Source organism: Phragmites australis, chromosome 4, assembly GCF_958298935.1.
Source record: "Phragmites australis chromosome 4, lpPhrAust1.1, whole genome shotgun sequence".
NCBI classification, from domain to species: Eukaryota; Viridiplantae; Streptophyta; class Magnoliopsida; order Poales; family Poaceae; genus Phragmites; species Phragmites australis.
Genome location: NC_084924.1, coordinates 41478467 through 41608812, shown reverse-complemented (window position 1 = coordinate 41608812; position 130346 = coordinate 41478467). Strand labels below are relative to the sequence as shown.

Sequence of the window (130346 nt, the reverse complement as noted above, 5' to 3'; positions counted from 1 at the left end):
GTGTAAAAATAATTCGAATTACCACACTCTCGGTCATGAGCATGCTTCTGTTCGTCCACATCAGTCATAGAGTTACGAGTGTGGGACGATGGTATGGATGGTCTGTTGGGAAATGTTGATGTTAGCTATTGATGTATTGATATGCTTCCCCCATCTTTTTGTAGTCTATAGCTTTTGTTTCCATTGCGTAGTTCTCTTTTGGCTAGGAGTTGATCAGTTGTAGTTTCCTCCTAGATCTCTTTTGCTGGAAATTGTTAAACTTGTTAATGCTTAAGAACTTGTATACAATTTAATTACTCGCTCTTTATTAAGTTTGGTTGTGATTTTTTATGTTGGAAAGGTATGTGTACCGATCTTGGGCACAAAACACGTCCCGGGACTACCGGGATGATATTCTGGTTAATCGTTGAAGTCGTGATTATGTAAATGATCGACTTGGTGATTAACTAAAATATTATTTGGACAGTTCCTCACAGTAACAGATTTTTCACAAGTAAAAATATTAAATATGTTAGGCTCAACTAGTGCACAATCACCCTAAATAAGTGTGAAAGTTACTATCCTAGGACGACAAAGATTAATTAAATCTAGCAAAAGATATGCATGAAAACATTAATTAAAAAACCCTGAAAACACTGTTCACCCATATACTCCAGGTTGAATCTGGAATCTCTGGGTTCAAAGCTGATTATACAGTATCCGGAGTTTTGGGGTTAAATCCGGAACTTCTGGGTTCAACAGAGAATGAACTTGAAACTGAAATTAAAGTATGCCTAAAGAGTTCTAGCTCAAACCAAATGAAGTCGTGTGTTCTAAGTGATGATTCTAAGTAGATCTACAAAAAAACTACAATCAATTTCACATGAGCAAGTAGATCGAGCAATATGCACAAATATTAAGCAAGAACTCAAGAATAAGGAAACAAGAGAGGAGACACGCGATTTGTTTTCCGAAGTTTGGACATCTCCACTAGAGGTTTCTACGTCTCCATTGAGGGGCTCGGTCACCTTGAGCTGGGTCTATCTCAATATTTTTCCTCTCCAAGCTCAATCACTCTTAAGATTGGCTTCCACTCTTGATTTCTTCCCTCGCAGAGGTGAAATTGAAGCCTTTATAAATTTTTCATGGCACACCACAACCTTGGATGCTCGCCAGTGACGCCTAGGAGCTCAAAGCTTCAAGAGTAAAAAAACGCGACGATGAACTTCTTGCCAATGAACCGAGTGCTCAAGATGGGAGATACGCTCACTTGCACTCAAACTTGCAATCTCTTAATCCAACTCAATTTTCTTCTCAAATCACACACTAGATTGGAGTGGGAGGGAGTTCTTTTAGCTCTAGAAGGTTTTTCTTTCATACCCAAGAAACAACAAACAAGGGTGGAGGTGAGGGGGTATTTATACCCTTTCCCCAAAAACTAACCGTTACAGGCTTTTCTGGCCTAACCCTGATACTCCAGGTTCAACCCGGAACCTTCAGGTAAAACATTTAGACCTTAACAAACCACCCGGCTCGGAGCAAAATCCGGAGACTTCGGTAACCTAGAGTATCCGGATCAACCCGGAACATCCGGATAGAACACTTAGATCCTAACAAACCACCCAGCTCGGAGCTAAACCCGGAGACTCCGGCCAACCCGGAGCATCTGGGTCAGTCTGGAACATCCGAGTTCAGCACAGGTAGCCCTCTAAAAATGGCGATAACTTTTGATTCTAAAATATGATTTCGACAATTTTGGACTCTATGGTAAGCTTATTATGAGGGCTACACATCCCAACTGAATTTATGATCCCAAACATATTTCATCAAACTAGAAACACTCTGAAACCTAATTCGAACGCTTTCACATTTTTCGCACCGGATTCCTAAAGCGAACTCTCACTTTGGGTTGATTAAAAACTCTTGAGCACTGAGACATGACAAATAGCTCTACGTTGCATATCTCTTAATAGTGTGGCATACCTATACTTAAATTCAAAAGTAAAACTCGTTTGAACCAATTTAAGTATTGAATACCTTCAAGTACTACCTTTTTCTTTCAAAACTTGAGGATTGACAACTTCTACATCATATTCACTCCATCTCTTCTTGATTCTTCATGTGATTGATGCAAATCACCCATAGCTTCCCATGGTCCCGCACGGTATTGGCGTAAACCCTTCACTCGCTCTTCACCACCGCCGTAGTGCTTTGGTGCCAAGCCATTTGCTTGCCCTTCACCACCGGATGGTCCATCACAACTGAGTCTTACTTTCCCTTCACCATCTTGCCATAGAAAACCATTTTGTATCTATCATCTTTAATAAATTCACTTTATTATATATGTAGTTCAATCTTGTTCTTCACTTTTGTCATATTGGATTTCAATTCAACTTATATCTTCTTATGTATTCTAACCCCAATTTACTCTTAAGCACAAAGCACATGGGTTATTCCATAAAACTATATTGAAAATAGCATACCTTTAGTTACTTGATCTTCACAAGTAACTTAGCATTCACGCTTATCGTCAATCTTATATGAGCTTTTTTTTCTTCTTATGAGCATTATTAAGAGCTCATTCATCTTTATGCATATGTCTCTTCATCACATATGGAACAACTTACTAACAAACTCAACAACATTGTTAGTTCATAGGTATTATCATTAATTACAAAAATCATACATAAGAGGTAGATGCACTTTTAGGGCCTCCTGTGACCGGCGAGTGACGACGGAACAGGCAGCGACGCACGCGCGGAGGCCGAGCAGTCGAGCGTGGCGACGAGGCTTCTTCGGGGTGGCGAAGGGAATTGTGGTCTGATAGGCTTCGGTCCAAATTGGCGGGTGCATGAGCATCGCTTCGACACGAGGAGTCAGTTTCTAAAGCTAGTCGGCGGCAGAGTGGCTAGGATGGAGCTGCCCATGGTGGTCAGAGGGGAGAGAGAAGGTGCTACGCGGCGGCAACACTACAATACATTCCTAGCCAAACTGAAGGGCACTCGAGCGTCACCTCGATGCGGGGAGTGAATCCCCTCATCGACATGAGCCAGAGCTTGCCCTGGTTGAGCCATCCACGATGGTTGGCACCGAGGACGAAGGGCACTAGAGGCGACAGTAGCATGGTGAAGAATCGGTTCGATTGGTAGTGGCCACAAATACTAGAGGTAGAGGGAAGGCTTCCGATGAGAGGATTTACCGAGATATGGTTGGGTGGTGGAGAATAGTGGTGCGGTGCGCTGGTGAGTTGAAGCAGAGCAGAGCGAAACCTCGTCGTTGTCCAGCAAGTCATCACCGCATGGACATCCGCATCGTCAACTTTGTCGGCGTCATCTTGCAAGGTGAGCCCTGGCCATAACTTCCTCCTCCTCCTCTTCTTTGGTGCGGGTCCTCATATCTGCTCGCTCCGACCACTAGCTCGTCCTCTTGCTGCCCTTTGACGGGTAGTTAAGACGGGGCTTGCCTCCCTTCTGCTCTCTATGTGCCCAGCCCTCGTGTCGCTTTGCCTGTGTCTCCGATCGACCTCGTTGCTGCATTTGCCGTCACCACCCTAGCCTGAAACTGGCCAACCGTTAGCCGCCCCAGCTGAATCATCAAGGCTGATGGCGCGTCAGTGAAACGCTCCCAACATAGCAGGTTGAGTTGTCGTCACGTAGGACGAAATCACCGTCAAAACCAGTTGAGGAGGTAAATTGCACGGTTTAAATAGTAGAGGAGGTGAGATATCTAGTTTTATGATTTCGGGGGAGAGGAAGGATAAACAGACTCGAGTAATAGTTCAACAAGATAATATGGACTTTTTTCTCTCAAAATTAAAGTTTGAGTAGTAACCTGAGTTTGAGACAAAACGAAAATTTCTCAAAGCAATCCAGGATCTGCTCTCCCTTTCTCCCCATCGTTGGACTAAACAATTAGTACACTGCTAGCACACTTTCAAGAGGAAAAGGCCTAATTTTGTGCAAAACACAACTTGTAAATAGAGGGTTCCACATTCACTCAGAACAATCTCTGCCTTCGGTACTTGTATCTCTCTGTCTTAGATGTGCCTGTTTAAATTTCATGACAAGACAAAAAATTTAACCTCTTAGTTTTGCCTTAAAGCATAATACACCAAGCACCGTAGCAGATCCTGCACGACAATCCAGTACCCAACTACCACGTGGGGGTACACAAAAGTTTCCGAGGCGCATTTGGATCAAGGCTGGCTGCTGGGCAGCTTGCTCAGAATTGAGTGCTCCGGCTTGTGGTCGCACTCGAAATCGAGGTGAACGAATGCTCGCTCGACTTCAGGGAGCTCCTCGATCTTTATTTGAAGTGATTCTCCAATGGCGTGTGCCTCCTTAAGTGGCAAGTCCTCAGGGAGCTCGATGTCAACCTGTGAATCCATTGATCATATGAGATGATTGTTGCAACCATAATGAACATGTTGCAACGAGGGTTTTTAATTTCGTTTTATAATTTTTTCGTTTACCGGTGAGGAGATCGAAATTCCTGAAATTTTATCGAAATTCATTTTTCGCTATCTGCTTGGTGGGTTTCATATGTCAGTGAAAGAAAATACGGAATTAGATATTTTGTTCCCCTTCAAAATTTTCAAAATTTGTGAAATTTCACAGAAATATCGGCGATATTTTAATCCCTGGTTGCAATCAAACATTGAAGTCTAATCCTTAACGAAGTGCTGAATTTCGATACTACTCGTTGTTTCTGAAGGAACTATCCCACACATCTGTAAAGCTATGTTAAACTACCACTTGCTATATATTATTGTAGTGGCAAGATAACATTGGCATCATACTCCTATTTTACCTTTCTAGAATAAGCACTACAGTGTCATTGCACGGATCAGAAGGAAGCTAAGCTACTTTAACGTTTTGGTGAAAGTTGTATCAGGAGACAACCGAAACCTGCTAGTTACAACATCAGCATTATCCTTTCGATAGGACAATTACGCTGTTAACAAAGAACATGGTAGCTTTTCCAGTCCCAACACCTCGGGATTTGACAGATATAAGATAATATTAATAAGTTCGCTGATAAGATAAGAGATTCCCTTGAGCAAAGGACAAATTATGGAACAAGAAAATGAGAAGAGATACTAACCTCAACAAAGTAAAGCACCCCAAAGGTGTATGCCCGAACCGTATCGACACGCTTAATCTGAGGATGATGTCTAATGGCCAGATATGTCAACTTCTGAAGCATTTCTGGAGGAGCCGATTCACCGACTAGTGATACTGGACCGAGGATAACAGGTAATAGTATTAGACTATCTGTCCTGTCAGTGTTATAGCTAATCTGCAACATGAAAGTAATATTGGTGTTGTATGCAGGCAACTGCTCTAGATGACAGCAGCAATTTATTTTAGTTCAATAATTTGACTCAAGTAACTTCTGATTTGGAACGGTAACAGGTTTCCAAAATCCTGCATGGTTCAAAGTCATCTATTTCCAGTAGGCTAGTAAAAATAGTTTAGTCCTTAAAGTACTCATGTGGAACTTCTTGTTGCAACGGATCATGAAAATGAGTGCGGGACAGGGTTCACAAATTTGTTGAAAACCGGCTAATTCGGTCCGCACCGAATTCTAAATTTGTCTGATTTTCAAATTTGAATTAAAAAAAATCACAAAAAAAATCTAAAAATAGTAGAGACAATTCTAACACCTTCTGTGATTTTTTTTAAAAATAATACCATTTTCATCATATTTTATGGAGAGGAAGTTTTGAAAAAAAAAAGAAAAGGCATGCTTTAAAAATGTGCATCTCATTTATTAACTCACGTTAAGAAAAATATTAACATGCAAACACATAATTTTTGTATGTAGGGTGTACCTTAAGAGGATCTGTAAAATTAGTTCCACTTCATTTTAAAGTTCTATTAATTTCTCCATAATTTTTACAAAGTTCACAAACATAAAAGTGAACATGTTAAGAAAAGGCATTGTACTTAACTTTGTCATGTCTAACATTATTTTTCCTACACAAAGAATTGTTTAAGTAAACTAATAAAAGTGGTTTCACTAATTTTAGGGGTGTGATGGATTAGTTATGAATTAATATAGTTGCAACACATTTACTCAATCCTACACGTTACAATAACTATTTCATAATTTCATGTATTTTTAGAACATAGAGGAGAGGATCATGTAAGAAGACTAAAAAAATTGGTTTCATGATTTTTGGATTAGCAAATAATTAACTATGCATTTAACTAGATTTAGCAAATAAATTTTCTCACAGAAAATATATAACTTTTTCATGACTATAAATATTTTCATCATGTAGATCATATTACAAGGAAACCAAAAAAAAAAAAAATTGTTTCACTTGTTTTGAAGCTCAGATGAATTAGTTATCAATTTTACAAGGTTGAGCTCTTTTTTGGTTTTTCTTGAACTTTACTGAAATTTGATAAAATATGGAAAATGCGGTCAGTTTTTAGTAGAATTTGGTCGGTTTTCAGTTGAATTCAGTTGGTTACCAAATGGTCGATTCGACCTGATTTTCCCTCGGTCAAACCAGTTTGACTGGTTGAATTCGGCCGAATTCTCGCCGAATTTCCATTGCATTTTCCGATATTTGTGGAAACCGTGAATTCACCACCTACCAAATTCCGACCCTCCACTGAAATTGCGAACCCTGGTGAGCGGTGCTATTGCCTAAGCCAGTGTTCATATTGAACAATGAACAAGTAACACAAACCTGCATTTTCCCACACTGTTCCGGACCAGTTTGAAATCGTGTAGACTGCAAGGGCAATTGCACCGATTGGATCTATCCACCAGTAGAATTTATCGCCGAGGACAGCAGCAGCCAAACCCACGACATTCGTGACAACATCAAAATAGTGATCCTGTGGAAATCAATCCATCACAAACCGTTAGTTAACTATGTTCAATTGTTCACTTAAAAGTATTCAGACCGAGTTGAGAAATGGAACAAGATATAAACCTTAGCATAAGCACGGACGATCTTGTTACCAGATGTTCGGCAATAGAGCCATAGAGCTAGTTTCACCACTGTTGCAAAAATCATGATTGAATATAGCCACAAGAGTTGTACTGGGTTCAGTTTATCTGGAGTCTCGTTCACTATCAGCTTTTCAACAGCTTGAATAAATATTTGGAATCCTGGAGATGAAACACAAATTGAAGATACGTGTAGCAACATGAGTATACGCTTTGGACAGGACGATCGCATTCACTTGTGTAATTTTTTAAGATGGCAGTACGCATATCCAGAACAGAACAGGTAATCAAGAAAGGACAGGACTTGATTGTATAAGCACCTCTGTTTTGAGAAAACGCAAGCATACCTAAAGTTGCCATAACAGCAGCGAAGATGATAATGCCTACTGGCTGTACCCTCAGTTTGCCAATGGGGTACTTGTAGACATTGATGTTCTTCATTGAGATATGTGTGAACCAAAGGATACCACCAGCCAAGAGATCAAGCAGTGAATCCAGTGTCGAGGCAGCTATGGCAATTGACCCACTTTTAATTGTAGCGTATACCTGAAGAAAATGAAGAAGTATAATCAGCCTAGAGGAGTTGAAGCATTTGGGGTTAAATAAGAGGGGGGGGGGGGTACCAACCTTCAATGCTAAGAGAATAATGTTTGCATAATTTGATATCCTCATGGCAAATTCACTCTGGTTTTGCTCCGCAAGTTCCTCATCCTCATCGATTCCGTTGGACTCTTCTAGTGAGTCAACTTCCTCGAAGGATCTCAATGTAGCAAATTGTTTCTCATAGTACTCTCGCTCTCCTATATAAGCCCAAATCACGTCATTTTGTCAGGTTAAAGAAAACATATGTGTATGTGTCCATTTAAAATATTATTATTAGGTCTTTATCTTACCCTACATATAGATCATAGAGAAATATCGGGTGGTCATGAAAAATTAGGAACAGTTCATGTGTTGATTGCCATTGCATTAAATATGGAACGTTCAATCCTTCCTTTTTAGGGAAATAGCAGAAGCTCTGATGTTAATACATTTGAAAGAATATATCTCAACAAGTAATAGGAACATCAAAAGCTAATTTGAATAATACATGGCTAAAAAAATATGATGGAAATATCACGTACACCGATGATATTTACGTATTTCGAAGAAACAGCAAGAACAGTCTTGAGACAGTTCGTTTGGTAAATTCAAGCTAGGTTATAAAATAAAGTTCCTTAGTTATTTGAAGAAACAGAGTGAACAAAACGGCCATCCAAGAATCAAAATGTAGGATCAACGGAATCGCATAAGCAGATTGTTTTGTGTAACAAACTGGAACCTATTCTTTCGAAGAGCCGGGAATTCAATACTTCAATCAAGACAAGTAAAAAAATTCCACGGCCCTACAAAGGGGTGCATAGAAAGATCCAGAACATCGTGACATAGATATTGGTATTTAAAATCAACGCTGGCTGGTATCGTACAATATAGATGCTCCCTCCCTTTGACATATTCATTTTTTTCTTGATGTATCCTAGTATTCAAACTACAATCAAAGACAATACAAAGATCAAAGTTGTACAGGTGAGTGCAGACCCCCCAAAAAAGAGAGAGAGAGAGAAAGGAAATGACTAATGAGCAATATGCAGGCACAGTTAAAAATCACAGCTCAGATTTCAAGTTTTTTGTGGGGGTTTATGTGTTATACTTTGTTACTCTTCTTTTTTAATGAAATAACACTTAGATCTCTTACGCGCATTCGAGAAATAATCACAGCTCAGTTTCAGGCAAAGAAAGGTAGCACGCCATTACGCCATGCTACAGAACACAGGAACGGAATAACATTATCCTGAAGGAGATTTTGACCCCCCCCCCCCCAAAAAAAACACTATAGTTTCACAGTAATTTCTAAAGAGGATCCAACGAAACCACCTATGGCCTGTTAGGGCCATAACAGGACAAAAAACACAAATAAAATTTTTACTCAACCCAATATACAGAACATTAGCTATGTTACAAAGAAACAGCCACAAGAAGCACCGAAAGAGAGTAAACTCAGCAAGTGTTCCATCATAAAAGTAAGAAAGAAAATCTCATCAGCTCAGAAAAGCGAGCATGAGCATCAAGAATAAGTGACCGAGCCATCCCCAAAAGAATCGAATTATCCATGACAATCCGGAATCTAGGGTCAAAACCACAGCAATCATGTCGCCACCACGAGATTTTGTAACCGAAAAGGAGGCCCATAAAGATTCAACCTTTCTATGCAGCATTACGGCAATAAGAAAACCAAACGCCCGTAAAGAGTTCCAAGGGCAGACCAAACCAACTACGAAGAAATTGTTCCAGCACGCGTAATGCGAAGAGGCTTCCACGACAGACCTTCGGGGAGGCCCTTGGAGCGGGAGAAGTCGACGTGCGACGGCCGCTCGGGGTCGACGGCGTCGAGCACCTTCTTGGGCAGCCGCGACACGAACTCCCCGCGCATCGACGCCACCGAGTTGCGCCGCCGCCCGGCGAGGAGTGGCGCCCGCGCGTCGTCGTTCCCCCCGCGCCCGTTCGCGTCCATCACTCCCCTCCCTCACACAGCGCCCCCTCTGCTTCCCCCTCGCCCGTGCGGATCACCTCCCCCTCTCGGCCTCTCGATTGGGTTCTGGTCGTCTCCCCCGCAGGGTGGAAAATGGAGAGGCCACTGCTATGGAACGGGATGTTTAAAAACCGAGGCGTAACGCTAACCGGGCGCGGACGTGATCGGCGCGCAGCTCCTCGGCCGTGCGATCGCGTGGTCGACGGTTAGGATCGCGGTGTCAAAAAAATGTGCGTCAATAAATCTCTCATGCATTCTCTTGATACTAGAACAGTGTTTTTCTCTACTTCTTCGTCTCTACTATATATAAAATGCGAGTTGTTTCCCACATTATATCTTTCTCTACTCTTCTCTTATCTAATAAATTTTTTTAAAATTCAAATAATTTACTCATTTTTATTATCTACTCTCATTATCTAGCCCCTCACCTCGTTACTGGCTACGGATATACGATCTATTTTACTAATAAAAATAAATGAGAGTGAGAGAAAAATTAGTGGATAGTCTTCTTCTTCATTTTCGGATCATATTTAAAATCAAACTATGATATCACTCTCGACGTATTCGTTCGATAGCACTTTCATATCGCATTCATATCTACATATCTTAAATTTGTATTTGATATTACCACATCTAATATTTATATTTCCGTTATAATGCACGGACAATTCGTTGGTTTTTTTAAAACAACCCCATCCTTAGAGGGATTTGCACTATAGACAAATTGTGCGACAAATTTAATATTGTACATGTCTTTTGTTGGAGGCATGGTCTTGTATTCTTGTTGTATACTAGAGTGTGATCTGAGGATGGATCAGGGTGTACCACACAGCGGATGCATTTTGCCAGATACGGATATAGCTCCATGTCCTTATATATATATAATTAACAAATGATTCTTTGCTAAGGACTGAAATAGATATTGCATTGCTGCATTCTGAATAGACTCAAATGACATGGTCAGATCCTCTGATTCCTGGTGGGGGGGGGGGGTGCTGAAAGGAGCAAGAAGCATGCGCTACAGACATCAAACATGTGCACTGTTCTCATCTAGGGTTTTCAAGATGCACACTCCATAGTAGGTCTGGATATCGTGCTTAGTCGGTCTGTGGTGTGGATTGGATCATTGTATGGTATGATTGATGGGCCGGCCAAACTGTGCATAGCTCATGAGCCAGCTCGCGAGTTGGCTGGTTAAAAAAAACGATCTAAAATATTAACTCAACTTGTTAAAAAATCTAACAAACCAAATTATTTCAAATCAAACTAGCTCACCAGCTTCGAGGTTTTTATCCACCCCGCTCATACGCTCATACGGGGGCAGCCGGATCCAAGAATTTCTACTAGTAACATCAGACTATCACGTCGAGGGTCATATCTGTAACTACAGTGCAAAAACATCGTGATGCATTTCTCAGAAAAATACAAACTATGCTTCCAAAAACAGGCTCAAACAATTATTTTATCAGGGCGCATGATACTTGTTTTTAGCTCAGTCCATTTCCAAATCTAAGCATCTGGTCAGCACATGAGTTGTCTGCTTATGACCAGACGGTGTTACATAGGGAAGGAAGATCCGGCAACTGCAATCATGGTTTGAAAATTCATCAAAAACCGGTTGATATTCGCGACCGCAACTGGAATATTCATGAAAATCAGTCATTTTGATCCGCACCAAATTCTAAATTCGACCAGTTTTCAAATTTGAATTAAAAATCATAAAAATTCTAAAAATACTAGAGACGATTCTAAGAGCATCTGTGAATTTTTTTTTCAAAAATAGTTTCCTTTGTATCATATTTTATGGAGAGAAAGTTTGGAAGAAAAAAAAGTGTGCTTTAAAAAGCATGAAGCTCATTTAGTAGGGTTCACGTTAAGAAAAATATTAATATGCAAACACATATTTTTTATGTGTACGGTGTACCTTAAGAGGATCTATAAAATTAATTTCATTTCATTTAGAGTTTTATTAATTTTTTCATGATTTTTACGATGTTCACAATCATAAAGTGAACATGTTAAGAAACAACATTGCAATTAATATTTTCATGTCTACCATTATTTTTTTCTACATAAAGCATAGTATAAGTAAACTAATAAAAATAGTTTCATTGATTTTAGAGGTGTGATTGGTTAGTTATAAATTAATCTATTTGCAATACATTTACACAATCCTGTATGTTACAATAACTATTTCATGAGTTAATGTAATTTTTAAAGACATGGGATCATGTAAGAAGACTAACAAAATTAGTTTCATGATTTTTGGATTAGCAAAGAATTAACTATGTATTTAACTAGGTTTAGTACATACATTTTCTCATATAAAATATTCAACTTTTTTATGATTATAAATTAAGGATGGCAACTGGTATGCCCCTGTCGGGTTTTGACCGCCCACACCTGACCCAAAACCCAATTTTTCAAATCCGACCTAGCTCCAAAATCAATATCAGGCACAAAAATACCCTCGCCCCTGGCCGTAACGGGGACCCAAAACCGGACGGGACGACCCAAAACCCGACCGCACGGGAGGTGCGCTGGGGAAGGCGGCACGGGCGCTGGGGAAGAGGAGACCGGGATGGAAGCCCCCGCTGTTGCCGCTCCCGTCGCCACCCGCGCCCGTGCCGACGTCATCCTGTGCCCATACACGCCTGTGCTGACGCCGTCCCATGCTGCCCGCGATTGCGCCCTCCCGTGCCCACACGCGCCACTCACGACTCCCGACTGTGCCACCGTGTATGCCCACCGCCCGCGGACACGTTCGAGGTGGTGCGACCTTAGGAAGAAGCCGACGAGGGAACCCGAGCAGGACACTTGCCAGGCAGCGAACGCGAAGGAGAGCGCAGCGGCGTCAGGGAGGACATCATCGTCCGTGACGGCGATGGAGGCGATGTGGATGTAGGGGTCAGGGAGGAAGCGGGAGTTGAGGGACGTGGAGGCGGCGCGGCAGAGCGTGACGTGGGGCGAGAACCCCCGGGAGGAGGAGGCGGTTAAGGGTGGAGGGGTTGCACCAGAGCACAACCACGGCGAGGTGCGCGGTGTACGCGCCCGTGATGGCGCGGGGGAGCGGAAGTCGACACTCCGAGTACCCGCTCAGGAGCACCGTCAGGCGGTCCAGCCAGCGCCATGAGGACGAGGATGAGGATGAGATGGTGGCAGTGATGCGAGTGCGATAGCATGAATGGAGACGTGGTGGCTAGATCTGCTCGATGCTTCAACTAGACAAGTTGGGTGTGGAGAATAAGGCATCACGTGAGTGGATAAGGTAGGAGGACCAGGTGAGTGGATAAGACAGGTCGGGATTTTTGGGTTTTGGGTGCCCCGCGGGTGGAAAATCAGACCCGGACTAGAACCCAGTTAAGGTTGGATCCTCGAACCCAACGGCCCCACGAGACCATTTTTTCATCTGAATTTGGCCCCGCTGGGTCTAAAACCCGCGGGACAAGACCCGACGCGCCCAATTGCCATCCCTATTGTAAACGCTTTTATCATGTAGATCATATTACAAGAAAACTAATAAAATTTGTTTTACTTGATTTGAAGCTCAGGTGAATTAGTTATCAATTTTACAAGGTTGAGCTATTTTTATGGGTTTTCTTAAACTTTACTGAAATTTGATAAAACCGAACGGTTTTCGATAAAATTCAAGCAATTTTCAAAGAAATTCGAGTGGTTTTTTAACCACAAACAAAATACATAAAGTGCGATCGAATACTAACAAAATCGAACGATTAATCGGTGAAATTGTCTGGTTACTAGAATATCCAATTCAGTCGGTTTTCCCTATAGTCAAACTAATTTGATCAAGTGAATTTGACCGAATTCTCACTGAATTTCGATCGAATATCACGAATATCAGGAATTCGGTGACCTCAGCATTTCGGTTCAAACGAATTTTTAAACCTTAACTGCAATGCACGTTCTTGCATTGCCGTCTGCTACACGCCTTGTCCGATTGAGAGTTTCTTGCGCATTTCCCTTGTCTGACATTTTCCTGATAGGTTTCAGCAAAGTTAAGTTGAACACTAAATGTTACCAACTAATACAAGGAAATATAGCTCGACGACAAACATACCGCTATTGGTTGTTTTTTTCATTTCTTTCTCTGAACTAGTGCAGGGACTTATCTGCATTTACACCTTGTTCTTCAGAATATCCATTTATTTATGCATTTGTTCAGGTCAATCTAGGACAATCTTCATTGGCGGACAGCATCACCAAATGGCAATGTCTGGACCGGCAGGTGGCAATCATTTCACGGCGAAGCTAGTGTCAAGTGTCAACCAAACCTCCTCCTGATCGAAGTACTAAATTAGCAGTGCGTTTCATTTTTTTTTTTGACACTACACTACTGAATACAGCTGTAGTATCTGAACAAGAACGTACGTACTCACTCCCCACACACGCACCTACTTCACACACACCTAACATACGTACATACTAGTTCTACAACTACACACAGCTTGAAGAAAGCGTTCATCCGAAGATCACTAGGACCCAACGAGAATCCCGTAGACGACGAGCACGTCGCAATCCCTTCTGTAACACCACGCCAAAGAAACTGAAAAAATCCGAAATAAATCGAAACTCCCACGCGTCATCAAACTTGAAGCCCGGGTGGGCTCGGCTCATCACTCGAGCCTTACCACGTCCGCTCGTTTCATATTGTCTCAAGAAAACAAATCAGTAGGTTTCCCGTCGATCTTCTGTGGCTAGTTTTTTTTCTCCAAAATGAAATCTTTATTGACTCTCGTAGTTACATCCGTTCCCTGTATAACATAACAAGATGTGCACATCCAAAACTCTTTTGTAGCTAGTTGGCTGCCAATTGCCGCAACCCCTGTTATTTCAGTTGACCTAATTGGGGGGACATCTGAATAAACAATCCAATCGGCAGCTGATGTTGACAGGAACCAACTCTGGCGCAATGGCCTTTACTAGAACTGAGAGTCATTTCTGCCAAAAGAAAATGAAATCAGAAAATTAATCAGATACAATTTGCAGGTCGGTATATCATTTTTGTAACCCCTCTTGTGTCGTCTAAACCAGCAAAGCTCAATTGGAGTTTTGCTAGTAATAATATAGTATCAAAGAAAAGTTGAGGTATCTCACTGCAAAGAATAAGTATTCAGGACTTGGTCACTAGGTCATTTCCTGAGATTCAAAGTGCTGAAACATCATCGATGTACTTCCTAAAAGAACACACATTCAATTGGTGAAGAAATATCATATGGACGTACACATATGTCATTTCTTACTCCTCTTTTTTAGGACGGTTAAGAATTGGCCTACCTTGCTTGGCGGTAGTGTAACACCCCGGGGATACCATAAGCTCGGAACGCTACTAACATGCCTACAAGTTTATCGAACAATAAAATTTTGATAACATCTCCCATGTATTTTAAGATTTAACCGGCCAAAACCACAAAGATATCTATATATCAATATCACAGTAACGGTATAAAACATCATAGCAAAAGAAGTACATATCTCAAACATACACAATCACCACAACGGGGCCATTCCTACAACAAAAATGACCAAAGGTCGCCAAAATGTCAACACAGCAAAATACACGAATGATAGAAATGATCGTGAAAAGGTCATACTGCTACACATCCCGCATGTTCGTAATCAACTCAAGGCGCACCTGAAAAGGATAACAAGGATTAGACATCCATCTTTAACAAGTATAAAAAAGATGAATAAATTAACAATATCTGAAAAACATAATTAAGCATGACAATACAACATTAACCATGTGCTATCAACCACTAGCTATGATTCACCATAGCAATATCATCCAAAACGGTATTAAAGACTTACTTGCAATATGAAGAAATAACATCGATGCAATTAAAATAAAGTCATCCATATAAATACATATTTATACACATGTCATGCTCTTCCTCACCTTATTCCTCCATGAGCAATGTAAGGGTGTGCGTCGTATCTAGGGGTGAAAACGGTAATGGAAATTCCCGTTCAACTAGAGATCGTTTTTGTCTAAACTGATAAATGGTAATCCATATTCGTTTCTGACATTTTCCTGCCTTATCATTTTTTATTTCGATTTTTGAGAAAAAAAATGATACCGGAAATGATCTGGGCAATTTTTTATTATTTTTTTACTGTTTTCATAAATCTTTCCTTCATTATTTATATGGTTCATGTGTCTCTAAGGCTAGTGGTGAAAATGATACTAATATGATCTATTGAATATTATTTGTTATACCTGAACTTTGGTTCCTATACTGCTCTTGGATTGATCTTTGGTAGGAAATGACTGTAGAAAATGCAAATTTGTACTTGCTTTTATCTGACCCACTATTAATAGTTCAACACCGCTCCTTTACACTTTGAGGTTATTTCTAAAATATATTTGTCTTATTAAATATGTTGTCATTTGTCTTATTGTATAAGTTATGTCATATTGCCATATACTTATATAAACTATAGTCATATGATGTGTGACTTCGTTAAATTTGTCGTATGATATGTGTGGCTTGTTAGCTACAATTTGGTATTTTCGTTCAGAATTATCATCGATATCGATATATTATCGATCTGACAATGTTCTTTTCAATTTTTCGATACAAGCGATGCCGTATCCGTTTCCTGTATTATCGCTTCCGATTTTTGTTTATGAAAAAAGTGAAAGTGAAAATAATTTTAGCATTTTTTTATGTTTCTGACCGTTTTCACCCCAAGTCGTGCCACTCCTTGGGCAACACACGGCATTGTACCGATACGATCACGTACGCTTACCAAAATAACTTCTGAATGCATGAGATGTACAAATATGACATGCTTCATACATAATTGAAAACACAACATCCATATATGCATATACTTCAAATTTGTATACGATGATACTGAACATCCGCAAAGTGACATAACCCGCTTCTTGCACCTCATAAGTCAAGAATCAAATAAACTTCGGAAAAGATAAACAATAAGGCAACATGTTCATATTGAACTGAGAGTCATTTCTGCCAAAAAAAAAATGATATCAGAAAATTAAGCAGATACAATTTGCAGGTCGGTAGATCATTTATGTAACCCCTCTTGAGTCGTCTAAACCAGCAAAGCTCAATCAGAGTTTTGCTAGTAATGATATAGTATCAAAGAAAAGTTGAGGTATCTCACTGCAAAGAATAAGTATTCAGGATTCGGTCGCTTGGTCATTTTCCTGAGATTCAAAGTGCTGAAACATCATCGATGTACTTCCCAAAAAACACGCATTCAGTTGGTGAAGAAATATCATATGGATGTACAAGGTACATCTATGTCATTTTTTATCTTTTTTTTACTAAATAGATAATAGAAAATACAACTTCATATGCCATTACGTACGTATAACCTATCTAGATCGTTCACCATCTGATACTTAAACATTCATTCTCTCACCTACCTAATATTCTTTTCACCTATCCTTGCAATACAAATATGAGTACGAATGAACATTGACAAGCCATGTGTTCGAATTTTGGTGTTCAACAGTCCTGATAACACATGCTGCTCCGATCGCGACAAGGGAGAGGAAAAGAAAAGGAGAAAAATATCCGGGACATCGACGAGCTAGCAGACCCCAAAGGACGTCCGGATGATGTGATCTCTCTTCCTCTACCCCTCAAGCTGCGCAAGATATATCGACCGATATATAGCAAGAAGCACCGATCGAATCGAATGGAAAAACCAGAATTCCCAGTGCAGAGTGAAGCGGCATCATCTGCTCTTCGGCTAAGTGGCTGGTGCTGTCGTGTCCTCTTCCATGCAGCTCTCTTCCTTGAGCCACTGGGGCTGCAGATTCCCTTTGAGCTCGCAGAAAGGAGGACGAAAACTGTTGGAGACGAGCAGTGTGTCCGTGAATGGAGGCATCACTCACGGGTCCCTCGATCGGTCGGTCCTCGCCGCGATCCCCACGCAATGTGCGTCAGCACAAAGATACACGGCCTGTCGATAGCATTGCCCGTGAATCGCGATCACGGCAGGAGGTATGGACACTGGCGTGAGTACAGGAGGTACGCAGGAATCTAAGCGACGCATATATTATTGCTTCTTCTTTCTGCATCTTTTTGTTCTGATGCTAAAAGGAAATTCTTAAAGGGACGTGCGAAAGGGAGTTTTCAGCGTGGTCGACCTCTGCCTGAATTCTGAATATGGGGAATTTTGTTACAGGATATATGGTCTTAGCTATTTTTTTTTAGAAAAAGGATAACAATTCAGCCTTTTGCATTCGTGATGCATACAGTTCTATATGGTCTTAGCTATGAGACACTCAATATCCAGCAGTAGAGATATTTTTATAATCTGCAGTTCACACGTAATGTCCTACAACAAATGTTTTTTTTTTCTCAATGTCCTATCATAAGGATAGTATCCTCGTAGCAAAATAGTCCTTCTGAATAAATATTCGGCACTTGGTCCTTCACTGACCTGGACATTTTCTTCAGACTACCAGTAGAAGTAAAAAAATATGTTGTTCATCTGCTACAAATTGCCCACTCTGTGATGTTTCCGGTATCTCTTTGTAAGAACAACGGTGTAACTGTCAGTGTGCATTCTGATCAATTCCCTTTTGGAGAGTAAAGTTCAGATCAGGTATGCGGTTGAAGATTTAGATAAGGTATACGGTTGAAGAGACGACGATCGCAGATTGCGAATAAACTGAGTACATCGTCCCCTTTCGCTGAACATTTTCTGTTTGAATGGAATCTTTCATCAGTTGGATTGTTACATCGTTCTGCAGTACTCGTTGTTATCGCTCAAAGATGTGGTGTCAAGGTAACAACAAGCGGTACCCTGTAGGGCAACATCGCTTTCGTACCAACGAACGGAGACAAGGAAAAATAATCTGCTAATCTGAAATCTAAACTACGAATAGTATGTAATGGAGCATCCCCTGAACTTGCCAAGAACTATCAAAACTTATGAACACTCGAATCTGTTGCAGGTTGATCAGTTAGTGCATGTTACAACCACTGACAAATGACAATGTACACAAATGGCAGTTAAGCAAGAACAGCTGATTGCATGTGCAGAGATGGTTGTGTATCATGTACTAGGGCCCCCGGCCGCGGCTGGCTTGTTGACAAGTGGTTGTAGCGCCTTCACCACGATGGTCATGTTCGGCCGGAAATCGGATTCGTATTGCACGCACAACGCTGCCACCGCCGCCATCTGAAACACAAAAATTCTCTAGTTTTTGGCTGACAGAATTTGATCCGAAGGAGCATCAGCTAACAGCAGAGCATGATCTCGTTACCTTCGCTACTGCTTTTGGAGGATAATCGTTCCCAAGCTTCGGGTCAACGCACTGCTTAACCTTGTCCTCGCTCAGTCTCGGCGTTGCCTTGATTTTTCAGGAGACATCCAGATATCAGTTACTCCATGGTTTATGCTATTGGAGAGGAGAGAATCAAAATATGTTGATAGTAAAAAAATTAGTCCTATAGTTTAGTGATTAAGGGTCTATATTTATAGTGTTATTTAAAGTATAAATATATAGATATACCATATAAAGAGACTGATATAAGCTATTACTACACCGCAGAACCTAGGGTCGGCTGTAAGTATCGGTGACATTCTACGAGAGAGGTGGATTATGATATATAAAAATTATTCTAACTGGCTCTAAAAATTTCACCAGATAAATCTATATTAATTTTCATCTAAATATGCTCTAAGTTTATCTAGTGTGTCTACTCTACTGCTCAAAAGAATTGCGACCTATAGCTAATCCTAGCAAACTACTTAGGAAGATAAATGCATACAGGTATGTGAAAACATAAATAAAGTAGAGAGAGCAAACTCGGCACAAGAGATTTTTATCCTATGGTATCGATGGCAAAAATACCGCCCCTAGTCCATGTTAGAACTCCATCAAGAATATGCTCCCGAACGGCACCTGATCACGGCTCTTAAGCCACCAAAGCAAGGCCTCACCATTATTCTCTCTTCTGGTCGCTTGTCGCCGTGATCATTTGAAGCTTGAGTCACCAAGATAAGGGTCTCCGTGTCCCCATATCGCCGCTCCACACCAAGTCAGAGGGTCAATGTGAGGAACCGTTCAAATAGTATTCGAGCTAATCATTAGGATGATCCTTTTCCATAATCATGCCCATAATAATTAACTGGAATAACATTCTGGCAGTCCCGGCATATGTTTACTTACAGAATCGGAACAAACGTCTTTACAACAAGCACATCACCACAAGACAAAATAAAGAGCGAGTAAATAAATTAAGTTATAAGTCTTTAAGTAGATTAAACTTTATAACAAAATATATAACTCGAACATTTGCTAGAGTAGCTACGCAACGAAATAAGTTACATGATGACAAAAGACGGGTAGCGCCATTTGCCCTAAGGCGCCACCCTAAAATGACATCTGTCGGTGTATCAGGAACCGAGGGTCCCCGAATCCCGAGGTCAGGCCAGCCATCCGCCACATGACGCCATCTCGCGGGGTCTCTCCTGCAAGATGAGAAAAGATCAAGTCCCGAGAGAAGGCGCTCGGGGCCACAGTCAGTGGCCCCCGAGTACCCCAGTTCCCCGATGATCCATGAAATCTAAGTATCTGGAAGAAAGTGCTCGGGAATGTATACGGTGGCCCCCGAGCACCCTAGTCCCCCGACGACCAGGAGAGTTAAGTACCGGGAGAAACATGCCCGGGGCCGCCGGCGGTGACCCCTAGGCACCCAAGTATTCCGAGGACTCACCGAAGGAAGTTCTGGGAGAGAGTGCTCGGGGCTGCGTGCAGTATCCCCGAGCACTCGGTCCCCCGAGGACAAGGAAAGGCATTCTCGGGAGAGAGTGCTCGGGGGAGGTGAACAGTACCCCCGAGCACTCGGTCCTCCGAGGACAAGGAAAGGCATTCTCGGGAGAGAGTGCTCGGGGGAGGTGAACAGTACCCCCGAGCACTCGGTTCCCCGAGGACAAGGAAAGGCATTCTTGGGAGAGAGTGCTCGGGGAGGTGAACAGTACTCCCGAGCACTCGGTACCCCGACGACCCAGAAAGGCCCCCGAGGGGCCCACCGATGAGGTGTCAACCAGTCAAAGGCCCGAGGCCGCATTTAATGAGCGTGCGTGGCCTGTCACCTCCAACTGCTCCCACCGCGCTCAGTGTCAGTTCCTGCCACGTTCTGGCAGAGAGGCGTGGGGTTATTAATTGCACGGGTCCCGTCCTGTGCCATCCGGCCTGTCTCAGGATAACGTCGTAAGGACCAAGGCGTTCCATCTACCGCGCTGCTGTGGCAGGGGAATAAGACAGGGCGGGCACGCCGGGCTGCTCTGCGGCTACCCGGTGGGCCCTCTCCACGGCGCCCGTTGCCAGAGCATTTATTGTGACGGATGACCGGGCGTGCGACGCATTTTCCACCCCCGGTCACTTCGCCCAGAGGAAATGATGACGCCCTTTCCATTTAAGGTGTCTCAGAACTTGTGCCCCCCTTCCGTTCGGGGCACGTTGCGGCCGACGGGTACTTAAAGCAGCCGACGGCACAAAAGGAAAAGGGAGAGATAGCTGAAGAAGACGGTAGAGAGGCAACGAATAGATAAGAACACAGCGCAAGAGAAACACGGCTGAGTAGTGAGCAGCACGAGACAGGCTGAAAAACAAGGAGCCCCAGGCTCTTAGATAGATCAAGATTCTTGTAACCAGTAACATCTTTGAGGGACTTCCTCAGGACAGTTATAGTATCCATACAGGAGTAGGGTATTACGCCCCCGTGCGGCCCGAACCTGTCTAAATTCCGGTGCATTTACTTCTTCTCGCACTAGGTCAACACCCCCACCACCGACCGTTGCATTCATTCTCATTTATTTCTCCGACGAACGTATTCAGGATCACCCCCCCAGCCGAATCTCTAAAAAGGGGTCTCTCGGGATCCCTGCGACTGGAGTTAATCCTGCACCTGGCGACGAGCGGTGCCGACCAAAGCGGCGATATCTTGCATCCACCGGCCTTCCGGAGTGTTTGGCGTGGCCCGAATGGGAGGGTGCCTGAGGAGGGCTTGCGCTGCAAGCAAGGCGCTCCCTGGGCTGGCCTCACTAAAAGCTAGCCTGCGCCGGGGCGGCGCTCGACGTGATCCAGAGGCGGACCTAGCGGCCGGGGCCCCGACCATCTGCTGGGGGTCGGAGAGCACGCCGGCAGCGGCGGCGCTGATGGGCCCAGCGCCCTGATCCCCTTGGGCGGGAAAAACCTCTTGGTCGTGGGGCGGCGTTCCGTTACTGGAAGTGGAGCCGGAACGCTGGAGACGGTGCCCACCGGCCATCTTTTCCTGTGGAGGAAAAAAAAAGGAAACAAACAATCTAGGGATATTCCCCCCTACCTGGCGCGCCAGCTGTCGGAGAGTGAACTCCTGTCGCAGGGATCCCGAGAGACCCCTCTTTAGAGATTCGGCCGGGGGGATGATCCTAGAAAAGCTTGTACGGGAAAAAAGCGGGAACGGAAGTAAATGCGCTGGCTTGCGGGTACACCGGGTTTTTGAACAGGTTCGGGCCGCGCGGGGGCGTAACACCCTACTCCTGTATGAGTGTTATATCTATCCTTGAAGGGGATCCTTCAAGGATATATCTGGTTCTCCAAGGAGAGCTGTTTACAAAGAGCTGGAGGCTCTTATGTTCTAGCTAGCTGGTCTCTTGATCGTCTTGCGATCGGGGGCTGTTGTTTTCTTGTTCTTCGACTGACTCTCCTCTCCCTTTCTTTTTTTCTCCTTTTGTTCGGTGTCCTCCATCCTTTCCTTTTATAGATGCGCCGACCTCGACATATCCTGAATGGGAAAGAGGGGACGCGAATGCCCAGGTGCCACGGAGAAAGGCGTAATCATTTCATTTTGGCGAAGTGACAGGGGCGGTGGAGGAAGGCGGCGTGCATTCGACCACCAGCCGCTGCGGAAGCTTCGGGGTGCTCTGAAAAGGGCCCACCGGACAGCCTCAGAGGTGCCCGGTGCGCCCACCCTGTCTTGTTCTCCTGCCAGGGCAGGGTGGCAGGCCGAGCGCTTCGATTCTGGCGACGTTATCCCGAGGCGCGCAGGCGAAAACGGGACGGGACCCGTGCATTTAATGGACCCACGCCCCCCTGCCATTGCATGGCAGGGTCTGACACTGGGGCGTGGGCAGCCGAGAATGTCAGGATGTCAGAATGTCAGGCCACGCGCGCCTATTAAATGCGGCATCGGGCCCTTGACTGGATGACACCCTGACGACGGGGCCCTTCAAGTCTTTGAACGAGCTTGCGCGAACCTTCGGGGGACCGAGTCCTCGGGGGCTGCCACGTGCAGCCCCGAGCACTCTCTCCCGAGCACTTCAGCGGGACCTTCGGGGCACCGAGTCCTCGGGGGCTGCCACGTGCAGCCCCGAGCACTCTCTCCCGAGCACTTCAGCGGGACCTTCGGGGCACCGAGTCCTCGGGGGCTGCCACGTGCAGCCCCGAGCACTCTCTCCCGAGCACTTCAGCGGGACCTTCGGGGCACCGAGTCCTCGGGGGCTGCCACGTGCAGCCCCGAGCACTCTCTCCCGAGCACTTCAGCGGGACCTTCGGGGCACCGAGTCCTCGGGGGCTGCCACGTGCAGCCCCGAGCACTCTCTCCCGAGCACTTCAGCGGGACCTTCGGGGCACCGAGTCGTCGGGGGCTGCCACGTGCAGCCCCGAGCACTCTCTCCCGAGCACTTCAGCGGGACCTTCGGGGCACCGAGTCCTCGGGGGCTGCCACGTGCAGCCCCGAGCACTCTCTCCCGAGCACTTCAGCGGGACCTTCGGGGCACCGAGTCCTCGGGGGTTGCCACGTGCAGCCCCGAGCACTCTCTCCCGAGCACTTCAGCGGGACCTTCGGGGCACCGAGTCGTCGGGGGCTGCCACGTGCAGCCCCGAGCACTCTCTCCCGAGCACTTCAGCGGGACCTTCGGGGCACCGAGTCCTCGGGGGCTGCCACGTGCAGCCCCGAGCACTCTCTCCCGAGCACTTCAGCGGGACCTTCGGGGCACCGAGTCGTCGGGGGCTGCCACGTGCAGCCCCGAGCACTCTCTCCCGAGCACTTCAGCGGGACCTTCGGGGCACCGAGTCCTCGGGGGCTGCCACGTGCAGCCCCGAGCACTCTCTCCCGAGCACTTCAGCGGGACCTTCGGGGCACCGAGTCCTCGGGGGCTGCCACGTGCACTCTGTTTCTACCTATCTTGCAGGGTGGTGATATGTGGTGGACGGCCGGTCTGGCCTCGGGACTTAGGGACCCCTGGTTCTAAATACACCGACAGTAGCCCCCGGGCCCGCTGGCAGTCGATGGGACGGAGACTGCGAATGGGCCCTTCGTCGCGACCGAGGCTAAGGCTGGCCGGACGCCATGTGGCAAGCTTTCGAGAGGTGGTCCCTGCGGATTTTAGACATCAAGTATGCCCCAACGGGAAAATGAGTGGACGCGTGTCCACTCAACTTCCGAAGGGCACGATAATCATACGGGCGGCCCGTGCGGTCGCCGCGCAGATCGAGGAAAAATACGCCTGGCAACCGCTGACATCGCGCGATCGGCGGGAGATTCGCCTGACAGTTGCGTCGACCGAGGCGACGTTTCGCCGAGCGAACCGTCCGGGGCGGCAGTTTTTGAATTTTGAGATATAAAAGGGGGAATGGATCGGTCCGTTCCCCTTTTTCACGCTCTTTCGCACCCGTGCTCCTGCTTCCTTTGCGCTTCGAAGCCCCTAGGAAATTCCTAGGCGACCGGAGCGTTCTTCCTTCTCTCTCTCTCTTCACCACCAAAAAACGCCTTCCACTCCGCTGAGATGACGAGGATTGGAGGAGGACGCCGGGATAGGACTCCGGACAGCATCTTGCCGGAATCACGCCTGAGGAATGAGGAGGCGGCGGATAAAATCAAGAAGCTGCTGGTGCCGGAAGGTCAGGAGGGTGCTGTGGTGGTGAGGCCGGCGACTCTGACGCCGACGACGACCGTTCCTGGACGAATCGTCCTCTTCACCTCCTTCGTGGCGGCGGGGCTAGTGCCGCCGTTCTCCGCCTTCTTCCTGCAAGTGCTGGAGACGTACGGCATCCAAATGGCGCACTTAAGCCCCAATTCCGTCGTGGCGTTGGCGGTCTTCGCACATCTCTGCGAAATGTTCGTGGGGGTGATGCCGTCGGCGACGCTGCTTCGCCACTTCTTCGTCCTTCGGCCGGTGGGGAAGAAGAGGGGGCACTCCACGGCGGACGTCGCGGGGTGCTGCAACCTTCGGCTCCGGGAAGGCCTGGGGGACCATTATATTCCCCAGGTGGTGCGCAGCAAATGGGAGGAATGGCGACGGGACTGGTTCTTCGTCGACATCGACCCCCACGAGCGGCTCGAACTGCCAGAGAAGGCGGCGGAACCTCGGCGATCGACGTGGGAGGCGCCGCCGCCAGAAGATGCGAGGCTAAAGCCGGTGCTGGAGCGCATCTTGGAGCTGCGCGAGTCCGGGCTGACCTCTGTCATGGTGGTCGTGGACTTCCTGCGTCGACGACTGGCGCCCTTGCGGGAGCGGGCCCGACCAAGCTGGTTCTATACCGGGCCGGAGGACATCACTAGGACCCAGATCGGCGCGAGTTGGGATCTGGGGCAGGCGGAGCTGCGAGGGATGACCCGAGTGATCACCGGGTGGGAGGACATGAGCCGGGCGGAGCTCCCGTGGCCGGAGATGGCGCTCTGCGCCCATCCCGACCGGGTGGCTATCATGAGGCGGCTGCCGGAGTTTGACGCCCAAGGGCCCGTGGACCGGCCAAGAAGCCGGAGTCCCGAGGCCTCTGAGCTCCCCGGGCTGGAAGAACTCCTGGGTGAGGAGGTTGTTGGCAGCTCGGCGCAGGCTGGCGACGGGGCCGCCACAAGCAGTAGCCGCCGCGCCAGAGAAGAGGGCGCCCCTGAAGCTGCTGAAGAGTTGACGCCGGGAGACCGGGGAAAACGACCCCGGGCCTTGATCCTGCTGCCGGAGTCTCCGCCGTCGCCGACGGCAGCGGCGGCGTTTCCGGTGCTGGAGCCGCGCCTGGTGCGGATGGGGCCCGCGCCGACGCCTGCGACCTGCGCGGCGGAGACCGAGACTCGTGCGGCGGCACCCGAGGCCCGCGCGGTGACCCAGCCGAGCCCTCAGCGGAAGAGGCGGCGGGAGGGGTCCGGACCGACGGCACCGGACCCGGACATTAGGCTCCCAGCGGCCAAATGGCGGTATCGGTGAGTCATTTTTCTTGCTTTTCCATGGGTCCTTTCGGCCCGAACTAAGTTTTGACAACTTTTACTTGTCTCCCGTAGGCCGGCCGCAGGCGTTGCGGCGACGGAGAGGGAGCAGGCGCCAAGGCCAGAGCCGAACCTGCCCGCTGCGCCAGCGGAGGCCAGTGTAGGAACGGCGGAGGCGCCAATCGACGTGGAGGCGCCAATCGACGTGGCGGCCATAGGGAGAGAGGCGGTGGCGGCGACTACCGGAAGGGCGCCGGCGGAGCCTACCCCGGGCGCGGAGAGCCCGGGGCGGAGAACGGTGGAGGCGGATGCCTCGCCGGGGCCGGTGGGCAAGGCGGCTGATGCGGGAACGCAGCTGCCGTCCGAGGCCTTGGCTCCGGAGGAGCCTACCCCGGGCAGGCAGAGCCCGGGGCGGATGGCGGCACAGGGCCCTGTGGAGAGCTCGGCCCCCCTGGAGGCATCCGGCGGAGAAGCCTGGGACCCACCGGCGCTCGCAGTGCCTGGCCGGCCTGCCGATCCCCTCTTGGCCGCCATTGAAGGCGTCCGAGCCGCAGTCGGGCAGTTGGGCGCGGCGGTGGAGGCCAAGGAGGGGGAGCTCGAGGCCGAGCACGCCCGCCTGGTACTGGAGAAGGCGCAGCTGGCGGGCGCCCGAGAGGAGGCCCGTGCGGCAGCCGCGCGGGAGCAGAAGCTCCTGGAGGACATCCGTGCGGAAGCCGCGCGGGAACGAGAAGGCCTGAGGACCGCGCGGGCAGAGGCCGCGCGGGAACGAGAAGACGCCGCCCGCCTGGCTGAGGCGTCGAGGCAGCAGGCGGCCGAGGCCCTTGCCAGGATGGGGCAGGCGCAGGTGAGGGAGGCGGCAGTCACGGCCCGGGAACGGCTTGCAGAGGAGCGGCAGGCCGAGCTGGCCCGCCGAGAGGGCGCGGTCGAGACGACGCGCGCCGACCTCCAGCGCTGGGAAGACGACCTCCAGAAGATCAGAGGAGAAGTCAAGCGCTGGGAAGAGGACGTCTCCATCCGGGAAGTGGATAACGAGCTATTAGCGTCTGATCTCGGAGCCCGGGAGGATTCGGTGGTCCAGCAGGAGGAGGTGCTGGCCCGGCGGGAGGATGAGCTGAGTCGCCGGGAAGGCGAACTGAATCGCCGAGAGGGCGAGCTGAGTCGCCGGGAGGGCGAAGCCGCTGCCGCGGCGGCAACCGCGGCTACCAGGGCGGAAGAGAATGCGAAACACGAGGCGGAACTGACCGCCCGTGAACAAGCCCTGTCCGAGGTGGTGGCTAAGGCGAAGCGGGATGCCGTCCCCGCCGCAGCTGGCGGTCCTTCCGGTCCGGCCGAGGACCAGGGACTCGAGGCACAGCTGCGGGCTGCCAGGGAGAAGCTCGAGGCAGCCTTTGTTTCGCGGGTCAACCTCGTGCAGATGCTGGAGGATATACTCCGGCGGATGCGACGGGCCATGGAGAAAGGTGGTCTTGGGCGGCTTGTCGGCGACACGAAGGGCGACGGCCCCGCACGACAAGTGTTGGAGCTGCAGCAGGTCTGCGAGCGCCTCGAGACCCTGCCCTGGGCAGTTCAGGAACTTGCCGCCCGGGAGGGACGTGGCTTGGCCCAAGCCGTGGCCGAGCATGTCCTGGCCTGCTACCGAAGCAGGGACCCGGACTTCCCATTGGAGCCGGCGCGGGAGGGAGTGGTCGAGGCTGAGGAGGAGGTCGCCCGAGCAGCGGTTAGGAGTACCGCCTCTGCGGTGGCGGCCGGCTTCAGGCGAGAGGTGCCGCCACCGCCAGCCCCCGGGGACGACTCAGAGGACTCAGCCGACGCCTCTGCCGCTGACTAGGCCTTCGGCGCCCTTTTTTCTTTTGTTGTAGATGCAGGAGTGAATATTAGGAGTGAACCCTTAGAAAAATGCTTTGTCTATGTCTTGTGAATATAATGGCAGCTTTTCCTTGGGCTCGCAACTCCAATTTCTCTGTATGCTTGATGTTTCCTCTGGCGCTCCGCCTGGAAGTCCCGAGGAGTACTCAGTCGGGCCGCTCCCGACCTTCCCATCCCCGAGAAATGAAGTTGTTCTGGTTGCTGGCGCTGGCGCAGCCAGCCTTCAAGCTCTCGCGAGTCCGTACTGCCTAGTTTAAGAAACAAAGACACAGACTCCGTTGCTCGGGAGATGGAACGGCCCTGCCCGGAACACGCCGTGCCCAGCGGACACCTTTTCACTTTGCGACCACTCAGCCGGTAGAAGGGAGACGCGTGTGAGCGAGAATGTGACCAAGAGTCCTCGCGGTCCGGTGGTGCCCGGGCTCAAAAAAGGGCCGGACCGAGCACTGACAGCCTGCCCCCAAGGCCTGAGCTCCGGACTACTCGAGCAGCTCGAGTGATAGGATTACCCAGGGCACCTGAGGACCCGGTAGTGCTCGGGGTCCTTAAGAGCGGACCGAACACCACGACCACCACGAAGGGCTTCGGTCAGACGTTACCGCACGCACGGTACTCCTTTCTACGAACCGCTCTGTCGTTCTGGAAAAAAGCCGACACGCGGCAGGGTTTTTGCGTGCCAAGAGACCACCTCACCGAGCAGATTAAAGCGCAAGAGCCCCCGAGAATGACTCGGGAACATAAATTTACTGAAAGCAGACTTGTCTGAACATAACCACTCACCGGACAGCCGTCGGCCTTCCGGCCAGCCGACCCAGAAGGGGTTGATTCCGAGCTCGGGGGCCCGGGGACTTGATCCTTTCAACGGAGCGCCCGAGCGCCCAGAGTCATACGAGGCTCCTAGGGTCGGGTGATCTCGACCACCCAAGCCTAGGCGGTAGGACCACCCGAAGACCCTTGGGGCCGACCAGAGACCGGGGCATTGAAGCCCTCGCGGCCGAACTGCTTGTGATTGCCGACCTGTGACTTAAGAGAGAGAATATAGAATTTCTTTGTCTGGTGCGCTCTGTTAGTGCGGTACTTGCCATAGACTGCTCTCGTTTTTTCGACCCGAGACCTCTCGAATACCCGAACCGGCAGACAAAGGCGGACAGAGGCATAACCTAGAGGTCCTATGGTTCGGTGGCGCCCGGGTATGACAGGCCAGACCGAGCACCGACAGCCCGCTCCGAGGGCCTGAGCTCCGGCCTACTCGAGCAGCTCGAGTGATGGGATTACTCAGAGCGCCCCGAAACTCGGTTAGTGCCCGGGAGCCCGTCACGACACCGAACACCACAGCCTACCATGTCGGACGTAAGTCAGCGGCGACTGCTCGCATGTATACCGATTGGGATTCTTTTGTCAACGGGAAAAAATGAGAGAGCGAACTTTTTCTCGCACAACCGAGCACCTCACCAGACAGATTAAACATAGGGAATCCAGAGATATAATTTGATATAGTGATTGCTTATTAAAATACTGAATGTACGATATTTACAAGGTTGGGTGACAGCAATTTACCACACGGGGCGAAGCCTCCAGACTGCTCGGGCGGGGAGAAGCCCCCGGCCTTATCAACCTGAACCGCGAGCTTGACCGTCTACGGGTAGAAGCGTCGAAGATGCTCGATGTTCCACGGATTCGGGAGTGGCTGCCCTTCCTCCGTCGCCAACCTGAAAGAACCTGCCCGGGGGACTGCAATTACGGTGAAAGGACCTTCCCACACAGGGGACAACTTATTCATTCCTTCGCGCGACTGGATGCGCCGGAGAACTAGGTCCCCCACCTCGAGAGACCGGGCCCGGACGTGACGCAGATGATAACGACGCAGACTCTGCTGGTACCGAGCCGCCCGGACAGCAGAACGCCGCCGGCGCTCTTCCAGGTAGTCTACGTCGTCGCGCCTTTGATGCTCCTGCTCGCCCTCAGAGTATGCGTGCACTCGAGGGGAGCCTAGAGTAAGCTCGGAGGGGAGGACCGCCTCGGCGCCGTAGACGAGGAAGAAAGGAGTTTCCCCGGTAGCGCGGCTTGGCGTAGTCCGGTTGGCCCATAGCACTGCTGGCAGCTAATCCACCCATCCCTTCCCGTGCTTAGCGAGCACGTCATAGGTCCGGGTCTTGAGGCCCTTTAGTATCTCTGCGTTGGCACGCTCGACCTGCCCGTTACTCCGAGGATGAGCGACGGAAGCGAAGCAAAGTTTGATGCCAAGATCCTCGCAATAGTCCCCGAACAAGGCACTAGTGAACTGGGTGCCGTTGTCGGTGATGATCCGATTGGGGACACCAAAACGGCTAGTGATACCGCGGACAAACTGGAGCGCCGTGCTTTTGGTTATCTTGATGACTGGGACTGCCTCCGGCCACTTGGTGAATTTGTCGATAGCGACATATAGGTATGCATAGCCCCCGACTGCTCGGGGGAATGGACCCAAAATGTCCAAACCCCAGACCGCAAAAGGCCATGACAGGGGAATGGTATGGAGAGCCTGAGCGGGCTGGTGAATCTGCTTTGCATGGAACTGGCATGCCCTGCAGCGCCGAACCAGCTCGGAAGCATCCTGGAGAGCTGTGGGCCAGTAGAAACCTTGCCGGAAGGCCTTCCCGACCAGCGCGCGGAACGATGAATGGCCACCGCACTCGCCCTCGTGGATCTCAGCGAGAAGATCGCCGCCTTCTGCCCGAGAGATGCATTTTAGGAGGACACCTCCTGCGCTACGTCGGTAGAGATCCCCGTCTACTATGGCATAGCGTTTGGACTGCCGAGCAACCCTTTCGGCAGTCGCCTCATCCTCGGGTAGGAACCTTTCTTTCAAGTACCCTCGGATGTCAGACATCCACGAGGCATCTTGAGAACATTCGGTGAGCACAGCGCACTCGCCGGACGGCGGCGCCCTGACGGGGTTTCCCACTGAGGGCACCGCCGGGGTCCCCTGAATTGAGTTCGAGGTTTCCCCTTCATCCTGTTCGGCAGGCAGGACGGAAGGCCGTGCGAGTCTTTCTTCAAAGACTCCGGCAGGGACGTGCGCACGTGATGAGGCCAGGCGAGAGAGCTCGTCGGCCGGAGCGTTGTCGCGGCGAGGGATATGCCGTAATTCGAGGCCATCGAAGCGCTTCTCGAGCTTCCTGACTGCGGCCACGTACGCCGCCATTTGAGGATCCGTGCACTGGTACTCCTTGGAGACCTGGTTGACGACCAGCTGGGAGTCCCCCTTGACCAGGAGGCGACGAATCCCGAGCCCCACCGCAGCCCGGAGGCCGGCGATGAGACCTTCATACTCCGCCATGTTGTTGGATGCGCGGAAATGCAACTGTACGACGTACCGGAGCTCTTCACCCGTTGGGGAGGTGAGAACCACTCCGGCCCCTGCGCCTTTCAGCGAGAGGGAGCCGTCGAAGTGCATGACCCAGTACCCGGGCGCGTCGCGCCCGGGATAGGCAGAAAACTCTTCTGGGTCGACGCAGGGGACGGGCGTCCACTCTGCCAAGAAGTCGGAGAGCGCCTGGCTTTTAATTGCCTGGCGACTAACGAAGTGTAGATCGAACTCCGCCAGCTCTACTGCCCATTTGACAACGCGCCCGGTGCCCTCCCGGTTCCGGAGAATGGGTCCCAGTGGATAAGTGGTAACCACTGAGATTTTGTGCGCCTGGAAGTAGTGGCGCAGCTTCCGGGAGGCGACGAGCACGGCATAGAGCAGCTTCTGAGCCTGAGGATACCTTGTCTTGGCTTCCCGGAGGACCTCGCTGACGAAGTACACCGGTCGCTGTGCCCGGCGGGTCCGGACGGTGGCCCCACCCGGGGGGCTGCTACAGCTCCCAGGGTCGGCGGTATGGTCGGGGTTGGCCGGGCATTCGAGCTCGATTCCTTGGCTAGGAAGAGCAGTGTGCTCGGGCTCGACCCCTCGCTCCGGGGGAGCCACGAGGACAGGTGAGTGATCGGGGGCCTCTGGGAGCTGGGACCCAGCACCCGGCCCTGAACACTCGTCTCGCTCCACCACCAATACTACGCTCACAACCTGAGGAGTGGCCGAAACGTAAAGCAGCAGGGGCTCACCTTGAGAAGGAGCCACCAAAACGGGTGGCGAGGTAAGGTATTTCTTTAAGTCGCGGAAGGCCTGCTCGGCCTCCGGCGTCCAGTCGAAACGACCGGATTTCTTCAGAAGCTTGAAGAGGGGGAGCCCCCGCTCCCCGAGCTTAGAGATGAAGCGCCCGAGGGCGGCCATGCAGCCGGCGAGGCGCTGGACCTCCTTGAGTCGAACCGGGGGTCGCATTTGCTCGATGGCCCGGATCTTCTCCGGATTGACCTCGATTCCTCGGCCAGAGACCAAGAAACCAAGGAGCTTGCCCGCCGGGACCCCGAAGACACATTTCTCCGGGTTGAGCTTGAGGCGGGTAGAGCGGAGACTGTTGAAAGTCTCGGCAAGGTCCTCGAGCAGGGTGGCGCGGTCTCGGGTTTTGACCACGAGATCGTCGATGTAGGCCTCAACGTTGCGGCCAACCTGCGAGTTAAGTGTGATGCGAATGGCGCGCTGGAAGGATGATCCAGCGTTGCGCAGGCCGAAAGGCATTGACATGTAGCAATAAGTCCCCACCGGGGTAGTAAAAGCAGTTTTTTCCTCGTCCCCTACGGCCATGCGAATCTGGTGATACCCAGAATTTGCATCTAGGAAGCATAAAAGATCACATCCCGCAGTTGAATCTATGATTTGATCAATGCGAGGTAAGGGGAAAGGATCTTTAGGACAAGCCTTGTTAAGGTCGGTGTAGTCCACGCACATGCGAAGCTTGCCGTTGGCCTTCGGGACGATGACTGGATTTGCTAGCCAGTCGGGGTGGAGAACTTCTCGGATAAATCCGGCGTCGAGGAGCTTGCGGACTTGTTCGCGGATAAACTTCTGTCGTTCTGGCGCCTGCCGCCGGACCTTCTGCTTCACTGGGCGGGCGTCCGGACGCACGGCCAAGTGATGCTCGATCACCTCCCTAGGGATCCCGGGCATATCGGACGGTTGCCAGGCAAACACGTCTACGTTAGCCCGGAGGAAGGCGACGAGCGCGCTTTCCTATTTGCTGCCCAGGTCGCTGCCGATACGGACAACCTGGGTAGCGTCTTCGCCCACCTTGACCTCCTTCGTTGGAACAGTCGTGTCGGCGGCGAGTCGGGGTCTGGATGAAGAGGGTCCCGGGCCCCCTGAAGAGCCATCAGCCTCGGCTTGCGCTGAGACTAGGGCCATGTAGGTTTGTTCGGCGCAGGAGACAGCGCCACCGGAGTCAGCGATCACGGAGATAGAGCCTGCGGGGCCGGGCATCTTAACCGTAAGGTATGCATAATGCACGGCCATCATGAACTTGGCGAGCGCCGGACGCCCGAGGATGGCGTTGTAGGGGAGAGGGAGCTCCGCGACATCGAAGAGGACGCACTCCGTACGAAAGTTGTCCCGGCTCCCGAACGTGACAGGCAACTCAACCTGCCCGAGGGGCAGGGAGTGTCCGGGCGTTACTCCACAGAAGGGGAGCGACGGCTTTAGGCGTCGGGAGGGTACTTGCAGCTTCTCAAAAGCCTCTTTGGAAAGGAGGTTGAGGCCGGCACCACCGTCGATCAGCACTCTGCCGACTTTGACATTGCAGACAGTGGGAGATACGACCAGAGGTAGCCGCCCCACAGCTGCAGTACTGACGGGGTGGTCGGCCATGCTGAACGTGATCGGAGCATCCGACCACCTCAGGGGTCTTGCGGCCTCCTCGCTCGGGGTTGCCGAGCATACTTCGCGCCGCATGACCTTGATGCCACGGCGCGAGCAGGGTGTGTAGGCGCCTCCGTCGATGAAGGCAACCGCATGCTCGGGCTCCTGGAAGCCGAGCTCGGCATTGTTGGGAATGACCTCGGTATTGCCTCCCCCGCGAGACTCGTCGCGCTCCCTCTGGCGCTGCTCCACGAGTCCCTTGACCGTACGACACTCTGTGAGGTCGTGCCATCTGGTCAGGTGTATGGGACACCATTTACCTGGCTCGGGCCCCGCGGGAGCGGGGACCCTCGCTGGAATAGGAGCCCGGCCAGGGGCCGGGGCTCTTGCTGGAGCTGACGCCCTAGCCGGCGCTGGGGCCCTCGCGGGCGCAGAGGCCCGAGAAGGAGCCCGAGCAGGGGCCCTGACGGGGCGCCGATCGGCATCCGGCCGACGCTCTTGCCGGCGATCGGGCTCTTGTGGCTCCCCGTGAGCGGGGATTTGGGCTAGCTCAACGGGAGCAGCCTCGCGCTTCCTCCTCTTTTTCTTTTCCCGCTTATCAGAGCGGGAAGAACTTGGTCGATCGGAAGCGGGGCGAGGAGCATGCCATGCCCTGGCCTCCGCAGCTTTGGCGCACTTATCGGCCAGTGCGAAAAGTTCCGCAGGGGTCTCGATCTCGTGCGTACCTAGCTTCTCGAGCATCCGCTCATCACGTACGCCCTGCCGAAAAGCAACAATAACAGCATGGGGGGCCACTCGCGGAATAGTGTTGCGAACCTGGCTGAAACGCTGTATGAATCGACGCAGCGTCTCCCCTTCCTGCTGTTGGACGGCGTGGAGGTCGCACTCCAGCCCGGGACGTGCGAACGTACCCTGAAAGTTGGCCACAAATTGGTGGCACAAGTCGTCCCAGGAGCTGATAGATCCCGGGGGTAAGTTCATAAGCCAGGAGCGGGCGGAACCCCTCAAGGCAACATGAAAATAATTTACCATCACCTTTTCGCTGCCTCCGGCCGCTTGGACGGCCGTCGTGTAGATCTGGAGGAACTCGACGGGGTCGATGGACCCGTCGTACTTCTCCGGCAGCTCGGGGCGGAACTTGGAAGGCCACCTCACCCGACGGAGCTCGGTGGTGAAGGCACGGCAACCGGTGCCGTACCCCGCAGCACGAGCGGGGGTTCTTGGTGGAGAGGAACGGCGAGCCGGGGATCCCCGGTGGTCGTGGACCGGGAGAGAGGAAGCTTGGTCCTCTGCCCCAACCCCCTGCCGGGTCTCCCGCTGGCGCTCGAGAGTGACCCGGGCATCCTCGTGGCCCCTTCGCTCGTCGAGACGCAAACGGAGGTCCCGGGCCTCGGATACGTCCTGGGGGATGGCGCTCCGCCTGGAGGCCCCTCCGCCCGTGCGGGTGTTGCCCGCTGAGGAGCCGACTCTGGCGGCACCGCGCTGAAAAGTGGCGCGAGGGCTCTCGACCTGCACCTGGCGACGAGCGGTGCCGACCAAAGCGGCGATATCTTGCATCCACCGGCCTTCCGGAGTGTTTGGCGTGGCCCGAATGGGAGGGTGCCTGAGGAGGGCTTGCGCTGCAAGCAAGGCGCTCCCTGGGCTGGCCTCACTAAAAGCTAGCCTGCGCCGGGGCGGCGCTCGACGTGATCCAGAGGCGGACCTAGCGGCCGGGGCCCCGACCATCTGCTGGGGGTCGGAGAGCACGCCGGCAGCGGCGGCGCTGATGGGCCCAGCGCCCTGATCCCCTTGGGCGGGAAAAACCTCTTGGTCGTGGGGCGGCGTTCCGTTACTGGAAGTGGAGCCGGAACGCTGGAGACGGTGCCCACCGGCCATCTTTTCCTGTGGAGGAAAAAAAAAGGAAACAAACAATCTAGGGATATTCCCCCCTACCTGGCGCGCCAGCTGTCGGAGAGTGAACTCCTGTCGCAGGGATCCCGAGAGACCCCTCTTTAGAGATTCGGCCGGGGGGATGATCCTAGAAAAGCTTGTACGGGAAAAAAGCGGGAACGGAAGTAAATGCGCTGGCTTGCGGGTACACCGGGTTTTTGAACAGGTTCGGGCCGCGCGGGGGCGTAACACCCTACTCCTGTATGAGTGTTATATCTATCCTTGAAGGGGATCCTTCAAGGATATATCTGGTTCTCCAAGGAGAGCTGTTTACAAAGAGCTGGAGGCTCTTATGTTCTAGCTAGCTGGTCTCTTGATCGTCTTGCGATCGGGGGCTGTTGTTTTCTTGTTCTTCGACTGACTCTCCTCTCCCTTTCTTTTTTTCTCCTTTTGTTCGGTGTCCTCCATCCTTTCCTTTTATAGATGCGCCGACCTCGACATATCCTGAATGGGAAAGAGGGGACGCGAATGCCCAGGTGCCACGGAGAAAGGCGTAATCATTTCATTTTGGCGAAGTGACAGGGGCGGTGGAGGAAGGCGGCGTGCATTCGACCACCAGCCGCTGCGGAAGCTTCGGGGTGCTCTGAAAAGGGCCCACCGGACAGCCTCAGAGGTGCCCGGTGCGCCCACCCTGTCTTGTTCTCCTGCCAGGGCAGGGTGGCAGGCCGAGCGCTTCGATTCTGGCGACGTTATCCCGAGGCGCGCAGGCGAAAACGGGACGGGACCCGTGCATTTAATGGACCCACGCCCCCCTGCCATTGCATGGCAGGGTCTGACACTGGGGCGTGGGCAGCCGAGAATGTCAGGATGTCAGAATGTCAGGCCACGCGCGCCTATTAAATGCGGCATCGGGCCCTTGACTGGATGACACCCTGACGACGGGGCCCTTCAAGTCTTTGAACGAGCTTGCGCGAACCCGAGCACTCTCTCCCGAGCACTCTGTTTCTACCTATCTTGCAGGGTGGTGATATGTGGTGGACGGCCGGTCTGGCCTCGGGACTTAGGGACCCCTGGTTCTAAATACACCGACAATCTCTATCGCCGAACTATCTGATGAGCACATTTGAGCCATCCGAGCCTTTTGCAGCCTCTCTGTGTAAATTACTCTGGTTTAAGCCTCTAGTGCACTTCCTCTTGATACCGGATCATCCGGTCAGTTCATCCTCGTTCTTCGATACTTGGAATCGCCTCTGGAAGAAATGCTTCGGTGTATATCTTCCACTAATCGCCGGATCTTCCGATGAGTTTAAGTTCTTCTGTCCCAAGCCAAAATACTCCGTTGTGCACCTTCTTCACCAACACCGGACTATCCAGTGACTTCTTCAGTTTTGCTCTTCTCTGCAGATAAAGCTCCGGTGCTACACCTTGCTAAGCGCCGAACTATCCGATGAATTCTTTAGCCTCCTCTCCTCCTTTGTCAGAGATACTCCGATGAGTTCAACACACAGAGCACCAGACCATCCAGTGAGAGTAATTCTCTTGTGACTTCTTCAATTCAGTCAATATTTGTCCCGACTGCGGTGACTTCTTTATATATTACATCCATTAGATCTACTAAAGTATATACTTGGTAAACATATTAGTCTCAATGACTATGTTATCATTAATCATTAAAATTACAATTATAACCTAATAGGATCATTTTCGCTACACCGGCCGAATCGCACATGCCAAACCTAGGTACAATACTTTTACCCTGCTCAGAAGACATTATCTACTATAACAAATACAGCAGTACAAGTGACTCTAGGGATACGGTACTCAGTCGATCGTTAATTACGACATCACCCTATCAAAGTGTTAGAATGACCTCCATTTGCATCGAAAAGTCAGGGTGACCACTACTTGCCCTGATATTAACTATCGGTTACTTTGTATCAGACTAATTACTTTTGATGTTCTTCTTCCACTAATATTCTCTTTGAAAACTAACTTCTTCCCCTATCTCGATAGATGGTGACCTGATGCGTTTATAGCCTCTGAAAAACTTAGCTTCTGTATAGAGTCCGAAGCAGTTCTTGACGGCGTCCACTTAATATTTTTTCAATAGTAAGGCAGCGTGTGTCAGATCTCGTGTCACAAGATTTGCGAACTGCGATGGTTAGAGCGCCAGGCACCGGCTGATGAACGGAGAAAACTGTACCGTGCAGAGTGTCGTGCCCGTGCGAGGCGAACTGGTAGACGAGGATCCTGTGGCAGTCGTCCAGGTAGTAGCTCATCAGCTGAAGGAAGTACTCGTTCTTCAGCCTCGAGACCATCGATAGCTGCATCAGAAAACCACACCGATCTTTCAGTAAAAAGTTTGATCTTTTGATGCACATCCATCGGATAACGTGACACGGTTGTTGTACGACTGACCTGAGCAGAGAAGTCTGCGAGGGGGTCGCTCGACACGCTGGGATCGAGCTTCTTGATGGCGACGGGCTCCCCTGAGGTCAGCACGGCCCTGTAGATTTGACCGTAGGAGCCTTCCCCTATGATGGCCCTCGGCGCATTGGGTCCTCTTGGCCTGCCAGGGCCTGACATTGCAGCAAGCAATATGAGATTTTTCAGGTTCCGAAACGAGCCTCACCGTGTCACATGACACTGATGTGCCAAACCTCTACTGGTCACTGATTTTCTTCTGTGTACATGCAATAAACTGTTCTGCACTAGCTGAGATTTGTGCCTATAGATGACGTTGTCAAAGGCAACAAAACTGATCTACTGGATCGTGCACCTTTTCCAATGGTCTTATACTAGTTTTTTCCAGTTTGACGTCTGAAAAGTTCATTTGAAATCTTCAAACTGAACTATGGTATCAAAGGGCTGGTGTTTCGATTCCCTGGGTCCGAGAACTAATAAAGTTTCAGCTAACGATCCATGGGACCAGATGAGGAAATGGGAATTTTACCTGCATTGTACTGTGCTGCAGGTGCCGGGCGATGGCTGCCAGGTGTGCCGTATGTATCCTCCTTCACACCACCACAGCAAATCATCTTGTTTTGCCTCTAGAGTATTTCGAACCAACTACTCATCCACCTCCTACCTTATTTTTGAAGGGACGGTGATTAAAAATTGTCTCCAATCAATCCCTCATCAAACCCTATTTCTTTGAGAAACCTTTAAATCCCATCCCTCCCTCACCCCTCATATCTAGAGGCTCTCATCCGGTCTCTTATCTATGGTTGGCCCCCTCCCACACCGCCCTGCCAGGGAACGGCCCCCTATCGTGCCGCCACGAACGCCCCCTCTTGCGCTGTCGTGCTGCCCTGTACCTGCTTGCCCGTGTCGTGGAGGCATGGAGAGAGGAGGCATGGAGAGAGGGAGCTCAGGGAGAGGGATGTCAGGGAGAGAGGGAGCTCGAGCCAGCGTTGGGAGAGAGGCTCTAAAGATAGAGTTATAAAGATATTAATAGAATAGATGTGACTCGAATATAGAGGATCAAATATAAAAGGTCGGTAGGAACGTGCTAAAAAATAGGAGTAAAATCTGGTTGAGGAACTTTTAAATAGGAAGAATAAAAGATTAAATATGAGTAGTCGATTGAAGATGCTTTTACACCGCGGTGGCAATATGCAGTGTGGTGGCCGATCCGGTGGATCAGATCGGACGGGGAGCCTTCTGAAGAACAAGTGCTGCAAATTTGAGAACTTGCACACCTTATATAATGGAGGGAAACAAGTTGTCCAATCAAAATTTCTGCAAAATTGAGAGCTTGCACAGCTTGTCCAATCAAAGCTAGAAATGAGAAACAAAATTAACAGGAGACTAGCATCAGAACAGGGAGAGAGAATCAGCAGTGCATATGCCAAAAAAAAATCGATGGCGTGATCAAGAAACAGAGAGAAGCCAGACGAAGGCAAGAAGCACGGACGATTCAAGCCAGCCGTAGTGTCGCTCCCCCTCGCCGACGAGGTAGAAGATGTTCGGCGATCGGACGACCGAGGAGACGGTCCTCTCGTCGGGAGGGGAGGAGGAGGAGGAGGCAAACGGCAGGAAACGGGAGGCTGATAAGGGGAAGAAAACAAGCATGCCGCACCAGCAGACCGATGCGTTTCGCAGGGTCGCGAAGGAAAAGGAAAGAAAAGAAGTCGCGGCATGGTTGATGGTTCAGACTCACGTAGACTGCGCACCACCTTCCGAACCCAAATTTGGGAGCACGACATCGAGGATCGTTTGAACTCGCGCCACGGCCCAGTCCCATGAACAAGAGCGAACACATGAGCATACGGCTATCGTGCATACTGAGGTCGCATCAATGCGTGCTGCATCTGGAGCTGTTCACATCAGCCTCAGGAATCTGCCGAATGCTTTCCTGGACAAGAATGCCAGCCTGCTAGCATTAAATTTGTCCCCGGGTCGCTCGCGCGTTTCATGCATCGCGCGACGCAGTTTCAGTCCGGGCTGAATGGGCAATCGACATTCCGCCGCGCCGCGGGCCAAGCGTTAGACCACGGGGAACGCCATTGCCGGCTTTGGCATAGAGCGACCAGGTTGGCACCAGATTCTCTACAGTACTATAGAGGATCCGTAGGTTACCTCTACAGATATATTAGTGATTTTCAATGTACTCTGCAGATATATCAGTGACTATCAATACCCTCCACAATACTACAGAAGATCCATAGATTACCTCTACAGATATGTCAGTGACTTTTAATATACTCACAGATATATCAGTGACTATCAATACCCTCCACAGCGCTACAGGGGATCCGTAGGTTACCCCTCGAGGGCATCGGCTGGCCATGCAGCAGCAGGGAGGCATCCCAAAACGACACACACTGCCGCTACCCTTACTGAACACGAGCAAATCGTGTTTGCGCCGGGCGAGAGGTAACCACGTACACCAACTGCGCCGGCCCATGGTCAAGGGTACTGGCCAGGCCACGGCAGCCTACCAGACTACGGTTCCACAACACTACAGCACACATACCGTAATAAAAGAAACTTAAGCCAGAACCGCGAGAGAAAAGCAGCGACCGAAACTGCACGAGCAAACTAGCTACTGCCATAAAGAAACGTGACTGTCATCATCGACAAGGAGAAACATCACAGCAGGAAGAAACATGACTGTCATCATCGACAAGGTGAAACATCACAGCAGGAAGAAACGTTCAGCGCAATAAACAGGGTTCAGTTCTTGATGTTCTACTTGGGACTTAACATACAATACAACTGAGGATTTAAACGGTCCATGAAACTGACTAGCGACACTTCAGTTCTTGATCTTCTTCTTGGGCCTCAGCTGAAAGGAAAAAGGTAAAGGTAAGAGGTATTTCATTCAATCAGAAGAAGTATCAAGATATGCAACCCCGTGGGCTACCCTCAACTCGAAGGACATTCACATGTATGGTACAAAAATAAGCCACAGATCTAAAAACAAGATATAAAATCTAGTCATCAAAACATCATAATACCTCCCAAACGACTATCAGGCATTGGGTAGATGATGCAACTACACTAGAATCCTATCAACATGCAACTACAATCAAGGGTGCCAACTACACTGCAGGACAAAAGGCAAACTTTTATGAATAACTTCGGTTGAACTGAAGATTGCCAAATGGCAGGATAGAGAACAAGCACAGCACTAGCCTAGATACCAGTACAACACTTTTCAATGCAACAATGCTCACCTGGTTGCTGTGACCACACTTCTTCTTGCGGCAGTTGACAGCCCTTGGATGCAGGCGTGCATAGCATCTGCACACAAATGGTAACATATCAGGTCAATTGGTTAAAAGGACTTTCAGATTCTATAACTAGGACTATGAGTGAATACAGAGAGGAAAGTTGCAAATAGCATGCCAATAAAAAAGTGTGCCTCACAAGTCACAAGTTTAGCACATAAGATTGCTTCAAAGATCATGCAAGCAATTAATCTGTCCTACCAAAAACAAAATAATTCATAAGGGAAACAGCAAAAGGCTAAGTTATGTCATACATGATGTAAACATGAAAAAAGAGCAAAGAAAGAGAAGAAAACAAGCAACCTAACTTGCAGTGGAATACGGCAAGTAAATTGGCAAGTCAGACAGTAATTATGCCTCAAAGTTTTAGCTCATAAGGTCACTTCGCGCATCTAATTGATTCATCACTCCTGCCAACTTCTTTTATTTAAAAAAAAAACTCACCTCCACAAAGAACAAAATCCAATCTCAAGAGAGCACCAATACACCTAAAAAACCTCACAACAGGTGTGCACGGCGTACCTATACACCTCAAAAAGCCAAGTAAAATCATGTAACATACACATGAAAAAGGGGCAAGCGAACAGAGCACCAGGCTTGCACTAAAATACAGTAAACTAAACTGGCAAGTCAAGAGTAGTACCTCCATACCAATAAAAAAAAGAACCAAATTCAGGTCATGATAGGCATATGAATACACCTAAACAACCAAGCAACATTAGTTAAACAATACCACAGTAAACCGTACAGGGAAATGCCAGATATATTGACAGCTACAGTGAAGCGAAGATCCAGTCAATCAGGGGCTCTCAGTATAAAGGCCAAAGCTTTCCACATGGGAAGATCCATCAGATGAGATCCTCCCTACTCCCTTTTCACAATGCTCTTCAATCTCGCCACATCCTTCCATCTCATTCTTTTGATGAAGAACAATGTTTAACGAAAAATGAATTCTGCATTAGTTATTCACCAAGAGGAGACTTCACAAGGAACCACCGAGAGAGAAGAGCAATAAAGGAAGAGGGAAAATTACTCCTCCGGTCTTCGATTTCAGTGTGGTTAAAGCAAGAATTCATCATCAAGCCAGTAACTGTTGTCCCAAATGTAAGACACAGAAACAGCAAAAACAAAAGATGGGAAAATGCAACAAAACACAAGCTGCCAAATGATTGACTCGCTATTAAAAAGGGGGAAATGCTGCGCCTCTGAGAAAAAATGCAGAAATACACTGGAAGCCACATGTTCAGAGGTCGTCAGATATGCGTGGCATTACTTCAGTAGATGCTTTAGTTGGCAACTAAGGCAGGAATATTTTGAACTAAAAGAGTGCACCAACACGGGCAAAACCTTTATAGAATAAAATGGTGAAGGAAAGGTATTTGCTTTGACAAAAGCAGAGGAAATTATGTAGATTCAAGGTTCAATTCAATAAGGGTGTGCAAGGTTAGGTGAATCTGGTGGTGCCATGGGTGCATGCTGCAGTGGTTGATATGTATGCATTATAATTTTAAGGTGTGTGCACTCTGATAAGCTAATTATAATTTTACTTGTAACATTTCAATTGGGCTGACAATCAGCAAGGTTCGGATCACTAATCAGCAGGTCAGCGCACCCCACCTGCCCCAGCTTGCAGTTTTGAAGGGATCAAGCATACTGAGCTCGTTATTTACTTTTGAAAGCTTGTGAATGACTTTTTGATGCCACTAAAAGGTGGTGAAAATCGAACGCACAGCATTTGGGAAAAAAAAAGGTGGCACCTGAGCTTGTGGAATTGTACATTTAGAGCATGTACAATGAGGTGCTTATAGAAAAAACTGGTTTTTTTCTCAACTGCGCTAGCACAGGTGCTTAGACAGGTGCTTAGACAGAGGGCAAGATGCTTACTTAAGCATAACTACTTATATTAGTGCTAACAAGATAGTTAACCATGTTTAAGCACCTGTAGTCTTTGTTTGCATTAGAAATTACAATTTTTATATAGGTGCTTAACACTCTCTTTTCTTAAGCACCTAGCCATAAGCATCCAGCATTGTTTATGCTCTTACACAGCAAATTCCTTTCTATACTGTTCATTTCCTACTAGCGTTTAGAGCATAACTTTTTCCTTACACGAATCCGAATTCAACAAGCATAAGCCCATGTGACTAGTTATACATACTATTAATCGCGAAAAAAAAGTTACGCATACTATTTCCTTATATCACGCTCAGTTTCTAAGAATAATCAGCACCGCTACAATTGGATATGACATCTAATTGAAATATAATGGCTACGGAAGAGTAAATGGGGAGCGCGTGGGCGGTAGCTTACTTGCGGCAGATCATCTTGTCCTGGTTGTACTTGCGCGCGAGGGCCTGCAGCGAGGGCTCGATGATACCACCGCGGAGCCTGAGCACAAGGTGGAGCGTGGACTCCTTCTGGATGTTGTAGTCCGCCAGGGTGCGCCCGTCCTCCAGCTGCTTCCCGGCGAAGATCAGCCGCTGCTGGTCCGGCGGGATGCCTACGGACGAAACATGTAGAGCTGAGAAGAAAGTACGAGGCAGGAGGAGACGAAGGGGAGGAAGACGAAGCGGGGAGGTGCGCGTACCTTCCTTGTCCTGGATCTTGGCCTTGACATTGTCGATGGTGTCGCTGCTCTCGACCTCGAGGGTGATGGTCTTCCCCGTCAGCGTCTTCACGAAGATCTGCATCTCGCCCGCACTCCCGGACTCGCCCGCCCTGCGGATGTCCTCGCGGCGCCTGTGCTTGCTGCTGCGGCGGCGGCTTCTCCTCGTCCGTGGAGTGGGGCGGCGGCGGCGGCGCGTGCGGGGCCTTTTATACCGTGTCGTGGGGGCTCTTTAGGGTTTAGTCCGGATGGGTTGGTGAAACGGGCCGTTGGAATCTGAACGTTTTGCCCAGCTATGTCTCGCGGTCTTTTTAGTTTCAGCGCCTAGGCCGTGTTCCTCGGCCCTTTTGTTGGGCCGGTGGTTTTCATGTCTGGAACCTTTTTATTTTTACATTTTTAAATAAAAACTTGTAAATATATGTCACCTTTTAAAAAAATTGTAAATCTAGACTCACGTCACTCATTAGAAGGGTGTCAAGTAAAAGTAACAAAAAATATTGCATTTCAATGCTCTTAAAATTCAAAACACTATCGAAATAGACAAAAAATTCTTAAAAAATCTGTGATGCAGAGAATGCTATCATCTATCCTTAAAAAATTAGCTCAAACAATAACTTTGCAATGAGAAATAAAAATAAAATTTTATATTTTTATTTGAAATCTTTTAAAGAGTTGGATGATAGCATCCTCTACGCCACATAATTGTTTGAGAATTTTTAATGACTATTTTGATAATGTTTTCAATTTTGAGAGTATCAGAACCTATTTTTTTATTTTTAAATCTATCACCGTTGTAAAGACGACATGTGGTCTGTCGGCCTTTCAACATACGACAGGAGTTTAGATTTGTAATTTTTTAAAACAATATATATATTTTCAATTTTTATTTAAAAATATAAAAATAAAAAATCCTATATGTCTGGAGGCTGAACGACTGAGATTTGGCAAGTTGCTTCCTCTCAAAGAAAATTTCAAGATGCTTGACGATTCACCTAAAAAACCTGATGCCATGCAGTTTGGTGATGGAAAAAAATCTGACGCGAACAAATAATACGGCATTTCGAACGCGAAGCCACTTTTTATATTACACTAATTCCGGATCAGGAAAACTATATTCAGGACTAATTCCATGAGTTTAGCAATATACCTACTCCACTGACCGTGACGCTCTAACCAAGTCTGTCACCGGTTCACGAAATCGCCGAAAAGCATAGTATTCATACAAGCTTTTGAAATATCTTATGCGGTCCAGTTACGCTTGCAGGAGTCAGTCCACGCATACGGCGGACTCAGAATTTTTAACTTAGATAGGTATACCTACTTATCGCGCTAGTATAAGTATGGTAATTATATTCTATCTCGTTGTACCCAAGTCGTCGCTGTTGCACCATTTAAGTAAAATATTTGACTATGTAAAAAATAATATAACAAATATAAAAAAATATGAGCATGTGAGTATATGGTAATGCTAAGCATGCGAGCATATGAATAAATACAAAAAAATAGTACAATAAAAACATGACATAAATCTTTGCACATTGTGCTTGTTCTGAACTTCGGATAGGGTCATCAAGTATTTCTCCGGCTCCTCATGTCTGAGTCCTGACTCCTAAGAGGTATGGCTGATTTGTTGAATCCCCCTCCATAGTGGAGGCCCCTTACTTCTCATAGACTGACAACAACATCTAGCCACAAACCCACAATAGCAAAATAACAATCACACAGAGACTTGTATTTATGCCACCTGGGACTAACAGACTTGTTCTTTATCCTCATCTTATTTTTATTCTGAGCGGCTAATTGAGCAGCTGAACTACCATGAAAATTGAGGCACCTGCACTAAAGTTGTTTATACCTCCTTGGAGACTTGCTCTTCGGCACCCGATTTGAATCTAAAGAATGGACCTACTATGTTGGTTGCTATTGCTCATATCAATGAATAGATTGGAGGCACCTGATACTTTTAAGTTCTTGATATCTACTACTTTTACTAGTTATTTTTGGAGAAATGAATACACTCTGTTCTGGTTGAGTCGCCTAAGTAATGAAAATTGAAACAGAACAACCTTCACATGAATCTCTTGATAGGCCGCCCTGCCAAGCCATGCTTGCATCGTCGTGTTCGTGCCCAGCCATGCTCGTGCTTGCACCGCATCATTGTCGTCACCCTGCTAGCTCACGCCATCAAGAACTGCTTAGCTTGAGCCCGCGCTGCCACTGCCGCCCTTCTGGCTCAAGCTCGAGTCCACGCCCGTGCACGTGCCATCGCCGCCACCCTCTATTCTCACGGTCGATTGCTTGATGGGTCAATAGGGGTCAGCTGGTCAGGCACTCAGGTGGGCCACAGGTTCACGCCTCACGACCTCACAGGTCACTCGAGCAGTGCAGTTATCAGGTCGCAATACGTGGTCACCTGGATTGAAACGCGTGGACCATGGACCATGGTCCATGGAGCATTGGAGCGTGAGATGTGGCCGCGTCAATAGGCAAACTGTAGACCTGCAAAATATAACATATAAAAAAATTTGCATAAATTTTTTAATGTACATCTGTACACCTATACCCCTGAGTAGACCTGCCCCTGGTCCACACCTAATTTGATGATGGTTGTTGCATGAAGATGTCAAACCACGTGCGGGCGATCTATATAAGTAGAGCCATCGACATGATGCGCACTCCATGAAACACACCGATCACAACAAAAGCAAGTGATCGAGCAAGCTTCGTTGCAGTGCACACATAGCACACAGCAGGATAATCAAGAAGAGAAGAAGGGTTTTTTAGTCCTTCGATCGGCGAGATGGCGTGTCCTCCGATGCCACTGGTAGCCGCAGTCCTACGCACGGCGGTACAGAATATCATCGGTACATAAGAATATCATAATAGATTTTGTATAATATCTGTATATGTAGATGATCTGAATATCATCGGTACAGAAGAAGAAATAGAAGAAGCAAGTTCCTATTTGAAATAAAAGATTTGGGTAAAATCAAATTTTACTTAGGTCTGCAACTAGAGTGTGTGGTAGATGAAATCTTTGTACATTAGTCAAACTACACTCAGAAGGTGTTAGAGCGGTTTGATTTTGAAAAATTATTTCCCGCTAAAACCCTATGATCGAAAGGTCATTGCAAGCAGATCAAGATCCTTATAGACCTAGAGAAGAGAGGGAGGAAGTATTAGGACTGAAATTCCCATACTTAAGTGCAATATGTGCGCTGATATATCTAGCTAATTGCACTAGGGCAGACATAGCGTTTGCAATAAACCTACTTGCACGATACAGTTCAGAGCCCACTAAAAGATATTGGAAGAGCTTGAAGGATATTCTGCGTTACTTGCAAGGTAGCAAAGATCTTAGTCTGTTCTACAGAAAGAATCAGGACCCAAGTCTAGTTGGATACATAGATGTTGGGTACTTATCGGACCCACATACAGCGAAATTATAGACTAGCTATATTTTCTTATGTGGTGGAACTGTAATTTCTTGAAAATTGTTAAAGCGAAGTCTTATATCTACTTCGACGAACCACTCAAAAATAATAGCTCTATATGAAACCGCACGGGAATACGTATGGCTTAGAAGAGTGATCAATCATATCCAGCAGTCATATGATTTGAACACTACTTATACCCCTACCATTATTTATGAAGATAATATTACATATGTTGCACAAGTGCAATCAGGATATGTGAAAAACCAACTTAACAAAGCATATCAACCTTAAGTTCTTTTATGCTTATGAATTGCATAAGATGAACAAAATAAAGATAATGCATATCAAGTCATGTAAAAATCTTGATGTATCTACTTTTAAAAAATATGTTCGTGGTATTAGAGAGTTGCACATTTTATGTAAGAATTTTCACATAATACCATTATGAAGAATTAAATCTTAGTCAAAAAGATTAAGTATCTAAAGTTAATCATGAAGATTATTTGAAGCATTTTAGGTGAATTGTACTCTTTTTCTCTTAGATAATTTTTCCTAAAATTTCTCATGTTAAGATTTTTAATGGGGTAATTTGTCACCACGTCATGAGATATATACTCTTTCTCCTAATTTTCTCACTAGGTTTTGGAGGAGTTTTGACGAGACATATGCATTTTGCAAGAAGTGCTTAAGGAAGAATGTTAGAAAACCTAGAGTTTTACAATAGAATTTAGACTCGTCTCAATTTCTAAAGATTTGATCTTCTTGGAATAGATCTTTATCTCTTGGAGATTAATTTTATCTTTTAGAGGTTTTTGACGCTATATACGGGACAACTCCCTTTATTGTAAACACAAATAAATAAATAATAAACAATTTTTTTATTATATTATATCTTTTTTTTAATTATTCTCTCAAGAGATGCTGAATTACACTCAATAGCCACGGTTTCTCGATATTCGCGATCAACATGGGCTGCTCAATAGCAATAGGACTTTCCTAATGAGCCATTATTCTATCAGGTACTCATGACCATGCATGCAAATAATCACCCCACAGGAATATTTAAATGATCTTGCCATGCATGTAACCGCTGACTAGTGGGCCTGCTTAAAATACCATCACGTACAACTTAAGTGATCTGAGCCATATACTTCAGACTTTGAGCACCTGTTTTACTTTAGCACATGTGGATGTGTACACCTGCATCGGTTAACTTAATCACCAGACTCAAGTAACTATTTTGACTGTTTTTTGTGAGAGCGCCACCATCATGTACGAATCAGCAGGCCCTCTTAGATCGATCAATATATAGATATTACACAGGTCATGCATGTCTAACCCGTTCAAAACACCCGGTCATTTTTGTTGGTGATATACCCTAGAGGCGATCGAGTTTGCGGATTGGATCTGCTAATGGGCTTTAATATTGATTAAAGGTTCATTAGGGTTTAGAGTTATAATGGGCTTTAATGTTGATTAAAGGCCCATTAGCGTGCTCTATATAAGAATAGGCAGGGGTTAAGGCGTATTGAGTTTTTTCCGAAAAACAGATCTTGCCACCAAAAACCCTGGCCGCCTCTTATTCACGAACTCCCTTCGAAACCCTACCCGGGCGCTCGGTGCTAGCACACCGGCGCACGGCGATTCCATCCTTGTACCGTAGAGGCGCTGCTACTATTGCGGTGCTGATCTGCTCGAGGTACTCGGAACGTGCTCGGGACGAAGGTTGACGATCGACTACTTGACGCGCACGACGTTGGATTGGTCTGCTCCAACTCTTCTTCCGCTGCACTGCTCGTCAAGTGGTAACGATTCATGATCCCCTACTCGCATAGCTTCTTGGTTGAATACGGTGGAGAAAATTTATTTTGTACTAGCGTAGCCTATCCGTAACCCTTCAATTTTAGGATCTGAATCGTGGTATCACCATGAGGAAACTTAAGCTCTCAAAAGACAACTTAATTGTATCAAGTTAAAAAATCAGGGCACCTGTTGTATTTAATAGACAAGGAACCTGACTTTTCATGAGGGCAAAACCTCATCTTACATCTGGCTCTTGGTTTTTCACGCACACAATCCGCTCATCCTCCTAGTATGTTTTGGCTTTTCACACATAAAACCTCTCGTATCCTCTTAATATAAAGTGATGAGGAGTGTTCTTCTCTCTTACTCATCATATCCAAGTATTTCACTGAACTGAGAAGCGTCCTCACTCGCTATCAACATCGGAGAAGCGATATCTTAACGGGGGGCCGAAACCCTTTCACTGCACCAAGGTGAGTATCATATGGTTCCATTCGCGATTTAGTTAGAGTTTGTTAAATTTTCATTGTTTCGATATGCACAACTGATAGCACAACCTTGTTTCCGTCGTAGATCTGCAATGATGTTTCACAACAATCAGGAGGTGATAGGATAGGGTTGTCCCTATGACGGCTTCGATGGCGCAGATACTTGGCATCGACTTCAGTCCGGTGGACTTCATCTTCTTCACTGTTATGAAGGCCCCCTTCGTCAACCTTGTGTATGCCGTCAACCGCGTTCTCCATTCTGTTCTACCAGATGAAAACTTTTCATTGTTGTTCGTTAGAATAGAGACATTTTCATCAACTATAAGACATGCTTGAATGCTTATTTCTTGTTAAATCATGGCTGGCGGTTTGTTAGCAACATAATCTAGTTCTGGCTCATACGTGAGGTAGTCAAGGTGAAACCAGATTCGGATGACTACATGCTGCTAATTGAAGATGATATTTGGGTTGACATTATGCTGAAAGGCAGGAGGTTGAGATGATATATCATCTCATTTTTTTTAAAGATGGTGTCGATCGACCCAAGTTTGTTGATCACTTTTCATCTTTTTGGAAGAAGATGTCGCCATGATGTCAATCATTTCATCCTTTTGGAATATAGCGTTGATCGACCAATGATGTATAGATAGCTATGTTTATGTGTTCTGAACAATATGTGATTTGCATGTGTGTGACGTTCTTAACCTTTGTGATATATAAATGCATGTTTTTTGTGTTCTAAACAATGTGTGATCGATGTTATGAATAATATACGATCGATGTTCTGAATAATGTGTCAATGCGTTTAATTTGATAATCATAAAATGTGTATCTGTGTAACCTTTTCTCCTCTATAAGCAAATTTGCTTCCTATAGAGGGAAAAGTAGATACAAACAGTTTCTTTTAATAAAAATCTATCTGTGACCATGAACACAGACTGGTTTTTAAAAACCCGCATGTTACTCTTATTACTCATAGACAGGTTTAAATAAACACCGTTTGTGACTCTTACTACGCACAGACGATTATCTAGAAAATTCGTATGTGCGTAAGTGTATTACAAACAGTTCTGAAACCGTATGTAACAAGGTCGATATCATAGATATTTCTGCAGAGACGAAATATATAATCGTATGTGATAGGATTTAACATCCGTCTGTAATAGACTATTCTGGGGTAGTGTATGATACATTTCAAGACAGAAAAGGATAATTTATTAGATGCTATGCTTAAAAAATTGGTTTTCAAAGGTGTTAATTTAGTGTCCAAAGAAACTGAATCATTTGTCGTAAGTTTAGAAGAAAAGGGGAATGGGAATTATGTTTCTATCCATGAAGTTTATGGCAAATTCTGCATCAATTATGATGATAATATGATGCAAAATACATATATTTCAAAAGACATTGATGTCTAGTTTCCAAAGAGTCAAGAGGTGCGAGATTTAGATCTTCCTAGAGCAAATTATGGCACACGGACTGCATGTTGCACATGCTGTCCACGACGACACGCAGAGTTGATAAGCAAGGTAAATTCATGCATATTTTGCATATATAGAGGAATACCTGATGCCACATGGATATTCAAAGGTTTGGGAATATTTTCTTAACTTAATCAACTTGGATTTGGAAGATATTCAATCAAGGAAACTAAAGATATCACGAATTGATTTGCAGTCGGATTCGGACTGTCACCGCCAGACAGGCCCGAAGTAAAATTTCTATAACTCCCTCATACAAAGTTGATTTTGGCTGTATGAGTACTTGTTGGAAAGGCAACTCCAAGACGTTTCCAACGGATCCAACCCCATAGGCAGATTCATCATGTGCATGTCATAATGGTCAAATCAAATGTCAGTTTGTGGAGTCCAAGTTGGAGTCTTTAAGGGATGCCTGTGTGGCCTATATTCAAGGGCTAACGCTCTTGTATGGATTATACTTGTTTATTTCATGATTTCTATTGAGGGTTTGCTCTAGAATCAAAGTGGAGAGCACTTCACCCTCATCTACTTTGCTGAGAGTGTGATCAGGTTGTTGCCTGGGTGTGTTTCTTAGATCTAGCAAAATCCCTTCATCTGATCGTGGTGCTTTTGCGGTGCTACGAGTGGAAGAACTCATCTAGGGTTTTGATTACATCAATTTGTAGGCTAGTCACCTTGTTATCTTGCTGCTGCGTTCCATTGAGAGGAATCTGAGTTAAGCTGATTTGTTCCCGTTGTGAATTGCTATCATCTTGTCTCAATTGTTGATGTTGTTTCTTATCCCTATTGCTTGCTATAGTTGAGGGTTATTGCTGCTATTATTCTAGTTCCATTGCTACTCTCGATGCTCAGGGTGCTAGAGATAAATTTGAATTGCTAGCTGCTATCATCGTTGATCTACCGAACAATTTGTGGCTAAAATTCATAACTAGATTTTTTTTTTGCTTGCAATCCAATTGGGATAAAATTCAGGGATTGCTTGTGCTTATTGGTTAGTATCGTGAAAGATCGGGACAAATTCGTGCATCTTAGACATGTGCTTACCAGGTGGTATTAGATTCAGGTTGATCACGGCACATTATTTGGAAAATTATTTCTTGTTACAACATTTGTACAGTTGCTGATGGATCGCAATATTGCTCGCTATGAGAAGGATGCATCGCTGGCACCCAATGATTTGTTGTGCTACACACTCTGTCGGGTTGCATAAAAGTTATTCACTACTATTTTTGTGAGTTTAATAAGGTCCACTTTGCAAGTCAGCTCTTTGTTACTTTGCTATGTTTGCTCACAACTCTACATCCAAGGCCATATATATGATATGTATTGAAAGGGAGATTATGTTAGAATCAATCGTCAAGTTAAGGTAATATTTTCAATACATGGGTGCACTCATGCTGTCATATGTGATGTTATCCCTAGACATATGAATGTTTGCTCACTGATAATTGGAAAACCGTGGATGAAAAATCGTGATCAGATGCGAGACTCATTCCACAACGGTGTTGAGTTCTCTTTTGTCATGAATGGATAGATCCGTTACATTGAGAACCGTATAGTAGAACAATACTTTGCAGATCGCCGAAAGCGTGAATGTTTGCTTGGGATTGCTAAGGAGGAGGTAGCTGCGGGAGGGTAAAATTCTTTGTTAATCTCATGTCTCCTTAATCTGTAACATTAAATTGCAAGAAAACAAGCTACCCAATTTTTTCCACCAGATCTGTTAATCCAATGTCTCCTTAATCTAACAATTTAAGTGACGCAATATAAGCAATCACGAAAAATAAATGACAACTTAAACTCTCTAGAGTTTTGTAGACAACAAAATAACACATGATTCATTAGAGGCAATATCGATGGTACAATAAGAGCAAGTTTTCAAATGTTTAACCAAAAGAAGCAGAATACAACAAACTTCAACCTATGGTGTCTGGGATACATAAGTAGCCCTAGAGAATGTATATTTGTGTGTGTGAAAGTCAAAAGCACAGTGCATACTACACTGTAACCTGTACAGTGCCCGATACAATGTACCTAAGGGGAAAAACTATAATGCTCTTGCTTTACGTAATCGGACCCTCACTTTATTATAAAAATATCTAGGTATAGAGTTGATAGTCACTCCCTCATATATAAAAAGAGCCTAATACGGGTCAGGAAATCATCCTTCCGTTCATTTATTCACCTCTTTTTTTTTTTGTCTATTTCTCTTGGTTTATCTCTCCATCTCTCCGGTCTATTTAGAAGAAACTGGCATTGTTTTTTGTTTGCACAACAAAAACATCCTTTTTAATTTAAATTTGAATTCAGGTTAAACCACAGTTTCTCGGAATTGTTTAACTGCCACAAGGCAACCTAGTTTGTTTAGGCTGCTAATTTTCTAAAAAACAACCAAAACCCAGACCGCCACATTGCTCAAATGGGTTCCTTGTTTAAGTAGTGAAAACTCTACCCTTATGTTCCAAAATCTAATGCAATTCAGGTGCTTTAAAAATATGCACGACATTGATGCAAAATCAGGTTACTATAAAATCATAAGAATATCTAGCATGGCTAGCACTAAAGATCAAGCTGGTACTAAAGATCGGAATGAATCGAGGAGGAACTTGCATTGCTTGTGTTGCAATGGGAAAGAGCTTCGCCTCACTCAGTTTTCAATTGATGCTCATACACAACACCACCTGGCATATTATTTTAGTAAACCAAAAGTAGCAATGCTAATAAGCGAGAAACAAAAGTAGCACTTCAATCTCATAGAAGATAGAACAATAGGCAAACATGATGGTTAGGGCTTTGCGGTGTGCACGTGGTAGGGGCAGATGCGATTTCAAACTTTTGATAGATGTTTTTGGAGATCAGGGATGGAGAGGGACCATACAGAACTAGCCGTTTTTTAATTTCCTTTCATTGTTTATCTTTTATTTTTTCCTACACTAGAAATTAAGGGAGTTGCTGAATTAATCTATTTAATTTATTTTTCCTTTTACGTAGTTTATAGATTAGAAATTTTGATTCAGTAATACTGACAAACTTCAATAATTTGCTGAATTAATCCATTTAATTTATTTTTCCTTTTATATGTAGTTTATAGATTAAATTTTTTTATTCAATAATATTGACAAACTTCAATAATTTGTACGAACATGTTCAACATATTGTATATGAATTATTGAAAACTTAAATTTACCTATTGAATAGTACATGGAAGTTGTTGATTTTTTTAAACAAAATATATGCAATATAGATATTGTTTTGTGACGTCAATTCTGAAGTTCAGACAAAATTGATAGGAGAGAAAAATAGGTTTGAAGCTAGAAATTGGACCCCGCTAATGCGACGGGTCGCGCTAGAGCAAAGCGCATGACCTGTAAGTCTGTCACCGCACACATTCCGCAGGCACTCCCACGATACAGAATGTGCGATGAACGACATCCACCTATTCCTTAACACTGTCATAGATAGGCTAGATTTAGGCAACAAGGTTATTCATGCGTGTGCAAACCACAAGAGACGACTATGATTTCAGTTGCAGCTTCTTAGATAATGTCAGTAATAAAACAACTAATGCGAAAGCACCTAAACATACAATGCCGGTAATTAAAAAACTCGACCTAAGTTGCTAAACGAAAGTTACAATTTACAACACAACAAATATGCTTTTAGATATTGTCATAGGTCAGTTTTACAAAAGAGGATCGTGCCTCCCAAGCTCGATAGGTGGAGGCAGAAGAAGTGCGAGGCGTTGCTTGTATCTCTCAATCCGACGAAGCCGCTCCTTTTGCAACCTGTCAAATAAACATCTGTCAGAAAGGAACGAAATAACTGATTGTCCAATCGGAATCACAAATCTTGAGTTATCATTTCTCGACATGCTTTTAGTTTGCAAGCTGCAATTCTACCAAGACAAGATGCTGTCGAATTCTATTATAGAAAGGCACTTACATATCCAACTTATAAAAAAACAAAAAGACGTGTACCAGTCATCTGTATTGCATTACTATATTTCAGTTCAATTTTTTCTAATAATTGATTCATCCTAACATGAAGATTGAGAAGGGATGAAAGAAAACGAAAATATACATACCCAGCACGTATCTTTTTTGCACGTTTTACATGTTGCTTCAATAAATCACTCGTGTTATATTTACCGTCAGCATTCTGCAAGATGAAAGATCAAATCCAGTGATATATAGGTCTAACTTGCAATACTAAATGAAAACACTTGTGTTTCTTGTGATGGAAAAGGAAGATAGAGGGAAAATACTCCAGAAACTACAAAATGGTAGATGATACAGAATCACAAACAAGTAACTCTCTCTGAACAAGAATTTTACAAAATATAAATACTACTTGACACCTTCAGTCTCGAGGAACAAAAACGAATTTGGCCATGCAACATTTTATGGTATATTTGTAAGGCAAAACACGTGAGCTTAATCTTGCCAATATGTTGGGTTTGGTACCTTTAGCCAGATGCGGTATGATTTAAGGTAGTGCCTTGTTCGTACTCTTCACCAGGAATAAATAAAACATAGTTTTTTAGTTCCCAACATGTTGGGAGGCACAATGTTGTTTTTGAGTTAGAAGGAACTAATAATGTCTTAGCAAAAGTGGGCACACGCAAGCAAGAGTATTCTATATTTCTATGTAGCACATATGACATAAGAAATACTTCTATAAAAAGAAAAATGGAAGGGTATGAGGAACAAAAGAAACAGGGTAAAATCGAAAACTCATAAGCCATTCTGCAAAAGTTGTCAAGTCCCAAGCAAGAGAATGAACTTTGAAAGTCAAATGTCATAATGCTAGTTATCAAAGACCTAGCTCGAAAATGCCCCCAAGAAGGTCTAAGAAAGATAAAGAAACAGTGGCTGATGACATCGGTGGGAAATTAAGCTGCATCTTCATCCACTCCTTTTGGCAAAATAATGAAGTCAAGACTAAAATGTTACTGTTTAAAGCAAGCCTTCTAACTGACTGCAGCTACAGACCTGACATATGGTGGAACCAACAGCGGATTTCGTCCTTATAATTTCAGAAAGTGGTATGGTGAAAACTTAATGTTCATCTTTCAGAAACCTAAAAACTAGCTAAAGAATTGGACAATAAACAAGTCAAGTAGATCCAGAATTGCCTGGGAAGAATGTATCCAAGTTGTGTGAGAACAGTGCATTTTTATAAGTAAGGTATTACCTGTGTTAAGTCAAAATAGCAAAATTGCAAAGTAGCTTTTATAAAACATACCTTCTGTGGCTCTTCATCTGAATCACTATCCTCAGCATTATTATTGTCTATTTCTGATATCCTAGAATCTACCACTGAAGCAGGCAAAGGTCTTGGAAGAATTGGCTCACCATTTCCAAAGCTTGGCTGAATAGAACAATGAGATAAGTGCACGCATAACATGCCACACATACAAAATCTGGAGTATGGACTGCAGATGAATTCAAATATTAAGAAGAAAACGGAGAAAATGGCACAATCCATCCAAGTATGGAGTATGGACTGCATACTCATTCACACAAAAAGAAGAAAGGGGGAAGACAGTGCAATCCGTCCACACTACACACAGTAGTCCATTAGTCATGTGTACACTGACAAACTGCACTCAGCCATTCTCACAAGTTTAAAGCTTGTTAAATTAAAAGAACTTCATATAACATAACACGTGTAGCCTCTGAAAGTAACAAGAGCAAAACACAGAACACAAATAATCCAGTTGTATACTGGGCTACTGGCAATTGCATTTACAACTCAAGACAAATATATCTTTCACTGATACTTGCATAATACAAAATGAAGAGGTGTTTGCCTTCATGTAAATCCAATCATAAGTTTTACAACACAGCATAATACTTAAATAATCCTTAACACACATACTTGAAATAAATGACCTCCAAGCAAAAGGACATAATTCATTTTGACCAATACTGATCAAATTTCCTAAATGAAAGTATCTGATCAGGAACCTACTTTATTTCTCATAAAACATACAAAACATTTATCTGAAGAATATATGTTATTTCAATCAAAGATGAAAAATTTGGAAAAATGAAAAACACCATAAATACACGTAAGGCGTGTTAGAAGGAGCTGATTTCGAGGAATTCCATGGTAAAGGAACTGTGCTATCTTAGAGCAATTTTAACAAGCAACCAAGCACTGCATTCATCTGGAAGAAGGAAAGTATGCTAACCTGACTTTCATGTGGAACACCATTACACACCCAGGATCGACAGAGAGCGTACAAGGATCCTGACTCAGTGTCCAGCAAGTTAACCTTTCAAGTAGCCAAAACATAGTCAAAAGAAATGTCAGTGCTTGCGCGCAGCCCACCTTGTTTATCAAGTTAACAAACAAGGCATGCATAAACTTCGAGAACTGGTCCTTCTTCAGCAACAGACAAATCCTTTCATAAATTAAATACAAATCTTAATCTCATTATCAAAGTATCAATGTGATCATAACATTTTGGAAGAATAGGAAGATGAGAAGCAGTTAGTCTTGCTTGAACAGAGAAAAAAGAAGTGTGAAGAACAAATTAAATTGTTGTGACTCAGAGTCATAACCTTTACCATCTCTGTGGTGAAATATTAAAATCTGTGGGATCATGTTAGCTTGGGAGATGGGAAACCTATGACTAATCGGTACAAAGTACAAAACTTGTAACAGCATGTCATCACAGGTCCCAGGTGTGTCATAAGCATACTGGTAAGTAAAGGTCCATTGGCATGTGGAATATTCACGGGACAAATTCAAACTATACAGAAAGTACAACCATTCCCATCTTATTAGACCATGTATTGACAGTAACACAACTGAGTGCAAATGTCACATTTCACCAACCTATGTCTAGAAAAAAAAAAGAGCATGTAGATTACTTACTTTGCGGTCATTAATCACCACAGTCGTAGAGTCTTCTCTGCTACTTTCTCTACAGTGAAGTCAAAGGCCAAGTTGTCACGTAACAAATTTCCATTCTAAAAGACAAACATCTATATGCTTGTTGTCTTCTCGTTTACCTGTCATTTGAGCTATCCTGCTCATTAGATGGAGCAATAGGTGGGACTGGATTAACCTAAGAAGTTCCAACAGAAACATGAGAAAAAGTATCAAGGAAACTTCAAAAATAATAAACTTTGCTCCAGAACTACCATCGAGGAATATCCTAATTAACACAATAACTGAAATAGATCATTTTTTTCGAAAGGACAACTGAAACAGGTCATGAACATCTAAACTCAAATAACATGCTAAGACAAGATACTTTGATTTCTTCTCTCCAGAAATTCACAAGGACTGAATCCCCAAGTCTAACCATTTACAACACCCTATATCACTTACCTCCACGCTAACATTGCACACTATTGGCATAGTGCCAGATAATTTAATTAAACGCCTCAACCTGCGCATCAGGTCCTAGACATATGCTTAATCAGATTCAAGTTATAAATTTAACGGAATTCACGATCCAAAACTACAAGCAGATATTTAATTGAAGGAGGATTAAAGCATCAAACTGAAAATCGATGAAAGGATCGAACCTTAGTCCAATTCCCCTTCCAGTCAGAGCTCACGAATAAAAGGTCACTAACCTTAGGCTGCGGGGCTATAGGAACTCCTCGGGGAGGTTGCTCGGGACGCAACGCCACGCTCGCCACCAGCGCCCGAGGCACGGCCGCAAACGACCGGTGCTGCGCGTGCACCAGGGGCTGTGCGATGGGGACGGCGACGGCGTGGGCGTGGGGGTACCCGAGGGCTACGGTCGGGACGCGTCGGTGCTGCACGGCCGCGGCCGTGCCGGCGGATGTCGCGACGGGGTAGAGGATGCCGTGGGGCGCGGCGGACACGTGGCTGGGAGGGTTAGGGTTTAGCGGGCGGCCGGTGAAGAGCGGGGGAGCCTGGACCGCCGTGGCGGCGGCGGCGAGGAAGGCTCGGGGGAGCGGGTGGGACGTGGCTGGCGCGGGCGGGGACGTGGCTGCGGCGGGCGCGGCGGCGGTGGTGGGTTGGGCAAGCGGCGGGGAGGCCATGGCGTGGCGCGGGAGGAAACGGGAAAGCGGTGGACCCGGTGGTGGGGTCGCCTTTTGAAATGTTTTGTTAAGAACATCACTCTTTAAATATCATCGATTTCGTCGTCTTTACAGTTTTATTACAGGGAAGAGTGAGTTTCTTAATTACGTGCCATTTTGGCTTATTTTTGCCATCACATGATCTGAGTAACGATTTTTCTATCTCTCGTTATGAGCGATCAGCATCATCCAGTACGACGGCGTCAAAGGCATTGTCCAGTTGGCACGGTCAGTCCATCTAAACCTACAGACATCACCCTCACGTTGGCTAGCTTGATGCCCTTGTCCGTGTTGCCAGCCTCGCTCAACTAATAGCCGCCACATAGCCCGACGACGTTAATCTCAATGCCAACGCCAGCACCTAGCACGGCGACGACACCGGTGTTGTCCATGATTGCTGGTCACCGAAGAGCAATGCCTCTCGCGCCAGTTGACCTAGCCCCCTTCACGCTGTCCTCACCAACTTTGGCTGGCTAGCTGCCGCCATCCGCGCCGTCCGGTCCAACGCCATCGCCAACTATCATGTCGTCCAACAGTTCGCCTAGATCCGCACCTCTGCTCAGTGGGGCAAACTCACCCGACTCCTACGCCGACTAGGCTGTCAGGACCCGCGCTAACTTCGGGTACCGTCATGAAGTCCAGAGGTGCGTCGGCAACACAAAGGCGGGCACGGTGGGGAGCGGCGGTAGTGGTAGCGACAACGACAACATCATCGAGAAGGAGCACACACGACTCGGGCAGAGGGACCAACATGAGTGGCTGAGAGGCAAGCAGTTCCTCCTCGGCTGCAAGTTGGACCCGTTTGGGTTGGACTGATATGTGCGCTCACAACCAGGGGCAGGGAAGTCATTTTCCATGTCTTGCCATGTCGGAATGGCCAGGTGGCGGAGAAAATAAGCCAGAATAGCATGAGTAAGAAACTTACTCTTTCATGTGACAAAAATACAAGGATGGCGAAGTTGATGGCATTTAAAGAGTGGCTATTGGTGTCGACTTAATTATCCCATTTAGGGGAGTCGGCTGTGCTACTTGGGTGGGAATTTGCAACAATTTTCAGGTGTTGGCACGCCCATCAGGGCCCGTTTGACTAGCATTCCAAATTCTGCCAGAAACGCTTCGGTTCTAGCTTCTTCATGGAAACATTTTCTAGTGAAGCAGGATCACTTTGTGCAATCGTTTGGCTAGTTGGATGGATTCTGATTCTCGGGACAGGATGACAATTGTAAATGAGAAGGAAGTGGAAACAGAAGAAACCATATTTTGTATGTTTCTCCCTCGTAGTGTAAAAGGGATAAACGTTTCTCCTGTTTTGAATTCGAATCGCTTGCCAAAAGCATCATTTGGTATGGATTCCGCTGATTCTAACCAGAATCAGAAACATTTCTTGTTGCCAAACGCACCCCAAATTTATTGGTGGTGACCCAGTGAATGATGATGCTCTTTGCAGAAATGACTTGCTCAAACGGCTTGCAGGTGTGGCACCTTATCGCAAACCCTTTGTGACATTCTGTAATGGAGCAATTGCATCCTTACCCTATTTTGAAGTGCAACTGTGACTTTACCCTTACTTTATAGACTTTATGATTTTGCCCCTCCTTTTTTGGAACAAATGAGCCGTTTGCCCTAGTTTCAACTCCCATTAGGCGCAGCCTGATTAGTGGAATTTTAAAAAAGAAAAAATAATTGAAAAATGACTAAATGACCATAGTTCCCTTCTCTCTCCAGTACCTCTCTCACTCGCGATGGAAAGGGACTAACCCCCAACCCCAACACTCACGCCACAAACCCCACCGCTGCTCACGCCGCGCAAGCGCTGCCTCTCCCCGTCCCCCTCCTGCACACGCTCCACATCGATTTGGGTTGCGCACAAACAAGGAGAGTCATCATTGCATCATCGTCGTCGGGTCGTTAGGACACATCGCTACCTGACTCCTTCCTCTGGCACCATCTATGTGGTGCCATGAGCCCGCCCGTGCTGCCAGTTTGAGCTGCGACTGGCCAAGGAGAGCTTCTCACGAGCGCCTGCAACTGCCGCATCGCCAGTCGTCTCAACACGTCATCGTCAGAATTGATGTCTCAGTGAGCTCCAAAGAGGCCCAAGGAAGCCAACTCCATAGCCCGTTTCACTTGCACCGTCTCCCAATGAGACCCCACCGTGAGCCCCCTCCTGCTGCCACTCAAGTTGGGCGCCGCCCAATTCTGACTATCGTCAGCCGACGCACCGCCTCAAGTGGGACCACCTTGGTCCTCCTCCGAAACCCTGAGGCCGGGCCTCACCACCGATGATGCCACTATTGCTGACGCCTAAGCCACCCCCAACCGTGCCCTGTGCTACGTGTGACTACCGCTGCTGCTTGATCTATTGATAAGGCTGGTAAGTGGACCCCACTTGACTGTTAAGAAAATAGGGTGAGAACCGCTAATGTTTAACTGCAGTGTTTAGACCTTAATCCTCTCTTGTGGTCAGTTGGTACCTTGTTAATCCCCTGAGAAATGCAGTTAAGTGCCCTGTAGAATCTCTGTTGTTGCCATGTTGATTCCAGTCAAATTTTGTCAACCAATGCACTTGAACCAAACAGTAGTTTGAACCCAATTTGAATTATGCATACAAGTGGCAATGCAATAGATAATTCTCTACAGTGTTGTTTATAAATTTGTTAGTTTAAATTAAACCTAATTCCTAGACCCAATGTAAAACCTTGGCTATGTCAATTAAATGAGAGTTGAACCACAAAGTACTTAGAAAAATAGGAGCAATGGTGCAAAGGCATACTTGTCTTTTTACAACTGATTTCATACTGTTAAGTGCCTTTAATGGAATAGGGGCAAGTGCAAGTTTTAGTTTGAAAAAACAGGGGCAAAATCACAAAGTCTATAAAGTAGGGGTAAAATCATAGTTACACTTCAAAATAAGGATAAGAACACAATTATCCCTTCTGTAATTCGTGTGTCCTCTGGTCCGCTTTGCAGTAGTGGATTCTATATTTTGCCTGTCATCTTGCCTCACGGTCCTTTCGTGCACCGTTTCGCGCCTCACGCTCTTATGTCTTGTTGTTCATCCTCCTGCTCTATTAAGCCACCTCCATCCACCATCAATTCGTAGAGGCATGGAGGAAAGTTGTGTCTTAGAGAATGAACAAGCAAGGATTGCTCTGATGTCTAAAGCAACAACATCTATGACCAAGCACCACAACAGAAATCAATCCATGCAACCGAACGAGCAGCTGATCATACAAGTTCTAGGACAATGTGAATTTACAACATATGCACCCAACATCTCGTCAAACATAATGCGATGCACTCTTCCCTTCGACAAAACATCATAGGCGCAAGGGAAGTGTCATTTGATCGAACGGCGATAGGATGGGGTTTAGGGTTTGAGGTCACGGTGAAAGAGACAGGAAGGGAAGCGGAGGCGGGAATAAAACCGCCTAATTGGGATTGGCGAGACACAAGGCTAGGAACATTGTCCAAGTGCATGCACTCGTGGAGAAAAAATTCTATGCAACCCTGTAGCACCACTTGGAAGACCATCACATGTCCCCAACTTGAATCTTAAAGTGGCGAACGAGATCCAATCAACGCAAATCATATATATTAAGTAACACACATGCATGATAATTTTAACGAGATCCACCATTTTAAGATACATATTATAGAAATATGACGGTCATTCAGACAGTGCTACATGAAAAGACAAATGTAACACTGCTGCATAAAAAAAACCGCTCGCGGAGGTGCAACATGCCGGACGAACACTGCAATAGAAGGCCCACGTTGGAAAAAAATCCTGATATGATGTCTCGTCGGAGTGTTCAGGGCCGAGAAAGTGTGGTTCTTCTACGAAGAGTTTGTCGCATCATGGGCCACCTATGCAATCCTCGAATCAAGACTGTGTCACCTACGGATTGGGCATTGTCCACAGCCATTGGTGAGCCGTGTCGTGCTTGTGTGCTTAGGGTTGGGATGGGGGGAGCCACCAGCCTGGTGGCGGCAGGACATCTGACGTGGACATGGTGGTGGCCACACGATGTGCTTGCTGCTTTGATAATGCACGGGTCCTGAATCCTGGAAGGCGATCTCTGCTAATATGAGGTTATTTACGAGTTCTAGCTGTCAATCCTGAGAGGCTGAGAATGCAATCTATTATATTATTATTTGAGTATTAAAAGGAAATATCATGTTAGCTCTTATAGCCATAAAATTACCATGTTAATCGAAAAAGAAAAGTATTTAGACTACTCATTGGTATGAACATCTAACAGTATAGATTAAACCAAAGAGTTCATATCAAATACGATTAATAAATATCTAAATTCGATATAAAAAATTTATGAAAAACAACAGTTCAATTTTCATACGAATTGGGAAGCAAAATAAAAAGTCTAAATAAAATAAATTAATAATAAATAAAACTGGGGTTAGAATAAGAAAAGATCCATATCAAATATAGACTTAGAAAAATATCAAATTATAATAAAAATATAATAGCTAAATAAAGAGTCTATGTAAAATATAATTAATTAATAACTAAAATTCATAATAAAAAATATTGATTTTTTTTCCAAATTCTTACGAATATAATAGATTAAGAAGCATCATGTAGCTCAAGATCATCGTATCAAGTAGGCAGCAGACAAGACATAACACGCAGGTAAGTCAAACATAGTTTGATTTTGTGGGCTGCCTATACCTTATATAAGATTCTAGTAGTTGATCAAAACGTATACGAATTGTAACTAAATGATTCTGATATAAGTTTGAAGTATAAATAATTTTCTCTTTTATTAACATAATTTTTATTTGTTCTTCTAATTTCATATGTTTTGTAACTAAATGACACTACCCTCGTAAAAAAATTAAAGAGACTATTTTTAATAAAATATTATCATAATAAAATATTACAGCGAGACTGGCTATGTTATTAACGTGAGCCATTTACTAGTTGCTATACAATAGCTAGCTGTTTTATTACGTGATTTCAATCGAATTTGAGGCCACCGAATCTGCTCTATGATTGCTCCGCTATGGTTTGATTAGTTTTTTTAGCTATAAAAATTTCACTTCATGGGCCCGATTTGTTCTTGTCATGGCTCTCTTGTTTTTTTGTCTGGTACATGCCTTTATTCTTTTTCAGGATTTGCTGCTTCATATGCCTGATTTGCGCAGTTGCGCTTCGTGGGATAACTTGTATTTCACTCATTCTTAAATTATAATTAGTTTTACAATCTAATTCTTTGTTTACTACACTGTAACCTTCGAATTTTGTTTTAAAAAAAAGACCGAGAACTGTATATATGCTAATTTTCTATGTTAATATTTTTGGTTTTGCTTCTGACTGCAATAAAAAAATCAGTCAATTCTTTTGAAGTATAAAATTGCTCTTGATTACGTTGTTCCTATTGGCTAAAAAAGTTGACTGCGATCCAAAACAAAAAATAGTTGAATATCAACTAGACAATCCCAGTCGTTTCAAAATCCAAAGAATAAAGCATTAGTGGTAAAAAAATTGAAAAAAAGCTAGTAGTATATTTCTTTCGTTTTCTATATAGTATTCGTGCTGCTTATTATATGTAACGAACTAGTCTTCCCATAACACAAAAATGAAATGGAGACATGTCTTTATTGAACCTCCATGAGAAAAACAAATCAGTGCATAATAACCTCAACAGTACCTACATGTTCGCAGGCATCGTCCGTTACAGCAGAATATGTTCAGCAGTTTAACTTAAACATGACACAATTACAACCTGCTTGTATCCTCGATCGCTCACTAGCTCCCATTGACCTTCCGACAGTTTGTCCGAACCTCCCCCTGGCTCCCCGTCAGCGGCTCGATGTTCCCCATGTTGATCATGGACCTGGCAAAGCTCTTGAAGAACGCCTTCTGGCTGCTGGCGAACCGGTCGACGAGCGCCGCCGTGGGCGCGCCGGGCGTCGACAGCAGCTCCTGGTCGGACTGCAGGAACCCCCGGCGCACCTCGAGGTTCGTGTAGTAGTTCTTGTCGAAGGTGTCCGGCGTGGTCGGGTCGAGGTCGTTGAGCGCCGAGCTGTTCCCGCCCCTCGGGCATCTCCGGGAGAGGAACGCCCGGTATCCCCTGTCCAGCGTCGGGTCCGGCCTGTTCGTCCCGCTGAAGTTGTACAGCCGGGCCGTCACGAACTGGCACTGCGCGCGCCCAAACGTGTGCGCCCCTGCATGCAGCGAGGTGACAACCATGTGACGCCATGATCATCTCTGTCCCTGCAGAGTCACACATGGCACCGATCAATTGAGTTGTCTTCTTACCCGAGAGGGCGACGAGGTCGGTGTCATCGAGGCCGACGGCACCGAACTTCTGCTGGAGCGTGGTGAGGTTGTCGAAGGGGCTCGGGAGGTTGTTCGCGGCGGTGATGTTGGCGGTGGTGCCGTCGCGCCGGCCGAGCCGCACACGCCACCGGGGGCCGCCGGACTGCGTCCGTGGATGCATGGGAGATGAGACCACGCGTCATGTGACCGTGCTGGATTAAAGAGCGGCACGGAAAGGAAAGCGTTCGGTGTGACCTCGACGTCTGGTGCTGACACTGACAGCCGGTGTGATGTGACGTTTGAATATCCACGTCGTACTAGGTTATCTGTTTTTATGCTCCAAAAAGATGAGCTATGCTGCTGACTTGTCATAGATCTCTTTACAGGCATCATAGTTCAATTATTTTGCACCGACGGCTTTCAAATTATTGCTCCAGGCTCGGAGTTATTGTCAACCGGCAAGAGCAAGCTATCACACTGCCAGTTTGCTACAGCGCGCCAGTGAAATGTTCGTGAACAATGTCTCTATGTTAATCTTCAATTCTTCATTCATCAGCTAATAATTAGCAGCTAACCTCCAGTGAGGTCAATGTGTGTGTTTTTTTTAAAAAAAATAGTGAGGTTAATCCGTTAATGTGGTAATGGTGGATCGGTACGGAGTATATGTACATTTTCTGGGCAGAGAAACGTACCAGTTGAACCGAAATCTTGGCGGCGATGGCGAGGATGTCCGCGCATGAGACGACGCCGGGGCAGGCCGCCTCCAGCGCCGCCTTGACGGCGTCCACCACGGGGAACCCGCGCGCCGAGTTGTTGTTCGGCGTCGCGAACTTCTCCGACACGATGCTCGAGCTGTTGTCCAGCAGGATCGACCCGTCGCAACCCTGAAGAACACACGACGCACGGGCGGGGTGTGCGTGTCAGAACCGCGCAAGGCATTGGCAGCAAAGGGCGGGCATGGTTTTGGTGTTACTTGGACGAAGCAGTCGTGGAAGTGGAGGCGGGTGAGGCTGGCGTAGATGCGGACGTCGGCCTGGCGCGCCTTCTTCAGCACCCGCCGCACGATCCGATGCACGTCGGGGCACGTCCGGTCGTAGTACGCCTCGCACAGCTGCGCCGCGCCGGCCTGGACGCCGAACCCGAGCGCGACGGCGACGGCCAGGAGGACGACCTGAGGACTACAAGAAACGTCACGGGGCGCCGCCATTGGTCTTTTCCAAGCTAGCTGCTGCACACGCGTTCGCAGGCGCTGTTGTACGCTTGCTCGATCTGCTGCGTACGTACTCGGGTGGTTCGCTCTCAGGACGGGCCGGCAAGTTTATAGCCATGGTGCTCTGCTCGCCGGTGGTTGTCGCATTTGGGCACAGGGAAAGCGCCTTTTTCTTGGATCTGAAGGATGGGCGCCACCGTGTTGTGCAGACTTTTCCGTCGCGGCGTCGTTTTCATAGGGCAATGCATGCATGCAGGTATGCGAACAAAAGACACCCTGCATATGCATGGCCATGGGCGAAGCTACTTGGAAGTCACGGAAAAAACGGAAATTACAGCTAAGCTTTATAAATTTTTAGACCGGGTGAATAGACCTCTTATAATTTTTTTGAAATCGATGGTCTACTACTTTTTACCAACGCTTCTTAAAACACACAAATGAAAACAAATAGAGAGAAACAAGTGAAAGAAACAAAATTTGAAGAAGTCAAGGCTCTCGTGGATGAAATATAAACTTTAGATTTCATAGAGCACTAATCCATGAGTCATCGCTACAAAAGCAAGCAACTTGTAAAGAAAAACTCGAAAATAAAGAAGATGATCACCAGATAAAGGAACTCTTTAGATTGATTACTCAGAGGTAAGAGAATGTGATACCTGAATTTATACTATTATATACTTATTTTATACCCCTAGCAACAAAAGAACTACTTCACAAAAGTAGAAAAGCTGTAGCTTAAAAAGAAAAAGAAAATCACAACAAAAAAAGAAAAACTTATAAACTTATAAGGAAACCAATTGATAGAAACTAGAAGGAGGAGAATTCAAGCATATGCAAAAACATAAACTTTATTATTCAAATAGGTCAATCCTATTTTAGACGGATTACAATAATTTTTTCTCTAAAAAACTCTCACATATTACATAGGCTAAGTATTCATCTTCCTCTTATCTAAAATTCTAGCACTAGACTCTCAAATAGGTGGCACAAGAGGTTTAAGTGGCTAATTCAAACTCTCTCATAGCCCTACTCCTCTATTTATAAGTCTAAAAAATTTGATCTCTAAATTTACTAGTTTATTATCAAAATACACCTCTCTTATAGTATACTTCTACATACCATCGAGGATATTTTGGTCTATTTTCTACTCTGTCCATCGAATGGCTATGACACATTCACAACTTAACTTTGCCTCGACGCAAGCTTCGCGATGATATCACATACTCCTCCAATCCTCTTATAATTTTGAGGTCTAACCGTAAAACCCTTTGTACGCTTCTCAAAGCGTGACTCGTCACTTGTTTATATTTTAAGCAAGCGCTATGATGTCGACATGTATATTTTGTCTTACGATTCTGACCACCAGCAAGTATCTCCCGTTCCCGATCCCTCGGCCGCTTTATCACTTACGCCGGTATCTCTTTTGCTTGACTTTATTAACGTGTCATCTTCATCCTCTATTTCATATTTTACTTGACCTCTACGTGTACAGCTAAGATCACCTTTAACTCTGTCCGACCTACTTGATCATTCGGCACCAAGCACCCACTTAGCACCGATCACCCGTCGGCGACCGTCAAATTGCATCTATCGTATATACATCATGAGATAAGCAAACATATTTCTCCAACTCTAATTAATCCATAATAAAAATGCTTAAACTAAACTTAAGCAAACCAAAACTCAATAAACCAAATTAACAATATTATCAATCACTCATCATATATAAACTAAACATATTTTAACTTGGTTTCTCAATTTTATTAATCTTGTGGGCTGCACCTCATCGATTTTGCTTCGTCACTGTGCATGGCCATCGGCCAGAGTGCACCTAATTTTAACCGAGTGATATGGTGCCAACAAAATAAGGCAGCACACCGTACACAGTACACGCTTAAGTTTTGCTCTAGTTTGGTGCGGCCCATTGGTTGCCTGGTCCCCTGGCTTTAGTCGACACGCACTTTAATCTGCACCAGACATGCTGAGTACCGACGTTCTGAAGTTCATCTCAGATAAAGAAGCCCCGCGAGAGTTGGTAGCGTGTGAAAGTGTACGTAACTGAAACTATCAAGATTTAAGATTTGTTCAGACAAAAAGGATCGCTCAAGTTATCATGACTACTAGCCGTTTAGCCCATGCACATTTGGTTTTGGATTGTCAACTAGTTCATGATCAGGCGAACTTAAGCTATCTGTTCATTATTTACTATGTGCTGCATTGCCTTGTATGCCTCGTTCAAGAAGTGATATAGACGAAAACCTTTGCTTCCCAGTCACAATCCGATCTCATGCTCCATAGTAGCACAGTACAGCGTCACTCTTCAGTTTGGCCAGATTTTACGTCGGGATAGCTGCAAGACTTGCAGTACTTATCTGCAGTAGTACTAATTACTTTTTTGAAGCATCTGTAGTACTAACTATGATTAGTACTACTATATGTAGTATAATTATAGAGAAGGCGAGGCATCATTCTCAGAACAGAAGGGGGCATGGTACGATTAGGTGACAGAAGAGAGAGAAGCATGCCAAGCAAGATCTGAGGTTTCTCACAAAGGACTCGTTAACATTTTTTTTTTCTTGCTTGTTCAAGGGAACATTGGCGACTGCACGCACCTACTAATCATTGATCAAATTGCAGCGGCAGTTACAGATTCCTCCATTCTTTTGCATGGTTTGTGGCAGAGAGGCTGATTGCTACTACCACTCATCCGTCCGATTCAGTACATTGTTCTCCTGTACTATTATTGGTGATGGACCCTAGCTTAAGCCAAACGAAGCAAGCTCATACATGGTACGTACATAATTCAACCCAGCGCACGATTCAACTTTCGAGGCCATGCCAAATGCGTAGTGATACGCAAGCAGGTTGCTCAGTTGACGGCCCTGCAGTTCTTGCGGATCTGGCCGGCGGAGCCGGTGACCGGGCTGATGTTGCCCATCTTGACCATGGACCTGCCGAAGTCGCAGAAGAAGCGCTCGCTGTTGGCACTGTAGGCCTGCACGAGCGCCTTGGTGGCGGCGACGCCGTCGGGGCTGGAGAAGAGGCCCTGGTCGGAAGAGAGGAGGCCCCTCTGGCTGAGCAGGTTCTGGAAGTAGTGGTTGTCGAACGCGTCGGCGGAGCCGTTGTCCAGCGCCGCCGTCTGGTTGCCGTCCCCGCCGCGGCAAAGGGTCTGCAGACTGGACGCCAGGGACGGGTCCAGCGTCGGGTCGACCGAGCTCGTCGCCGAGAAGTTGGACAGACGGCTCCTGAACAGCACGCACCGCGCTCGTCCGATAGTGTGGCCTCCTGTTCAGGGTTGGATGATCGACACATCAAGTTGTAACACACATACTACATGGAGTAATTAAGCATGAACAATCTTTTTGTCCGAGTGGATATATAGCTGGAGCTTTTGAGCTAATCATATCGATGTCTGTGAGCAGTTAAGTTGTCATGTAATTTGGAAAGAAAATTTATCAGGTATTTTTCCCCCAAATGGAATAACAGGACCTTAATTCCAGATCAAGGGTTGTACACTGAAGGATATGAGTGGGACTACCTGATAAAACGACCACGTCGGTTGTATTCAGACCCACATCCTTGAACTTCTTTATGATTTCGTTGATCCGATCGATTGGCTGAGGCAAGTTACTGTCAGCTCCGGACTGATTCGCCACCAGACCGTCCCTCCTTCCCAGAAGAACATCGTAGTCTGGCCCTCCACTCTGAACAATACATCAACATTTTTTAAGTGTGACCAATCGATGGCTGCATGAGCATCACTACTGAACAAGGAAGGAACGTATACCAGCTGCACTCCGTATTTAGCTGCGAGGGCAAGGATGTCGGCGCAGGACACGACCCCGGGGCACGCATTCTCGAGATCGGCCTTGATCGCGTCGACGACCTCGAACCCCCTCGCTGAGTTCAGGTTCGGGGCCGCCAGCTTCTCGCTGTTGCTCCCGTCCAGCAGGATCGACCCGTCGCAACCCTGCAGACGTACGTACAGCCAAGGCTCTTTCAGTGATCAGCACATGAACTCCAGAGCCTGAAGAGTGGTGCGTGCATGCGTGTGCGTGTCAGCTGTCGTGTGTTACGTTGACGAAGCAGTCGTGGAAGTGGAGCCTGAGCAGGGAGGCGCCCATCCTCGCCTCGGCCTTCATCGCGGCGGACACGCGCGCCCGGACGATGCCGTCCGCCTGAGGGCAGCAGTCGTCGTAGAAGTCGTCTGTCAGCTGGCCCCTCGCCGGTACGGCGGCGCCGAGGCACAGCATGACAAGCAGGGCAAGGCAGTTCATGTCTCTGCAGTAGTACTCTATTTGTGCTGCATGTCTCTGCACTGTCAGATCAGTGCTTAATTTGTTGGCTCGATCCTCTCTTTGCTTCTTGCTGCAAGGCTTATATAACCGGTTTAAAACCGCTGTCAATGTCATTGCATAATGCATAATTGCATATGGTGATTATTAGAGCATCTCCAGCAGTAGTACTGTAGCACTGGAAATTAATTTCCAGCATATCCTTCATCCGGTGCTACAGTACCGTACAGTATTACACTGTAGCAGTACTGTCCACAGAGGCTGACAGTGGGTCCGGAGGGAAGAAAAAAATAGTAAAAATCAGTAAATAGGATAGCTGTTAGAGATAAAAATAAATAAAGAATGTTGTAATAGTGATAGAGGATGTTATAATAATATTTTTGAAAATAAAAATTTGAGATAGTCACTGAAAATAAACTTAGTTAAGGTTGTTGGATAAACGATAGCTCGATGACGAGTAAGCGGGCGGCTGGTCGAGTGATGTGTCAGTCAGCGTGCAGAATCGGCCACAGCCGGACGCACTGATCCATCTCCTTGCGTTCTTCTGCACGGATCAAGTGGCTAATTGAGTCAAGAGCACTGTAAATCTCTGTGCCTAGTGGAGCTGCACTTAGCACGCTTCCTGGTGCTTTTCTGCATGTCTGCACTGGAAGTGGTAGTTTTTCCCCTCCGAAAGGACGACCGGCAGTGGTAGTGGAGCTCCAACCAAAGTGCAAGCACAGTAATGTGATGCACGTTTCGAGTGGACCTTGGGGACGGCGGCTAGCTGCGATGTAATGCATGAACAAATTAAAATAAATCTGCAGCGGTGCTTACGTACACTACTACAGAATTACTAAAAACAGATGATATATTATACATAGTTTTTTAAGATTTATCATAGATAAAATATTCTTGGACGGTTGTTAAGACATACATGTGTAACTAAATATTCTTAGATGTTTAGATGTGAATGCACTCACATACGGTTTTTATAAATCTGTCTATTTCTATTATACAGACACAAACGACTTTTAAAAAAATCTATTTATAATATTGTTACAGATGACTTTATGTAAGATCCGTCTGTGTCTATTCGGTAAACACAAATAAAATTTATAAACACTCATATGTATTTAAAGATCTACGAACGTTTTTAAATTTGACCACCCGTCTTCTATAGCTCTTTTGGCTTACCGCACATACAATCTGTTTGTCTCCCAGGCTCTTTTGGCTTCCCTCTCATACAACCCCTCGTCTCCCCTCAATATAAAGCAATGAGAGTGTTCTTCTTACTCAATCGTTATATCCAAGTGTTCCATTGCACTGAGAAGCATCCTCACTCGCCATCAATATCGGAGAAGCGAGATCTCAACGAGGGCCGAATCCTTTTCACTGCACCGATGTGAGTATCATATAGTTCCCTTCGCGGTTTAATTAGAGTTTGTTAGGTTTTCATTGTTTCAATTTATGCAACTGATGTCACAATCTTATTCCCGTTGCAGATCTGCAACTGCACAATTCACGGCAATCAGGAGGTGGCAGGATGAGGTTGCCTCTATGATGGCTTCAACGACACCGATGTTTGGCGTCGACTTCGGCTCGGTGGACTTCGTCTTCTTCGCTGCTGTGAATGCCCTCTCCATCGACTCTGTGTATGCCATCAACCACATTCTCCATTATGTTCTACATAATGGAAATTTCTCCATTGTTGTTCATCAGAATGGAGTCATTTTCGTCAACTGCAAGACATGCTTGAATGCTCATTTCTTGCTGAACCATGGCTGGTTGTTTGGCAGCAACGCAGTCTGGTTCTGGTTCATACGTGAGATAGTCAAGGTGTAGCTAGATCCGGATGACTGTGAGCTGCTAATTGAAGATGATACTTGTGTTGATATTGTGCTGAATTGCAGGAGGCTGAGATGATGTCTATCATCTCATCTTTTTTAAACACGGTGTTGATTGACTTAAGTTTGTCGATCAATTTTCGTCTTTTTGAAAGACGACATCGCTATGATGTCAATCATTTCATCCTTTTGGAATACGTCGTTGATCAACCAATGATGTTATCGAAGATTAGTTCCTGATAATATATCTATAATTGAACTGAAGTTCCTTGGAGATCAGGGATCAAGTAGGAAACAAGACACATGATGTAGACAGGCTCGAGCCCCTGATATAGAGTAATACCCTACGTCCTGTGTGGATGATATTGCGTATGGATTATCTCGAGTATAAGTAAGTGGCTAGACCTATTAAAATAGAGTAAATTGGATCTAAACTAATCTAGGATTAAAGTCATCGAGTATCTCTAAAGTTAGGATCTTGGTGCTTGCGTCGAGTTATGTAGGCATTGATCTATTGTGAGTTCCTCTTTTGGGGATCTGGATCCCTGCCTTATATAGGGGTCGTGATGCCGCCTTGAGTCTGCTGTAGTCGATAGGGAGTCTTCCATCTTGCCGGCCAATGTAAGGCAACTGAATCCAGCTTGGACACTAATTGTACTCGAGTCGATTAACCTTATCGAGACCTTCCTAGTATAGGCTTTCGTGATCTTCGAGCATACCGAGTCTCGTAGATTCAGATTCGCAATATCCAAAGTCATCCATCAGGTGTACGGTGTTCCCTATCCGTGTATGGTGTACTTCCTATGCGTATATACCATATAGTTAAATATTCAATAGTAGCCCCGTAATTCTACTTATTAGGGAGGATTTTCACAAGCGCCTACTCGAGTACTGTTAAGTCTAAGCCTGGTCGAGTTAGGCAAACAAAGCTTGCAGTAGAAAGAATCGAGCAAAGAAATCTCTAAATTTAAACTTGCAGTAGAAAGCTTGCAGTAGAAAGCTTCCGAGTATCGAGTGGAAAACTCTATTGGGTCGAGTGCCCTACCATTGTCCACACTCGAGACTCAAGTAAGGCTTGACAACTCGACTTCTCAGCATCCGTCTCTGAGTAGAGTTAAAAAGAAATCTCTAAATTTAAACTGTTTGCTATAGACGCATTTAATGGACTCGAATGGGCGTGCAAATATTCGCATGGCGCCATCGTCCTGTCTTTCACGCTGAATGCAATGCCACAGTAACGGGAGTGGTTACCAAAAAAGACATTGCTATTTATACGTACCAACATGTACTGTAGCTATTCTTCATCCTCTCGCCACCAATCTCTTGCTTCAAGCTCTTGCCTTTCTCCGACCAAGAACGAGCCATCGCATATAAATCTCACCCCATGGCCTCGATCACCATACTTAGTGTATTTTTCCATCTATGCGAAGCCTTCCTCGGTATAGCGCCAAGCTTGAATTTGCTCCAATATTTTTATCATCTAAAAAGGGATACTAAAAATAAATATGTCGGAGGTTGTGGTTTCCAACTGCAGAACAGAATGAAGAATCCCTATACCCCGGTTGCGCTAATCTCGTAATGGCAAAAAGATTGGAAGAAGAATTGGTTTTATGTTTCCAACCCTGACCAGGTTACGTCTCCCTTAGTCTATAAGGGCCTTCAACCTCACCCAAATCCATCCTGGTCGAAGAAGCACCGCTAGCTTGACCACACTGCACACTCGTCAAGAAGATTGGCGAGCTTAGATAGAGCGGTTTTGATCGGGTGGCATGTGGCCAAAGAATTTATTAGTTGAAGGTCGAGCCCCTTGAAAGCCCGGGATCACTATGCTTGGGACTATGCTGGAGACAATGATACCTCCCAGGACATGGCGAGATGTAAGATTTAGTTATCATTTAACTACTTTTGTAGCTGCAGTCGAGCTCTTTTGAATGATTCCTTTTTTTCCTTTAGCCCTGTTCCTGCAAGACACTGCTGCTCGATTGAGCAAATTGTTCACTGAAGAAGTGCAAACATACCCTGTTTGGACCTACTCCCTCAAGAATCCTCGACCACTTGTAAGAATTTACTTGGATTGAGAAAACAACATTGATTATTACTTGCTCGACTTGATTTATCTTTTTGATCACAAGTTCTAGCCTTCCACCAAGAAGATACCTCCTCCTTTGGCGCTAGCAACAAGGGGAAAACACCGACCGGTCAAGAGGCCAAAGGATCTCTTTGATCCAAGAGATCATCCTTGCCATCCGACCCATCGCCCCTCAAGCGTACATAGGGAAAAAAAATCAATTGGTACTGAAATCAAATCCTTAGATGATCATTTATGTAGTTGCTATCAGGATTATCAAGCATATTTAGCCTGACGTCTAGTCTGTATGGGGAGCCTGACTATAGGGATTGACTGGAGCATCCCCACAATCACCTCCTCGAGAAATCATCACGCCTAATGACTCGGTATGAGAGGTAACTCGTATCAAGTTGAACTCCTTACATTGGTCATTCCTCTGAGGATTTACTCGATAAGTTCAAAATGATGACAAGTCATTGTAGGCTAATTTTTTGCAGGCAATGGCTTACTTAACTTTATTGGACTCCCAGGTCATCCCTTTGGCACAAGTAGCCCCAGCTGCTGGTATGATGAAGAAGAAAGTAACCATCAAGAGGCAGAAGTCGAACATCGTTTCATGCATTCCAACGACCAAGAGGTTTGACTCAAATAATTACCTTATCTTGCGGCCTTCCTTTTCCTTCCTCACCTTGTTAATTGCAGACCGTCCTCCTCAGACAAATCAAAATAGTAGACATCAAGTGGTCCAACTGGCTAGCTGACTCTATCCTCCCCAGCGATGTCGCCTTCGCTTCCTCGAGTAGAGAAACCTCCCACGGACGCACCTGAAACAAGCCTGCAAGCCAAAAAAGCTGAGACCCCAGCATCGACTCTAGCTGATGATCCTTGGGCAGCATTAGATGATCTCCTCAAGGCTGCAAGTGTCTAGGTAGCTGCTGCCAAGGCTCACTATTCAGAAGTTGACTACAACAATTGTCGAAAAGAACAAGATACGCTACTTGCTGCTATCTTGGAAAGAATTAACGGTTAGTCTACCCACTGATCACTAATATGAGATTCAAAAGTCGGGTAGCTGGTGATAATGTTTGTTTCCTTTCCCAGTTCTCGAGTCCTTCTTGAGGAACAAATGAAAACCATCGAGAACAAGGACACATATCTGGAAAAACTCAAAGGTGATTTGAAGAAGATAAAGATGACCAAAAAGACATGGGCACATGGCTACCGATTGTGACATCATGGCTACCGAATGAGACACTATGGGTACCAAACGAAATGCGACTGCTACCGAATGGGACGCTACGGTTGCAGAGCTTCAGAAGCTAAGGGATCAAACTCTCGATCGCATGAACCAGTCGGTCTCCGTAAGCGCCAAGATATTGCTTGGTCTCCTCAAAAGCTATAACACCGAACTCGACACATCAATAGTGATGGAGGGTTTCGATTGTTTAGAAGAGGTGGCAGCAAATATCATTCATAATGTCAAGCCTCTTTAGGGCTTAGACTGCCTGACGACAAAAGCGAATGCAGTCTTTCTAGCTGATTGTCTATGGTCCTTGACTCGAAACATTTGAAACTTGATCCTTGGTTTTGGGATGTCTGTAAACATTACTATTGTTTTGCTTGACCATTATGCTTTTGCTATTATTCCCTTGATGATGAAATAGAGTTAGCATAAGTAGATGCAAAACCTAATTAGTACATGCTAAAACTATCCTTGAAACTTATTTATCAAATATTCATCAATACTTGAAAGCTCAACTAGACATATTATTAGATGCATTATACTTTAGCTAACTTGCGTATTTGACCAGTGTGTGAACACGAACTCGATAGAGCACATATGGCACCGACTAGAACTTCATAATCTTGTTGGTCGTTAATCGTGAGATATGTGACAATCTCTTGTGCTGTTATACCTTAAGAGGTGTAGTTGTTGGTCATTAACCCAACACATGCCTCCATTGGTTCTATTCATTGCAGTCGATGTATAGCCAGATAAACTTTTGCAAAAAATATGTGTTCACAAAATATGGTATTATTATGTAGCCCCTAAATCTCTGGTCAAGGAAAAGATTTCCTGATCGGAGAGTAATAAAGAACATACATGTACCATCAAAAGTATATGATGTAGCCTCCGACTCTTTGCTCGATGACTGGATCGAGTGGAGAGTAAAACTGTAACATCAAAAGTATGCGATGTAGCCCCCGACTCTCTATTTGATGTGATAATCAAAATAGAGAATGGATCAGTAGCATCAAAGATACTCGACGTGGCCCCTAACTCTTCACTCAGTAATTGAGTTCAAGTAGAAAGTAGAGCATCAACGCTGACATTAAACAATGTAACTCTTGGCTCCCTGGTTAGCATGATAAATAAACAGAGAGTGAAGCATAAGCATCGAAATTATATGATGTAGCCTGGCTGTGTAGAAGTACATGAAGAGATCGAGGCATGGCTCGACCCCGATAAAGTTCTCACACATGTGAGCAAAAACACTCATCATGATAATGGAGTTGGGGTTAATGTGGAGGTGATGGATGTCATAGAAGGAAACGATGATAGTGAAAAACTCGGAGAAGGATGGTATGAGACCGGCCAGGAAGAAGGAGGCAAACATCACGATCTCCCCCTCATGGGGAGCAAGCGTGTCCTCCCCAACACGGTACCCAGAAGAAAGGCGGTGAGGGAGCATACGGCTCTCGTACATCTGAAAGTGCATCTAGGCCCCCTAAGTAGGTTTTGACTTATTGATGATAAAATGATTAAGGAACTAATATGTTTATCGAAGCTATGAACAGGTTTTAGTCTCATTTGTGAAGACACACGACAATTGACGCCCCTCGAAAAGAAAAGAGAAGCGGTTTGTAGTACTCAATAGGATTTAATTTGTTCTATCGTTGAAATTGAGTCTAGGATAGCCGTACTATCAAGGGGGATACAATTGTTAGCTTTTATGGTGTCTCAATGCTCAAAGTAACCTATTAGAACCAATAGTTGAGAGACACATTCACCCACAGACACCGAGAATAATAGGTAGATTGTACTGAGCCCGGAGTCTCCGGTGTTCACTGGATACTCCGGTACTCAGTGTTTTAGGCCGGAGTCTCCGAGAAAGACTCCGTTAGAGAGCCTCAGTTCCGAATATTTTTTTAATTGTCTGGAGTCTTCGGTGTTCACCGGATACTCCGGTGGTTAGTGAATTTTTGGTTGGAGTCTCCGAGAAAGTCTCCGGCAGAGATCCTCGGTTAAGCTTTTATTTTTAATAGAAAAAGACCGGAGTCTCCGGTGTTCACCGGATACTCCGGGTAGATAAAGTTTTTGGCCGGAGTCTCCGAGAGAGACTCCGCCAGAGAGTCTTGGTTAGCATTTAATTTAAATGACCGGAGTCTCCGGTGTTCACCGGATACTCCGGTACCTGGAGAGGCCGGAGAGTCCGATAAGTCTCTGGACTGTTTCTTCGTGGTTACTAAGTCATACCCGGAGACTCCGGTGTTCATCGGATACTCCAGGCAGTTCAACAGAACCGTAACGGCTAGTTCTGACACCGTTCTGAGCCCATTTTGAATTTCAGGCTGGAGACTCCGGTGTTCACTGGATATTCCGTGGTAGGTAGGTAAGTCAGAACAGTAACAGCTAGTTTTTGAGGGTTAGCTATATATACCCCCACACCTCCTAGCATTTAATGCTTGCTGTTGCTGCTGAGCTACTCTTTCAAAAAGCTTCCTAAGAGCATTCAAGAGCCCTCCAAACATCTCTAGTACTTAGTTTTGCGTTAAATTTAAGAGATTGTGTTTGGAAGTGAAATTGAGTTGTTGAGCATTGAGTTCGTCATCAAGCATACATTTGTGATCATCTCTCTTGGAGCCTCGTGCTCCTAGACGGCAAGGCGTCGCCCGTAGAGCATCCAACCATTGTGGAGTGCCACGAAAAGTTTGTAATCGATATCGACTTGAGTAAGAAAATCTAGCTTGATCTTTGTGATCGCTAGAAGAGGATAGGGTTGGAAAAGATTCGGCTCTTTGTGAGCTCCTCAACAGAGACGTAGGCACTTCTTTGTGAGGTGTCCGAACTCCGGGATAAGTTCTTGTCTCATCATTTGTGCAAGTTTTACTAGTTGTTGTAGTTTTAGGATTTTTCCTATTTATTAGTATTTATGAGTATCTTACTGTTAGCTATTGTTGTTTAAGCTGTTTACTAATAATAGAACTAGTGTTATCTTTTAGTCTCTAGTAATACTTGCTTAGCTTCATTAGTTTTCGAAATCCTGTATAGTCTGGATATTCCGGACTAGATCGGATACTCTGGACAGACCGGAGTATCCGACCTTCACCGGAGTATCCGACATCTGTTTAATCTGCTGTTAAGTTTAAATTTTCAGAAACGTCTATTCACCCTCCTCTAGGCAACTTTAAGTACATTCAACATCGCCTTCAGCCTCGCCTGTGCACTTCGACTTGGGAAAGTCGGGCTCGTTGCCAGTGCGTGGTGCCATGGGATGTCTAGGGGCTGTAAGGAAAGCTCAAATGAAGAAGAAGATGATGGGTGTTGGGTTCTAGGGCTTGGTGACTGGGGAGATGGTGAAAAGTTTCGTGGGGAGCCTTTGGCTCTCTAACTTATAGGGCCAGCACGATATCCCAACCGCCGCGAGCCCAACCATTTTAGAATTCGAGAGGTCGCATGGGGAATCAAAATACTCTCGGCTCCAGCGTCAATTAAAGTTTCTCTCACACGATCCTCTCCCATGCACACGCCTTCATTTTTTCTCTCTCCCATAACTCTCTCTCCGGACGTTTAACCTCCCCTCGTGATGTGGTTTTCTAAGTCAGCCACGAAAGTGGATCATGTCGCTAACCACTCCCTGGGCAAACTCATGTTCACCCGGGTCCAAATGGTACAACTGGGTCCGACCATGACCATGACAAACTACTCAGTCTATCGTATCTGCGAGAGAGCTTAGGGGCTACTGTCGGTGTAAAGAATTAAAGGGTCCCTTGGTAGGGGGACCCACGGTGGTCAAATATCAACCTTTTCTATACGTCATGATTGGGCAGGAGCATGGTGCCCCAGCGCGTCCAGCTAGCGACCACATGATTAGTTTCTCTTGTCGCAGAGCAGGTTTTGCAGGAGCGCAGACGACGCGTGGGGACGGGACCTGGCAGACCAGGCGATAAGGATGACGTAGGCGTGGGACCGATGCCACATACCCTGTAGAATGATAGGGCAAGTGGAATGCGGTCACTCGCTGTAATGATGGGCATATGTTAGAAGGATTAGCTAGGCCTAGGTCTAGCTTGGGTCCCTATGTAAATCTGCTCTCCCTCGGATATATGAAGGGATGGAGACACGAAGAAAGGGGAGGGTATCTAGTTCATTCATACTTATATCAAAAAATACACAGGACATAAGACTATTATCCCAAAAGAGACCCGAACTTGGATAACTCTCGGTGTTTTTGAGTTCATCACACACGCAGCTAGGATATACGACCCCATATCACGTATCACACGTCCGTCGTCAGGTATACCCCGGTATCATTGTAAGGGGCAACCCTCGACATATGGGTTCAAACAAAACCTATTTGTGATATATACGGGTTTAAACAAACATCATCTGTGACTCTTACTATACACAGACGGTTATGTAGAAAATCTATATGTGTAAGTGTATTGCAGACGGTTCTAAAATCGTCTATAATAAGCTTAACATCACAAAACACTTTTATAGATATAAAATTTATAAATATTTATGATAAAATTTAAATGCATCTATAAATACCTATTCTGAGAGAGTGATGAAAGAGATGCATGCAGCATGCCAGCACTGGTCTTGTAGTGTTAGGCGTAGTCCATTACGGGATCAAGTCTTCGTTTTTGTGGCTTCCCACTGCGTGATGTTTTGTAACATCCTCTTCCTCTCCAATTCTTCCTCTCCAATGGATGGGCATGAGCATCCATTAATGTACTATTCAACAATTCAAGTAATTTGTTTCAACAAAATTACATAAAATGTTGAAATCGGTATCACAAATTGTTGAAATAGTTTTCACATATTGTTGAATATGTTTTTTACAAAGTTGAGTTAGATATTCAAAGTTGTTGAATAGAGTATTTTTGAAATGTTGAATGCATATAAAAAGGTTATGCATTTAAATCAATGGGAATAAATAAAGGTGAGAGAGAAAAATACAAAAAGAAAAAAAACACAAACCTACACGGTCGTGGGCCGGCCGGTAGGCTGGCTCGGCTGACCGATCTCTTGTTAGGAGCCAACCGGCCGAATTTTTATTTTTATATTTTAAAATTTTAAATTTTGTAATTTTAGATGTCTGTTTGAAAAAATAGTATGATCAGTTAGCCTTTCAACGAATGACATGTTTTAAAAAATAAACTTATTAAAAAAATTAAAAATACAACATTTTATTGTTCTTAAAATTCAAATCACTATGGAAATAGTCATTAAAAATTATGAAAAAAATATGGTATAGAGGATGCTACCATGTAGATCTTATAGAAATTTAAGCTTAAAAGTATAAATAATATTTTAAATTTTGAGAGAAATTAAATGCGGTATTTTTTTTAATCTTTTTTAACATATCGTTTGTTTGAAGGGAAACATATTTATTATTTTAAATATGTCGCATGTTGGGAGGAAAATAACTTCCAACCGGCGACAAACACGTATAGTTGCTATTTTTCCAAACATCGGTCTAAAATTGCTAAATTTGAAAATTTATAATACAAAAATAAAAATTCTCAACCGTCCTATAGGACTCCTCCTATTTTGAGGCAAGATTCCTTTCTTTTGAATGGAGCCTTTTTACTTTAATATTTAGAAGATAATATATATATATATATGCAAAATAGGCTATTGTGGCCGGTTAAAAGGGCGACAACCACCTATCGTCTGTTGCTTAAAAACTTAAACCTACCGTCCTTTCAACGAACGACATGTTAAAAAATAAAAAAATATTGCATTCTATTGCTATCAAAATTCAAAATATTATCGAAATTTGACCTTTTTGTTTCTCATAGTAAAAGTAACGTTTTGAGTTGAAATTTTATGTTGAGTTATATTATAGCATCCTCTACATCATACTTTTTTTGATTTTTTATAATTTTCGATAATGTTTTGAATTTTGAGAACATTGAAATGTTGCATTTTTATTTTTTAACATGTCGTTAGTTGGAAGGATGACATGTTCATCTTTTAACCTATCGCCTGTTGGAAGAGCGATAGTTGCGTGTCACCTATTCACCGGGCTACAATAGCCTATTTTTGCAATTTTTTCAAATGGATATATATTGTTGTAATTTTTTTTTTCTAAATATAAGAATAAAAACTTTCTTCTTCATGCTCCAGTAGATTTTCAAAAAAGTCGTTAAAATTCCTATATATATCTTGTGAAATTCCCAAGTTTGCTTAAGTTTATGCAGTAACAAGGAATTCCGAAGTAACAACCATTAGACCATGCCTAATAGATTCTCTTTATGATCTAAAATATCTTCGCGAAGAGATCTTCGTTCTTTTTAACGTTTCTCTTCACGGTTCTTTTTACGAAGAGATTCGTAAGATTATTTTTTTATGATGTGATTTTTTTATAAATCTTTTTAATAGAAGTTATTGAAGATAAGAGAAAATAAAGAGAATAAAAAAAAAAAAGAATCAGAAAAAAAATCAAAATAAAAGGAAAATAGTTGGAATGGTCATATAATCTCTCTCTCTCTCCTCCCGACTTCTGCTTCTTGCCACGTCCTCAATCCATCCTCCGGTCGTCCCCTACCCCGCGGCGAAACCCTAGTTCGTCACCTCCCCGCCCGTCGCCGCCGGCGTATGGCGTCAGCCTGATCAGCTCAGCGACACCCCACCTCTGCCATTGCCCCCAGCATCTGATGTTCCTCTCCCGCATCGTCCTGCGCGACCTGGACTCCATCGACTCCCTGGCCTCCATGGCGTCCTCGAAGAAGGTGGTGACCCGCGATGAGTGGGAGCGGAAGCTCCGTGACGTGAAGATACGCAAGGAGGACATGAACCGCCTCGTCATGAACTTCCTCGTCACCGAGGGCTTCGTCGACGCCGCCGACAAGTTCCGCGTCGAGTCCGGCACCCAGCGTACTACACGCTCCTCTTCTCTCCTCCGCTGTCGAAGTTCCGTGTGGAATTCGCCTGAATCTCTGATTTTATTTTTGCAGCGGAGATTGACCTGGCGACCATCACGGATCGGATGGACGTTAAGAGGGCAGTACAGTCGGGGAATGTTCAGGAGGCCATCGAGAAAATCAACGATCTTAACCCCACGGTTCGATTCTGTCGCTGTACCTGGCAATTTTAGTTCCGGCTTATGTTGAACCTGTCTGGGAATTAAGAACTGAGTAGTGGCGGCGATGCATATTTGTGTATTTTTCTGTGCGTTGATGACCTCGAAGTAGCTTGCGGTGGCTGGGTTGTACAGAATTAGTTTTCATGCTTCCCGGGGGTCTGAAATAAAATTGGTTAATTAGAGAAGCACTCAGTTTTGCAATGTGAGAAGTTCGGATGCTCTCTTTGTGGTCGTCCGTTTTTGCCAGCAATTAGGAGCCTCAACTAGTTTGGGAATACAGGAATGAAAAGGAATGAAATCCTTTTCCACGGCTGCTATCCAATCTTATTTGGTGTCTTGTTTTGTGTTAATTTAGATGTTTCATGTGTTTGGAAAATAGGTAGAAGGAGTCAGCTTCCTGATGTATCAAATGATATGTTTTTGATCTGGTAATCAGTTCTTCCTAGTTATTCTGCTCTTTAGATTAGTTATGCATGTTTGACATACTTGATTGTTCAAATAAGAGCTGGAGCTTCCTGCTGAGCAGCTTGCACATCTTTGCAATCGATAGGAAACACTAGAAAATCTTAATAAGCAGCATCCAATATAGCTCACAACAATTTCGGAGTTAGGGCCTAGTACTTTTTAAACATGACAAAAACCAACAGTATATACCACACATACTTGATTATTGATAAAACTCAAAGTTGATTATTATGCTTACCCAGTACTGTGAGTGATGAGGTGAGGATCCAACGTGACATATTTTTTCACAAATATCCTGTAGCATACTAGAGCAAAGAATTAAATCATCTGTTTCAGAAAGATACTTTCCGCATTCCTATTACCTTACTTGGAAATAGTTAACAAAGATGCGAGAAATATATGTTTGTTAGAGGATTCTGCTCGTTTTTGCATATAACTCAGATAACATAGATGGCTAGCACAAATCAGTCAGATCGCACATATGGTTGATTGAAGGTGGTATCTCAATGGCTCGTGCTTGAAGAAGTTGAGTAGATTGCTGGCCATTCATTGCGAAAAAGTTTTTTTATGGAGGAGCTCTTGTGCTAGAAGTAGTTGAGTAGATTTCTAGTCATTCATCTTGAGAAAGTTATTTTTTATGGAGAAGCTCTACCCTCAAGGTCATAAAGACTGTTCATTTTGCGTTTCATTGTTTTTTTTTATACCAGAAGCATGTTTATTTTGTGTGTGTACTTCTGACGGATCTGAGAAAGCGTTCATTGACCTATGGTTCCTTATGCCGACTTGGATGATTATATGCAGATTCTGGATACGAATCCCCAACTATATTTTCATCTTCAGCAACAGAAACTAATAGAGTTGATTCGTGCGGGAAAAATAAATGAAGCTTTGGAGTTTGCTCAAGAAGAACTCGCACCAAGAGGCGAAGAAAATGTATTTTTCTTCTAGATTTACCCTTATTACTTCTTTTAGGTGTCAAGGTTCAGGCTTCATTTAATCTGCATGCGACTGCACTGCTTTTAAGACATGATATGATGCGACTTTAGTTTTTCCCCTGATTTTGCAGCAAACATTTCTTGAGGAAATAGAGAAAACCGTGGCACTACTGGTTTTTGAAGATATAAAAAATTGCCCTTATGGGGAACTGTTGGATGTGGCTCAACGCTTGAAGACTGCAAGTGAAGTTAACGCTGCAATTCTTACAAGCCAAAGTCATGAGAAAGGTTAGTAAGTTACGTGCAAGTTGCATGTGTAAATGTCTATGCATTGAATAGTTTGTTATTTAAACTAGTCAAAGATATAGTTGGATAAAAGAAATTGAGATTGACACAGAGTACATCTTAATAATCGAGAAGAAAGGAGGTGGAAATGTGGACACATGCATTCTCATTTTATATCCCTAAGAACATTTAACTTCGGATTTTATCAAAATTATTAAGATTAATAGTTAACAAGTTTATCACAAGGGTATAAATATACCCAACTCTATAGTTTCTGTTGCTGAAGAAGAAAGGAAATGATGAATTTTATCACAAGCTCATTTGAATGGGTGCCATTCTGGAATATTTTATCACAACGGTAGATATAAGACTTAGCTCTAACATGCATGATGGGTCATCAGCAAGATTGACAAACATGGTCAGACAGTTAAAGTAATTATCTCTCAGGGGCACTTCTTTTAAATCTTTTGCGATGTACCGATATAGAGTTGATTAAGCCAGGACATGCTGGAATATTTTGATGATTTAGGATATTTGTTTAAGATTTGTAGCACTGAAACATTGAATTTAATTTTTTGGACCTAAGTGATTCACTTTAGATGTTAGCCATCATTCAATACTGTATGATGTAATTAAGTGTGTCCTCTTTGTCTAAAATCCGCAAACAACCTTGCTTTGCCGTGTCCCAATATGTGACTTTACTGAAGCTCCTTTCTATATGCATTTTCTCACATATGGTAGATCCGAAACTTCCTAGCCTGTTAAAGATGTTGATTTGGACTCAAAATCAACTGGACGAAAAGGCAGCATATCCACGAATCAATAGTTTGTCAACTGCTGCACTGGAAGATCCATCGATATGAATCTGCTTCCGAGGTGATGATAACGGAGCGTACGCACCATGCTCGCCTAGTGCCCACACGAGTTCTGCCCTGGATCTGTTAATAGGTCGTCGCCTGCAGCGATTGAGTGCACTGCTTTCTTCAGAGTTTGAGCTCAATGCAATCAATTGATCAGAAAACTTCACCTGTGCTGTACCTGTACATGATGTAGAATACATTTTCGACCCTTTAAAATATTGGATTTGATTTTTCACGAATCATCTTCCTTTCAAACTTGTGGTACTTGCAATACGCAAATGATTTCAGTCAAAGTTTAGGCCTTGAATTCACTCTCCTGCTTTCTAATTGTCGGTATGATGCAACTATGCAAAGAAGCTGTCTTATCGATTGTCAAAATCACATGTACAGATTAGAGAACTGTCTATAGAGTGTCAGAATTACATTAGAGGTTACAGATTAGAGAAGCAATTGTTTAGCTCCGAAGTTTTTGCATGCGTTGCATCATAAAACAGGTCATCTTCACAGGCTAGTTTTTGCTCGATATCGCCGCATCCAAACGCCGCTTCTTCCCGCCGCTCCTGGCCGCACAGCTCGTGCTCTGATCCAGCGTTCACGACTGCATGCCGTCGCGCTCCGCCTCTCTCCGCATGCTGGCCACTCCTTCTCGGTGTCCGTGACCACGGCGTCCCAGCTCCACGACGCCATCGACCGCCTCCTCCGGCTCCTCCACGCGGACGCCTCCCACGCCCCCACCGCGCGCGCGCTCGCAGCGGCCGCCGCCTCGCTCCCGCCCTCCACTCTCCTCTCCAACCGCCTCCTCCACCTGCTCTCCTCCCACCCGGCAACCCTCCCGGACGCCCTCGCCCTCCTCTCCTCCACTCCCCCGCACCCTGACGTATGCTCCTACAACACCCTTGTCGCCGCGCTGTCCCGCTCCCCGCGCAGCCTCCCCTCTGCATGCGCGCTGTTCGACCGAATGCCCCGGAGGGACCACTTATCCTGGTCTGCCATCGTCTCCGCCCACGCGCGCCACGGACAGCCCCGCGCCGCGTTCGCTCTGCCGCCGGATGCTGCGGGAGCCCGGCCGCGCCGGCGCGGACAACCAGTTCACCGCGTCCAGCGCGCTTGCCGCGGCCGCGGCCGCCCGGTGCGCCCGATCGGGGATGGAGCTGCACTGCCACGTGGTCAGGAGGGGGATCGACGCGGACGCCGTGGTGTGGAGCGCGCTCGCGGACATGTACGCGAAGTGCGGGCGTGTGGACGACGCGAGGAGCGTGTTCGACCTGATGCTGGTCCGGATGTCGTCTCTTGGACAGCCATGGTGGAGAGGTACTTCAACGCCGGACGCAGCGGCGAAGGCTTCAGGCTGTTCGTCCACATGCTGAGGAATGGTGCTTGACCGAATGAGTTCACGTACGCGGGGGTTCTGCGTGCCTGTGCAGAATTTACCTCTGAGAAATTCGGGAGGCAGGTGCATGGTCGAATGGCAAAGAGCAGCGTAGGGGACTCGTGCTTTGCAGAGAGCGCGCTTGTGCACATGTACTCCAAGTGCGGGGACATGGGGAGCGCAATGCACGTCTGAGGGGACACCAAAGCCAGACTTGGTGTTGTGGACGGCCATGATCGCTGGCTATGCACAGAATGGGCAGCCAGAGGAGGCATTATGCTACTTCGACATGGTCTTGAGGTCTGGAATTAGGCCAGATCATGTCACGTTTGTTGGTGCTGTCTGCGTGTCAGCGTGTGCTCATGCCAGTCTGATTGATAAAAGGTCTGGAAATCTTCTATTTGATAAAGGATGAGTATGGCATTGAGCACACTGCTGATCATTATGCTTGTGTGATCGATCTCCTCAGCCAGTCAATCCAGTTCGAGGTAGCAGAAGAGATGATCAATAAGATGGCTGTGAAGCCCAACAAGTTCCTATAGGTGTCCTTGCTCGGTGGCTGCCGGATTCACAAGAATGTCCGCCTCACAAGGTGGGCAGCTGATGCATTGTTTGAAATAGAACCTGAAAATCCAGCAACATATGTTACTCTAGCCAATATTTATGCGTCAGTTGGCCTGTTTGACGAAGTGGAGAATGTGAGAAGGATCATGGAGTCAAAGGGCATAACTAAAATGCCAGCCTCAAGTTGGATTGAAGTTGGCAGAAGAGTGCATGTGTTTCTGGTTGGCGATAAGACACATCCTCAAGCTGAGGAAATATATGCGCTTCTGACGAAGCTGTATGTGAAAATGAGGGAAGAAGGGTATGTGGTAGACACCGGTTTTGTTCTCCATGATGTAGAAGACGAGCAGAAGGAGCAGGACATTGGTTACCACAGTGAGCGGCTTGCTGTTGTTTTTGGGATCATTTGTACTCCGGAGGGTGCCCCTATCAAGGTTTTCAAGAATATGCGCATCTGTGGGGACTGTCATACCACTATTAAGTTCATATCGCGGATTGTGCCAAGAGAGATAATTGTCAGGGACTGTAATAGATTCCATCACTTCAAGAATGGGAGTTGTTCTTGCGGGGACTATTGGTGAATTGTGCTGCATATATGAATGGTTTTGAATTCTGGGATTGGGAACAACTGTCACTAAATTCATGGCTAAGGTTAATGTGCGACAGCTGCTGATGTAGCAACAGCCAGCAGGTGCTGATACAAGTTGGTTGAAATGTCAAACACTACAAGAAAATCTGCTTCTCAGTGTGCCCTTTGGTAAATGGCAACGGATGACACTTGAACCTTTTTTTATTCCTAACTTGGTATTGTTCTATCTTGAGGAGATCTACAGTGGAGTACTGCTAAACGTTCATTTCGCTTGCTCCTTTCTTGCAGATGAGCGTAAACATGCAATAGCTGTTCCTTTTGGCAAACAGAAAGAAAGAAGGTGGGGAATTTACAAAGCAACGAATCCAAATGTCACTGTGACTCAACCTTGAGCATTTTATCTGTCCTGTTAAAATATCAGTTTTTATGTATGTTTTCTTTTTTCCTGCTATTAGTCAGTAACAAATTCTGTAAATGAGAACGATGATTTATGGTGATTCAATGGTGAAAGTCCCCGTTGCAAATGTTTTACTTTGACCTGTAAATGCTGTTAATAGTGTCTCACTTTGAATGCAGTTAAGGCAACTACAACTCAAAAAGGCAGAAGAAATATTTGTACAAATTTTCTCAAGGATATCAGAAAGACAGCTGAAGCATCACGTCTTACACATTCTTGTCTGTACAATTCATTGCATTTCATGAATATGGTATCTGAAATCACATTACAGGAACTGATTATACATTAAATATAATCACTGGGCTTTCTTATATCTGTATCTCGAAGCACAAACAATGAAAACCATCAAATTTGCAAAGCTTATCCCTGCAATCAACAAGAAGAACCGGTCAAATTTGCCTTCGTTCAGGTTATCAGGGATCCATCCAGGTGAACCTCCTTGAGTTGTAAAGTACGAAACAAGCGTCAGTATGATGAGCTTATATAGCTTTCCACTGAAACTGTAACAAGCGCAAATGCAGTACATAAACTCCTCATGGCATCTGGGCCCTGATCGTAGAAGAACTCTAGTTGACCTATAGCAGTGAACACCTCAGCTGCACCCACCAAGAAATACTGTGGTATTTGCCAAAGAATGGTCATTGGAACATCAGCCTTCTCGTGAATAAGACCTTTAGACCTGGCAGTCTCTAAACGCTTCTTCTCAACAAGAGCTGCAGATACCATTGCAAGAATGCACAATAATAGTCCAATTCCCATCCACTGTAGCTCAGAAAAACCCTTCTCCCTTCCAGCGAACTTTCTAACTATTGGTACAAGAATCCGGCCATAAAGTGGAACCCAGATAATGACACTGATTGTATCGAAAGTCGAGAGGGACGCTGGAGGAATGTTGAAAGATCCAACCCTCTTGTCAAGAACCATACCCTGCTCTACAAACATGGAAGAGTTTTGGGCATGCACAGCACTGAATATGATAGTAGTGGCCCAAATGGGAAACATTCTTATTAGGATCTTCAGTTCTTCCACCTGGGTGACTGTGCAAAGCTTCCATGGGTCTGTAGAAGATCCGCTCTTCACATCAGCAGATGAGACAATGGCAGCGCTATCAAGGAACCTATACAAAGGAGAGATAGGTAAAATGTTATTATAGTCATACTCACACAACAAAAAAATACTATGTCTGTAAACCAGTCTACTTATAGAGATAACATACTCCCGAAAAAAAAATACAATTATAAGAGTAACACGTGTCTGGTCCTATCCTGAACCTCTAGTTATGTTACACTCAATGAATTTACAAATTAAGCATACTACCTCTAGTTATGTTACATACTTACACTCAATCAATTTACAAGTTAAACATCTGCAAAAGACTCAGTAATAGGTGTTGCAATAAATTTATTTCATCCGCATAATCTCAAATCAATTATTACTATTAACAATTCAGTGGCAATGACATCCAATATACTCCTATTGTATTGGATGCCTCACATGAGCTACTAATATACTACTACACCCGGATTCAAATAAGCGTTGTTTTGGACATCGATATGATACTCAAAATGCAACTTCGACCATTGATTTCTGTTGTAACATATATTTATAAATATAAAAAATATTAATATTGCAAAACCACTTCTTGAGACAGATATATAATTTCCAAATATTTACTATTAAAAACGATATTGATGGCCAAAGTTTAGATAGTTTGACTACAATCAACACAAGATGACACCTTTTTTTTGTGACCGGAGGGGGTATTTGTCTAGCCTACCCATAATTCCATATTCTTTTTGTTGCATTTATGTACTTACTTTCCAGTACACTCAAATTGAAACAGGAAAAAGATTGTGCTGAAGTTCAATGTTAATTGCATATAATCAGTCTCGTCATTTTCCATGATTCTATGAACACAGTGGCACATGACACTAAAAGTAAGGCAGTGATGCACTACAAGAATGCAAATTACTCAAGTTCATTTGTGTGCTCCAACCAGGTTTCTGAAATCTATACATATTTGAGGCTGCAAAGCATGAAAGAGCTAGTGCCATATATATAGTAGGAATGGAAAACCCTATCCCCCAACCAGAGTTATCTTGTATCCACACTATGATAGTGCCTGAGATGAATGAACCCATATTTATACAGAAGTAGAACCAATTGAAGAAGAACCCCTTCTTTGCTCTCTCTGCTGGGTCAGTGTCATCAAATTGATCAGCTCCAAAGGATTTGATGCAAGGTTTGACGCCTCCAGTCCCTAGAGCTATCATATAGAGGCCAACGAAAAATATGCCATACTGAAGTAAGCTTGCTTCTGGGCAGCAGTTCCTAAACATGTAGGTGGCTGCAGTGCTGGAACCGAAGCTGAAAGCGTTAAAATAGCCAGGCCCTTCAGTAAAAAAAGAAAATGGTCACACACTTGGTTAAAATGCTGTCAAAGGCAAGGTTACACAATTTTTTATTTCAGAGAATAAAATTACAAAAAAAATGTAAATATTGAGATGCTCAAGTTAATCTGAACATAACACCAACACTGCAATCCAATATATCACATGTTCATTATTAATGCTGAACAGTAAAATCCAGGTAAACCGGTCATAAAATACCAAGTAGCATATATGCAACAATTGCATTAATTTTTCTTTTCTAGGTCAGCATATGGTGCATAATGTACCGAAGTAGGGTTATAGCTTGGGTGGCAATAATTTGTACTTACAATAAAATAAACTGATGAGAAAACAGCAATGGTCCAGTACTTTCCCCAATGAGAATCTGCTAACATGGCTCCAATCAGGGGAGTGAGATAGCATGTCCTTGCCAAGTGGTAACATTTCTTGCAGCTTCGAGGTTGCCTAAACAAAGCTTAACTTTCAAATAAGTAACTAGGTTTTTTGCAATTCCATAGTAGGCCAGCCTCTCACAAAACTCATTCCCTGTCAAGAAACTAGCAATGCTGAAATCTGACAAACCTCATCAATGAACTTATAAAATATGCAGACAGTTTCAGTAAGATTTGTACCATGTGGTCTGTAGTATTTAGGTTAGTTTAAAAATTTTATGCCTCCAAATGTCCTGGGTACTGTTGAATATATGATATTGTTTAGGATTTAAATTTCATGAAGCTAACATAATGTAAAGGCATGCATGGTGCAGGTGTTTGGAAACAAGCTTATAGGGAAAAAGAGCAGGTTCTTCTTTTTTCCACGTAGGATAAATAAGATGCTTATTCTGTAGCATTGTGCTTGATTAGGCATTAGTGCTTGGCAAGTGCCTTTGTAGTATCTAAGGTTTGAGAACTATCTAACCACCTGTAAGAAGAGGTGATTGCATTGGAAGTTTGAGCTCCTAAATTGATGCTTGATGATGTGGATTGTGGCATGTTAAGCACTGATTGCATTGTACATGACATAACAATAATAGATGATTGCAAAAGTTTAAGGTAATTATACATTAAAAGAGAAGAAGATTAGTGTGGGTAACAGAATAAGAAAATGCCCCACCACTATAAATTATTATCTGATTCGAGGCAAAAACTACCTTCTCAACAACTATGGCGCTTAAGTTTATGGTATATGCATCTGCGAAAAAATTACCTAGGATGAAAAAACATGATCTCCAATTGCCTGTGGTGCGCTTTGATGCAGGAAGGCCTTTGATATCAACAGATCCACCTGTGTAAAGACCGGCATCCTGCTAAAAAATAATACTAGCACTTAGCTAGACCACCTAATTGGATTCTAGGCAATGGTCTTCCTATAATGTAATAGCAGAGCTTAAGGTGTTTTCCTCCAAAAAAGAACAAGAAAAATAAAATAACAGGCACTGAATTCCATCCATAAATCAAACAAATGGGGAATGGAAAAGTAGGCAGCCACATCAATTTTCCCAAAATGTCCAAAGAGTTTAAGGATTAATAGTAATAGGCTCTCGACAACCTTTTTTTTAAAACAATAAACAAAAAGGTAGAAGAGCTGTAAATTATATTAATAAGGAGAAAAAGTACTCGACATGCAAAGAGAATAGAAGAGTCGTCCTGTTATGAAAGCTTGGTCTTGTCTGTTGGAAGATGAAAGCATTCCTTTGTTTCCAAATCTGCTAGGCTGCAATTGTGATGTGAAGATTTCCGTGAAGAATTGATGCTGAAATTCTATTTTGGCTTTTGCACATTTTTTTGTTGGCCTCTCATGGAGTATTCACAATTTTAGTAAGGACCGAGGGCTCTTGTTAGGAGCATAGACCATAACCAAATCATCTGACTTTACAAAAGTCACCCCACAGCAGGCGACATAGGTCGTTGGTCTAAAGCATATCAAACAAGAAGTTGTATATCTTGGGATAAATTGTCAATTTCTCGTGCATTAGATCAGAGCCATCCATGGATCCATTCAGTGCCTCATATTGGCTCAACTGCCTGTGAACCCTTTTAATAATAATACTTAATCCAACATTTTCTTTTTTATTTGTTCTTGCTAAATCTCACTTGAGTGTTTTAGAGAGATACAACACCTGAATTTTAGTGTCTTAGGTTCGCGCCAAGATTTGTACTTTAGGGGATGGTGGATATATGAGATTAAAAAAGTCATTTGTTTTAAAACCTTATAATACTTGAATTTTTGTTTATACCTTAGTTATAGTTAGTTTATATTGGAATTATGGGATAATTCCTCACAGGCCACTGGATAAAACATAAATCCCTGATATGACACTGTCATTGACTGAAATGGGGCCCATGTGTTATAGGCACACCGATGACATATCAGGGATTTGTGGGTTTTTTACGGTGTCATATAAGGAAACACAGGAGTTACAATCATTTTTGTGTAATTTTTGAGTAATGATGGTGTAATAAACATTTGGTTTTAGAGCCTCCAATAACACCTGATTTTTTTGTTTAGTAAAAAGTTAGATTTAATTTGAGCCGCATATCACAAAACTGAATGGCCAAAAAATTAAGTATTGGGAGCACTAAAACACTCAGGTGTGGTATAAACACTCCCATTTAATTATTCACTACTTAACTATCTAGTAAATGTTCGCTAGATGTCAAAAGTCTTAACCTTTGGCTGTCAATTTCTGCATGAGTATTTAGGTTGGGCACGTCAAAATGTTACGCATAGACATATTTATAATGTTATTAAGCTTTCAAACACTACGATAGAAATTGGTAAACAAATTTACATTATGGAGATAATGGCGTTGTATCTCAAAATTTTATTGCTCACAAAGAGTGAATTAACTTACAAAAATTGGAGGACTTATAGGTAGCAAATAATCAAGGATGCTACAGAACCAAACAATGAAGTTCAACACTGAAAGATCACGCATGTTTACCCTCCCTAATTAAGGGTGCAAATTAATTAATCTAAGGATACTCACCGATCTTCTTTAATTCAACCGCTAACATTAGTTTTCTAAAAAATTACTAAATTTAAGAAAAATAATATTATTAATTGAACTAAAGAAAATCGGTAGATATAAGCTTTACCACCCCTATCCATAATATTCAGTCAGGATTGAGGAAGTTAAAAAAAAAAAAATGCTCTTTGCAAGTGCAGTGCCGACACTCACTGGCGGACTAAGCAGTCGACACTCGGGAAGCGTTCCTGCGCTTGTACCGCCTAGCGCAGCACACGAAAACCGCCAGGTTGAGCGCGCTAAGTGCCGCGAGGAGCCAAAAGAAGCGGTCAAGGTGGCCGTCGTTGAGGTCATCGGGTATCCACCCGGGCTCGCCGCCTCGCGTTGTGAGCCAGGACACCGCGGCCACCACGAGCGAGCTCAGGTAGCTCCCAAGCGCCACAGTCAGCAGCGCCAGCGCCGAGCACAGGCTCCGCATCGACGCCGGGGCCTCGTTGTAGAAGAACTGCGTCCGCCCGACGCACGCGAACACGACGCTGGCGCCGACCAGGAAGTACTGGGGCACCTGCCACAGGATGCTCATCGGCGCCTCGCCACCGTGCGCGCCCGCGACCAGCGCCAGGCGCCACGTCTCGACCAGCGCCGCGGCGACCATCACCAGGACCGAGAGGAGCAGGCCGGTCCCGTAGCGCTGCAACTCCGAGAGGCCCCTCTCGTTGCCAGTGAGACGCCTGGCCACGGGCACGAGGACCCTGTCGTAGACGGGCACCCAGACGATGACGCTGACGGCGTCGAAGGACGCCAGGGACGCCGCCGGGATGGCGAACGAGCCGACCTGCTTGTTCATCGTCCTTCCTTGCTCCAGGAACGTCGAGGAGAACTGCGCGAGGACGGCGAAGAACACGATCCCGGTGGCCCAGATGGGGACCATCCCGATGATTGCCTTCAGTTCTTCGACTTGCGTGACCGTGCATTGCCTCCATGGATCAGACAGCTCGTCGTCTAATGAGATCACAGCAGCCTTGTCAAGGAATCTGGACAAAGAAATTGCAAGTCACAGCAAAAGATTGGGCCTGAGAAAAGAATGTTCACAATACATTCAGGTAACTACGTACCTGAGCACTGGTGTATGCTGCAGTTTATGGCCATCCACCATTGATACATTCTCGTGTAGCTCGTGGAGAAGAGAATCGTCATGCGGTAAATCTACATTCCATTTCCGAATAGCTGCAACAATGACCTGGAAGACCCTCACAATTGGACTCCCCAGAGGCTTTTGGATCCTGTATGAATTGGAACCCAGCAAGAAGCTTGCAATGGCCAAGGCGATAAATACGGTTGGGATCCAGAGCCCTACAACCCACCCATAATGATCTTGCACCCACACAACAACGGTTCCCGAGACGAAGCTGCCGATGTAGATTGCGAAGAAGAACCAGTTAAAGAAGGAGTCCTTCTTCTGTCTCTCAGATGGGCTGTTGTCATCGAATTGGTCAGCGCCGAATGGTGAGACACAGGGCTTGATGCCGCCAGCCCCTATGGCCATCGTGTAGAGGCCAAGGAAGAACACAACAGACTGGGATGAACCATCCTGCACACAATCGGGTCCGGCGCAAGTCGGGAACGATGCTGAAATTGACATTGTAGCCATCCCCTTGTGTTGAACAAGCAGAGTCAATCAGTTAGTGGAAAGTAGTTTACCTATTGGCAAATTTTTGTAAAGATTCATGAGTGACAAGAACTGAGTTTAACTCCAAGAAATGGTACAACACATTCTTTTTTATTCGACGTTTTTATCATTAAACTTTATACTGACATGCTAGTGCAGTTATAACATTATTAAACTATTTTTCAACGACAAACAATTTTTGAAAATCAATCTATATAGTTTTAACATATTGATGATCAGACTTAAATGTTTTGATAACACAAGTTCTAACTCACCAAATAAAGAAAGAATAGAAAAGCATTCTAATTTCTTTTTCTTTTTTCTATGTTTTGTTGTTGAACCAGTACAATAAATTGCTTCATAGTTTTATAAAAGGTGCTATTGCTATTTTTCTAAAAACAACAGGAGAACTACCAATTATATTGATAAAAAATGAGAAAGATAGGGAAAAACTTTTATGATTGAGAAGGTGTGAGGAAAGCTAGTGTAGTCAGGTATCTTCCCAAGTAGGATTCTGTTACGATTGGGAAAGTAGCATGCCTATTGGCAAAACTTTTTACAGATTTATGCCTGACAAGAAATGAGTAGACTCAAAGAATGGTACTTTCTTTCTTTCCCTAATAGATGTCATTAAAAAATATTAAAATTTTGGCCACCAATATACACCAAATATTAAGTTTTTTACACAAAATGATAAAGGCGGATTTTCATGAAAAATGAATTTAAATAATTATATCTTAAGTGTGATGTACAATTAGAAAATATAATAGTCAAATGTGTGTATTGGAGACTATATGAAACTATAAATTTCCAAAATGAAAGGAAAAGAGAACGGAGGGAGTACACAATAGCCTTTTCCTTCCCTTATTTTCCTGTCTTCTACGGGATTTTTCTCATTTTTCTGTTCTTGAAGGAGTACAATAAATTGCAAGTTTTACAAAGGTGCAGCTTGTGTGCTTACGACTAGGTAAACTGTGAACGAAGCAACTATAGTCAGGCATCTTCCCCAATAGGAATCTGCTATGATGGCTCCAATCACTGGTGCGATATAGCATGTACCCTGCCAATTCGTATAGTTTCTTGCAGCGGTAACATTATTTTCATGTAGCACTGTCTTAAGAAAAGTGACCAGGTTGAATTGTATCCCATAGTATGCTAGCTCCTCAAAGCATTCAGTCACTGCAGTACAAGTCACAAGTGGTATCTGTCAAGCAAATCGTAAGAGAATTGATAATAGAAAGAATGTTCATGGGAGAAAGTATCAGAGGGACGAATATAAATCTTGAATAAGTGAATGGAAATTAACTGCCCTTATTACCATTTTTTGTGTCATATTTTGTACGTTTTGCTTTTTAAGCACTTTGCTAGATCTGTATTTTTTTGGAGCAAATATGTCTGTATGAAATTTGACAACTTATGCTTACCTAAGATATATGTGCATGCTCTCCAACTGCCAGTATGGTGCTTTACTCCCTTGACGTTAATAATTCTTTCGCTTGTACGTGCTAGTGAATTCTGTAATAACACAAACCAAAATTCTTCGTAAAAGCATGAAATAAGTAAGCAGTACAGATGCAACAAAAGAGCCTAGAATCAGAATTTAATAGCAAGCAGAAATTCGTTGCTAGTATGAACTTCTTGAGCTTCCGTTGTTGCTGATGTTGCAGACTCGAAATAAGTCACTGTGCATGCAGGAATTTTCATTCAACAAAAAAAAAAGAAAGAAAATGACAGGCAACAACAGGGACACGAAGTAAGCCTCACAAACTGAGTTCGAGCCTTAGAAAAAGAAAACGGAGTTTTACCTGTGGAAGGAGGAGCGGTTCTTCATCTCCGTCCTCATCTCGTACCAGCAGTTTCCTCTCTTCTGCTGCCTCGTCCATGGAGATCTGGAAGAGCAAATCAAACAACTGGGCGTCAGGGCGTCGGCAATGCTTTGAATTCGCATCTGACGGGAGCCGCAGTGACTTGATGAGTGCAGATCGAGAAGTAGTTGTGGCTCACCGTTGAAGTCAACTCCTACAATGATTTGGCGCAAATACCTAGACAGTAAACGGTGTGGTTTTTTAAGTACTACTTCTGTTTTCGTTTACTTATTCATCAATTTTTACTGTAGTAATTTTAATTTTACGTTTTTCCTATAAAAATTTTACAAATACTTAAAAATATCTAATATTAATAAAATATATTTCACGATAAATCTAATTATACGAAAATTTTAGTTATTTATAAATTTTTTGTAGAAAAAAACATAAGATCAAAATTACGCGGAAGTAGTACATTCTGGACTTACATAACCGATGCATACCCACTCACATTCCAGATATGTATGTCACGTGAGGGTCGGAAATTTTGAGAAGGCGAAAAGGAGTGGTGGTGGATGGGTTAGGAGAGATTAGAAGCCATTAGATCCTCAATGCATGTGAAACATGCTGTACTACTGAATGTGCACATGTATGTATTCTTAATCTGTACGGGATTTAATTTCGAGGGAGAAACATATTTAGGAACAAATACCAAACGCAAGTAAGAACATGCGTTCCTACGTTGAGCTCCGCTCGAATACAGGGGGCTCGGTCGCATGCCTGGCGACCTTGCCATTCGAGCTAACGCTCGATCTCATATGTGGAATTCACTTAAAAAAAGAGAGAGAAATCAATTCCTTGATCCATCCCAGCTCACTCACCCAAGCTTGACTTGGAGGACATCAACTGGAAAATTAATATTCTATTTTATTTGTGTCGAAAATAGTTGGTTTGATCTCCCTTCAACTGCATGCATCGATGCAACCTGGGGTGTAACGGGTCAGATATTTCCCGACCGATGGATAGAAGGGGTTCGGATAGTATTTTGGAGCGAAAAATCGGATATCTTAGAATTTCTTTGATATTATATCGATGTCAGATAGCTGTATTAGATATCGAATTCGGATGTTGAGAAATAGGTATCTATCGGATATCGGATATTTGAGAATAAAATCGGATATATCCGAAGACTATCCGGGCATGTCTTCTGAAGCTGGTAACTTTTCATATGGAGTCGAATAGAGACGATTCTTATATGAAAATTGTAGTTCTTGACGAGATCTATAATTAGTTGAGACTTTTTTTATTTGAAATCATTAATATATCTAAATAATTAAAAGAAACTTAGCTAGCATATTGGGCATTCATAACTTCTCCGTCTTCGCTCCAACATGACTCTTGCCACATGACTCTATTACTATTTTACATATTAAACTGCTAATATAGTTAAGTTTTGGACACGTAAAATGGTTGAACGATCATAACATATGTGATATGTGTGTGCGCATGCTCAATATCCAAAGAAATATTTGTGGCTGACTAACGATGATATATAATAATTATTATATATTCTATGTGTAACATCCTGAGTTTTTAACGTGTTAATTAATTACAAATTTCACTTCAAATTAATTTTTTTATTAATTAAGTCAACTAAAATCAAGAAAAAAATATATCCTCAAATATATTAATTTGACTAGGTATTCCAAAATGCACTAGAGTTATTTTTAAAATGATTCCTGCATTAAATTGGTCCATATGCAATATTTTATAGTTTTTATGGTTCTTTGTGTGGAGATTTGAAATTAAATATCTCTCAATTTCAAATCTATTCCAAGATTTCGAAAGGCTAAGGGCACAACAGCTCTACGTCAAGTTCAGTAAGTGTGAGTTTTGGCTTCAAGAAGTGACTTTTATTGGACATGTGCTAACAACAGAAGGAGCATCGGTAGACCCTTCGAAAATTGAAGCAGTGGTTGACTGGATTCAACCAATCAATATCTCAGAAATCAGAAGCTTTCTTGGATTGGCAGGTTGTTACCACAAATTTATTGAGGGATTTTCAAAGTTAACTAAGCCAATGACCAAGCTTCGCTAGAAAGACGCCAAGTCTGAATGGGATGAAGCTTGCGAAGAGAGTTTTCAAGAACTCAAGAAGAGACTGACTACTACCCTAGTGCTAAAGTTGCCAGATATCCAAAAGGACTTCGTGGTCTATTGTAATGCATCACACCAAGGTTTAGGTTGTATCTTGATGCAAGATGGCAATGTTGTGGCTTATGCATCCAGGCAACTGAAGTCGCATGAAGAGAGTTACCCAACTCATGATCTGGAGTTAGTAGCTGTTGTGCATGCACTTAAGATATGGAGGCACTATCTTCTTAGAAATAAGTGCGAGATCTATACGGATCACAACAGCCTGAAGTATATTTTCACTCAATCAGAGTTGAACCTACGACAACAGAGATGGTTAGAGTTGATAAAGAATTACAATCTAAGTATCTAATATCACCCAAACAAAGTTAATGTGGTGACTAACACCCTTAAGATATGGATGCACTATCTTTTTGGAAATAAGTGCGAGATCTATACAGATCATAACAGTCTGAAGTATATTTTCATTCAATCAGAGTTGAACCTGCGGCAACGGAGATGGTTAGAATTGATAAAGAATTACAATATAAGTATCCAATATCACCCAGGCAAAACTAATGTGGTGACTGACACCCTAAGCAGGAAAGTTTACTACCATAGTCTTCAGGTACTAGAGTTAAGACCGGAACTCCTCTCAGAAATGCAACATTTGAATCTGCACATAACACAATGGCAAGTTCACACACTAGTGTTAAATCCAACACTGGAAGATAAAATTCATAAAGCCCAATTAGAAGATGAGGAGGATCTGGAAATAAAAAAGAATCTCAATTTAGATAAAGCACTAGGGTTAAGAGTAGATAAGTAAGAAATGGTATGGTACAAGGATCAGTTTTGTATACCAGATCGGGAAAATCTTAAGGAGTTAATCATGGATGAAGCCCACAACTCTTCCTACTCCATTCATCCAAGATGTATTAAAATGTTCATGGATCTAAGGGCCAAATATTGGTGAACATGAATGAAGTTTGACATAACAGGGTTTGTCGCTCCGTGTGACACATGTCAAAGGGTTAAAGTAGAGCACCAAAGATCAGCAAGAAAACTGCAACCGTTACAGGTCCCAACATGGAAATGGGATGAAATTGGTATGGATTTCATAGTCGGGTTACCTAGAACTCAGAAGGGTAACGACTCCATATGAGTCGTAGTAGATCGTCTGACTAAAGTGGCTCACTTACCTGTCAAGATGACCTATAGTGGAGACAAGTTGGTATACTTGTATATTAATAATATTCTCAGGCTACACGGGGTACCAAGTAGAATCGTCTCCGATCGAGGACCCCAGTTCACATCAAGGTTCTAGAAGAGTTTGCATACTGCCCTAGGAACTAAATTGAACTTTAGTTCTGCTTACCACCCACAGACTGATGGTCAAACTGAAAGAGTAAACAAGATCTTGGAAGACCTTCTGAGAGCTTATATGATAGCTTACAAAAAAGACTAGGAGAAAAGTCTATCATTTGCAGAGTTCTCTTACAACAACAGCTTCCTAGCTAGTCTGAAAATGTCGCCTTTTGAGGCATTGTATGGAAGAAAATTTAGAACACCTCTATTGTGGTTAGAAGTAGGAGAGCGTACGCTCTTTGGACCTACATTGATCAAGGACACAGAAGGACAAGTTACCAAGATTAGGGAGAATCTAAAAGCAGCTCAGAGTAGACAGAACGGTTATGTTGATAACCGAAGGAGGAGTTTGACCTTCGAAGTTGGAGAATACGTCTACCTCAAGTTATCCCAATGAGAGGCACCCGGAGGCTTCAAGTTCATGCAAAATTGGCTCCTAGATATGTGGGACCATATGAAGTACTAAAAAGGGTTACAGCACTGGCTTATAAGCTAGCTCTTTCGAGGGAAATGTCCGATGTACACAATGTGTTCCACGTTTCGCAACTAAAGAAGTGTTTGAGGGTTCCAGGGGAACAAGTTCCTTTGAAAGTCATGGATCTACAACAGGACCTTCAGTACGAGGAGAGACCCATCTGGATTTTGGACTTGGCAACTCATCAAACCCGAGAGATAGCGGTCAGGTTCTGCCGAGCACAATGGAGTAATCACACAGAAGTAGAAGCTACATGGGAACATGAAGAGGATCTGATGAAGGAGTTCCCAAATCTCTTCATTGAGCTTTCTGAATCTATGTGTAACATCCCGAGTTTTTAACATGTTAATTAATTACAAATTTCACTCTAAATTAAAAAAAAATTGTGATTAATTAAGTCAACTAAAATCAAGGAAAAATACATACTCAAATATATTAACTTGACTAGGTATTCCAAAATGCACTAGAGTTCTTTTCAAAATAATCCCAGCATTAAATTAGTTCATATACAATGTTTCATGGTGTTTATGGTTCTTTGTGTGGAGATTTGAAATTGAATGTCTCTAAATTTCAAATTTATTCCAAGATTCCGTTCAGCCTAAATCCAAATTGAATTTGAATCTTTTTTATTCAAATCATCTTTGAAATCTCAAGGTCCAAGTTCAAATCATAGTTTCAATATGCTTACTTGAAATTGATCCTAATTCAAAGTAAAATCCAAATTCAAATGCCTCAATTTGAATTTAAACTTAATTCATTTTTCCTTTTTCTTTCCCTCTGGCCCGAATCTCCCTCCCCTCTCTCGTTCCGGCCCACAACAGTCAGCCCGGCCCCTTTTCCCTTTCTCCTGTGCACACAGGCAGTCGCAACCCCACGCAGCCCAACTCTCATGTCCCCGGCCCGCTCACGCCTGTGCCCACGCGTGAGCTCAACCGCCCACGTGTCATTCATCCACACCCACGCCTCCATCATCTTCCTCCCTCCTCCAGCATGACACAGTGCCACGCGCACGTGCTAGTGCGTGGGCTCAACCTCCCACGTAACGATCATCGTGCCCACACCTCCATCGTCTTCCTCTCTCCTCCAGCGTGACACAGCGCCACGCTGTCCCTTGCCATCATGTCGACCGCCTTCCCCCAGGAAATATCGATGCGACACTCTCCGTGCTCTCACTCACTCTCTCCTCTCTCTCTCTACCCATGCTCACGCCGCCCATGCCACTACGCAGCGCGACTTTCACTCCCACGCCCACGCGTGGACGGCGCAGAGCGCCCATATTGCGAAAAAAATGGTGGGAGTCGCCCCGCCACCTCGCTGCAGCGCTGCCTGACGTCACACTCCCACTGCCTCACTGCACCCCTTCCCTTCTATAAATAGCACAGCAAGGCCCTCTCCTTCCCTTTTTTCCCCGATTCACCGCCGCCGTTGCCACCATTGAACGTGAACGCAGCTTGCCATCATCGATCCGTCGCCCACGTGCTGCCGAGGAGCACTAAGAGGACGCCGTCATCCCTGCACCGCCTTCCGTTGACCAGAAGCTTGACAAGAGGTCACCCGTGCTGGATGCCAAGCCACTTCACTGCCACCTCTTCGACGCTCTGCTGGCCACCATCCAAATTCTTGCTGTTCTTTGTCACGGTGAGCATTCCAACCCCTCATGAACCCTCCTAGGTAGTGTATCGTCATCCTGTGCTTTCTTCTCGCATGTAGCCACGTGCACCCGTACTATTAGCTCTACCGTCGTGTTGTTCCTCGCCGTCAGCATGATTGTGCCTCTGTATGTGGTTTGGCCATTGTGCCAAGTAGTCTAGGAGTCATAACTTCTCCGATCTGGCTTCGATTTCGGTGATTCTTTTGCCAAATTTTTTTTTCTAATTTTGAGATCTATATATCTATCATGGAGTGATATACCTTTGGGCTCATTTTACTTTACATTTGGTGTTATTTTGTTCTTCTCTAGTATAGCTTATTAATGATCACAATCACACTTGCAGAACCGCCAAAATTCTGTGAGTGTTTCACAGAAAGTGTCAGAAGCGAGGAAGATCCTGACTACAACCAAGATCTTGAAGAAAACCTCGGAGAAGGCAAGTCCTATCACCTTGATCATATTGAACATATGGTTTCAAATAATCTACATGACCAACTAAAAAATGGACTTATTATTGCATGTGCTATGTATCACGTTTTCTTTAAAATTGTTTATAGTAGTTAATTCTATTAACACTTGTCATGCTATAAATGTTATCATCTAAAATACATATCACCTTAGGATTACTTGCTGTTATCTATATTAATGATAGATGACGCCTTGCTATCTAGCATGCTTAGAATTGAATAGTCTCCTCAGAGACGTCACCTTGAAATGCATCTCTTCAGATATAATGTTCACCGTTTATCAAATTGATTCATATGCAATGAACCCTTGATGGTTGTGAACTTTATGATGGATGTGAAATCCTTAATGTCGTGTGGGATATGGAGGGTGGTGTGTAAAAATGGGTGAAAAATATTTTAGCGGGAGCAAGTGGAGTAGTACTCTGGATGAGGATGCTCTTGGAAGCTTGAGTTACCTTTGTGGTATTCATTGCCAGAAGATGTTTGCCCTTACCATTTAAGGACCGAGTCATTGCGTCGTCATGCTTAGCCACCCCCGTGCAACCATGCGTCCTGAATAGGCAGGACTTGACTTCTCCTTCATCGAAATGAGTTGGACATCATACTTATGAGGGTGCAGAGATAGGCAAATGCTTAAAAAGAGAACTTGGCGTTCAGTACAAGACCACTGATACTTGAGGGTAAATCTTGTAGAAAAGCATGATAGGAAAGATGATTAGAGTGTCTCGATATGATTCATTCCTCCGCTTGCAACGGTTGGAGGCTGAGTATATCGTATGGGTACATTATACAACCTCTGTAGAGTGTAAATCTTATTCGAATAGTCGTGTCTACGGTCATGGACATGCGAAAGTAGTAACCCTGATGACTAGACTCTGGGTGCGTGTGTCTTGATGAGTGAGTGTGTGGACTAGATGTTTATTTGATGAGATTCATGGCACAATCCGTCAGAAGCTGTGTGGTACTACAGGTACACCAGAGGTGATGATAAGGACTGGGAGTGAGGTGTAGCCCTCCCGGGGCTGAAAACCCCTCAAATATAGTTTGTTACCTGGTTTTGAACTATTTAAATTATTTGAAGTCAATCTTAGATGATATAATTGGATACCTGCATAAACTGTTTTACACTTAAAACTAAATCGTAAAGTCTTATCCTTGAATTACCTCCTTTATGCATCTATCAACACCTTGAAGTAATATAGGGCTTGCTGAGTACCTTCTATACTCACTCTTGCTGTCATTCAGATGAGAAAGTTGATGCTAACTTTGCAGAAGGTGAAGGCGAGGATGAAGAATAGTCTTAGAAGTCGCGTTCGCACCCTAGCTGCTTGTGGCTTGGGCTTCCGTTTTCTGCTGTGTTTTGTTGGCCGCTCGGCTAGGTTTATAATATAGAGTATAGGGTGTAACCTTTTATACTGTAAATCTTAGTATTTATGTATGAAGTTTGACTGTGATACTACAAATGTGTTACTGTCTGTATCAGTTACTTAATCTAAGGACTGATATGGGAGGCACATGAGATCCCAGGTTGAGGTCTTACACTATGAATACCATATATCTATAAGAGGTATACGATGTGCATACATATTTTACTCGATTCGGTATGATTTGTAATCAATATGGAGAAAGGAATGGAGATAAAGTATAAAGATGGTGATCATATGGAATAGGGAAGCCATCCCATATTCAGGAGGAATCTCCTAGATATCAGGGAGATCAATAGTATGGAAAGGATTGCACCCAGGGGAGTTCTGGTAGGGTACACCCGCCTTACCCCGACTATAAAAGGAGGGGAGGGAGGGTACATCCAGGACACACAATCTACAGAAGCACAAGCCTCATAACACCAGAGCAACTCGCGCCTTTAGATCTACAAAGTTGCGACACCCTAGATCAAGCCTAGTTAGGCAAGAATTGTCAATACCCATCGAAGATCCACATCAAAAGTAACCATCATCTGACTAGGGTAGGGCTAGCCAACGAGCCAACTCGGCTCTACTTGGTTCTGCTCATTAAGATAATGAGCTGGCTCGGCTCGGCTCATTAGCAAAATGATCAAAAATACCAGTTCAGCTCAACTCGTTAAAAGCTCAAGCCAACTCATTTGGCTCGCGAGCCAATTGCGTTGCTCGATGCGGAGCAACGTCTATTGGTGAACGTGCTACTGGATGCCAGCAACAAGCGCTTCGTACTTGTCTTTGAGTTGTACATGCCACTCTACGGCTTCCCCGTGGTGTACCACTACCTGACCCGCTCCCATCATAGCTTCGTCAGTGCCTTCAATGACCCTGGCCCGCACGGTTGCAACCGGTACCACCCCGGCCTGGCCCTCGAGGTGTAGCGTGACCAGTGACGTAGGGGCATGTATTGGTTCAAGCAGGATCGCGACCTCGCCGTGCCAACTCCGTCGATGAACCACGACAGACACACTTGCAAAAATGATCTCAACGCTAGCGTGACAACTCCGACCATGCACCTGTGGACACACACGTTGGCGGCCAACTCAGTGACATAGCCAGAACAAACAAAAGCTCAAAGGGCGTGGCCGGGGCAATCTTCAAAACATGGGTTGTTAGATTTGGGATAGAACGAATTCGATTTGGTTGAGATGAGATTTGGTGATTGGAGATATAGAAGAGATCAATCTCGAGCGGATTTAGTTGGCGGAGAGAGAGGAGAGGGCGGCTATGGCTTGGAGATCAGGCGTGTGCGGCTCGACCTCTATTCGTGTGGCTCTGGGAATAAGAAGGTAGGGGTGCCCGCCTGGGCTTGGGCTGCTAAGAAGAGAAAAGGGAGAGGGAGGCTTGGGCCAGCCTTGAACTGGACATGAAGGAGAGCAAGGAGGTGGGCTGACTCGAGCTGAAAAGAGAGGAAAGAAGAGAGGAATTGGCAGCCCGGGCCACCTCCCTGGTTTATTTGGCTTGCGAGCAACTCACGAGCTGGCTTGAACCAGCTCATTATCTAAATGAGCTAAAACTCTAGCTCAGCTCGTTAGATTTTGGAATGAGCCGAGCCAAACACGAGCTGAGCTAGCTCGCGAACTTCAAGCTTTTCGTCCAACCCGCTTTAGCAGTAGGAACATAGAGAATCTGTCTAAATTCTTAGGATTAGATCCATACATACCCCTGTTGTAAACCCTAATCTTGAGATTAATCAAGGCAAGATAGGATGTAAAGATACTATCCACTCAGAGGCCCAAACATGTATAAATTTCGTGTCCCTCTTTGTGATACTATCTACGACAATGCATGTATCCCTATATTTTACATCATAAATATTTGGCAGTTGTGTACAATTCCTCGACACTGACATTGTCTGCATTTGATTCGTCACATATTCTATTTGTATCAATATGTATTAATGACCAGACTATTTACATCCATATTTGTATCTGACACTGTCTGTGTTCAACTCCGACTCCAAGAAAAATATGGAATATGATATAGGATCAACGATATCCGTCTATATCCAATCCCATTGCACCCTAGATGCCACACGCACATTATTCTTTTTCCCACCAACATTGATGATGATAATAGTTTAAAAAGAACTAGATGATTTGACTATGAAATAATTTACATTGTATTCATATTGGCTCGATAACATTTTTTTTCCCTAGAATAGGGCTAGAGTGATATTATAAATGGAAAAAAGATAATTCATATATTATGTAGAGGTCCCTGAGAAATAAATAAATTATAAAGATAACACAACCATTCATCTTCTTCACATTTGATAACCTCCGTCGTTCTTCACCCTTTTCCACAATAGTTGAATGAAGCAGATCGTCGAAACCAGACTCTAACGAGGAACTCCAACCCTTAGATAACTGCAATAGCCAACATCTCGAATCCACTATCAAGACGTGTCTGAGACTCTGAATGAACATCAGCGGTGTCCACATCAGAATAGGTAAAAGATCAAATCAGGCACCAATTTACTTGGATTTATCAGATCCGGTAGCTCAGAGACAAAATCCATAGCTGGTGGCAATGAAGTCATCGGCCCAGAATAACAATCTGCATAAGGGGATGATGAACATTACGCCGATAACATTAACTATGGCGTCGCTCATGTGCAACTATGGTCCGTAACATTGCCCCTCTCTTGTGCAATGAGGTTATCTTGGAGTATTTAGGTTGCATCTGTGTTGTTACCCATTTTCTTCTCCTTATTATTGCTCAATGTTAGACTCTACATGCATAGCAAGGTTATGTGCATGCCACATATCACGCACATGTATCCCACTAAGCCTCCTTTCCTTATACCTCAGATATTTGTTTCTATATCTTGGTTGTTATATATATAACCTCTGGGTGATCAATCCCATTGCGTGATTTCCCCAAAACTCTCCACGCTTTCATGGTACCAGACATGATTGCTCACTTTCGTAAACCCTAGCCACCAACACCATGCCCACCACTATCCCCTCCCCTCGACAACATGGTTGGCGAGGATGATGATGCCACCATTGCCACTGCTCGCCATGAGCAGGAGGCCGCTGACGCCCTACCCATCATGAGCAAGAGGCCACCACCACTGCAGCTGACGTGTGTGCTTGCACTCTCTGAGGCATTCTCCATTGCCGCTCTCCATGTGAAGTTGGTTGCCATCCTCAACATCAGGGCCCTCATCCCATCATCCTCGACCTCATCTCTCCCAACAACAAGAAGTGGAGAGGCCTCATCCTCATCAGCTCTTGCCATGTATGCCCTCTCCGATTGCATGCTCTCCGACACCGCTCACCCTAACATCACGGATTGGGTTTGGATGGACTGTGTCGTCCTCTCTTATATTTATGGCACCATCTCCGTTGAGCTTCTCGGGATCATGATGATTCCCACCTCCACCACGCGTGTAACACCTTGTGTTTTAGAATTTAGAGGATAGCCAAAATTCACTCCAATTTTATTTATTTTTATAAAGTAATATCAAACTAAAACCAATATGTATATATGTGCGCGCGCGCGCCCACACACACACAGGCTCGTAGTGCCTCTATTCAACATGTGGCCGAGCGCCACCCGTCTGACCCGACCGCGCGTCCCCGCGCCTGCAAACCCGACAGTATGGGTCGGACACTTATTTCCAGTGGAATCATTCAACATTACGGTTTATTCGGTCAATCTTTTTGTTTCACCGTTGGGGGGAGCCTTATTCCGATGAAATGCGTCAAACTTCCAGTTAAATCGGCCAAACTTCCGGCTTAATCGTATGGAGAGACTTTATTCCGGTTGAGAGCGAGTTTGTTCCGGTGGGATGGCCTTTTCTTATGGTTTAGTTCACAGTCCAATGTGTGACGCTAGCATTTAAATAGCGGTTGTTTCCCCTCTCTCTCTCTCTCTCTCTCTCTCTCTCTCTCTCTCTCTCTCTCTCTCTCTCTCCCCCCCCCATCTCACCCCTGTAAACTGCTGTAGATCTCCATATCCGAATTTTTAGGCAATGATGGTGCGATGATTTGAGAGGTTCTTCAATCTCTCAATCTTGATGTGCTCGCTACTCGATGTTCAACGGTGAGCCGAGACGTCGTCCATCGTCTTTGACACGTTTGTGAATCTCTCTGTCTTGCTGCGCTCACTCCCTGATGTTCAATGACAAGCCAAGACGTCATTCATTGGTGCAAACGCTAATGTACATGTAGAATCTCCATCGACCCAATTGATGTACTCGGCAACTGTGGCGTGGCAGGTGTGTGCACTGCTCGGCCATGCCCTGCTGAAATCTAAAATCTTTTCTAGTAGAAGAGATCCGGTGAATCCTATATTGTAATATTTTTTTATTTTTGTTTGATTCTGTTAGTAGACCAAGAATCCATGTACGTGAGTGCATGAAATCTCCTTGTTTTAAATGATTTTTTCCTTCATTAGCTTGAGATTGTTTCCAAATTATGTGATTAGTTTCCTTATTTAGAGAGAAAATCTCACATGCTGTTATTGCCAACCAAATTAGCTAGAGATATTTCCTTGATTAGCTAGGCTTTGCTTATTCGATTACGTGATTAGTTTCCTTATTTAGAGAGAAAATCTTGTAGACTATTATTGCCTTTGTACTCCATATATGGTACAATATTGTCAAATGAATCAACAACTACGAATTTTTGGTTTGCTTCTTTGTAATATATTTTTTCGATTGCGCAATAATTATTTTCCATCACACCGACATATGTTTCCGGTCACGCCGGCATATGTTTCCCGATCACGCCAAGCTATGTTTCCGGTCATGTCAATTGATACTTTCCGATTTCATAGTGGGGTTTTTCATGTTTTTTAACTTGTGTTTTACGGTTTTTTTGTTTTATAATATGTATTTTCATGTTTTATAATGAGGATTTTTCCGGTTTTGTGGTGAAAATTTACTGCTTTCCCACCCGCAGGCCTGTTTGGTCACTCCGGCTAGGTCAGTTTGGTCCGGCTGCCAGCGCCAGACAGGCAGAAGAATATATGTGTTCCAATCACACGAAACAATGTATTCCGATATTATTAAATCGTAGTTACGGTTTTTCTATAGGACCTAGAAGAGTACGTCGTACGTCATATTCATTTCCGGTGGGTTTCACTTGTGTTCCGGTTATGGACCATTTAATCTGGTTTCCTGCCTTCCGCAGGCCTGAGTGCAATTTCTTCTGATGGGATTCGCTTTCTTATGTTTTTTCTTGAAAATTTATTCCGATTTATTCCAGACTCAGTGATCCGGCGGGGGCACACTGACGTGGGGCGCCGGTGCGTGGAATAATATTCCAAACATAGCGCGTTAAATAGCGCAGCCCTATTTGTATGTATGTATGTATACATATACACACACATGTATGTATGTACGTATGTATGTATGTACACACATACACATACCTACACATTCGGAATTTGAATGCCAACATTTCTTTTATAAAGGCATTAAATCCATTAGGCCCAGGAGCATGGTCAGGTTGCATATCTTTGACAACAGCATTAATTTCTTCTTTGGAAAAATGCTCGTCTAGTACAGGGAGAGGCACCCTCTGAATGAGCTCTTGTAGATCAAAGAGCATGGAGGTAAATTCAGATCATTCAGAGATACCAAGTAAGATAGGTTCCATCAGCTAGGAAGAGGTGAGAAATATATTTCTTTCTGTAGTAGTGAGTGGCAAGGGCCTGAAAGAGTTTTATATTCTCATCTTCAAATTTGACCCACCCAATAGTGTTTCTTTGTTTCCAATAAATTCTTTTAGCCTCAAGGAGAGAAAGGAAGTAGAGCTTCACTATTTTCCTGAAATTCCTCTCAATTCGGCTTAAAGGACATTGATCCTCCAGTCCATCCAAGATAGCAATGACCATGCTGGTGTTATTGACGAGTATGTTCAGCTTAGATAATTTCCTGCTCCAAGATTTCAAGCCTTTCCTGAGATGCTTAAATTTAGAGATGATTGTTCTAGCAGCATTTGCAAAAAAACGGAGCAGTTTGCCAATGTAGCTCAACCATAGAAAGGAAATCTGCAAAATCAGCCCAATAGTTTTCAAACCGGAAAATATTAGCCTTAGGAATTGCAGTGCCAACTTTGACCACATAGGGAATGTGATCCGAGACAACTCGAGCAAGAGGTTGCACCGTTGTGTCTGGATATGACAAAGTCCAAGAAGAGGAAGTGAAAATCCAGTCTAGCTTTTCAAGAAGAGCATTTTCTTGCATGTTACTCCAGGTGCATGTCGTTAATATTGCCACCAGGCCTGCTTCTGTTTTGAGGGAGAACGAATCAGATTAAAGTCCCCAACTAGGACCCAGTCCTCAATCGTAGAGGCATCAAAATTATATAGCCACGAGATAAAGCTTGCTTTTCTCAGCTGGAGAGCATGGAACATAAATATTAGACTATCTCCAACCGTTTCCTATCAGGGTCCAGAATCCCTTCACGAAGAGAATTTCGTTCTCTTCAGCGCTCCAACGGTTTTCCTTCACGGTTCCCGTCACGAAGGGATTTACAAGTCATTACTTTTAGGATAGGATTCTCTTTTGTTTCCCTTCACGAATCCCTTCGAAGGGAAACCGTTGGAGATGAGAAAAAATAAACGGAATGGGAACGGAAAAAAGAATCGGGAAGGAAACAAAATTAAGGAAATATAGTTGAAGATGATCTTAGTAAGACGAAAAGACTGCTGACAAGAGCGAGGTAGGCTTAACTGTAATTGAGTAGGAGATCACCAACACAGTATCCCCATGAAATAAAGAACCATTCCAGATGGTGATCAGGCCACCCGAGGCACCCACAGAGGGAGAGACAACAAACTTAGATAGATGACGGGCAAAACCTGCTGGTATAAGAGGAATCAAACGCCTCTCTTTTGGTTTCCTGAAGGCAAACAACAGCACAGGCACTCTCAGCAATTCGTGTTCTAATGTCGTCCCACTTGGGCTGGGAGTTGATGCCACGAATGGTCCAAGCTAAAATGTTCCACGATCTGGTATTATCCATAGAAAAACAGGGAGGGGACAAGCGTCAAGGTTATCATACATAGCATGACAACAACATCATCAGAAACTGACCCAAGAGGCACACATCATAAGCAGGTTGATCAAGACATGGAGAGGCAAGCAGGAACCAGCATAAAAACACAGGTAAACACTAGAAAGAACCATCCTGGGATGCTTAAGGTGTGACACACTGACCCACTGACATAACAACCATCTGAGAACATGACCCACCATAACAAAGTCGGGATAACTGACCAACATTGAGACTAACAAGGACACGCCGAGACAGACTAGGACAGCCGCTAACGCAAAGACCCAAAAGAGACTGGCTACACACAACCACCATGTAGCCAAAACACTGGAGAGATCATTCTTCATCTTCATCATCTGATGACGAGGCGTTGAGAGCTGAATCAGACACAGCACCGGGCTGCATCTTCAGGAAGCCAGTGCCCATGGCCTGGATCTACTCAGAGGAGCAGAAATATATGGCTCAGCATCATTGTTGACCACTCCAATGTACATAGGTTGGACGGCGGCGGCAGCAGCACTCGCCTTGTCTTTGAAACCCTCCAGTTCCTTGTCCAGCCTTTTGCTCTGGCGCGGGAACTCAACATCCAGCGGTGCCTTGAGCTTGCGAGCACACCTCTTGCGTGGAGTGGTCTTGACCGGACGAGGCACCTCGAGCACTTCATCATCATCAGCCTGAGCATCATCCCCAGCAACAGCATCTGGTCCCATCTCTATCACCCTTGTCACCTTATCTGTGGCCACCTCGAGCACCCCGACATCATCAGCTTGAGCATACTGACATTCAATGGGAAAGACCAACGTCCCCCTTAATCGTCAGCTATAGACGAAAGAGTTTGCTGTCTGAGCTGAAGGCAATGAAGAAGACGAGATGAGTAAGGAAGATTCTTAGCCCCAACAACGGCTAAGGCTCTCTAAAATAGCATTCTTGAAGCTGTTCCCAATACCCAATAGGTGATAGGCAGAACGGCGCTAAGGATAGTTACCGAAATGTATTACCTTGGCATGTGGATATACAATCAATTTATATAAGCAATCAGATTTCTCTTCCTTTCTTAGTAGCAGATCCAAAGGCAATTGAATTCAGAAAAGGATCAAGATCCATACCGGACATTCTTTATCCTTCTCTTTTCCCTGTCTTCTTGGCTGAAGGAAATCAAATGGCGGAGAAGACACGGATTCAGACTTTTTTTTTCAAATGGCCCTTGGTGGTATGCAGATTCATTGATAGTGGAGAGACAGATTCTCTATTTGATCTCAAAGTCCTCATACAACACTTCTTCACCTCCTGAGAAACAATTCTGCCTCCACCTCCCGAGAAACAATTCTGACAGGAAACAATTCTATCGGATCACTCGTTGGTCGGCCACCTAATCTGCCTCCACCTCCTGAGAAATACTTCTGACAGGAAAACTAGGAATACATTTTATCTCCGCAAGATTACATGAAAAGGTCAGAAACAGAAATGATTCAGATAACATATATGTTAGTGCAAGATAAGTATGTGCTTTCACATGAATAGAAATTTGATTAACAGAGGAAAAAAGGAAATCTGATTCCACTGTCCAATTAATGTTGCATCTCAGTACCATTGAGGATGAAATACTTGTAACTTGTACATTACAGAAAAGATTATACACTGGAGGTGTTTGAACATAAGACAGATTATACATATAGCTTGCTGTACAACAAATAACAGGCAGGAAAGCCAGAACTTTAAACTACAGAAGCTCTCTTGCACTTGTATTGCTGTGCATAATATATGAAAACAAGAAGATTCAGAGAGCTGAGGCCAGATATCAGCCAGAAGAAGCGGTCGAGATGGCCTTCATTTAAGTTATCAGGGATCCACCCCAATTGGCCATTTCGAGTCGTGAAATATGACACCAAGGCCAGTATGAATGAGCTAAGGTAACTCCCGAGTGACACAGTAACAAGAGCAAAAGCTGAGCATAGGCTTCTCATGGCATCTGGAGACTGATTGTAGAAAAACTCAGCTTGACCAATGGATGTGAACACCTCGCCGACACCAACCAACAAGTACTGAGGTGCTTGCCAAAGAATGCTCATAGGAACAGGTACCTTCTGATGGATCAGATCCTCTGCGCTTGCGATCTGCAGACGCTTAATCTCGACTAGTGCTGCAACTGCCACTGCAGTAGTAGACACAAATAGACCAACTCCGATTCTTTGAAGCTCCGAGAAACCCCTCTCATTTCCAGTGAACCTCCTGGCTACGGGCACAACAAACCTTTCATAAATTGGGACCCAAACAACAATACTGATAACATCTAAGGATGACAAAGTGGCTGGTGGAATCTTAAAAGATCCAATTTGGTTATCAAGGGCCATCCCTTGTTCTATAAACATTGACGAATTTTGAGCACACACTGTGAAGAACACAATTCCTGTTGCCCAGATTGGAAACATCCTCATTAATATTTTGAGCTCTTCGACCTGTGTGACAGTGTAAAGTCTCCATGGATTAGGAGAACCATCACATTCATCCCACAAAATGACTGCAGCTTTGTCAAGGAAACTGTTGAGGAAAGAGAATGTGTCAGGTCGTCAAGTGAGATAGTATGCATGCGTTTGCATATGTACAAATCTCACCTGTCATGGTTCTGAAAAACGTGTTCAGGAAGTTCCAAGACACAAGCTTGCAAGCATATCAATGTCAAACAAAAAATGTAGCATACTTGAAATTCCGCATGAACTTTGTTATACTGTAATAAACATTTATCCTTCTTTTGAACTTAAAAAAAATTGTTTTTTCGATATTTTCTAAACCTCACTTCTGAATGTTTTTTTTCCTTAGCTGAGTAAAAGGAATATATCTTGCGGAATGGAGTAAATGACTGTCAATGATAACCAAGAAAAGTACCTGAATTCGCTACTATGCTCCAGCTTACGACTCCCCTCAATAGCTGAAGTCTTACCATCAAGCTCATAGAGAAGAGAACTCTCAACTGGTAAATCAGCTTTTCTCTTGTGAATGGCTGCCACAACTACCTGAAATGCTCTTGTAAGTGGGCTTCCTCCAGGTATCTGAAATCTATATATCTCCGAACCTATAAAAAAGCTTCCAATAGCGAGGGCAATGAAAAAAGTAGGGATTCCAAATCCAATACCATATCCACAATTCTCTTGTACCCAAATAAGAACAGTGCCTGAGATCAAAGAACCAATATTTATGGAGAAATAAAACCAATTGAAGAAAGTGCCTTTCTTTGTTTTCTCAACCGGATCAGTATCATCAAACTGGTCAGCACCAAAGGATGAAACACATGGTTTGATACCTCCAGCCCCCAAAGCAATCATGTATAATCCAACAAAGTATATAAGATATTGAGGTAAGGTCGGTTGTGGACAAATAGACCCTACACATTGAGGGGGCTTGAAAGAAGGAACTGATGCTGAAAGTGTCAATGCTGCCATCCCCTTCATTAAATGCACATTCAGAAGTCATTATCAAAAACTATCGGACAGGAATAATTGCACGAGTAGGATATAAGATTCACATTTCACAACTAGGACACAAAAAGGTTTGCGATTGATGCATCATGCAAGTTTTCTATGAACTATCGTGTAAGTAAATATGCGTAGAATCAAAATATTACTAATGGCACACTTGGATAAGTTATATATGCGGACATCTATCCTGCTTTCGTTAACCTCTCAATCATGAGTCAATACCAATGTGAAGCAACACCATGCCATAAGTATAAGGCACTTAATTCATTAACACGTGCTAAGTCTTAAACACAAATGCACAACCCACATGTTAAACAATGGAAAAACATAATCATCTGGTAACACTTCCCGTATGATTTCTTGAGCTACATGCATAATCGTAACTTACAAGAAAGTAAATAGCGGAGAAAACAGCAATAGTCCGGTACTTTCCCCAGTACGAATCTGCTAAGGTTGCTCCAATAAGTGGTGTGAGATAACAAGTTCCTTGCCAGGTTGTAAAGTTCCTTGCTGCAGAGACATTTCCTTCATGCAGTCTTTTCGAAAGGTAAGTGACCAAACTTTTTGAGATGCCATAGTAGGCCAAACGTTCACATACTTCAGTTCCTACAATATAACAGAAAGGCAATTTCCAATTGGACATGATGTTAGATCAAAGTATGAAAAGGCTTATGTTTCTGATGTTTAGGACATCAAATACTGTTAGATTAACATACATTATTAAGGCCAAAAATGCTGAACAAACTTAAATTTCCACTAAATCACGTGCATATTAGAACTTAACAACTCAGTTGAAGATATGATTCGATAAAGATGTTCACAGTGATATGATCAATCAAATGGTTTTCATTTCTAAGAAAAAATCTGGTCATGTTGTTCCTCTACGGAAAACTCTGACTGAATTCTTACCAAGAATCAATGAGCATGCTCTCCAGTTCCCCGTGTTATGTTTTAAAATAGGATAACCTCTAAAGTCAACTGACCCATCACCTGTGTACTCCGCAAGACCCTGTGCAGAAAGTAAAGTTGTTTAAAGTTGATCTGCGAACCATTTGCGAGGTAGGTGCTCGTGCTTCCTATGCCATCATCAAAATCATAAGAAAAACAAAGGAAACATGGAACAGAGAAATGCTGAATGAAACAAAAAGAAGAAAATTTAGCAGATAGATTTTATAGGAAGTGGCATTCTGTAGTTGAAAACACAGGCAAAAAATCTTGGCTTTCCATATAGTCTAACAGTGATAAAAAATCTCAACCAGTTCTAGAACCCATAGAGCAGAAAATTTGAGAATTCTCAGGATTAGCAAAAGATGTGCCCTTGGTAGGTGTCCATGACTCCATGTTCATCATAAGTTTTTCATAAATAGTTACTTTTCAGCAACAAAAAAAAGTCTCATCAAGTACCCATTTAATCGTTCATAAGTTGGTAATCTAATACAGTTTGCTAATTTTAGTATAATTACTCCAGGCAAAGTAAGGAGAAATTGGCCTTCCTTATCAAATGGCCAGATTTCCTCCAAGATTAGTCTCAGAAGGACATCATGAATAAAAACTAGAAAGATCAACCCACCATTATTTCAGAATAAATGTACATTTTAAACACATCAGCAACTTAGAACTTTCAATATGATTGAAAAGTTTAGAACTCTTGATATATTCACAAGCAAAAAGTCTCTCATGTCCAGGACAATGGGGTTTTTCCTCACCTGGGATATGTAAGCTATGACGCTAAATTCAACTCCGTAAATTATCAGAAATTCTGTTCACCTCTTTGTTCCTCTCTTCACCAAGTAAGCTTGTTTATTTTTTAACAGTGGTGAACGAACCTTTATTACTATTGTTCCTAAGAAAAAAATGATAAAAGTTTGGTTCATAACTAGGTTGGAAACTGTTCCTAAAGTATGCTGCAGACTGCAGCTATAGTTGACGAATATATTTTTCCAAGAGCATAAACTAGTAGGGAACTATCACACAGTTCAACAGTGGCTATATACAATCATTAATATTCCACTTAAGCTAGTAACCAGGAATAGCACAGTGACCAATATTTTGATTAAAAAGCAAAGGTTTTCTTTTGCAGAGGGTGGATAGGAAGGGAGAGTAGCCAGAATGACAGCCACAAGAATATATAAACAGGCCTAAATCATTCACGTTTCAGTCAAATATGTCCAACCCATTCCAAGCCAGCTGTTTCGATCAAATTTTCAAAGAGTTATCCGGTACCACCGTACCAGTCAAATTAACCATCGGGCGCTGAGGCAAGCAACAACAGCGTATCTTGTTCCGACAAGCAAATCAAATTTCAGGAAAAACCGATTTTTTTTTTACTTTCGCAAGTCAATCGATCTACAGTATTCAGAATTGTTGCGTCCAATCCATGATTCTAAGGTCTATCTTTTCCCCCAATTGTTATCCAGGGCATTCTAGCGCTCTGAACCTTCACCCCTTCCCTTTGGTATTTTTCCCCATGTGACTATTGTATTTGCAACCAACAATCAAAGAAATACACGCCAATCGATTCGAGCACTGGGCCCAAGAATCCCAGGAACTGAGCTATCAGGTATCATCCCCCCTTCATTTTCTCGCGATTGTGGCCAATTTAAGAATTTGCAATCAATCGGAATATTACCAAAACAAGAAACTAAAGAGGATTAGACAACAAGCGCGACGGATTCTTGAATCTTGGTGGAATAAACAAGCAGAAAGCATAAAATTTTCGTACAAAAATGGTGGTGGAGTACCTCTGGCTCAGTTGTGCGCACCAGCAGCCTCTGCCGCCGCTCCTCCTGCAGCGACGATCCCATGAATGCAGCTTTCGAAGACTCGGAGGCTTGTTGCCTCGAGGAGGAAAGGGAAGCTTCGAGCTTTGAAGGCTGATCAGTAATTGCTTCTTTGGCAACTGCAGCAACTAATACTAAGACTAATCCCAGAAGCAGACACCGAAGGAGCAAAGCTTGTCGTTCGAGTTATAACGAGTTCACCGCCGATTAGCTCCAGCAAAGTCGCCAATTTTATTGGAACGACTTCTCAACGAAATACTTGTTGGCGATATTACATCGATGTCCTCTTCAAACTATGTAATTACTATCGGAATATCATACTTGGAATATCATACTTGAGAAGCCGTAAACTATGAATTATGTAGTGCCGAGTTCTATGTTTAGTGGTTGCCTACTATAGTTTGGCATATTTCTTCTTGCCAAAATCTCAAAACATGGAATGTGTCTCCATTTGTAACTTCCAAGCGTATTGAGGGCATGTTTGGTTGCTCCTCTGGCCGAAGCTGTCGGGCAAGGTAGCAGTTTTAGGCGTCTGATTTCGGATGTCTACGGCTGGATGTGTTGCCTGGCGCTGGAGCTACCTGCGAGGGCTCCCAACCAAACACGCCATGAGTGCTTTGATGAAATTATGTTTTGTGTAATCTCATCTTATGAAATTTCCCTTAACCTAGACCTCGTGAAGCCATGCGTCGAGGAGGCCGGGGCGGGCCCAAGAGGCAAAAAGCGACCTCGCAGGAAAGGCGTGAGGGCAAGGCGGATAGCAGGTCAAGTCGTTTTATGCTCTTAGTAACTATGCACGTGTTACATATAAAATCAATAATATTATAATATAGGCTAAAAAAATCATAGAAAAATAATTACAAAATAAAAGTATGAAAATACATCCTAAAACTTCACAACTTAAGATAATAGAAACATATACATCTTTACACAGGAAAAGAAAATGGCACATAAAGTAAAGGAGAGGGCAAGATATAAGCTAACCTTCAGTGTAGAGCATGCGAAGTGTGCTCGGAGTTGGATGCGCTCATGCGAGGCATGAGAGCTGATTGGTGGTTGCCTGGAGGAGGAGATCAAGGAATTTGATTACATTTTGTAATCAGTGAGGTCCAAGTATGAATTTGAACTGTGTGTTTAAAACTCATGGACGGTAAATATCAAAAGTTCATATATAACTATTGTATTTTAGATATCTAATTATTATAGAAGGTATAAATTGATTCTAGTTATTGGATATATATATAGAAGAAAATAATAATGTGTTAATACTTTTTATTCCTGTGTAACTCTTGCATTCTATATCTAATTATTATAGAAGATATAGATTTATTCTAGTTATTAGATATAGATAGAAGAAAATAGTTATGTGTTAATACTTTCTTATGCTGATAACGACTATTAATAGTAGGTTTTTAAATTGATTATAAGTTTTCAAATAATTGAGAGAGGAAGAAACGGATGATCAAGTTTGATTGTAAAACATTTGATTGTGTAAGAAGTATGAGTATGATAGGGATAGTTCGGATCTAATATAAGTCATCTATTTTATAAAGTACAGATATAGATGTTTTTAATTCAGTTCAGCTTGGGTATAGAACAACTACTGATGCTGAGTGGTGCTTATTTCATCCTTGATTATGTTTAGCGATATAACTAATGCCATTTTAAAATTGGCAGATTTTGCTCTGGACATCCATCAAGTGTGGTCTCTATTGTAAGACACTAGATTTTTTTTTCTTGCTGGACACTACGAATGTATTTATACTCACTAGAAAACACTTTAGCTGTTATAAAAAATATAATATTTTGTTGAATACGATAGAGAGAAAAATAAAAATGACTCTCATACCCTTCTCCTTCATTCCTCCTCGTACTACCGTTATGGGTGTGCGTATAATATAAGAGGAAAGTTGTTTGGTTGTCTGTATGTACTATTTCGGTTTAGTCTAGCATATGTAAATATACGTTTGCAGCCTAATCTGACGGATGCTGAAGTCTGTATCCGTTTATGTAAACAGACTCACTTGTTAGTATCATAAAATCATATTTATACGAGCAACTCATTATAATCTCAACTCTTGCATTATTCATACGACATCAAATTTGATCAACTTATCCAAACAGATACAATCAACAAAACATTATTTTTTTCGACAAATATAATATCACTTAACCTATTTTTCCTCGGTCTATGTATAAGTCTCGTAAGGATAATCAATCACATTCTATAGCTTGCTGGTGAGATTGACGAATTCTGTGTCGACCTGCTTGCCCGTGCACCATCACCGCGCACTCTATCTCACTGTCTCACTTTAGAGGCGAAGTTAGAGCTTAAAAACTTGAGTATACATTTTAACATATTTATGTCTAAGATGATAAACATATTTGGGACTGTGTGATGCGACAGAGATTTATTTTTTTCTTTGATGCTAATGCAACCAGGCCGGCTACTGTAGCTTGGCCCTGCTCGTCGTGTCAGCCATGGCGACTGGTGCTGATGTTCGAGCCTTCAAGGTGCTCTCTCCAAATTCATTTGTATTCATACCACAACTTCTAAGGGTATGATTAGTTATCCATACGTATTGTTGCTCATATGAATCGTATGTGCAGTCTAAGCAGAGTTATGTTTATTAAAGAAAAAAAAGTTTGGTTGGTTATATCTATCTGTACAGACTGAGCTGAATTTCTATTTGATCAACTGAATCTGATGTCGTATGAGTGGACGCAAGATCTAAGATTCTAATTGGTTGCTCGTATAAAAATAATTTTGTGACACTGACAAATGAATCTATCTGTATGAGTAAATGCAGCAGCTGCATCCATCAAACTAGACTAAAAAATACATTTGTATCCATGGAATCAAGTTAGAACAGTGCATACGAATAATTGAATACGCTTTTATCTAAAATTATACGTATCCATCGAATCAGATTTTATTTATATGGATAACCAATCACTCACTAATTGACCCAATGATGCAGCATCCTCATATCTCAGGTCACATGTAGTGTCAATCAATTGAGCTCGCTGGGAGAAACCCCTGGGAGAAAGGAAGGAGGAAGAAGCACCCTTAGCCCTTGCCATCTCAGGTCACGGGAGCGACCCCTGGAGAAAGGAAGGAGGAAGAAGCACCCTTAGCCCTTGCCATCTGTTTCACGTGGGCCCCACAAACTGGCGGGGGCATATATGACATTTCAGTGCATCCATATCTCCTAGTGTATAACAGCTAATATCCACACATTTTGCAGTGGCCAATAGCAAAGATAAAAAATCAGTGTCTTTCAATAAAGATCACACTTAATGGGTGTCGCAAAATTTGCCAATAAAATTCCAGTGTTTGTTTCCAGCAAGCAGCCCTCCTTACGCACGAGCCATGAATTTTCACGAACAAACGGCTAGAGTAATCTGCTGGTCAGTGAAGATGCACTTGAAGATCTCACTGTTGCATAGCTTCAAAAGTCTTTGGTCAACTGAGTATTTCAGGAATCATTTATAAATCAATCACCAATTTTATCCATGGATTTCAGACAAACAGCTCAACACACCTATTCTGACATGACTTCTCAAGATACGGCTTGCATGCAAGAAATTCGTACGCTGAAAAACGCCATCAAATCGGAGCATGAATTCGTATTTTACTGTCTATTCATGCATGTTCAGATCCGGCAAATCTCAACTATGGAAACCGGCACGTGCATTGCAATTCTCTGACTTGATACTTCATTGCATTTTTTGTTGCCACAGTTTAATTTACCTGTGAACATGATCTGATATTAGATCATGTTTTTCTTCTCTCTTTTTTAAGATATATGTTCAAACAATCGCCTGTGGTTTTTGTTTTCAGTTTTTTTTTTTAAAGATCTTAACCAACTACATAGATGTAGTGAGGAATAATCTATTACTAGTAACAAAAATCAATACCAACAAACTTCAAATACTCCTTTTGAAACGAAACAAATTTCAAATATATATGTTCCTTTCTCCGCAGATAAAAATAGTTCTTGCCGTTTCCGATGCAGTCACCTTTTTTTATGAAACGGGAGGGGAGAACCCCTACTGATAAAATGCATTAAAAACTATAAAAGTCTGTGCAGAAGATGAGACATGAACACAGCAGAGAAAACTGAAAATTAAGTAACAGTAGCTAGCCATAAGGACATTTGATGTTTGTGTTTATCTTTTGCTCTTGTTGAAGATCCATCCATTTATTCCTTATTTTCCAAATACACAGGAGAGCAAAATGACGATTTCCATTGAGAATGGGAGGGCCAGTTTGCCTTTGTTGATGGAGCAATCGAGCCCAATGAAATGCCAGCAAGAGCGAGCAAAGTTGCACCGCAAAAAAGTGACAGAGAAACTCTCTCTGCAAGATACAGAGTTCACAGCTAAAAGACTCCAGATTAATTCCCTTTCGTGGAGTTGGCCTTTCTTTTACAGTCACCTAATTGGAATCAGAAACTAGCTACATGCGGATGCACTAATTTTGGTTCAAGCCGAATACAACATGTGTGCTAGCACATATGTGCTCGTAGGAGGAGAAGGCCAGGCGTTAATTTGGTCGGGACTATGTTCGTGCTCAATACTGCAAACCAGATATTTCACCGTGTCTAATCTTTGCTGCTTCGCGCATAGACTCTACTCGACTCGGCGAGGGGTATTTGTTCGATGAATATTTTTACTCTTAAAGAAATAAGAAAGGTGTAAAATAAAATGGGCTCGCATGCGAAGAGATTTTCATTTGACATGGATTAAGTCTTTGTGGGAAAAACTAAATAGGACAGAGTCTACGACGTGTGGGACACATGTCCTCAAATACTTTACAAAGGTCCAATATATTCATTATCAGACTCTTATGGTCCGAAAGGAGCGAGATGTTCAAACAAATCATCAATCGATTTATACTCGGTTCAGAACTAGGGTTTCTGAAAGATTAAAAGAACGAAAGAATTAAGCCATCCAAACATATTATCACGTCAGGCAATACGTGATTATGTGAGATGCTCTTCAAAATTCTTCGTAGTTCTGCCTATGGCGTGCGGCACGTGTGGCCTTTACAAGGTCGTGAGATGTCTTGATGGCAGCATCATCATTCATCCCTAGCATCAAAGAGAATCTCGTGCACATGTATCGTCTAAAAAAACAGGCGAGAAGGGTGTCGAATGTGAGTAACTTGTCAAGTTAAAATGCAACTCCGTTATACGCGACGAGTGATTGATAAGGTTATAGGTTTGATTTATCGAGTTTTTGATGGTTTGAGTTTGATTTGAATATTTTGATTATGCACTGACTAGAATTAGAGTTGGAGAAATATGTTTATTTGTCTTATTGTGTGCAAATGACGGTTGTAACTTAGCGATCGACCGCAGATGATCGGGCTCTTGCTTAAGGTGTAAGAAAGTGACGAATAACGTTTTGAGAAATGTACAGAGGGTTTCATAGTTGGGTCTTAAAATCACGGGAGGATTGGAGAAGTATGTGGCACCATCGTGAAGCTCGCGTCGAGGCGAAACTAAGTCATGAAGGCGTCGCGGCCGTTAGATGGACGAACAAGAAATTGACCAAAATACCCTTGATGGTAGGCAGAAGTGTACTATAAGAAAAGGATATTTTGGTAACAAGTTAGGAAACTTAGAGATCAAGTTTCTTAAGCTTATAAATACATGGGTAGAGCTATGAAAAAGTTTGAATAAGTTACTTAAGCATCTTGTGCCACTCATTTGAAGCCTAGTGCTAGAGTTTTAGACGAGAGTAAGATGAATGCTTAGTTTATATAATATGTGAGAGTTTTTGAGAGAAAAATCCTTATAATTCGTTTAAAATAGGGTTGACCTTTTTGAATAATAAAGTTTATGTTTTTTATATGTTTGAATTTTCCTCCTTCTAGTCTATCTCTATTAGTTTCCTTGCAAGTTTGCAAGTTTTTCTTTTTTTCGGTTGTGATTTTTTTTGTTGATTTTCGTTTTTACCTTTGAGCTATGATTTTTCAACCTTAGAAAGTTTTTTTTATTGCTAAAGACATAAATGTTCATATACTTATATATTTGAGAGAGTCTTGAATCTCTATGCCTCTAGACCATTAATTTGGAGAGTTGTTTCTTTCGGTGACTGTCTTTTTGCTTTGTTATTCATTCAAGTTTCAAGTTTTTGTGCACAAAGACATATGAAATGATCTTGAATAAAGCATATGGTCCATATTCTATCTGTGGAGTCATATTGACTTGTAATTTTCTTTCTTGTTTTGTCTGTTTAGAGTTTATGCTTCTATTTGTGCGTTTTTGAGGAGGGTTAGGTGAACAAGAAGTAAGTCATCTATTTCGCAAGAAATTTATAAGGTGCTTATTCACCCCCCCCCCCACCCCCACCCCTCTAGTCGCCTTTCTCGGTCCTACAATTGATATCAAAACCAGTTTGATCACTTGTTGACCCTAATTGGCTTTGTGATCGGTAGGCGATATGGAGAGAAATGGGAATATTCCTTTGTTCGATGGTCAGGATTTTCCGTACTAGAAGGTGTATATGGAGGCTTATTTTTCTAAGCCAAGGAAGTGCAATATGGAAAATAGTTGATTCCAACTATGCAGTCTCTGTTGCTCGCACGACTCGAGTTCAAATCAAATAGTATGAGGCCAACAATAAGACTAGAAATATTTTGTTCACAAGCCTGAGTCGGAATGAGTTCGATAAGGCCCAGCACCTCTGTACTGCCCAAGAGATCTAGACTACTCTGAGTGTCTTTCATAAAATCACTAATCACATTAATGCTAGATGCCAAAGAACATACAACCAAGAATATCAAATATTTATGCAAGGGTCTGGTGAATCTCTAGATGCTATGTTTGCTCGTTTTGATGGAATTATGAGCAACCTTAAATCCATTGGTGTTTTTTCCTACTCTGATCATGAGAGAGCGATCAAGCTTCTCTATGCTCTCGATCATAGCATATGGGAAGTGAAAATCTCGAGCATTCAAGAGTCACCAAATTATGATATATTAACTTGTGATAAACTCTTAAGCAAGGTTAAGTCCATCGAGATAGCCATGGTGGCTCGGATAAGCCTCGAAAACCCTCTGTCTCATAATATGGTGTTGGTTTCCGGATCTAATAGTGACAATCAGGCTGAAGCTAGCTATTCTTGTGCTAACACATCACCAAGTGGTTTTGCTTTATCTTTCTTAGTTTGTATCACAGAGGAGCGGGTGGATACACTAGATGATGAAGACCTTGCTTTCATTGTGAAGAAGTCCACCCCGCTTCTACAACAACATAAGAGATTAGAAGAGATGAGGCTCCCGTGCTTATTTTGAGTGTGGTGATACGACTCACTTAAGGTGGATTGCCCCAAGCTCAAGAAAAGAGGGGGCCGCGACTACGACTCCAACAAGCATAAGAAGAAGAACAAAAGACCCTTCTTCAAGAAGAACCGCGATAAGATGACCAAGAAGGTGGTCAAGATGGCTTCTAGGGCATTCGTGGCGGCTCTCAGTGACATTGACACCTCTTCAAGCGAGAAGAAGAGCTCGAAGGAGGAGGAACCACAAGTGAAGAACAAGAAAAAAGTCAAGGACTTTACCGGTCTCTGCTTCATGGTGGATGACAACAACGACAGCGACCCTGAGCTTGATCCCTACGAGATACTACCTTCCTGCGACCAGCTTTCCATCTAAGTCGATACCTTGAATGATGCTCTCGTTAGCTAGGATATGTTACTTAAGAAAGTTGTGCGTGAGTTGAAAGAGCTTAAACCTAAGTATGAGTCTGTTTCTTCTGAACTTGAATTGCTTAGGTCTAGGTCCAAGATTGAGGATGAGGATCGTAAGAGTTGCTTGGTTGTCATGAGTGAGCTTGCCGAGTTTCAAACCGTGCATGCTCAAGTCGTCAGTCGGCTTAAGACTACCGAGAAGAAGCTCCTTAAGGAGGAGTCTAGACCTACTCTCTTAGGCGCTTGCAAGAATTGTCCTTTGCTCTCAAAGGATGCTAATATGAAAGACAAGGGCATAAATGAGCTAGAGTTTGGATTGGAGAGTGCTAAGAGTTTTACGGATGTGCAGTCAAAATGTCCCACCTGCATAATCCTTAAGAACAAGCTCAGGTGGGTTAGATGGCAAGTTGAAAAGCTCATAGCTGAGAATAAGTACCTCCTTTCTCTTGTGGAGAAGTGCACAGAAAACAATGGCAAAATAGATTAGATCTTGGCCAAGACCAAGATATGTGTTTATAAGGCTAGGTTAGCTTTGGGTTTGGGCTTTGAGAGAGTTGCTTACACCAGTTCTAGCAAGACTGTTTTCACCTCATCTACTACCCTAGAGTCTGAGAAAGCTAAGATCAATGCCTCACAATCCATGTCAGAAAAGAATAAGCCTACACCAACACCATATTCTGAGACAGATGGTTTTCCAGCCCATTTTTTTCAAAAACACTGGGATGTGTTGCGAGAGGATGTCATAGCTGCTGTGCAGAAGTTCTTTTTAGATGGTATAATGCTGGCAGGCATTAATGAGATAGCTATAGTAATTATTCCCAAAATTCCTAACCGGAGGAGCTGAAAGATTTTCACCCAACTAGTTTATGCAATGTGATCTCTAAATGCTTGGTTAATCGCCTGAGGCCTATACTCAATGATATTATCTGTCCAAAGCAGAGTGCTTTCGTGCCAGACCGAATGATAACAGACAACGCCCTCATAGATTAATGCATACATGCGATCCAGAAAGGCACCTATGGCAAGGATGAGTTTTATGCTTACAAATTGGATTTATCCAAGGCGTATGACCACGTCAATTGGGGTTCCTTAAAGATATTATTGGTGAAGCTAGGCTTCCAAAGTCAGTAGGTTCAGTGGGTCATGACATGTGTCTCAACTGTTTGCTACTCGGTTTGCTTCAATGGGGTACCGCTGCATCCCTTTACCCCTTCTTGTGGTCTACGACAAGGTGATCCATTGTCACCCTATTTCTTCTTGTTGGTTGCTGATGATCTCTCTACTCTTCTAAAGCATCATGAAAGTTTGGGTCAACTTGACGGGCTACAGGTTTGTCGAAGAGCTTTGGGCATTTCTCATCTCCTTTTTGCCAATGATAGCCTTTTGTTCTTTAAGGCAAACTCCTAGTAGGCAACTGTGGTAAGGCAATTGCTCGGTACCTTTGAAAAATGCACAGGACAGCTTCTTAGCCCAAGCAAATGCTCTCTATTGATGAGGGATGGCGATGACATCTTGATAGCCCAACAGGTGTGCTCTATTTTGGGTGTCCACAAAGTTGAGTTTGAAGCAAAGTACTTGGGATTACCAACTCCTTATGGCCGGGTTAGAAGAGGGGTATTCCAATCTATTGAGGAGAGATTTATGAAGAGAATGGTAGCTTGGAAAGAAAAGGATTTATTAGCTACAGGAAAGGAAATACAAACAAAGGTAGTTGCCCAGGCGCTACCTACATATGTGATGAGTGTCTTCAAATTACCGCTTTCCTTGTGTGACGATTTGATGAAGCAAATCCGAACATATTGGTGGGGCTCTATGAATGGGAGAAGGAAGGTACAGTGGATACCGTGGGAGAAGATGATCTTGCCCAAAGGACATGGTGGGATGGGGTTTAAAGATCTTCGTTTATTTAACCAAGAGCTATTAGCTCGCCAAGCTTGGCACCTTCTGGTTCGGCCGGATAGCCTCTGTGCTCACATGTTGAAGGCTAAGTATTTTCCTAATGGGAATTTGCTGGATACTGTGAGTGCAAGTGATGCTTCTTCCACCTGGCAGGCTATCAAGTTCGGGCTGGTTCTCTTGAGGCAAGGAGTGGTACACCGTATTGGAGATGGAATGACTACAAGAATATGGTGCGACAACTGGCTTCCCCGCTCCATGGATTGCAGCCTATTGGGAGTACTCATGTGTGCTGACTTAGAAGGGTAAGTCAGCTGATTGAGCGGTCAAACAACACTTGGAATGAAACTATGGTGCGGAGGTATTTTTTTCCCTTGTGATATTTCTGAAATTTTGAAGATCAAGTTGCCCTCAACTTGTACAAGTGATTGTATTGCTTGGAATTATGAAAAAAAAAGGGTATTTTTTCAGTGATAAGTGCATATAGGCTGGCTATGCGCATCAGTCATGATTTGGGCATGATTGGCAATAGTGTAGAGGTAGATGGAGAGAGGCAGATGTGGAAAAAATTGTGGCAATCCCCGTTGCCATCGAAGGTGAAGGTCTTTGCCTGGAAGATTGTCAATAATGGATTACCAACTAAAGCAAATAAATATTACCGACACTTGGAGACTCAGAAGGTGTGTGATCTATGTGTTTACCAAGATGAGGACTGTTTTCATGTTGTGATTAGTTGTCCACATGCCTTGGCTTTGAGACGAACGATGAAATCTTGTTGGTACTTACCGGCGGTGAGCGACATTAGGCCGACTGGGCCGGATTGGCTATTGATGATCATTGATAAACATCCTAATGAGGTCCTGTCCAATTTTCTCATGCTTATTTGGAGGGATTGGACAGTTCGCATCGATGTTCTACAAGTAGGCGAAAGAATTTCATTTGAGGTCCGACAACAGGATCGGGGTTCATGCTCCAACACCAAAGGGTGTGTTCCTGGTGGTGGGGGGGGGGGGGGGTAGGAACCAAACCGAAAATGATATGCTGCAACAAGCTAAGAGGTGGATTCCGCCTAGTGAGGGATATCTAAAGATTAATGTTGACGGTGCGTTCATTACTTAGACAGGTGAAGCAGTAGTTGGGGCTGTTTTACTTAGACAGGTGAAGCATCAGTTGGGGCTGTTATTCGTGACCATAGGGGCCATCTGCTGCTTGCGGCAAGGCGGGTAATCTTCCACTATAGGGATGCGGAGGAGGCAGAAACAACCTTGTGCATAGAAGGGATTCGGCTTGCGGCCAGATGGCCGGATAAGGCGATGATCCTCGAGTCCGACTGCTCATTAGTGCTACATAAACTCCAAGCTAGCCTACCTGATCTTTCGGTGGTGACATCTATTATCAATGATGCTCGATAAGAAGCCAAGCAGCGGTACTGTGTTGTATTTTTCAAGGTAGAAAGAGGGCAGAATAAGGTCGCACAAATAGCCATTGATACAAGTTATAGTCAGGTGTTCTTTTCTAGCTTTCGTGAGAGTATCTGAGTCTTGGCTTGTAATGACATTACTTAATCTTTAATAAAGCTCTCTTAATTCGTAAAAAAAATACTACTAGGCACTTGAGTTGGGCAATTAACTAGCTAGGAACATGGACATGAATTTTTCTTCCATCTTGTTGCTCTATACTCCATGGAGGTCAGCGTGTACAAATATCTAGTTTTGTTTTTGCACAAGTCAGGAGCATCGGATCTTAGGGGGCGCGGGGGCACAAGCCCCCACCGTCTCGTGCTCTATACGGAGAAGAAGAGGGAGAGGAATAAGTGGAGAGCAGAGGGAGGAAGGAGAGAGCTCGTAGCAGTTCATCCTGTGTTCGCCCTCAAGACCATCTGCGGGATTGACACTGAGCACTTGGGCTGCTAATATGGTTTTAATGGCGGTGCGACACTGACTCACTGAGCACTCGAGCAGGCGACGAAGTGACCAAGCACGGCACCGAGCAGCAACCTAATCCACAGGCAGCACTCTGTTTTGTAAAGAAAATAGGACGGAAATCACGGGCTCACGAAACGCCCTCCCATGACCATTAAACGATGGTTTGGCAGTGTGGTACAGCCTCGGGCTCCCGAAAACGTCGAGAAGGGTACGAGTCGGTGGGCAGGATGGGCGGGCGGAGCGAAGAAACCACCCGCACGTGTCGGAGAGTGGCCTTCTCTTGGACGGCGAGCCCATGGGTCGACGGACGGACGCGCCCGCCCGCGGGATGCCGCGCGGCCCGCAGGAGCGGGAGGCTCGCGAAAACCGGCGTCCCCGGGCGGTGTTGGACGCGGTCGGTGGCTGCCTCGCGCGCGTGCTGCGGTGACTCGGACGCCACGACCCGGCGGCGGAGGGTGGGTGGGGTAGGTTCGACGGTAATCGGTGCTCGGTTTCAGCCACGTATTCCCTGGCTTTCACCCGACGTCTCGGCCTCTCGGGCTCCCCGGAGAACTGCGCCTGTTTGCTCCGCGGTTCGCACGCTGTTTTGGGCACTGGTTCAACGGGAGACGGCCCCGCCCGCGCCTGGTGCGTACGGAGCAATATATATATATATATATGGTGGTATGGTTGCTTCCTGCATCTCTCCTATCATGGCTCAGCGTACGTGTAGAATTTTGAAAAAATCTGTTTGGTTATTTATATTCACTGTTGCAATTTGATTTAACGATTTTATTTCTCACTCACGCCGTCTCAGTTTCAATCAGCTAAAAAAAATTAGCTTCATCTGTTAATAGATACCATCACAATTACTTTTTAATAAAAATGAT

At 44.4% G+C, this 130346-nt stretch overlaps 9 protein-coding genes, 1 non-coding gene and 3 pseudogenes across 13 annotated transcripts; 2 read left to right on the top strand and 11 right to left on the bottom strand.

Moving 5' to 3' along the window:
* Window positions 1–3917: 3917 nt before the first annotated feature.
* LOC133916576 (metal tolerance protein 4-like) lies at window positions 3918–9613 on the bottom strand. The gene is made up of 7 exons (XM_062360309.1): window positions 9313–9613; window positions 7576–7748; window positions 7296–7494; window positions 6932–7110; window positions 6683–6833; window positions 5083–5216; window positions 3918–4354 (listed from the first exon to the last, which is right to left on the bottom strand). The coding sequence occupies exons 1-7, from the start codon at window positions 9497–9499 to the stop codon at window positions 4175–4177; spliced, it is 1203 nt and encodes a 400-aa protein (XP_062216293.1). The 5' UTR covers window positions 9500–9613; the 3' UTR covers window positions 3918–4174.
* Window positions 9614–36994: 27381 nt separating this feature from the next.
* Window positions 36995–38333, bottom strand: LOC133914415 (probable protein kinase At2g41970). The gene is made up of 2 exons (XM_062357524.1): window positions 37580–38333; window positions 36995–37485 (listed from the first exon to the last, which is right to left on the bottom strand). The coding sequence occupies exons 1-2, from the start codon at window positions 37745–37747 to the stop codon at window positions 37210–37212; spliced, it is 444 nt and encodes a 147-aa protein (XP_062213508.1). The 5' UTR covers window positions 37748–38333; the 3' UTR covers window positions 36995–37209.
* A 1930-nt stretch (window positions 38334–40263) lies between these two features.
* On the bottom strand, window positions 40264–43702 carry LOC133916574 (ubiquitin-ribosomal protein eL40z fusion protein). Its single transcript, XM_062360308.1, has 4 exons — window positions 43484–43702; window positions 43207–43396; window positions 40843–40909; window positions 40264–40451 (listed from the first exon to the last, which is right to left on the bottom strand). Exons 1-4 carry the CDS (start codon window positions 43584–43586, stop codon window positions 40422–40424), a joined length of 390 nt encoding a protein of 129 aa, XP_062216292.1. The 5' UTR covers window positions 43587–43702; the 3' UTR covers window positions 40264–40421.
* On the bottom strand, window positions 41227–41315 carry LOC133917180 (small nucleolar RNA Z266). Its single transcript, XR_009909590.1, has one exon. It is a non-coding gene; the product is annotated as a small nucleolar RNA Z266 (small nucleolar RNA).
* A 10520-nt stretch (window positions 43703–54222) lies between the features above and the next one.
* LOC133916573 (uncharacterized) lies at window positions 54223–58804 on the bottom strand. Of its 2 annotated transcripts, none has more exons than XM_062360306.1 (7): window positions 58252–58804; window positions 57730–57785; window positions 57593–57641; window positions 56904–56987; window positions 55952–56077; window positions 54792–54865; window positions 54223–54492 (listed from the first exon to the last, which is right to left on the bottom strand). In XM_062360306.1, the coding sequence occupies exons 1-7, from the start codon at window positions 58735–58737 to the stop codon at window positions 54390–54392; spliced, it is 978 nt and encodes a 325-aa protein (XP_062216290.1). In that variant the 5' UTR covers window positions 58738–58804; the 3' UTR covers window positions 54223–54389. The 2 variants fall into 2 exon arrangements, with proteins under 2 accessions (XP_062216290.1, XP_062216291.1); XM_062360307.1 differs by having other exon boundaries at window positions 58303–58804.
* Window positions 58805–64380: 5576 nt separating this feature from the next.
* LOC133916572 (peroxidase A2-like) lies at window positions 64381–66417 on the bottom strand. Its single transcript, XM_062360305.1, has 4 exons — window positions 66036–66417; window positions 65755–65946; window positions 65063–65225; window positions 64381–64968 (listed from the first exon to the last, which is right to left on the bottom strand). Exons 1-4 carry the CDS (start codon window positions 66267–66269, stop codon window positions 64550–64552), a joined length of 1008 nt encoding a protein of 335 aa, XP_062216289.1. The 5' UTR covers window positions 66270–66417; the 3' UTR covers window positions 64381–64549.
* Window positions 66418–68813: 2396 nt separating this feature from the next.
* LOC133914811 (peroxidase N-like) lies at window positions 68814–70684 on the bottom strand. The gene is made up of 4 exons (XM_062357817.1): window positions 70349–70684; window positions 70060–70242; window positions 69811–69976; window positions 68814–69557 (listed from the first exon to the last, which is right to left on the bottom strand). Exons 1-4 carry the CDS (start codon window positions 70682–70684, stop codon window positions 69142–69144), a joined length of 1101 nt encoding a protein of 366 aa, XP_062213801.1. The 3' UTR covers window positions 68814–69141.
* Window positions 70685–82177: 11493 nt separating this feature from the next.
* Window positions 82178–85635, top strand: LOC133916571 (protein GID8 homolog). The gene is made up of 5 exons (XM_062360304.1): window positions 82178–82571; window positions 82652–82758; window positions 84046–84177; window positions 84311–84467; window positions 85206–85635. The coding sequence occupies exons 1-5, from the start codon at window positions 82352–82354 to the stop codon at window positions 85325–85327; spliced, it is 738 nt and encodes a 245-aa protein (XP_062216288.1). The 5' UTR covers window positions 82178–82351; the 3' UTR covers window positions 85328–85635.
* Window positions 85636–85659: 24 nt separating this feature from the next.
* LOC133914810 (pentatricopeptide repeat-containing protein At4g37170-like) lies at window positions 85660–88441 on the top strand (annotated as a pseudogene).
* Window positions 88442–88482: 41 nt separating this feature from the next.
* LOC133916570 (protein NRT1/ PTR FAMILY 8.3-like) lies at window positions 88483–89460 on the bottom strand (annotated as a pseudogene).
* Window positions 89461–90234: 774 nt separating this feature from the next.
* Window positions 90235–93631, bottom strand: LOC133914809 (protein NRT1/ PTR FAMILY 8.3-like; annotated as a pseudogene).
* A 166-nt stretch (window positions 93632–93797) lies between these two features.
* Window positions 93798–97401, bottom strand: LOC133916569 (protein NRT1/ PTR FAMILY 8.3-like). 2 transcript variants are annotated; one of them, XM_062360303.1, is made up of 6 exons: window positions 97335–97401; window positions 97136–97219; window positions 96755–96845; window positions 96292–96509; window positions 94777–95315; window positions 93798–94695 (listed from the first exon to the last, which is right to left on the bottom strand). In XM_062360303.1, the coding sequence occupies exons 2-6, from the start codon at window positions 97211–97213 to the stop codon at window positions 93882–93884; spliced, it is 1740 nt and encodes a 579-aa protein (XP_062216287.1). In that variant the 5' UTR covers window positions 97214–97219; window positions 97335–97401; the 3' UTR covers window positions 93798–93881. The 2 variants fall into 2 exon arrangements, with proteins under 2 accessions (XP_062216287.1, XP_062216286.1); XM_062360302.1 differs by lacking the exon at window positions 97335–97401 and having other exon boundaries at window positions 97136–97324.
* A 15825-nt stretch (window positions 97402–113226) lies between these two features.
* On the bottom strand, window positions 113227–118193 carry LOC133916568 (protein NRT1/ PTR FAMILY 8.3-like). 2 transcript variants are annotated; one of them, XM_062360299.1, is made up of 5 exons: window positions 117917–118193; window positions 116085–116184; window positions 115564–115781; window positions 114586–115142; window positions 113227–114240 (listed from the first exon to the last, which is right to left on the bottom strand). In XM_062360299.1, exons 1-5 carry the CDS (start codon window positions 117977–117979, stop codon window positions 113418–113420), a joined length of 1761 nt encoding a protein of 586 aa, XP_062216283.1. In that variant the 5' UTR covers window positions 117980–118193; the 3' UTR covers window positions 113227–113417. The 2 variants fall into 2 exon arrangements, with proteins under 2 accessions (XP_062216283.1, XP_062216284.1); XM_062360300.1 differs by having other exon boundaries at window positions 114586–114713; window positions 117917–118192.
* Window positions 118194–130346: the final 12153 nt, after the last annotated feature.

Bases quoted from the DNA above. Each gene is read 5' to 3' on its own strand.
- LOC133914811 (XM_062357817.1), bottom strand. From the start codon at position 70,684: ATGACATTGACAGCGGTTTTAAACCGGTTATATAAGCCTTGCAGCAAG. The intron at 70,243-70,348 runs GTAACACACGAC...GTACGTCTGCAG, and splicing joins TCCACGACTGCTTCGTCAAC to GGTTGCGACGGGTCGATCCT. The intron at 69,977-70,059 runs GTATACGTTCCT...TGTATTGTTCAG, and splicing joins CTAAATACGGAGTGCAGCTG to AGTGGAGGGCCAGACTACGA.
- LOC133916572 (XM_062360305.1), bottom strand. From the start codon at position 66,269: ATGGCGGCGCCCCGTGACGTTTCTTGTAGTCCTCAGGTCGTCCTCCTG. The intron at 65,947-66,035 runs GTAACACCAAAA...TGTGTTCTTCAG, and splicing joins TCCACGACTGCTTCGTCCAA to GGTTGCGACGGGTCGATCCT. The intron at 65,226-65,754 runs GTACGTTTCTCT...CCACGGACGCAG, and splicing joins CCAAGATTTCGGTTCAACTG to TCCGGCGGCCCCCGGTGGCG.
- LOC133916569 (XM_062360303.1), bottom strand. From the start codon at position 97,213: ATGGACGAGGCAGCAGAAGAGAGGAAACTGCTGGTACGAGATGAGGAC. The intron at 96,510-96,754 runs GTAAGCATAAGT...CTTGTACTGCAG, and splicing joins AGCATGCACATATATCTTAG to TGACTGAATGCTTTGAGGAG. The intron at 95,316-96,291 runs GTAAGCACACAA...GTTCAACACAAG, and splicing joins CGTTCACAGTTTACCTAGTC to GGGATGGCTACAATGTCAAT.
- LOC133914415 (XM_062357524.1), bottom strand. From the start codon at position 37,747: ATGTCAGGCCCTGGCAGGCCAAGAGGACCCAATGCGCCGAGGGCCATC. The intron at 37,486-37,579 runs GTCAGTCGTACA...TTTCTGATGCAG, and splicing joins TCGCAGACTTCTCTGCTCAG to CTATCGATGGTCTCGAGGCT.
- LOC133916574 (XM_062360308.1), bottom strand. From the start codon at position 43,586: ATGCAGATCTTCGTGAAGACGCTGACGGGGAAGACCATCACCCTCGAG. The intron at 40,910-43,206 runs GTAAGCTACCGC...ATTTGTGTGCAG, and splicing joins GACAAGATGATCTGCCGCAA to ATGCTATGCACGCCTGCATC. The intron at 40,452-40,842 runs GTGAGCATTGTT...TTTTCCTTTCAG, and splicing joins AGTGTGGTCACAGCAACCAG to CTGAGGCCCAAGAAGAAGAT.
- LOC133916571 (XM_062360304.1), top strand. From the start codon at position 82,352: ATGTTCCTCTCCCGCATCGTCCTGCGCGACCTGGACTCCATCGACTCC. The intron at 82,572-82,651 runs GTACTACACGCT...TTATTTTTGCAG, and splicing joins CGTCGAGTCCGGCACCCAGC to CGGAGATTGACCTGGCGACC. The intron at 84,178-84,310 runs GTATTTTTCTTC...CTGATTTTGCAG, and splicing joins CACCAAGAGGCGAAGAAAAT to CAAACATTTCTTGAGGAAAT.
- LOC133916576 (XM_062360309.1), bottom strand. From the start codon at position 9,499: ATGGACGCGAACGGGCGCGGGGGGAACGACGACGCGCGGGCGCCACTC. The intron at 7,111-7,295 runs GTATGCTTGCGT...TTTCATCTCCAG, and splicing joins TGCTGTTATGGCAACTTTAG to GATTCCAAATATTTATTCAA. The intron at 4,355-5,082 runs GTTAGTATCTCT...ATGGATTCACAG, and splicing joins GGGTGCTTTACTTTGTTGAG to GTTGACATCGAGCTCCCTGA.
- LOC133916573 (XM_062360306.1), bottom strand. From the start codon at position 58,737: ATGGCCTCCCCGCCGCTTGCCCAACCCACCACCGCCGCCGCGCCCGCC. The intron at 57,642-57,729 runs GTAAACGAGAAG...ACTTCACTGTAG, and splicing joins CAGGATAGCTCAAATGACAG to AGAAAGTAGCAGAGAAGACT. The intron at 54,493-54,791 runs GTATGTATATTT...TTTATTTGACAG, and splicing joins GCAAAAAAGATACGTGCTGG to GTTGCAAAAGGAGCGGCTTC.
- LOC133916568 (XM_062360299.1), bottom strand. From the start codon at position 117,979: ATGGGATCGTCGCTGCAGGAGGAGCGGCGGCAGAGGCTGCTGGTGCGC. The intron at 115,782-116,084 runs GTAAGAATTCAG...GTTATATTGTAG, and splicing joins AGCATGCTCATTGATTCTTG to GAACTGAAGTATGTGAACGT. The intron at 114,241-114,585 runs GTACTTTTCTTG...TTTCCTCAACAG, and splicing joins GAGCATAGTAGCGAATTCAG to TTTCCTTGACAAAGCTGCAG.